The 124,017-nt window shown below is 38.0% G+C and overlaps 3 protein-coding genes across 3 annotated transcripts; all 3 read right to left on the minus strand.

Annotated features, from left to right (window-relative positions):
• Positions 1-18,816: 18,816 nt before the first annotated feature.
• Positions 18,817-35,325, minus strand: tars1 (threonyl-tRNA synthetase 1). The gene is made up of 19 exons (XM_041043099.1): positions 35,174-35,325; positions 34,251-34,328; positions 33,285-33,475; positions 31,896-32,019; positions 30,950-31,074; positions 30,086-30,203; positions 29,903-29,967; positions 29,094-29,172; positions 28,705-28,851; positions 27,665-27,763; positions 26,173-26,339; positions 24,704-24,866; positions 23,330-23,467; positions 21,620-21,697; positions 21,435-21,535; positions 20,994-21,098; positions 20,691-20,763; positions 19,570-19,684; positions 18,817-19,460 (listed from the first exon to the last, which is right to left on the minus strand). The coding sequence occupies exons 1-19, from the start codon at positions 35,231-35,233 to the stop codon at positions 19,312-19,314; spliced, it is 2,175 nt and encodes a 724-aa protein (XP_040899033.1). The 5' UTR covers positions 35,234-35,325; the 3' UTR covers positions 18,817-19,311.
• Positions 35,326-63,228: 27,903 nt separating this feature from the next.
• tmem8b (transmembrane protein 8B) lies at positions 63,229-96,595 on the minus strand. The gene is made up of 13 exons (XM_041041958.1): positions 96,511-96,595; positions 91,885-92,074; positions 91,120-91,327; positions 87,098-87,231; positions 86,509-86,777; positions 83,944-84,326; positions 76,729-76,825; positions 75,980-76,103; positions 72,886-73,028; positions 71,386-71,564; positions 70,490-70,636; positions 67,043-67,159; positions 63,229-63,874 (listed from the first exon to the last, which is right to left on the minus strand). The coding sequence occupies exons 1-13, from the start codon at positions 96,593-96,595 to the stop codon at positions 63,539-63,541; spliced, it is 2,412 nt and encodes an 803-aa protein (XP_040897892.1). The 3' UTR covers positions 63,229-63,538.
• Positions 96,596-100,252: 3,657 nt separating this feature from the next.
• mccc2 (methylcrotonyl-CoA carboxylase subunit 2) lies at positions 100,253-119,842 on the minus strand. Its single transcript, XM_041042767.1, has 17 exons — positions 119,643-119,842; positions 118,275-118,341; positions 117,649-117,733; positions 117,180-117,281; positions 116,587-116,714; positions 110,849-110,961; positions 109,900-110,013; positions 109,677-109,741; positions 109,126-109,225; positions 108,928-109,023; positions 107,965-108,037; positions 107,775-107,851; positions 105,852-105,918; positions 105,248-105,404; positions 104,239-104,353; positions 102,478-102,563; positions 100,253-100,975 (listed from the first exon to the last, which is right to left on the minus strand). The coding sequence occupies exons 1-17, from the start codon at positions 119,772-119,774 to the stop codon at positions 100,858-100,860; spliced, it is 1,695 nt and encodes a 564-aa protein (XP_040898701.1). The 5' UTR covers positions 119,775-119,842; the 3' UTR covers positions 100,253-100,857.
• Between the last annotated feature and the right edge of the window lie 4,175 nt (positions 119,843-124,017).

Genomic DNA, 124,017 nt, shown 5'->3' on the forward strand with positions numbered 1-124,017 from the left:
AAAAAACGTCATAGTATAGTAAGGCGTCAAAATCGGCCAAAAAAAGTCAAAAAATTTTTTGACCTCAAAATGTCATAAAAAACGTCATACTATAGTAAGGCGTCAAAATCAGCCAAAAAAAGTCAAATTTTTTTTTGAACTCAAAATGTCATAAAAAACGTCATACTATAGTAAGGCGTCAAAATCGGCCAAAAAAAGTCAAAAAAATTTTTGACCTCAAAATGTCATAAAAAACGTCATAGTATAGTAAGGCGTCAAAATCGGCCAAAAAAAGTCTAATTTTTTTTTTAACTCAAAATGTCGTAAAAAACGTCATACTATAGTAAGGCGTCAAAATCGGCCAAAAAAAGTCAAAAAAATTTTTGACCTCAAAATGTCATAAAAAACGTCATACTATAGTAAGGCGTCAAAATCTGACAAAAAAAAGTCGAAAAAGTTTTTGGACCTCAAAATGTCATAAAAAACGTCATACTATAGTAAGGCGTCAAAATCGGCCAAAAAAATTCCCAAAAAATTTTCCGCTCAAAATGTCATAAAAAACGTCATACTATAGTAAGGCGTCAAAATCGGCCAAAAAAAGTCAAAAAAATTTTTGACCTCAAAATGTCATAAAAAACGTCATAGTATAGTAAGGCGTCAAAATCGGCCAAAAAAAGTCAAATTTTTTTTGACCTCAAAATGTCAAAAAAAACGTCATACTATAGTAAGGCGTCATAATCGGCCAAAAAAATTAAAAAAAAAATTTCCGCTCAAAATGTCATAAAAAACGTCATACTATAGTAAGGCGTCAAAATCAGCCAAAAAAAGTCAAATTTTTTTTTGAACTCAAAATGTCATAAAAAACGTCATACTATAGTAAGGCGTCAAAATCGGCCAAAAAAAGTCAAAAAAATTTTTGACCTCAAAATGTCATAAAAAACGTCATAGTATAGTAAGGCGTCAAAATCGGCCAAAAAAAGTCTAATTTTTTTTTTAACTCAAAATGTCGTAAAAAACGTCATACTATAGTAAGGCGTCAAAATCGGCCAAAAAAAGTCAAAAAAATTTTTGACCTCAAAATGTCATAAAAAACGTCATACTATAGTAAGGCGTCAAAATCTGACAAAAAAAAGTCGAAAAAGTTTTTTGACCTCAAAATGTCATAAAAAACGTCATACTATAGTAAGGCGTCAAAATCGGCCAAAAAAATTCCCAAAAAATTTTCCGCTCAAAATGTCATAAAAAACGTCATACTATAGTAAGGCGTCAAAATCGGCCAAAAAAAGTCAAAAAAATTTTTGACCTCAAAATGTCATAAAAAACGTCATAGTATAGTAAGGCGTCAAAATCGGCCAAAAAAAGTCAAATTTTTTTTGACCTCAAAATGTCAAAAAAAACGTCATACTATAGTAAGGCGTCATAATCGGCCAAAAAAATTTAAAAAAAAATTTCCGCTCAAAATGTCATAAAAAACGTCATACTATAGTAAGGCGTCAAAATCGGCCAAAAAAAGTCAAAAAAATTTTTTGACCTCAAAATGTCATAAAAAACGTCATACTATAGTAAGGCGTCAAAATCGGCCAAAAAAAGTCAAATTTTTTTTTTAACTCGAAATGTCATAAAAAACGTCATACTATAGTAAGGCGTCAAAATCGGCCAAAAAAAGTCAAATTTTTTTTTTGAACTCAAAATGTCATACAAAACGTCATACTATAGTAAGGCGTCAAAATCGGCCAAAAAAAGTCAAAAAAAAATTTCCGCTCAAAATGTCATAAAAAACGTCATACTATAGTAAGGCGTCAAAATCGGCCAAAAAAAGTCAAAAAATTTTTTGACCTCAAAATGTCATAAAAAACGTCATAGTATAGTAAGGCGTCAAAATCGGCCAAAAAAAGTCAAAAAATTTTTTGACCTCAAAATGTCATAAAAAAACGTCATACTATAGTAAGGCGTCAAAATCAGCCAAAAAAAGTCAAATTTTTTTTTGAACTCAAAATGTCATAAAAAACGTCATACTATAGTAAGGCGTCAAAATCGGCCAAAAAAAGTCAAAAAAATTTTTGACCTCAAAATGTCATAAAAAACGTCATATTATAGTAAGGCGTCAAAATCGGCCAAAAAAAGTCTAATTTTTTTTTTAATTCAAAATGTCATAAAAAACGTCATACTATAGTAAGGCGTCAAAATTGGCCAAAAAAATTCCAAAAAAATTTTCCGCTCAAAATGTCATAAAAAACGTCATACTATAGTAAGGCGTCAAAATCGGCCAAAAAAAGTCAAAAAAAATTTTGACCTCAAAATGTCATAAAAAACGTCATAGTATAGTAAGGCGTCAAAATCGGCCAAAAAAAGTCAAAAAATTTTTTGACCTCAAAATGTCATAAAAAACGTCATAGTATAGTAAGGCGTCAAAATCGGCCAAAAAAAGTCAAAAAAATTTTTGACCTCAAAATGTCATAAAAAACGTCATAGTATAGTAAGGCGTCAAAATCGGCCAAAAAAAGTCAAATTTTTTTTGACCTCAAAATGTAAAAAAAAACGTCATACTATAGTAAGGCGTCATAATCGGCCAAAAAAATTTAAAAAAAAATTTCCGCTCAAAATGTCATGAAAAACGTCATAGTATAGTAAGGCGTCAAAATCGGCCAAAAAAAGTCAAAAATTTTTTTGACCTCAAAATGTCATAAAAAACGTCATACTATAGTAAGGCGTCAAAATCGGCCAAAAAAAGTCAAATTTTTTTTTGAACTCAAAATGTCATAAAAAACGTCATACTATAGTAAGGCGTCAAAATCGGACAAAAAAAGTCAAAAAATTTTTTGACCTCAAAATGTCATAAAAAAACGTCATAGTATAGTAAGGCATCAAAATCGGCCAAAAAAAGTCCAAAAAAAATTTCCGCTCAAAATGTCATAAAAAACGTCATAGTATAGAATAGAATAGAATAGAATAGAATAGAATAGAATAGAATATACTTTATTGATCCCTTTGGGAGGTCCCTTGGGGAAATTTGGGTACCAGCAGCAGTACAACACCAAAAAACACAGTAAAGCAGCAGTACAAAGTAAAAAAGTAAAAAGTAACTAAGTTAAGTTAGTTACTAAAGTAACTAACTAAGGTGCTGGTATAAAAATAGAATGTAAATGAAATAAAATATAAAAGTAAAATAAACTCTTGAATAATCTTAGTACTAAAATAGAACAAGGGTGGATTCAAATAAATAATTAAAATATAAAGTATATACAAACATTGCAAACAAACATTGCACTCTAATAGGTGGAAAGAATAAATTACTGCACATGAGTTATTGCACATGGATAGTATTTTTATTGCCCATGGGTTATTGTACATGAATAGTAGTGTCCGGCAGGCTGTACTCCTTCCCTCTCCCTCTCCCCCTCCTGCCATATTCGGTGTTGTATAGTTTGATGGCTCTGGGGACAAAGGAGTCTCTGAGCCGGTTAGTCCGACTCTTGGGGAGGAGCAGCCTGTTACTGGTCAGGCTTCTCTGTGCACTGATGACAGTGTGTAGAGGGTGACTGGCATCGTCCATAATAGCCAGTAGTTTTTTTAGTGATCTCCTCTCTGCCACTGTCACCAGGGAGTCCAGCTTCATGCCGACCACAGAGCCTGCCCGCCTGATGAGTTTGTGCAGTCTGTTAGCACACCTTTTTGGCATGCTGCCTCCCCAACAGACAACAGCATAAAAAAGTGTACTAGCCACCACAGACTGGTAAAACATCTACAGGAGTTTTCTACAGATGTTAAAGGACCCCAGTCTCCGCAGGAAGCACAGACGGCTCTGGCCCTTCTTGTACAGGTAATCTGTACAGTATGACCAGTCCAGCTTGTTGTCCAGCCACAGCCCGAGGTACTTGTAGTTGCCTACAATCTCCACCTCGTCGTCCTTGATGGTCACTGGCCGTGGTTGTGGGCTGGACTTCCTGAAGTCGATGACCAGCTCCTTAGTCTTGGAAAAAAAAGTCAAAAAAAATTTTCTGCTCAAAATGTCATAAAAAACGTCATAGTATAGTAAGGCGTCAAAATCGGCCAAAAAAAGTCAAATTTTTTTTTGACCTCAAAATGTCATAAAAAACGTCATACTATAGTAAGGCGTCAAAATCGGCCAAAAAAAGTCAAAAATTTTTTTGACCTCAAAATGTCATAAAAAATGTCATACTATAGTAAGGCGTCAAAATCGGCCAAAAAAAGTCAAAAATTTTTTTGACCTCAAAATGTCATAAAAAACGTCATAGTATAGTAAGGCGTCAAAATCGACCAAAAAAAGTCAAAATTTTTTTTGAACTCAAAATGTCATAAAAAACGTCATATATAGTAAGGCGTCAAAATCGGCCAAAAAAAGTCAAAAATTTTTTTGACCTCAAAATGTCATAAAAAAAGTCATAGTATAGTAAGGTGTCAAAATCGGCCAAAAAAAGTCAAAAAATTTTTTGACCTCAAAATGTCATAAAAAACGTCATAGTATAGTAAGACGTCAAAATCGGCCAAAAAAAGTCAATTTTTTTTTTTGAACTCAAAATGTCATAAAAAACGTCATACTATAGTAAGGCATCAAAATCGGCCAAAAAAATTCCAAAAAAATTTTCCGCTCAAAATGTCATAAAAAACGTCATACTATAGTAAGGCGTCAAAATCGGCCAAAAAAAGTCAAAAAAATTTTTGACCTCAAAATGTCATAAAAAACGTCATACTATAGTAAGGCGTCAAAATCAGCCAAAAAAAGTCAAATTTTTTTTTGAACACAAAATGTCATAAAAAACGTCATACTATAGTAAGGCGTCAAAATCGGCCAAAAAAAGTCAAAAACTTTTTTGACCTCAAAATGTCATAAAAAACGTCATAGTATAGTAAGGCGTCAAAATCGGCCAAAAAAAGTCAAAAAAATTTTTGACCTCAAAATGTCATAAAAAACGTCATAGTATAGTAAGGCGTCAAAATCGGCCAAAAAAAGTCTAATTTTTTTTTTAACTCAAAATGTCATAAAAAACGTCATACTATAGTAAGGCGTCAAAATCGGCCAAAAAAAGTCAAATTTTTTTTTTAACTCAAAATGTCATAAAAAACGTCATACTATAGTAAGGCGTCAAAATCGGCCAAAAAAAGTCAAATTTTTTTTTTAACTCAAAATGTCATAAAAAACGTCATACTATAGTAAGGCGTCAAAATCGGCCAAAAAAAGTCAAATTTTTTTTTGAACTCAAAATGTAAAAAACGTCATACTATAGTAAGGCGTCAAAATCGGCCAAAAAAAGTCAAAAAAATTTTTGACCTCAAAATGTCATAAAAAACGTCATACTATAGTAAGGCGTCAAAATCTGACAAAAAAAAGTCGAAAAAATTTTTTGACCTCAAAATGTCATAAAAAACGTCATACTATAGTAAGGCGTCAAAATCGGCCAAAAAAATTCCCAAAAAATTTTCCGCTCAAAATGTCATAAAAAACGTCATACTATAGTAAGGCGTCAAAATCGGCCAAAAAAAGTCAAAAAAATTTTTGACCTCAAAATGTCATAAAAAACGTCATAGTATAGTAAGGCGTCAAAATCGGCCAAAAAAAGTCAAATTTTTTTTTGAACTCAAAATGTCATAAAAAACGTCATACTATAGTAAGGCGTCAAAATCGGCCAAAAAAGTCAAAAAAATTTTTGACCTCAAAATGTCATAAAAAACGTCATAGTATAGTAAGGCGTCAAAATCGGCCAAAAAAAGTCAAATTTTTTTTTGACCTCAAAATGTCATAAAAAACGTCATAGTATAGTAAGGCGTCAAAATCGGCCAAAAAAAGTCAAAAAAATTTTTTGACCTCAAAATGTCATAAAAAACGTCATACTATAGTAAGGCGTCAAAATCGGCCAAAAAAAGTCAATTTTTTTTTTTAAACTCGAAATGTCATAAAAAACGTCATACTATAGTAAGGCGTCAAAATCGGCCAAAAAAAGTCAAATTTTTTTTTGAACTCAAAATGTCATAAAAAACGTCATAGTATAGTAAGGCGTCAAAATCGGCCAAAAAAAGTCAAAATTTTTTTTGAACTCAAAATGTCATAAAAAACGTCATAGTATAGTAAGGCGTCAAAATCGGCCAAAAAAAGTCAAATTTTTTTTTGAACTCAAAATGTCATAAAAAACGTCATACTATAGTAAGGCGTCAAAATCGGCCAAAAAAAGTCAAAAAATTTTTTGAACACAAAATGTCATAAAAAACGTCATACTATAGTAAGGCGTCAAAATCGGCCAAAAAAATTCCAAAAAAATTTTCCGCTCAAAATGTCATAAAAAACGTCATACTATAGTAAGGCGTCAAAATCGGCCAAAAAAAGTCAAAAAAAATTTTGAACTCAAAATGTCATAAAAAACGTCATAGTATAGTAAGGCGTCAAAATTGGCCAAAAAAAGTAAAAAAATTTTTTGACCTCAAAATGTCATAAAAAACGTCATAGTATAGTAAGGCGTCAAAATCGGCCAAAAAAAGTCAAATTTTTTTTTGAACTCAAAATGTCATAAAAAACGTCATACTATAGTAAGGCGTCAAAATCGGCCAAAAAAAGTCAAAAAAATTTTTGAACTCAAAATGTCATAAAAAACGTCATACTATAGTAAGGCGTCAAAATCGGCCAAAAAAAGTCAAAAAAATTTTTGAACTCAAAATGTCATAAAAAACGTCATAGTATAGTAAGGCGTCAAAATCGGCCAAAAAAAGTCAAAAAAAAATTTCCGCTCAAAATGTCATAAAAAACGTCATACTACAGTAAGGCGTCAAAATCGGCCAAAAAAAGTCAAAAAAATTTTTGACCTCAAAATGTCATAAAAAACGTCATAGTATAGTAAGGCGTCAAAATCGGCCAAAAAAAGTCAAAAAAATTTTTGACCTCAAAATGTCATAAAAAACGTCATAGTATAGTAAGGCGTCAAAATCGGCCAAAAAAAGTCAAATTTTTTTTTGAACTCAAAATGTCATAAAAAACGTCATACTATAGTAAGGCGTCAAAATCGGCCAAAAAAAGTCAAAAAAAAATTTCCGCTCAAAATGTCATAAAAAACGTCATACTATAGTAAGGCGTCAAAATCGGCCAAAAAAAGTCAAAAAAAATTTTGACCTCAAAATGTCATAAAAAACGTCATAGTATAGTAAGGCGTCAAAATCGGCCAAAAAAAGTCAAAAAAATTTTTGACCTCAAAATGTCATAAAAAAACGTCATAGTATAGTAAGGCGTCAAAATCGGCCAAAAAAAGTCAAATTTTTTTTTTAACTCAAAATGTCATAAAAAACGTCATACTATAGTAAGGCGTCAAAATCGGCCAAAAAAAGTCAAATTTTTTTTTTAACTCAAAATGTCATAAAAAACGTCATACTATAGTAAGGCGTCAAAATCGGCCAAAAAAAGTCAAATTTTTTTTTGAACTCAAAATGTCATAAAAAACGTCATACTATAGTAAGGCGTCAAAATCGGCCAAAAAAAGTCAAAAAAATTTTTGACCTCAAAATGTCATAAAAAACGTCATAGTATAGTAAGGCGTCAAAATCGGCCAAAAAAAGTCAAATTTTTTTTTGAACACAAAATGTCATAAAAAACGTCATACTATAGTAAGGCGTCAAAATCGGCCAAAAAAAGTCAAATTTTTTTTTTAACTCAAAATGTCATAAAAAACGTCATACTATAGTAAGGCGTCAAAATCGGCCAAAAAAAGGCAAAAAAATTTTTGACCTCAAAATGTCATAAAAAACGTCATAGTATAGTAAGGCGTCAAAATCGGCCAAAAAAAGTCTAATTTTTTTTTGAACTCAAAATGTAAAAAACGTCATACTATAGTAAGGCGTCAAAATCGGCCAAAAAAAGTCAAAAAAATTTTTGACCTCAAAATGTCATAAAAAACGTCATAGTATAGTAAGGCGTCAAAATCGGCCAAAAAAAGTCAAAAAAACTTTTGACCTCAAAATGTCATAAAAAACGTCATACTATAGTAAGGCGTCAAAATCTGACAAAAAAAAGTCGAAAAAATTTTTTGACCTCAAAATGTCATAAAAAACGTCATACTATAGTAAGGCGTCAAAATCGGCCAAAAAAAGTCAAAAAAATTTTTGAACTCAAAATGTCATAAAAAACGTCATACTATAGTAAGGCGTCAAAATCGGCCAAAAAAAGTCTAATTTTTTTTTTAACTCAAAATGTCATAAAAAACGTCATACTATAGTAAGGCGTCAAAATCGGCCCAAAAAAGTCAAATTTTTTTTTGAACACAAAATGTCATAAAAAACGTCATACTATAGTAAGGCGTCAAAATCGGCCAAAAAAAGTCAAATTTTTTTTTTAACTCAAAATGTCATAAAAAACGTCATACTATAGTAAGGCGTCAAAATCGGCCAAAAAAATTCCCAAAAAATTTTCCGCTCAAAATGTCATAAAAAACGTCATACTATAGTAAGGCGTCAAAATCGGCCAAAAAAAGTCAAAAAAATTTTTGACCTCAAAATGTCATAAAAAACGTCATAGTATAGTAAGGCGTCAAAATCGGCCAAAAAAAGTCAAATTTTTTTTTGAACTCAAAATGTCATAAAAAACGTCATACTATAGTAAGGCGTCAAAATCGGCCAAAAAAAGTCAAAAAATTTTTTGACCTCAAAATGTCATAAAAAACGTCATAGTATAGTAAGGCGTCAAAATCGGCCAAAAAAAGTCAAATTTTTTTTTGACCTCAAAATGTCATAAAAAACGTCATAGTATAGTAAGGCGTCAAAATCGGCCAAAAAAAGTCAAATTTTTTTTTGAACTCAAAATGTCATAAAAAACGTCATACTATAGTAAGGCGTCAAAATCGGCCAAAAAAAGTCAAATTTTTTTTTGATCTCAAAATGTCATAAAAAACGTCATACTATAGTAAGGCGTCAAAATCGGCCAAAAAAAGTCAAAAAAATTTTTGACCTCAAAATGTCATAAAAAACGTCATAGTATAGTAAGGCGTCAAAATCGGCCAAAAAAAGTCAAATTTTTTTTTGAACTCAAAATGTCATAAAAAACGTCATACTATAGTAAGGCGTCAAAATCGGCCAAAAAAAGTCAAATTTTTTTTTTTACTCAAAATGTCATAAAAAACGTCATACTATAGTAAGGCGTCAAAATCGGCCAAAAAAAGTCAAAAAAACTTTTGACCTCAAAATGTCATAAAAAACGTCATACTATAGTAAGGCGTCAAAATCTGACAAAAAAAAGTCGAAAAAATTTTTTGACCTCAAAATGTCATAAAAAACGTCATACTATAGTAAGGCGTCAAAATCGGCCAAAAAAAGTCAAATTTTTTTTTGAACTCAAAATGTCATAAAAAACGTCATACTATAGTAAGGCGTCAAAATCAGCCAAAAAAAGTCAAATTTTTTTTTGAACTCAAAATGTCATAAAAAACGTCATACTATAGTAAGGCGTCAAAATCGGCCAAAAAAAGTCAAAAAAATTTTTGACCTCAAAATGTCATAAAAAACGTCATAGTATAGTAAGGCGTCAAAATCGGCCAAAAAAAGTCAAAAAAACTTTTGACCTCAAAATGTCATAAAAAACGTCATACTATAGTAAGGCGTCAAAATCTGACAAAAAAAAGTCGAAAAAATTTTTTGACCTCAAAATGTCATAAAAAACGTCATACTATAGTAAGGCGTCAAAATCGGCCAAAAAAAGTCTAATTTTTTTTTTAACTCAAAATGTCATAAAAAACGTCATACTATAGTAAGGCGTCAAAATCGGCCCAAAAAAGTCAAATTTTTTATTGAACACAAAATGTCATAAAAAACGTCATACTATAGTAAGGCGTCAAAATCGGCCAAAAAAAGTCAAATTTTTTTTTTAACTCAAAATGTCATAAAAAACGTCATACTATAGTAAGGCGTCAAAATCGGCCAAAAAAAGGCAAAAAAATTTTTGACCTCAAAATGTCATAAAAAACGTCATAGTATAGTAAGGCGTCAAAATCGGCCAAAAAAAGTCTAATTTTTTTTTGAACTCAAAATGTCGTAAAAAACGTCATACTATAGTAAGGCGTCAAAATCGGCCAAAAAAAGTCAAAAAAATTTTTGACCTCAAAATGTCATAAAAAACGTCATACTATAGTAAGGCGTCAAAATCTGACAAAAAAAAGTCGAAAAAATTTTTTGACCTCAAAATGTCATAAAAAACGTCATACTATAGTAAGGCGTCAAAATCGGCCAAAAAAATTCCCAAAAAATTTTCCGCTCAAAATGTCATAAAAAACGTCATACTATAGTAAGGCGTCAAAATCGGCCAAAAAAAGTCAAAAAAATTTTTGACCTCAAAATGTCATAAAAAACGTCATAGTATAGTAAGGCGTCAAAATCGGCCAAAAAAAGTCAAATTTTTTTTTGAACTCAAAATGTCATAAAAAACGTCATACTATAGTAAGGCGTCAAAATCGGCCAAAAAAAGTCAAAAAATTTTTTGACCTCAAAATGTCATAAAAAACGTCATAGTATAGTAAGGCGTCAAAATCGGCCAAAAAAAGTCAAATTTTTTTTTGACCTCAAAATGTCATAAAAAACGTCATAGTATAGTAAGGCGTCAAAATCGGCCAAAAAAAGTCAAATTTTTTTTTGAACTCAAAATGTCATAAAAAACGTCATACTATAGTAAGGCGTCAAAATCGGCCAAAAAAAGTCAAATTTTTTTTTGATCTCAAAATGTCATAAAAAACGTCATACTATAGTAAGGCGTCAAAATCGGCCAAAAAAAGTCAAAAAAATTTTTGACCTCAAAATGTCATAAAAAACGTCATAGTATAGTAAGGCGTCAAAATCGGCCAAAAAAAGTCAAATTTTTTTTTGAACTCAAAATGTCATAAAAAACGTCATACTATAGTAAGGCGTCAAAATCGGCCAAAAAAAGTCAAATTTTTTTTTTTACTCAAAATGTCATAAAAAACGTCATACTATAGTAAGGCGTCAAAATCGGCCAAAAAAAGTCAAAAAAACTTTTGACCTCAAAATGTCATAAAAAACGTCATACTATAGTAAGGCGTCAAAATCTGACAAAAAAAAGTCGAAAAAATTTTTTGACCTCAAAATGTCATAAAAAACGTCATACTATAGTAAGGCGTCAAAATCGGCCAAAAAAAGTCAAATTTTTTTTTGAACTCAAAATGTCATAAAAAACGTCATACTATAGTAAGGCGTCAAAATCAGCCAAAAAAAGTCAAATTTTTTTTTGAACTCAAAATGTCATAAAAAACGTCATACTATAGTAAGGCGTCAAAATCGGCCAAAAAAAGTCAAAAAAATTTTTGACCTCAAAATGTCATAAAAAACGTCATAGTATAGTAAGGCGTCAAAATCGGCCAAAAAAAGTCAAAAAAACTTTTGACCTCAAAATGTCATAAAAAACGTCATACTATAGTAAGGCGTCAAAATCTGACAAAAAAAAGTCGAAAAAATTTTTTGACCTCAAAATGTCATAAAAAACGTCATACTATAGTAAGGCGTCAAAATCGGCCAAAAAAAGTCAAAAAAATTTTTGAACTCAAAATGTCATAAAAAACGTCATACTATAGTAAGGCGTCAAAATCGGCCAAAAAAAGTCTAATTTTTTTTTTAACTCAAAATGTCATAAAAAACGTCATACTATAGTAAGGCGTCAACATAGGCCCAAAAAAGTCAAATTTTTTTTTGAACACAAAATGTCATAAAAAACGTCATACTATAGTAAGGCGTCAAAATCGGCCAAAAAAAGTCAAATTTTTTTTTTAACTCAAAATGTCATAAAAAACGTCATACTATAGTAAGGCGTCAAAATCGGCCAAAAAAAGGCAAAAAAATTTTTGACCTCAAAATGTCATAAAAAACGTCATAGTATAGTAAGGCGTCAAAATCGGCCAAAAAAAGTCTAATTTTTTTTTGAACTCAAAATGTCGTAAAAAACGTCATACTATAGTAAGGCGTCAAAATCGGCCAAAAAAAGTCAAAAAAATTTTTGACCTCAAAATGTCATAAAAAACGTCATACTATAGTAAGGCGTCAAAATCTGACAAAAAAAAGTCGAAAAAATTTTTTGACCTCAAAATGTCATAAAAAACGTCATACTATAGTAAGGCGTCAAAATCGGCCAAAAAAATTCCCAAAAAATTTTCCGCTCAAAATGTCATAAAAAACGTCATACTATAGTAAGGCGTCAAAATCGGCCAAAAAAAGTCAAAAAAATTTTTGACCTCAAAATGTCATAAAAAACGTCATAGTATAGTAAGGCGTCAAAATCGGCCAAAAAAAGTCAAATTTTTTTTTGAACTCAAAATGTCATAAAAAACGTCATACTATAGTAAGGCGTCAAAATCGGCCAAAAAAAGTCAAAAAATTTTTTGACCTCAAAATGTCATAAAAAACGTCATAGTATAGTAAGGCGTCAAAATCGGCCAAAAAAAGTCAAATTTTTTTTTGACCTCAAAATGTCATAAAAAACGTCATAGTATAGTAAGGCGTCAAAATCGGCCAAAAAAAGTCAAATTTTTTTTTGAACTCAAAATGTCATAAAAAACGTCATACTATAGTAAGGCGTCAAAATCGGCCAAAAAAAGTCAAATTTTTTTTTGATCTCAAAATGTCATAAAAAACGTCATACTATAGTAAGGCGTCAAAATCGGCCAAAAAAAGTCAAAAAAATTTTTGACCTCAAAATGTCATAAAAAACGTCATAGTATAGTAAGGCGTCAAAATCGGCCAAAAAAAGTCAAATTTTTTTTTGAACTCAAAATGTCATAAAAAACGTCATACTATAGTAAGGCGTCAAAATCGGCCAAAAAAAGTCAAATTTTTTTTTTTACTCAAAATGTCATAAAAAACGTCATACTATAGTAAGGCGTCAAAATCGGCCAAAAAAAGTCAAAAAAACTTTTGACCTCAAAATGTCATAAAAAACGTCATACTATAGTAAGGCGTCAAAATCTGACAAAAAAAAGTCGAAAAAATTTTTTGACCTCAAAATGTCATAAAAAACGTCATACTATAGTAAGGCGTCAAAATCGGCCAAAAAAAGTCAAATTTTTTTTTGAACTCAAAATGTCATAAAAAACGTCATACTATAGTAAGGCGTCAAAATCAGCCAAAAAAAGTCAATTTTTTTTTTGAACTCAAAATGTCATAAAAAACGTCATACTATAGTAAGGCGTCAAAATCGGCCAAAAAAAGTCAAAAAAATTTTTGACCTCAAAATGTCATAAAAAACGTCATAGTATAGTAAGGCGTCAAAATCGGCCAAAAAAAGTCAAAAAAACTTTTGACCTCAAAATGTCATAAAAAACGTCATACTATAGTAAGGCGTCAAAATCTGACAAAAAAAAGTCGAAAAAATTTTTTGACCTCAAAATGTCATAAAAAACGTCATACTATAGTAAGGCGTCAAAATCGGCCAAAAAAAGTCAAAAAAATTTTTGAACTCAAAATGTCATAAAAAACGTCATACTATAGTAAGGCGTCAAAATCGGCCAAAAAAAGTCTAATTTTTTTTTTAACTCAAAATGTCATAAAAAACGTCATACTATAGTAAGGCGTCAAAATCGGCCCAAAAAAGTCAAATTTTTTTTTGAACACAAAATGTCATAAAAAACGTCATACTATAGTAAGGCGTCAAAATCGGCCAAAAAAAGTCAAATTTTTTTTTTAACTCAAAATGTCATAAAAAACGTCATACTATAGTAAGGCGTCAAAATCGGCCAAAAAAAGGCAAAAAAATTTTTGACCTCAAAATGTCATAAAAAACGTCATAGTATAGTAAGGCGTCAAAATCGGCCAAAAAAAGTCTAATTTTTTTTTGAACTCAAAATGTCGTAAAAAACGTCATACTATAGTAAGGCGTCAAAATCGGCCAAAAAAAGTCAAAAAAATTTTTGACCTCAAAATGTCATAAAAAACGTCATACTATAGTAAGGCGTCAAAATCTGACAAAAAAAAGTCGAAAAAATTTTTTGACCTCAAAATGTCATAAAAAACGTCATACTATAGTAAGGCGTCAAAATCGGCCAAAAAAATTCCCAAAAAATTTTCCGCTCAAAATGTCATAAAAAACGTCATACTATAGTAAGGCGTCAAAATCGGCCAAAAAAAGTCAAAAAAATTTTTGACCTCAAAATGTCATAAAAAACGTCATAGTATAGTAAGGCGTCAAAATCGGCCAAAAAAAGTCACATTTTTTTTTGAACTCAAAATGTCATAAAAAACGTCATACTATAGTAAGGCGTCAAAATCGGCCAAAAAAAGTCAAAAAATTTTTTGACCTCAAAATGTCATAAAAAACGTCATAGTATAGTAAGGCGTCAAAATCGGCCAAAAAAAGTCAAATTTTTTTTTGACCTCAAAATGTCATAAAAAACGTCATAGTATAGTAAGGCGTCAAAATCGGCCAAAAAAAGTCAAATTTTTTTTTGAACTCAAAATGTCATAAAAAACGTCATACTATAGTAAGGCGTCAAAATCGGCCAAAAAAAGTCAAATTTTTTTTTGATCTCAAAATGTCATAAAAAACGTCATACTATAGTAAGGCGTCAAAATCGGCCAAAAAAAGTCAAAAAAATTTTTGACCTCAAAATGTCATAAAAAACGTCATACTATAGTAAGGCGTCAAAATCGGCCAAAAAAAGTCAAAAAAATTTTTGAACTCAAAATGTCATAAAAAACGTCATACTATAGTAAGGCGTCAAAATCGGCCAAAAGAAGTCAAAAAATTTTTTGACCTCAAAATGTCATAAAAAACGTCATACTATAGTAAGGCGTCAAAATCAGCCAAAAAAAGTCAAATTTTTTTTTGAACTCAAAATGTCATAAAAAACGTCATAGTATAGTAAGGCGTCAAAATCGGCCAAAAAAAGTCACATTTTTTTTTGACCTCAAAATGTCATAAAAAACGTCATAGTATAGTAAGGCGTCAAAATCGGCCAAAAAAAGTCAAAAAAAAATTTCCGCTCAAAATGTCATAAAAAACGTCATACTATAGTAAGGCGTCAAAATCGGCCAAAAAAAGTCAAAAAAATTTTTGACCTCAAAATGTCATAAAAAACGTCATAGTATAGTAAGGCGTCAAAATCGGCCAAAAAAAGTCAAAAAAAATTTCTGCTCAAAATGTCATAAAAAACGTCATTCTATAGTAAGGCGTCAAAATCGGCCAAAAAAAGTCAAAAAAATTTTTGACCTCAAAATGTCATAAAAAACGTCATAGTATAGTAAGGCGTCAAAATCGGCCAAAAAAAGTCAAAAAATTTTTTTTGACCTCAAAATGTCACAAAAAACGTCATAGTATAGTAAGGCGTCAAAATCGGCCAAAAAAAGTCACATTTTTTTTTTACCTCAAAATGTCATAAAAAACGTCATAGTATAGTAAGGCGTCAAAATCGGCCAAAAAAAGTCAAAATTTTTTTTGACCTCAAAATGTCATAAAAAACGTCATACTATCGTAAGGCGTCAAAATCGGCCAAAAAAAGTCAAAAAAAAATTTCCGCTCAAAATGTCATAAAAAACGTCATTCTATAGTAAGGCGTCAAAATCGGCCAAAAAAAGTCCAAAAATTTTTTGACCTCAAAATGTCATAAAAAACGTCATAGTATAGTAAGGCGTCAAAATCGGCCAAAAAAAGTCAAAATTTTTTTTTACCTCAAAATGTCATAAAAAAGTCATAGTATAGTAAGGCGTCAAAATCGGCCAAAAAAAGTCAAAAAAAAATTTCCGCTCAAAATGTCATAAAAAACGTCATAGTATAGTAAGGCGTCAAAATCGGCCAAAAAAAGTCAAAAAAAAATTTCCGCTCAAAATGTCATAAAAAACGTCATTCTATAGTAAGGCGTCAAAATCGGCCAAAAAAAGTCAAAAAATTTTTTGACCTCAAAATGTCATAAAAAACGTCATAGTATAGTAAGGCGTCAAAATCGGCCAAAAAAAGTCAAAATTTTTTTTTACCTCAAAATGTCACAAAAAACGTCATAGTATAGTAAGGCGTCAAAATCGGCCAAAAAAAGTCACATTTTTTTTTTACCTCAAAATGTCATAAAAAACGTCAAAAAAAAATTTCCGCTCAAAATGTCATAAAAAACATCATAGTATAGTAAGGCGTCAAAATTGGCCAAAAAAAGTCAAAAAATGTTTTGACCTCAAAATGTCATAAAAAACGTCATAGTATACTAAGGCGTCAAAATCGGACAAAAAAAGTCAAAAATATTTTTGACTTCAAAATGTCATAAAAAAACGTCACAGTATAGTAAGGCGTCAAAATCGGACAAGAAAAGTCAAAATTTTTTTTGACTTCAAAATGTCATAAAAAAACATCATAGTATAGCAAGGCGTCGAAATCGGACAAAAAAAGTGAAAAAAATTTTTTACCTCAAAATGTCATAAAAAACGTCACAGTATAGTAAGGCATCCAAATGGCCTAAAAAAAGTCAAAAAATTTTTTAACATCAAAATGTCATAAAAAAACGTCATAGTATAGTAAGGCGTCAAAATCGGCCAAAAAATGTGAAAAAAATTTTTGACCTCAAAATGTCATAAAAACGTCATAGTATAGTAAGGCGTCAAAATCGGCCAAAAAAAGTCAAAAAAAAATTTCCGCTCAAAATGTCATAAAAAACGTCACAGTATAGTAAGGCATCCAAATGGCCTAAAAAAAGTCAAAAAAATTTTTAACATCAAAATGTCATAAAAAACGTCATAGTATAGTAAGGCGTCAAAATCGGCCAAAAAATGTGAAAAAATTTTTTGACCTCAAAATGTCATAAAAACGTCATAGTATAGTAAGGCGTCAAAATCGGCCAAAAAAGTCAAATTTTTTTTTGACCTCAAAATGTCATAAAAAACGTCATGCTATAGTAAGGCGTCAAAATCGGCCAAAAAAAGTGAAAAAATTTTTTGACCTCAAAATGTCATAAAAAACGTCATAGTATAGTAAGGCGTCAAAATCGGCCAAAAAAAGTCAAAAAAATTTTTGACCTCAAAATGTCATAAAAAACGTCATAGTGTAGAAAAGCATCGAAATCGGACAAAAAAAGTCAAAAAATTTTTTTACCTCAAAATGTCATAAAAAACATCATAGTATACTAAGGCGTCAAAATCGGACAAAAAAAGTCAAAAAAAATTTTGACCTCAAAATGCCATAAAAAACGTCATACAGCCATAAGGCGTCAAAAAATGCCAAAAAAGTCAAATTTTTGTAAGACCTAAAAATATCATAAAAAACGTCATAGTATAGTAAGGGGTCAAAAAATGTCAAAAAAGTCAAATTTTTGGAAGACCTCAAAATGTCATAAAACACATCATAGGGGGGCAAGGCAAAACAGAGCCGGGACAGGAATGCGTTTCTATCTTGGAAATTCAAACAGCATTTCACATTTAAGCAGGAGGGAGAACAAAATATAACTTTGCAGTGCAACCTCTGCTTACCAGCAAACAACCTCCTGTCAGCGTCCAGACTCCACCTCCAATCTGAAGAAGCATCTTAAAGTAAATTCGTTTTTTCTTTTTAATTCGTCAGAGGTTGGCGTCTACTGTAGTTTTACTGGCCATCTTGCTATTTAATGATAGTATCACCTGCTAAGTTGATGTGCGACTTTACTGTTGATTTACTAGCCCCAGAGCCGTTGGAGTCTCACCTAGCCCTGTATGACATGTTAGCTAACGTCAGCTAAAATTAGCGTGTTAGCTTACACAGCGGTTAGATTTTTGCAACACCTAAGCACAGTCACTCAGTGTAAAAAAAAAATGTTATATGTAACAGTAAATTCTGTACAGGAACAGGATATTGTTGAATATAATTTTTGTTATTTAATGTTCTATTTTCACTGCTGAGTAAATAAAGAAACAAAGGTAAAATTGGTCAATTTTTCTCTTTTTAAATCAAGCAAAACATCTTTTGTGTTAACATACCCTTAGTCTTTGTTCAGAAGATGATAATATATTGCACTTTCAGGGTGTCTTGGACCTAACACGTTCAGACAGAGCAGAAGAACACACAGAACAGGGCTGTTTAATAAGCAGGATTTGATGGCCGCATTCCTACACTTATAAAATGCAATTCAATGTGGAAGTAATCCAAGTATTCAGAATACATTACTCAGGTTGAGTAATGTAATGGAATACGTTACAAAATAATTTTTTGGGCATGTATTCTGTAACGCAATACTTTTTGAAAGTATCCTTCCCAACTGCGCGCGCGCGCGCGCGCACACACACACACACACACACACACACGGGCTGAATTTCAACCCCAGCACGCCCCCTGATCAATAGAGACCAAAAACCAAAAAAAATGTACCAGGCTGTAAATATGCCCAGCCCGCCCCTGCCTACATTGTTTTTCATGCCGAACGACTATTAGCGGAGTAAAATCCTCGTCAATCCACTGCAGTTAAACTGATGAGGGACACTAGGCTAACGCTGCTCTTCCAAATATCAGTGGTGAAGCTGAGGGCTGAAATGTCTTGCAACAGGCTGTGGATGTGCCACTTGACAAAGTTGTGTAGCTTTGGTAACACTGTCAGTGATGTGGTGTCGGCCAGGGGTCTCATACCTCGGCTCCAGTACGCTGAGAAGTCGTCTAAATCCCACTTTATCAACAACCGACAGTGGCTGGGCATCAAGACAACTTTGCAGAGCATCATTTGCGGTTCGCTTTTCTTCTGTCACCATCATCCACTTTGAAATTCCTCCACACACACCGACATTGCTCCTCCTTGCTCTCAATTACCACTTGACCGCCCAACTGAACGTCGCGCTCCCGCAAAGTGGTATCGGGACACACAATTACACCAACAGGAGGAAAAGGTAAGCATTTTAAAAAGAAACACATGCACATCAAGAATAGAATGTTTAATTATCAAAATTGTAATCCATGTATAATTCCCTGAAGAAATAATGAGTGACTGATACAAACCGGTTAAGACAGTGGTACAAGCCATTTGCCCTCAGTTCATTACTTACGAAAAACAGAAACGTTTATGGTACAGAAACGTTCGGTAAAGCTACTCAGAGACCTAATCCCATTAGAGCCTCACTAGTTGCGTTTCAGTATTAGCAGAAGGAACATTGATAATTATACTTCATTCTATGGAGTACAGCACCCATGAAACTTGATGAGTGAAAACAGTGATGCAGTAAAAAGGCTACAGAAGACACAACAGAAAAAGACATAACTGTCAAATCAGGAAAATGTGATTTTTGAGGGGGGGTGGGGCAAAAGATGAGGCAATGATGTGAAATAAGTTCTATCCCTCATCAAAAACTGGTTTCAACCACATGACCCTTTAAAGTTACCAGATTCAGAGCTGATGGCACAGAGTTTGGGAAAGCTCAAAATTCCTCTTCAGCGTTCCGACTCCTGGAGGTCTTGAGCTGTTTCAGACGCTCGATGCACTCCTCCACACTGCGCTCGCCATGGACTTTGTTATCCCGAGTACGCACATTCACAGTGTTGCTTGTCTTCTCCTTCTCTCCCACCACTTTTCCAAGGAAGCAAACATGCAAACAGGACAAAAGAAATCAATATCTGGATGGACAGCGGAGGAAATGACAGAAGAGTGAAAGGAAGGAAGGGTGTTGGCCACTGACCCAGGATGAAGTTGTACTGCGCCAACTGTGCATTTCTGATCTTTTTGTTCAGGGTGCAGCCGGGGTCGAGATCCACGTCAGTCATGAAGCCGCTGTTGTGGAATTCCTGTTTGACCTGTCACATTAACCAGAGAAACAACCAACACTTAAAAACAGCTAAGTCCTTGGCAGAATGTTTTTAAAGGTAGTGGGAGAGTACAGCTGTTTATTTATAAATTTTACAAATTTACAAATTTTTGTGTAAGTAAGAATGTCTTCAACACAACTAGGGCTGAAACTAATGATTATTTTATTGGTTTCAGATGAAGGTGACATCTTCAAACTTGTTGTTTTGTCTGACCAAAATCCAAAGATTTTCAGTTTACTGTTATGTGTGTCAAAGAAAAGCAGCAAATCTTCATATTTTAGAATCTAGAAAAGGCAAATGTTTGACATTTTTGCTTTAAAAAAATTAAATGACTAAAACAATAATAACAATGTTGTTGTAGTCGCCAAAGTTATGCTGAAAACCCTGAACGATGCAAATTCATTACCTTTTTTTGGAGAGAATAACAGCAACTAACTAAACTAAAATTATTTCCCAAAATGTTTATATAATTGTTTTGTTTATATAATTAATAAAATAATCGCTAATCTGGCAGCTTGATTACAAGCTGTATTACTGTCTGACCACTTGAATCTTTCAGTTGTTGTTGTTTTTAGCAATGACACCACAAGATCTCAGCAGCTACTTTGGAGAGTACAATGTCATCATAACTAATAGCCAATGGCCTGAGCTATGAAAATAAAACCAAAGTTGTAATAAACTGTAGTTTTCCTTTAAGTACTAAAATGTGCAGAAACATGAACCTCAGAGGGAGTGACAGTGTTTCATACAGTTTCATTTGGCCAAATAAAGGACATCTCAACAAAGCTGACTGGAATTTGTCATTTATCAAGCAACAGTACAATAAAACAGAAATATCAGAATACTGACTGCCTCAGTGATAAAACACTGACTGCACAAGTAAGACAACTTCAAAATCCACTTGAAATAAGTGTCTGATAGCTTCAGGGTTCTGTTTGTACTGTCTCTGTCTGAAGCGTGAGTATGTACTTTGGTGGCTTAAGTCAGTGCTCACCTTCTGAGCGTACTCCTCACAGGTTGGTCCCACAGGTACAACCATCACTTGACGAGGAGAGAGCCACAAAGGCCTGAAGCAGAACAAGACATATTTGAATTTAATTTATTAGCAGAACAGCAGGCCAAACAATCTGTGCAAATATTTACAGCCCAACAGAGACGAGCTGCTTTGATTTCTATCCCATAAATCTGAAAATCATCATGAATGCTCAGAAACAACTACAATAAAACAAAAAATATTCATGACTAGAGTCATATCCTCCTTGACATATCAAACTTATAAAATTGATTGTTTACAAACCATTTGCCTCCGTAGTTTTCAGTCAGAATAGCGATCATCCTCTCCACTGAGCCCAGGATGGCTCTGTGGATGATCACTGGTCTCTTCTTGTCGTCACCATCATGGCTACAAAATCATTTGAAGGGGGAAAACCATTAGGAATTCACAGAAAAAAAAATGTAGCCCAAAATGAAAACAACTGTGATCATCTGGAGAAATTAGCATATTTTCATCATTTGGGACACACTGATTAATGACAGGCTGGTTAAAATACAAGCTTGACAGCAAAATTTAAAAAGTCTATAGCCTCTGGGGCAGCTCCAAAAGCCTTTTTTTTAATCTTTTATCTTTGATTATGTTAGTTGTACTACAACACATTTAAATCTACAATACAAACATTTGCATCAATAAAAACAATATTCTATCCTTCTGACATGAATAAAAAAGGAGCACGAGAGTTACCTGACAAAGGTGAGATTAAAGCGGATCGGGAGCTGGAAATCAAGCTGAATTGTGGCACACTGATGGTACCGACCGATGGCATCCTTGATCTGAATGTCGATCTGCAAACAAAGGAAGTGCAATCAGCAACAGCCCTCCTGCTGTTTCACAGTCTAACTACGTCATTAGCGCAGTGCACAGCTCACCTTTGGTCCGTAGAAAGCTCCATCACCCGGGTTGAGAACCCATTTCTCCCCAAAGTCGTTCAAGCTGTTCTCCAGTTGCTGTAAAAACAAACAATTACTGCTTTGTTACAATATCAGTGGCTGACCAACAAGTAAACTGTGGTGTTAAGCAAAGCTGTATGTTTAGAGCTGACATTTTCCTCATCTGGAACTAATCACTGAACTGAGAAATGTTAACGTCTCAGTAATATTTTATGGTTGCTTGTGGGAGTTAATGAGGTGAGGGAAACGTGCAGCAAGTTCTGTTCCAGTGACTATGCCAAGTTTACAAGCCACTTTTTTGTGTATATAATTTTCCACCTTTGAACATGCAAAGATTAATCATAAAAACTCAGTGCTGAATTTAGATGTTTTCCTCAGAGAAAAGTGTTCTGATAGGTCAAGCGAAACAGCTGTACGACTTACAAGCTATTATAATTTTCTTCTTTTTTAACAACTGCTGTCCCTATTCCGAGAACTGTGACTAACTGTTAATTAAAGAAATACAGAGAAGTGTACCATCATTAACACATGCAGTCAGTAAGAAGCAGCACAATCTCTATACTGCAGTTTTAACATTTTCTGGCCTCTTCTGTTCAGCAACAAATTTTAATATTTAATCAGTTACTGTGACCACTTGATTGATTTTTAATGGAATAACAGGTTTAAAAAAATTGCTTCCACAGCCATCAGTAATGTTCTTCTCCCAGTATGCAAGAGATACACTTGAAAATGCCCATAAATTGCAACACAGACGGATCAAACTGTCGTCTATTCAAGTATGAATGCGACAGCAGTTCCTGGTGATTTGTTGGAGCCTAAGACAAAATGAAATAGTGGGCCATGTGTGAGAAAAATGGAACATTTTGGGTTGCCAAAACATTTTGACACCAAGCAGCCTGCAGTATATTAAGATGACAAACCCTACACCGCAGAGAAAAAACAAAACACGATAATCAATATGATAAAAATGTAAGTCAATGAAGAGAGAGAGAAGACTCATGGTTAGGGACGGCAAGGCGTAAAAAACTAAGTTTTCTGTAAGACAAGAGTTTCCAGCGGTGTAGAAGATGGAGTATGGCAATGTGAACTGCAGATATAATACTTCACTGGTGAAATAAAACACACCTCGAACAGCCAGATCAAAAGAAACAAAATCTTAGCCTAATGTAAAATTCCACACATGCTGAGTCTCTGTCAACACACCTTTTCATCCATTCAGTTGCCGGTAAAGGCTTGCCAGACTAATAAACAAATTGTATGTGCTTCACACACCTGTGCAACCTATGCAGTGTACTTGTGGCAAGCAGTTAACTCACTCACTCGTTTTTGCTTTGTTAAATATAATTTTAATATGTTACCTGCTCTTTCCAAGAGCAAATTAGATCTGAATCAAATATGCAAAATGTAGCTGGCCAACACGGTGAACTTGATTTGACAGTAATTGCACTGATGTGGATTCTCTGGAGAGGAGATTTTTCTGCTTCAGAACTGATGGCAGCATAAAACCCATTAAAATATAAATGTTCTCTGGGCCTACAGATCTCTCTCTTCCATTTGCTGTCTGTGGAGTGGCTCTGTAATTTCCATCTTGATAACATCCCATATCAGCATCTTAATTCTCCAGTGACACTTTGTAAGAGTTGTTCACATTTTCAACTATATGAGAGAAACAAGAGGCATTCTGATTACCTTCTCTGCTTGGTCCCACACCTCCACTTCCCCCAGGAACTTCTCTGGTCTTGTGGAGAGGTTGAGTTTGAAAGTGAAGCCAAACACGTCATACACAGTTCGCAGGAAGTCCAGGCAGCCCTTGATCTCCTCTTCAATCTGGGGTCAAAGCACAAAATGAAACAGAATTCATATCATCCATCTTGACATGGCTGCAAGTTTAAATTTTGGGGTAATGTCTTATTTCATCTTTGCATTTGCATGCTTTGTGTTGCAGTCCACACACAAATACACAGAAATGGCTTGCCTTTAGAGAGGTCAGCCCCTTTTCAGAAAGTTTTTATACTCCTTAAACAAGGGCCACCATCTGGAGACACTGATTATAAACTTAATGGGGGCTATAAGATAAGAATATACTCTTTTTGTGAATAGTACAACGAGAGAAGTACTTTCCAGCTGCTGCAATTAAAGTGAAAAATTTAAACTGAAATACTTTCTGTACAAAGTGTAAATCAATTAATTAACCATCCAATCCACAGCTATCACAGATAAAGAGAAAACAAAACCAGTGGTATCCTGGTTGCAAGCTGCTGTGTCACTACTTTTGAACAATCTAATTAAGAAATCTCTTCGGTCTTCCAAAACTCTGTATGTGTGCATCATCACAGTGGCGGTGTTCCTCTCAGGTCGAAGGACTTAACATGCAAGTTCCTACATCAGGCTGCAGCAGCTCATGGAGCTCTCTCCCGTTATCTGAGAATGTGACAGACCGTTCACTGACAACATTACCTGAATTTATTCAATAATCTGTGCCAGCAAGACACTGATGTACACAGAGCTTTCAAAACCAGGCTTCTTCCAAACAGGGATAAATGATTCTCCACAGAAAGCCACTTCTCTGGAAACTGTGTGATAGCTTACCACTATGTTTACCACTGTTTGCTTGTTTTTTGTCTTATCATTGTTTTACTTCCTTTCAAGTGTTTTGTATCTGCTGCATTTTTACTGATCTGAATAAAAAAGCAGAAACATTTATCAGAGGTATTGCCAGAAAATGTGACAGTGGTATGAATAAAATTCTGTCAAATATGGGATGAAAAAGAATTCAGAAGAATCAGAGATAGTCTTTTTTTTTTTATTCCACACACTCTTCTTCCCTGTCACGACCTGGAACCTAAATTACCCACAATGTAACATGACCTCTGACAGTTCAGTAAAAGACTTATGTAGCCTTGAGTCGCTATCCTCAAGCAGAGAAGAAGAGCAGGATACACAAGTTTGGTAAGCTCAAATTTACTGTTCCCATCAGTCTTTTTTTTCCCCCCAATCAGACTTGTATGATTCCAAAATGCATGCGTTGACAGAGTAATGTCAATGCATCAGTGCAGGCCTCACCTGGTCCATGGAGCAGAAGATGTGAGCATCGTCCTGCTGGAAGCGGCGGACACGAGTGAGGCCAGTCAGGGCTCCTGACAGCTCGTTCCTGTGCAAGACGCCGAAGTCAGCCATGCGAAGGGGCAGCTCTCTCCAGGAGCGAGGCCGGTGATCAAACATCAGACTGGTGCCAAACAGACAAATAGGCAGAGTGTAAAAAACACAACTGCTAACTTCAACCTAGAGTTATCACAATAACTGATGATTGCTGTATTACTTCAATACCACTGTGAAAGACTGTATTCAATTCAACTGACATTCAACCCTTGCAAGCTCAATTTCCATTTCAGTGTGATCACCAGAGGGGCTGTCCATGTGGATAGCCCAAAGATTGGAACAGTAAAAAGGAGATAAAAGATTTGAATACAAAGAGCTGCAGTCTGGCTCTTTACACTGCAATGCAGCATTCAGCAGTAAATTGAACTGGGTCAGTCAACAACTGAAAACATGGCAAGAGCATCAGTCCATTACAAGCTGAGCTGCACTGGATGACAAACTACCGTAGCAAAGAAATATGAAGCTATTTCACAAAGATTAGTCTACTACTGATAACAAAACCCTTGAGCAAACTCTCAAGAAACTATTCAGGTGTGGTTAAACATTACTCATTGGTTGTCCCTGTTTACAATGGTACTGTGTTAGACTCATTTTCATTAGATAATATTATAATAATAATAGTCTACAAAGGTTAAAACACTTTGCATTGTGACAACAGAACCCTGAGCTCATTTAATGTTTCCAACAATACAATTGTTTCTCTGAAACCAACTAAAAATATCTATTTCACACTAGAGCAAGACTTGATTCACAGAGTGTAACAGAAGTGGGTGTGTTTTTCTTTTCACTTTACACCAGTCAGCCACAACATTAAAACCGCCTGCCTAAATGTGTAGGTGCCCCTTGTGCCACCAAAACAGTTCTGACCCATTGAGGCATTAGTAAATCCTGTTGTGAGGTGGAGTCTCTGTGGATCAAACTTGTTTTTTCCAGCACATCCCACAGATGCTTGATCAGACTGACATCTTGGGAATTAGGAGGCCAAGTCAACACCTTCAGTATTTTGTTATGTTCCTCAAATCATTCCTGAACAGTTTTTGCAGTGTGGCAGGACACATTATCCTGCTGAAAGAAACCACTGCTGTCAGAGAATACTGCCGTCATGTTTAGGTAGGTGTTATGTGTCAAAGTACAATCCACATGAATGCCAGGATCCAAGGTTTTCCAGCAGAACATTGCCCAGGGCATCACTCTGCCACCGCCAGCAAGAACTGACTGTTTACCTGCTGTCTAATACTTCCCACACCTTGGCAGGTGCCATTGTAATGGGATAATCAATACAATTCGGTGTCACTAGTTTTGATGTTGTGGCTGATAGGAAATTAAAACCATACTTTCAAACCATTCTAAATATAAGGGAAAGGAGGTCTCACCAGTGTCCGGGGCAGTTCATCGGTTTGAGGGCGAAGGTCTCCTTCTCGACCTCAAAGGAAAACATGTTCTCGCTGTAGTGCTGCCAGTGGCCAGAGGTCTGCCACAGTTTGCTGTTGTAGATGTTGGGTGTCACCACCTCTTGAAAACCCCTCTTCCTGTACTCACTCTGCAAAAGAAAGAGCAATGTTTTATCACAAAGAAGACTAAACTTTTCACACTTATAAGTTGCACCAAGAAACTCAGCTTCGTTATTCTTTGTACACACACACACACACACACACACACACACACACACACACACACACACACACACACACACACACACACACAATATAAACAACTGTTTAAAACTGCTTCTGTCAACACCAGGGAACTCACTGATAAACAGTGCATATCCTCTAAAACATACATAATTCTGAAAGCAAAGGCTGACACTTTGAAAAAGCAAGCTACCTCTCTAAGAATGTTTATACTGCTGCATATTCACGTTCCTCTTTACACATTATGATGGGGATCTGGGGAAAACTAAAAGGTGTTTTATTGCATTTTCAGTTGGCCTGTTTTGTTCGGTTCTAAAATTCAGAAGAGATAGCTGATAGCGATGATAAGATAAAATAAAATAAAATAAAATAAAATAAAATAAGGTAACTTATTTAAAAACATGACAGACATTTACGCCACAAATATTTGGATGTTTTAGATGTTTTGTTGCTTGTAGAGGCAGAGCTGTTTTTAAACAGATCTCATTACTCAAAATCTCCTCTGTCAGAACTCTATTTTACCACATTACAGTGAAATTACTTCTAATGTATACTGCACTGTGACTGAAAAACAATGAAAAGTGAATGCTTTAAATCATATTGGTGTGTGCCTCTTTATAACAGAGCAGGGGCAAGCAGAACAGTTTTTCTTCAATGCTGTCAATCACGTCTGTTTTATAGGTTTCAATTTATTCCAAATAAATGGCTATGAATTATAAGTTTGCTCAAAGGTTAACTTCACACTGAGTTAAGTTTTTCTATTACCTGATCAGAAATGAGAAATGTTGTGTTGTGTAAGCACATATTAGATGTGTCATCATCTATTTAAAGCATTATTGCTGTGGGAAGAGAAGGTATGGATATGAATTTGCATTTTATTATATGTGCATGCATAAGTTAATGTTTTATAATTAATTTGTTATAGTTATGGAAACATTTTATGTGCCTAGCCCCTGGTTTCTGAGACTTGATTCATTAGCCCTCATTTTCAGGACCATGACATAAATCTGTATCATTTAAACCTAAGCAATATACCAATAAACCTATACAATATTGTGAATATATAAAACCATTATGATCGCTCTAAGCTCTGACTAAAGGTACAAATCTGTTCTTCCCTTCTCCCCAGGCCTTCCTGCTAATTTTAACTTTCTGCCTCATAACCTCTGTCTTAAAGCTTAGAGTGAGATCACAGCTATTATCCACTGTGGGTTTGATGGCTTTGACTTACTCTGATGAACTCAATCAGGGTGTTGTAGATGAAGGCCCCCTTTGGCAGGAAGAAGCAGCTCCCTGGACTCAGGTCATGGAAGAAGAAAAGGTCTTGCTCCTGATAAAAAAAAAAAAGAAAAAATTTTTTTAGTGTGATAGAAAAGCCACCACTCGGGCCAAACTGTTTTCAATTTGAAACAGCGCAACTACTCATCACATACTTAATGTAACTAGATTTGTCTGACCATGTACTTGGTCTCCTGCTCAGCTTTGCTTTTCCACACTAGTTATTATAGTGAATGAATAGCAACAACAAACAGACCCTTAACTGTCAGTGCTCTGTCAAAAATGAAGTTACAGATTATAAGACAAAAAAATACCCTTACAGCTTAACAAGCCGTTCCTTAGATTAATAGGAATCTAAAATTCTAACTGAATGCTGCTTTATGCCATGGGTCAATTTTGCCATCACTCACAGCTGAAAACAGGTCATGTACATGTTTCTATCATGCCATTCTATCTTTAGTATTTCTTTCTTGATTGACACGTGAATTACCAATATTTGCAAATGAACAACTTTTTAACAATTCACCAGGTAGGTGACATTTTCTGAAATGTTTATCTTTGACATTTAGAAATATTAAAAAAACAAAACAAAACAGCTTTTCTTGCGGTAGAATAATGGTTCTTTACCAGAAAACGCAACTATATGCGGCTGCCAATGCACTTGAAGTACTATTTTCACACTGTTCAGAGATGGCTTTGGATTTCGTGCCTGTTAAGAAGGTGTGACTTGGTAAAATCAAATGCACATCAAATCCAACTCTGGCTGCTTTACTAGTCCTTCAGATGTTTTCTTCCTGTATTTCATAACATATTTGTTTTGAGTTTTCATCACAGCAACTCTGCAGTCAACCACAGCTTCATAAACTAAACAGACAAATACCAACATACCATAAATAACCTAAATAAAGTAATTTTGGAGACCATTTCAAAATTATGGATTACAGACATCAACTCTTTTGCTAACTGACAGCCTCTTTACATTCTTGTACATACCCGGCCCAGTTTGCGGTGATCTCTGTTCTTGGCCTCCTCCTGAAACTTCTCCCACTCTTTGAGCATTTTGGGGTCAGGGAAGGAGATCCCATAGATCCTCTGGAGGGTTTCCATGTCCGCTTTTCCCTCCCAGTAAGTAGACGAATTCTAGCACACCGCAAAAGGAGTATGTTAACTTTCATCGTTCTTTTGGGTGCATCAAATCCCTTGAGAATAAAACATAAAGTAACTCTGCTCTAAAAATGGGGACAAATGTGCTTACTGCCAGACATTTAGGACACAGGCTACAGTACTTGAAATCCTATCTGGTTTAATCAACAATAAATCCACATATACTGTAACAATGACTTTTCTGTACATCATGCACAGCTGAAAAGAAAAGGGCTCACCTTGTGGATCTTAAGTGCCTTGATCTTCCCAGTGTGTCTCACATGGGGCCCTCGACACAAGTCAATTAAGGGACCACACCTGAAATGGGTGTTGAATTTTTTAAAAAATTGCTACATAATAACCAGCTGTGCTTAGGATAAGGATAAGGCTTAGGATAGGCTAGTAATACTCCAGATTTTTGTTTTAGTCAACAAATCCCATAAAAAGGCCAAAACCAAGGATGCATTAGTCCATCATTCAATACTTAACGACTTAACAACTACCCCGTCTCACACCCACCCACCCTGCCCAAAACCCACCGATTCCTTCTGAAGACACAAATCTTTAAAAAACTGGTTGCACATATACCGTTCAATTCTTAATAAAGGAAAGAAAAAACATTTCCTTCACCACCTGGGCTCTCAACAAAAGTTACTCACACAAGAGTAAATTGTTTATTTACTGGGGACTATTTTCAGTTCCATATTTCGTGTGATAATGAGGATTTCTGGCAGCAGGATGGCGTATGTGACTCAAAATAAACTACAGTGCCCCTGTTCATCATAATGAAGGAACATGTCACCCAGTGCAATGGTGTGACTCATTCACGTGTTTTTTAATAGTTTTTGGACAATAATGGAGCTCTGTGGCACAATGCAGTAAGCTGTATCAGGCTTTGAATACGTGCACAAACATAGGCACACACATATAATGCATTTTTTCCAGATCAACTCATTGTTGGTTTTGGTCTTTTCATAGAAGAAAAACAGAAATACCAGCATTACCATTTAAAAATAAAAATATTTATAAGCACAGGGCATGGACTCACCTGTAAACTGTGGTAGTGGGAGTGGTCACTTTCTCATTCAGAATGCGGCACTTAAACTTGTTGTACTGCAAAGGACAAGAGGTGGTTTTAAAGTCCTGGTACTTATGCGATGCGATGATCCTCACAGCTTTTTTTTTTTTCTCCTTTGTGTGTGTGTATTTGTCTGTTAATACTTTAAGATACCTTGAACATTTCCAACAAAGTCTCCTTCTTTATCTCTAGCCTCTCAAACGGCTGCTTTTCCTTGATGATTTTCTTGCATAAGTTCTCCAGACATGGGAAATCATTGCTCGATACGCCCCTGTCCAAAACATCAAGAGATAAACAAAACAGGAACAGTACATTCAACAATGACTTTCTCACTTAGAAGCCTGCATTAATATGCAAACTGTCTGCAATTGCTAAATTTAGTCTGCCACAGTTTCCAGAGGGCATCAGGGATGTGACCAGACCTTTCTTCCACCAATGTAATTCTTTGACTTCCAGCTGATAACCTCTGCCAAGCATGGGCAAATACTTTAAAGTCCTTGGCTTTAGGGCTTGAGCAATGTCAAAATATCCTTGCAAAAAAACGTCTACAAGAATGCCATTAGCATAAAATGACTTCATTAAAGAGGTTGTAGAATTAATTAGACAGCACTCCTCACGCTATCCTGCAGCCTGAAGCAGTGAGACATGCATCTGTTTCAGGGAAAGGTCAAGTGAAAAAGTTGTTTACGAAGAAGAAGTGTTCAAATTTCTCGACACACTTTCAAAGCTTCACAGAAGTAATCTCTAGTTCTGTGTTTTGAAAAGATATGCTTTTAGGTCTCAAATCTCATTGGCAGATGTTGAAAGATGTCATTTCAAATCCACACCCAATAAAATTCCAGCTAGACAGCATTAGTGTCATTGCAATCACTCCTGTTTTGTGTTTGCTACCCGTCTCAGACTGTGAACCAGACTGACAGCTGCCAAGCCTTGAAGTAAACACCAAAATAACACAGAGAGATGACTAACACAACTAATTACACAGACAAATCTGAGCCCAAAGCCTGTGCAACTCACTCATTGTTCTCCAGGAACATGTCGTAGTAGAAGCCATTCTCGATGGGTGGACCGTAGCAGAGGCAGCCTCCATACACCTTCTCCATGGCTTCACCCATGATATGGGCACTGGAGTGCCAGTAAACCTAAACAATATACAAAAAAATATTACCCAAATAACAAGATAGGAGTCCAGTCTATCCCTTTGTGTTTATTAAGAATGAGAATGATAAACATGCTGTGGAAAATAAAGTTTGTTATCCCGATATTGCAATCATTCACTGAGCAGCAGACCTTTGAGATGCAAACCAATTAAGCAATGTATATCACTTCTTCTGAATGCTGACCATACAATGTATGGTTATATATTAAAAAATATGTAAACGGTGCTACAAAACCTACTGACAAAAGGTATCAGGAAAAGCAAATGGACTGAGACTTTGGAATCTCTTACTGTTGTACTGACAAATGGCTCAGTACCTTCTAAAGACAATGACACTGAAATGGGTCTTTTTTTTTTAAGTCGCATTACTCTCTTAGAGAGACCAGTTGCTGTCACTTTTATGACAGTACATCATTGCAACAATTTTTTATATTCTCACATCTCCTCTTAATGTCTTTGTGGCTCAGACACTAAGTGGATCACAGAGCTCTGAAGTTTATTATTGATTGTAAACCTCTCATTCATCACTTTGACCTTACATGCTCAGGTGCCCTGCCCTAACTGCATATCAATACAGCTGAACACACTCTTCAAGATGCTGTAGACCATCGGATTTGTTATGCATGTTACAGTCTGAGACTATAATTTGCAGAATTTGTAAAGAAAACATAAGAAGAAAGTGTTTAAGATGAATTTACTATGCTACATTTCTCTCTACTAATCCATGCATAACAGAAGAAAATCTAAATCTACAGTACATTTACTTATGCACGCTTTGTTAGACCATAGCCGAGGTGTGCTTACAGCTTGAGCTTCCTCATCATCAAACTTGAGCAACTGAAGGCTGCAGTCATCTTCCAGAGGTCTGTCCAGGTCCCACACACTGTTGTTCACTTTGGCTATCACTGTGTTGTCGGCGAGGCCTTGACTAGACAGAAACCATAAAATATTTATGGTGAACAAAAACATCAATTAACACTGTTTCAGAAGGTCTACTGTAAACAGAGTAGGCTGGACATAGATCATTGTTATGTTTCTAATATGTCCCATATAACTAAATTAATACATTTTACATTATACCTTCCAACACTGGTGATCTAAATATTTGCTGTAGTAGTATTAAATATGTGCATGACAATGGCATATGAAACTGTAGCTTTCAGTTTCACTTTACAGAACTTCCATTGGGTGTTAGCTGCTATTCTTTTCCAAAATCAAGTGGCATCTGCGTTTTCTCTGCATATAAATTCACATAAAACAATTCAACAATCATCAGTCAACAACATAAATAAAATTCCACGATATCATTACAATGGCAACAAGTCAGATTGGGATATACTTCCCAGCCCCAAGTACAACAAAGGTTTTCCAAAAGTGTGCCATCTAGAACCGATCATGTGACACTAATGTCAACACAAGTCATACTGTAGATGTAGTTTGGCTGGTCACACAAGGTCTGTGTTGGTTTGAGAAAAAGGGACGCAGCTTACAGTTCAGTGCCAGCCCTTCCCAAGTTCCTCCCATGCTTCTGGAATTGCAATACAGAACTGCCCAACTGCCTTGGTCATGAGAATTTTAAAACCTAAAAACAGACTTACGGGCCACAAAAGAATAAAAACACCAGCCACATACACCAATGTCTACACTGCACCATAAAGAAATTACAGAGAGGCTGGGGTGGTGCTTCTGAGTCATATGGAGCAGCGATAGCTGGTGATGGAGCTCCTGACATTTCCTCAAGCTTTCTACTGTGTTTTTACGGTGCAGTCTGTTCATATACCCTGTGGTTATCAACATTTAATCTATGTTAACACTATGGAATTTAGCACAAACTGGACCATGCTGGTAGGGAGCTCAGTTCCAGTCTCTGCCAAAGCAAAGTTTGCTCTACTTATAACACTAATGAGGTTTTTTGTCAAACTATTTTCGTGTCTTCAGTAGACAGTCTAAGGTTGGCGGGTGTCATTTCCAATTACTGTTTTCATAATGTGGGTGTTGTGAAGTCTTTTGAAACTGTAACGATGATTACAAGCTGTAGAAATAAACTTGACAGCTAATCTTTGGAAATTAAATTCCTGAAGTACCCTTGAGGTTTCTCTTCTTTTTTTGTGCTACATGAAAGTGAAGAACCACATTCAATAAGAAACAATTACATCTAGTCTAGTCAGACATCAATCCCATCATCACACTGACCTGATTCCACAGGCCACCTGGTATGGTGTGGTCTTCCAAGACTCGGCCTCTACCACCTTTCCATCAGGCAGGGTCACCTTGATGGCTCGGCTATCCTTTGCAGCCCTCTCTGCCATCAGGGCATCATGCTCAGCTTTCAGCTTTGTGTACAAAGTAAGACGCTCATCGATGTACTGAGGTGGTGGTGACAGCTGGACGATAACAAAAAAGGGGGAGAAGTGGATAATGCTGTCACTTTTTATAAATTTCACCTGTTGCTATTCTGTACAACTTATGTCCTCCTTAAAGAAAAAGATTTCATTGCTGACAGTCTGAAGTAGTTAGACATCAAACTGAGGGTCAAGCCCATGTTCACAGAAAAAGGTAACATTATTTCTTTGCTTAATTATATAACAAAATCAGTTATATAATTGGCTTTTGAGCTTGAAAGCTCAAGCTCAAAAGCCGGTTAGAGCACAAAGAAGGTGGCATAATGAAAGTCAGAGATTGAAATCAAACCTGATATTTAAAAAATATGATTTAGTGTGCTGAAAAACTTTTTGCTTTGAAAACTAATTTTAGCAGTGCTGAAACTATCATGATTTGACACAACTATTTCTGTTTGCCTTTTTATTTACAGGAAGCACAAAAGGTGAGGTACTAGACAATGTAAGTATTTTAGGAAAACTATCTGCAAACAGTCTGCTCAAGAGGTCTGTGCATAGTAATTGTTAGTTTACACTTAGAAGACTATGCAGTGCTTCCCAGATTCATCTGTGGCTGGACATCACAACAGTACAACAACAAACCCATTAAGTAAGTGTTTCATCATAGAGCTGCCGCATGACTGCTATTAGATGTATACGCATACAATGACAGTTCTACACAGACACTGGACATACAGAATGATTTATGCTCTTGTAATACAAAAAAATAAAACATAAAATACTGTCTAATAATAGCAGGTACATAAATTTAACAACTTACCTCAGCCCTGCCTCCGGAGTCTCCAGCGGCACCCTTAGCCTTCTTCTTTCCTCCATCTTTGCCAGTTTCAGTTCCCCCCTTTCCAAAAATCAAGTCATGAGGTTAGTTTAAGAAAGACAAGTTTTGCATGAAGCTGGTTTAGACAGAAGTACATGGATACAGACTAGACATTATCTCTTCACACACGGTGTATGATATAACAATGGTAGCATACACAGCTATTATTAGGAACACACAGACAAAAACTGTTTATTTCAAAGAGGCATAGGTATATAACCTACAGTACTTAGCACTTAGAATATAATCTAAGACGAATCATAAAAACTATTAGGGTAAATCCATTGAGTGATCCAATATGTAATTATAAATGGCTCACGCCACCTGACAGTGTCCTCCAAGTTATAACGACTCGAGTTATTATTAGAAATTTGTGAGACTACAAACCAGTTTTCAAGAGTGAGCTATATATGAAACAAAATCCGCTTGCTCCATTTGCTGTGTGCCGATTGAACAGAGAACATAAATGATTCATGCAAAGTCCCAAGTACTGCCCTCACATGTGTGCAAACCTACCGATAAGCACTGAGATGTTCAATTGTCAGAACTTTGAATTGAGTTTGGCGACAGGCGACCTCTTAAAAGCCACGTTTGCTAAATCAAACTAACTGGCTGGGACTGCTTAATTGCAATGTGGCACAATTTACCACCTCAATAGATTAAAACCAAAAAAACTAAACTAATGCTTCTGTTACCTTAAGATAAACATTTCTGGTAAAGCCAACATTGAGTTGTTCATAATAGCTAGCTAGCCGTTTCGTTAGCACCGCATTGCTGGTGGCTAAATGACAGGAAGGGCTAGGCTAGCTGCTAGCCAGCTGGCTAATACGATTTAAATGTTGCAGGTTTCAAAAGTGAAGTATCACCTTTTTTCTCTCGTCCACTTGTAGTTCACTCATTTTCTCCACGACAGCCTGTTCAGCCATTACACGTGAAAAGCTACCCCACCTTTAGAGATAACTTTGGCAAAGTCTGAGAAATGTGTACTGTAAGCAGTAAGGGTGCCGGCTAAGGGCTGATGACGTTTCCCGGATATTGCGATTCTGATGCAACATTGCCGTAGTAGGCGGAGCTTTACACAACAGTGGATAATATCAGCTGTTTATCAGATCAGTTAATGCTTTAAGTTATACTGCTTAAACTAAACGTTTTATAAAGTCAGTTTATTAAGTGCTCTTTCTCTTTGAACGCAGGAGAACACTGATGGCAATTCATGAACACCCCCCAAATATGCAAAATAATGCACTGTAACAAGGCCTCTTTGATTTGTTTCCAAATAAGGCTGAAGATTTGGCCACAATGATTAGTGGAGCTTTTTGATATTCCTTTTTTTTGTAATTCTTTTATTTTTGTTCTTTTATTTTTGTTTTCTCCATTTTCAAGTAATGACCAAGGCTGGATTGCCGCAGTGACTGCCCAGGGCCACCAGACCCCCAGGTACCACAAAAGCCGCAGGTTTACTGCATATAATTTGGATATACACATACTGATTAATCATATACTATCACCACTGTAGTAGAATATCAACTATGTCAGATCCTCCATTCTCCAACTTGCAAAGAGAGAGAGAGAGAGAGAGAGAGAGAGAGAGAGAGAGAGAGAGAGAGATATCTCTTGAAATACTGAGGTTAAAAAAAATCAAGAGGTCACATGACCTCTGCTGAGGTCAATAAGTCAACCAGTACACTATTTCTTTGTTAGTATTGGTACACTATTTTAACAGGGTCCACTAAGAAAAAAAGCTAAAAAGATGTCATGAAAAATGGAAACCACATTTTAGAAATATATTGAGCTTAAAAGGTCACTACTTCATCCAAATACTTATATTAGCCTATATAATATCCACCAGACATAGTACTGAGGACAGTGTCCTTTGTGGTAGCTACAGCCTGCTTGTCATCATCATCATCAACACCCCAGTAAAAAGCTCCAGGAGGCTTCTGTTCAGGCATCACATACTTTCTTCAGAAAATGCAGCTTTTCTTAGCTGTCATTTCTTAGCTGCAATCATGATAGTGTTTCTGTGTGGAGGGGACGGGAACCAGCAGGTGATTTTTGCTCATATCTGGATGCTGGTTCTTTTTTTTTATTCTTTTTTCTTTTTTTTTTTTTTTTTTGATAATATTGCACAACATGATTATTGACAGCAGGGTTATACCTTAATTTGGTGGAGTCATGTCCATGCAAGCTGAGCATCTTATTTCACTGTTTAACACACTTTCAACCAGAGAGGTGGTTTAAATCAGCAAAATCACCTGCTGCTGTGAGCAAAACCTGCATACACACAGTGCTCAGTGGCACATTTTAGGAGACTACAGCAGTTCGGATAAAATAATTTCTGAGAGGAATAGAACAGAAACAGTAATTTCTTTTTTTGCTTCTTCAGGTGAAAGTCATCTTATGTTTCTGAGTAAAATCACTGGAGTATCTAAATTAAATTATTGCTGACGTAGTTCCACCTCTCATCTATTTAGTCTGAAGTATGATTTCCTTCTGTTAAGCATCAGGTGATTTTCCACGCATCACTCATCTGCCCTTGAGGCTCACAGCTACAGAGTTGTCAGCAAGTTTTACAGTTAAATTCTGACAGAGCTACTTTTGAATACAAAATCATTTGTGAAGTGGGAATAGAACAAAAGTGGGATGATCTCTGTAGTCTAAAGTCCAAGAGCAAATGGAGGTCTTGATACCCACTGTTCTGCAACCAGCAATTGGTTTCAGTTGAACATTATGTTGCTAGTAGCAACCACTATTGGCACAGCTCCACCGCAGTTACGGTTTAACTGGAGATACAGTATGGTTGTGGCCATGTTCCAGGGCGAGAATTATGATTGCCTAATGTGATTCGCTGTACACACGGTAGATTTGTATTTCTGTGTCCTCTGACAACAGGTACCTAGTTCATTAAAATGTTATGAATCTTCAGTTTTGATAATTGATAATGAGTTGTTATTTGATTTTCACTTTATTCTGCTATGAAAAGGATCAATACTAATGATATAACTGGAAAAAAGCATTGAGTTTTAACCCAAACCCCCAGCCCTTAACCCGCTAACACCTAACCGTAATGTTTGATACGACAAGCCTTGGCCATTATTGCTCACAAATCAGGCCAGTAAACTAACTGTATGACTTGCATGTGTTGCAGTGCTGAGGCATTCATTTCATATTGCGTTAATGGTAATTACAAGCAGCCGAGTGGGAAAAACCATTCCCTTGAGTCTCTGACTTTTGTCATGATCATTTCTGATATCTCATTTTTTGTAATTTCAGAGTCAGAGATATTGGGAAAATCTGACACCCACTGTAACTCTGTTTTTCCTGTTCTTTCCATCCTGCCAAAATAGCATGATTACAGCATGTACATTGTTGTGCAATGTTTTTTTGTTGAAATTATGTTTCTGTATCTGGTTTTGACTACTAACGATGAGAAAAAAACTGGGTTAGGAAATGTGTCATGAAGGCACAATAAAAGAGGCCTTTATACACAAACAACACAGAAATTTGTGGAGACTTCAGTATGTGAATGTAATTGAAGGCTTTCCTTCACCCCCAGTTTTGTCTACATGAGGTTCGCCTGTGTTGCCTTTTTTATTGTTGTTTCCTGATCCTTGTTTCCTTTTGATGCAAGTTTAAAAAATGTTTCAGCTCCTTATGTGGAGCTTAATTGATTGTAATTGATTTTTAAAAATATAGAAACTCAATTAGAAACCCACCCTTATTCTTGGTGTGTTGTTGCTTACATGTCCAACATATTAATTGTAAAGTACTGATATGTTTTTTTAAACTTTTAATCAGATGGACCAAGTAGTCTACACACATCATTTACAATCACAATGCATGCATAATCAAAATAACAAAGAATAGATTAGTCTTGTTGCTGATTATAATCATTTTGCTGATTGCTCCGCTTACCGAAGGAGTAGCTAAGGTTATATTTGTGGTATGTTTGAGGTTATGTTTGTTATTTTCCTTCTGCCTTGGTTGAAGGCGCCAGACTTCAGACAACGTGTGCATTTCAATTACAGCTGAACAGTGGTTTTAAACTTCTGACACTCTCCAAGGGAATAAAGAAGAAGCTGTAGCTCACCGTGCTATCCTGCTGTTCTTGGCTTGTTGTGAAGAGAGGGAAGTCTTGAATAATTAACCTTCAAGCAATTGAAAAGTGAGGCACTACGTTCTATTTCTTGGCTCTATATTGGGCACTAACACTGTTCCTGTTCACACTCATAGTGTTGAGGATGTATATGGTTAAACCAAAATAGATTACAGTGCAAGCAATTGGACTGCAGCTTTATGTTTAAAAATGCATTTTGAGTGTTTGACAATAAGCATACATTTCTTATATAAGATAGAATGTAATCACTAATAATTACATTTGTAAATGTAAATTTTGATTTCATTTCTTTCTTAAAGTACTAACCTAGGTGGCTCAGATTTAAGATAATAAAATAAATTTTGATGGGCTACTGTTTCAATAATTTATTATGTGAACTAGTAATTGGTAAAATACCACTATTCTCTTTTTTCCCCATAAATAAAGCAGTGCATAAAAGCAGACAAAGGTGTGAGATAAAAAGTCAAAAGGGGATGCTTATTATTTATAGTGAGAATGTGAAAAAAGAATGAGGCAGAGGCAAAGACCCTGCAAAACTGGATTTATTGAGGGAGCCCGTGCTGTTGTAAGGATAAGATTTATGTGCCATGTCTATAGTCATTCTCTTATTATTTGGATATATTTTGAATATTTTATATCACTAGCCATTAGGTGTCAGTAGAGAAACCATGCATCCAAACCTTGAATCCAATATCAGCCAGTCTCAAACACACTGTTTTCTGCCTGCAGTTTGCACTCCCCCACAGTTCAGCAGCTGACATTGTCACCTCCCTCACTGAAGTTTTGATATAGTGCAGCATTTGTCTACAGGCATCTCTGGAGAGAGCAGCATAGAGCTCCTGCCTCTTTCACTCTGCTCCACATTCAAAGGAAATTGCAGAGGCGAATAGATGATGGGATTTGTTCCAAATGCTTCATAAATATTTTATTCCTCCATGGTAAATTCTTTTTTTTTCCAATACAGAGTCTATGAGATCATCATTTGCTGCTATTGTCTGTCAGTCATGAGACATTTCTCAATTTGTAGGGGAATACCTCTTGGCTAAAGAATTGGCCCAGGGAAGCCCAATTAAAAGAACCTCAGCATTTCCCACACATGCCCAACATCCACAAAGCAAAGCCTTGAACCTGTGATGCAACACAGAAATAAAATCTGGAGGTGTAAAGAATGAATGGACATCAGTGGTGAGACTGGCTCTGAGAGTAGGAAGGTGTTTTTCAAGCTCAGAACTGATAACGCCTCTTAACAGGTATTATCCTAATACAGGTCTGTAAGGGAAAACATTCTTACAGCCTGGTCCAAATAAGCTCACTGTGTTCCTGCTCCAAGGGCAAGGTACAGAGTGAAAAATCACTGGCCTTCAGCTGCCCTCCATACTGGAAAAGGATGACACCAGGTCAGAGACAAGGGCACCGTTCACCCCGACCAAGCAGACAACCATCTGCTGCAAAATCCTTCACGAGATGCTCCGATCCTCCCTAGGCTCTTCCTGAGGGCTGTCACACTACTTCCACCAGCAGTCCTAACACTCATCCCCAATACACACACACACATAAACATACACACACACACAAAAAACCTGCTACTATTTCTATTTGTTGTCATTCTGTTTATAAGCATTTTCTTATGATGCATGTATTCTCACACTGTAAAATGAAACCTTTCCAATTATGACTTTTGTGGCGTGTCATGTGAAATATTTTTATTTATTCATTCATTTTCTGGTGCAGTCTGCAATAAACACCACCAAGGTAGACTGTTGTGTGCTTCAAGTCGTTGCATTTCTTATAGAAAGTCAAGAAAAATCTGAACATATTTTGCAAGCCGCAAATGATGACTTTTATACAGTTTTCCCAAACATGTTCAGTATGATAATATGATAATATTTTTTGCATTATTAGCTCGACAAAACAGATATTCTGTATGTTACTGCCAAACGTTTTCCAAAGCAACAACAGTTTTGTACAGTATATCAAAAAATGTGCTTTTTCTGTATATTCAGATACCAGTTCTTCCCTGCTTTCAGTTAATTTCAGTGGACCATAGACTTAGAACTTGCCTGTGGTTATTGTTATCCATTGCCAAATGATCCATATAAAAATTACCTTCTCCCTTCATGGTAAAACAGTTGAAAGCCTGTTCTTGTGATCTTAGCTCTGAAAACTGAAATATGAGAGTTGGCTGCAAAATTGCAATCACAGGCTACATACTTTCATACACACTTTCATGCATCAGCATCCAAACAGTGGTGTATCAGTCTCAACAAATGACAAAAATTCAAACCGTGCTGTCTGTGACTGTTCCTCTTTCCTCATGAATACTCCTTTACCAAGAGCTCTTAATATTGTACAAATACAAAAAACATACTTGGAGATGCCTCTTCTGAGCTACATCAGCCCATTGTTACCTACTCCTCTCCTTGCACCAGCACACACACATGCACACAGGCAGATACACGCAACCAGGTCTGTTTGTGGGTCGTTCGCCTTCCTCAGCTGAGCTTCCTGCAGAGTCTCTGGTTCAGACAGAGGTGCTTCCTTTGAGTTGAAATTCAAAAACTCATGCACATGAAACAGCTCTGACAGCAGTCAAATGAAGCACAATAAGCAGGGAAAAAAATCTTTTTCAAAGGAGAAACAAAAAATATATTCTCAAAAGTGTTTTAGCACTGAGCTTGACATGTTTTTACTCAAGGTGAGCCACTAACATAAAATGCTCCCCTACTTAACAGCAAAGTGATGAAGTATACTGCTGTATTAAAGGGAAGCTTACCCATCCCGTTGCATCCATTTAAGTGTAGATACACCAAAAATATGCAAAATTAGGTGTGCCTGTCTGAAAATGACCAAAAACTTAAATAAATCATACACTTTACCGTTAAAATTGTAGTCACATTTCTGTGTGCACAGTCTCTTGAAAGCATACGCATAGGTCACATTCCAGGCAGATGGTGGGGGGTCCAGATTATGCTGCTTAGACTGCCATCTCTGCATTGCCACATAAAGTCAAATGCACCAAGGGAAAGCTTTAGTAAGACTGCCTTTTCCAAACCCTCTGTACTGCCAGGGGAGAAGGTAAAAAGCAGAAGCAGAGTGGGAAAAAAAATCAAGGCACCAAGCTTTTTTCTCCCTGCTTGCATCTTAGTAAGAAATGAGAATTAGTCGATGTGGAAGACAATAAAATGTACATCACATCACATTCAGAGGAACATTTATTGGCTTCCCCGCACAGCCAGGGGTGATAGCAGATCAACTGGTTGTCGTTGGTTAGAGGGAGAGAGACAGAGAAGGAGGGAGATAGAAGGATTAAGCTTGATTCTGGTCCCTTATCATTCAGTTCAGTCTGCTGGCTCAGCAGCAGTAAGCAAATTGAAACTAACAGGATCTGCTGTAGCTACTACCTCTTCACAGTAATATGTGAGCCAAGCCGGGCCTGACTGTCATTAGAGGATTACACTTTATGTCCTCTGCAACTGCCAAAAGAATCCTGATGTACTTAAAGGAGCAAACCACCCCGAAACAAAAATCACATTAAACATTTGTTAATATGAGGATGTCTACCCTGAAACTGGAAGCCAAGGATCTTGATTGTGATATTATTTTGGGAGGTTCTACAAGGACAATGGTTTTGTTTTTTAACTTCAGCAATAATTTATTACAGTGCTGTAGTTTGGAACCTGAAAGCACAATCACTGCCCAGGATATTCTCCCTGGACTCTACTCATTCTGACATTCACTGACTTGCATCATGGCTACACAATCTTGAGTTCAGATTCTCTGATCTGTAAATTTAGACAACCATCATGTGTTAGGTTGTTTTGTATGTATTGCCTGTTACTTCACTCATTCTACTGAATATCCTGTTGCCTTGGCTGTATAATTTAGACTAAAAGAGATCCCCTAACAAAGGGCACTACATTACACAATAGTGAAAGTTAAACTTAAACTCATTTTGAACTCCAAACATACATTACACTAGGTTTATTCACTTCAACAGCAGGATAAGACCCTTGAGATGAAACAGCTCATTAGAGGCATAAAAACAAGAAGAAAACGTAATCGACCTAGGCTTTAGCACAAGTTTCTGTGAGTCATTCCCACATCTTTGGTGAGTACTGTATGAGAAAGCCTTGGTGATCCACACAGGCAAGCTGTAATAATCTCACACGTTCTCATTTCATTTGACAAACTGAAAAGCGTCCAACAAGATCCAGAAAGCTCATACATTCTTATGGGGAGCATGACACAGAATACTTGATTTTCTACCTTCCCAGAGCAGCAAAACAAAGCAAAATGTTCCTACCCTTCTTTTTTGGCCAAATTTGATTTTGAATAACTTTATCAATAGATATCACCTTGAAACAATTCAGATTTCATGTCATTCCTGTAAAAAAAAAAAAGATGTTTATTTATATACTTGACTGATTCAAATTTCCCCTCTTTGATCTTTAATGTTGATGACTTGTGATGAATATTTGATGAATATTTTTATATTTCATGAGTCTGTAATTCATTCTTTATTTTCATTGTAAATTATTATATGTATGTCTGCAACCCTGTTAATTGTGCTGCTGCCTGTCTTGGCCAGGACACTTGAGACTTTTCCTCGCAAAGGAAGGTTAAATAAATACAATAATTAAAGTCACTATAATTAAGATTTTTTGTAATAATAACAAGGAATCAAAGGACAATGCCAAAATGATGCTGTTTGTAGTGAACCTACAGAGAATTATAACCCACATCTGTAGCACACCCTGGCTTTGCATGGCTTCGTAGCGAGTTTCAGATCATTGTTAGGCTGTCTGGCCCACACCTTTACTGAGAGTACACATTTGGTTCACTCTCATTGCTCTCATAGCATTCATTTTTGGCCACAACAGGCAGCTGTTGTCAGTGAAAAGGCTCTGAAAACTCACTATTTACTTCCTGCCTAGCACCACATGGAAGACAGCTGACGCTAGCCAGAAAGTACTTATATGAAGCCAAACTTTTTCCTAAACTTATGACCAAGGAGTTTCTTTGCCTAAGCCTAACCAAACTGTGTTTATTATCGTTATCATGACAACAAAAGTCTAGTACACTTTCCGCTGGTATGCTCCTATGGTTCATATCTGAGGACAGGTACAAGCGAAATGATTTTAGAACAACACATAGCACACAGTCATTTTATACCAGTGACAGCCAGAAATTTTATTTTGCAGCAGATTGCAGTTAAAAGTTCAGCTTTAATCAAAGGAAAATCCTTTTTCAGCAGACATTGCTTTGTGGAGTTCCTCAAGGTTCAGTCATTGGCCCTGTCCAGATTTTCATTTACTTGCCAATTTGCCTTACAACATGAAAGGCCAGGGATAAATTTTCCCTTTGTGAATCTACTGATCTATGTCTCCTTGTTGAGTCTGTGTCACAGAGATATGAAATGAACTTAAAGGTAATTTTTCAGCCTAGCTTATGAGAAGATTTCTGTGTGAAGATGATTCCTGTGAATGTCCGTTTGTACAGCTTCCTGTAGCACAATCTATTCCTTTAAACAGCAGGCAGTCAATCACAAATGTGACAAAATACAGTCTATTGAGAGCCGAAGTGAACCCCACTGATATTCATAACTACTCTAATAACTAAAGTCCAGTTACAGAGCCTTTTTCAACAGCATTTCATGCGGCTCTGATCTAATTAAATGATCTAATATCATTCTTAATTTAATATTTGTGTGTTTTAATGTGTTAGAAACTGTGAATTTTCTAAAACGTGCAGTAGCAAACAAGGCCCCTTTTAAGAACACAGAGAGTTGCATTGCTGCATCCTTCCATTTGAGGCCAATTTCTAAAGTTACTATAATGTATCATTTGGAAAATGTAATTGCTGCTTTCCTAATTTCTTAAAACCTTGGCTACACTACTGTAACTCTCTATTTTGGCATCAAGTCACACATCTCTCACATTTCCACTTCGCTCTGAATACAGCACCTCAGATCTTAATTAGTAAAAGGAGACAAAATCACACCATTTCAATTCAGGCATCTCCTCAAGGATTAACTGTTGATGTAAAATTTTACTAATTACTAAGCACAGTTAAATCTTGCGCTGGGGCACATAGTAAACATTTTAACTCTGTAAGCTGCTATTTGAACCCTCCATTTGTCCTCAGCTTCTGCCCCACATGCTGGTACTAATTCAGAGTTTATGAGTAAAGATGACTTTGTTTTTCCACTGGGGAAAATTAGCAAAGACCTAAGTTTTGAATACTACTGCTACTACTACCACTATTACTAATAATGATAATACACTTAATAATACACTATATATATTGAACCCTTCAAAACAATGTTACATAGTGCTTGACAGGGAAATCAAGATTAAAACATTTCAACACCACTCTTAAATAAAAAAAAACAATTAGTGTTTTGAGGCAAATTTGACACCACATTTACAAGTTTATATTTAAACTTTAGTTAACAGTGACCTAGGAGATCAATAATATAAATGACAATAAACAAGCAAATTATGGCGCATTATTAAAGGTTAGACTTTATTGATCCATAGGGAGGAAATTCATAGCTACCCAATAGCATGTAATTAAAATTAACCTGACATTTACCAGCTGCAACACTGAAGTGATGTACACATCAATTACATCAATAACTGTAATCCAATAATACATTATTCTGAAAAGGGTCATTCTGCACAAGTACTTTTAAATGCTGGTGCAGTTGGTTGCAGTAGTAGTAGCAGTTGTAGTAGTGTTCTGTTGTTTATCAAAAGGATTTTGTGAACTGTTAAAAAAAACACTATACATTAAATGGTTAATTTTATTCTTCTTATCTGAAAAGATAGATTTTGTGAATAGATGGTTGGTGATAATCTTTCCAGGCACAATCATCCACACACAAAAGAGCAGTGAGAGGAAGGTATTGTGGAACATATAATGAGACATGCACAATTCACCAGCACCTGCTGTAGAATTCAAGTAATGGAGAGGGAACACGAAGCAAAAGCCAGTGAACCAGATAGCACATGAATAAAGCAGTAGGGAGATGGATGGAGCAGGGGCGCGAGTCCCCCCTCCCCTCTCATTTCCTTCGGAGCGGGTCGGGAGGCATTCTTGGCTTTAATCAGGCTCACCTAAGCATACCTCAGTGCTGCCATGCCACGATGATGGATGGCCTAGAGAAATACCTGTAATGGCAAGCTCTCCGCTATGCTTTGTGTTTGGCAAAGCAGGTGCTTGCTCTCAGAAAGTATGGCAGTGAACCAAGCAACTGATAAAGACAAGTGAGGCATGTACTTTTACACATTTTTCTGTCATTTTACCCTGTTAATTATTGTATTACCCCACTGTGCCTTATTTGTATCTGGGGGAGATAATCAACTTTAATGCTTAAACCTGGTGCCTTGAAGTACGGACATAGCTGAGAAGTACAGGCTCTAAGGGCATTTCTGACATTTTGTGTGATATACCACACAGCAGTAACGTGTGTGTCATTCCTTTTTGCCTCTGGACTGACATCATGTAGGGCTGATAGAAAGATGTCTTTTCACTCGGTCCTGAACGATACATTTTGTTCTTTGAGAAGTGCCAAAGGCTCAGTTTAATCTATTCACACACTCTTTCTCATGCTGTTGCCTTTGAGGGCTGAGGCTACTGCTGCACACAGAGAAGCTCTTGTAATTGTAATAAATAATGTATGATTAATATGGCTGATTAAACAGTCTGGGAATCCTCTCCCTGTGGGCAACACTACTTCTAGCAGAATAACAAAGATTACCTCAGAGCTTTCCGCTCTTGTCACACCATTGTCTGATAAGGAGTTAGACAGCCGCTCCAGATCAAAGAACACCTTTGTGCAATGTAGCTTTAGCAAGTTCGTTTTTAGTCTGAAAGTCTTGCGGTTTACGGCTGAGTGCATTACAAGGTGTGTAGTTTGATGATTCTTCACTGAAACTTTTCAGGCTGACTATGTGCTATAAAATGGAAAGTAATGGCATTTATTTTGTCCAAAGCAACTTCCATTCTTCCCTCAAAAACCCGCCTGTCTTAAAAATTACATTTCTGTTTCATCATTTGGATTAAGGCATCCACCGCGAAACCCAGTGGAGACCTTAGTTGCATGTTATTGTCCACCTCTCTTTCCTCTTTCCAGTGAAAGATTCTTTCCAAATTGGATACCTTCACATATGGACGGGGAAGCTGGGATCAAACCACCAACCCTACAATTAATGTAAAACCTACTCTTACTCTTGAGCAACAGGCGTCCCAGCAGTGGGGAAGGTTACTATTGAGGTACAACAATATATTACCTGTTTCTTAATTTGTACATTTCATATTATTTGCAAAACAGGGACTGGATTTTGGTTAATACTTCATGTCACATGATTTTGTAACAAAACATGGAGGGTGCTCAGTGTCCAATACCTTTCATCCACTTTGCAAGTAATCACTGCCATTTCTGTTTCAGCAACAGTACTAGAAATCCTTTTTATTCACTCAGTGTTAAAATCACCTGTTGGAAAATTACATTTTGCCACTGCACTCTAAACCCCCCTGCCTCCAATCCACCCTTGAGTCTCACCTTCTCTTCTACCCTCTACTTTGGTCTTCTTCTGGACCCAGTTGCACATCATCATTACTTGCAGATTGGCCTCCGTTTCTCATTTTGAGTTTTTTTTTTTTCTTTGTAGGATTTGTGGAGCGCCATGCTCTAAAGACCCTTCAATATCAGGCACAAAGTATGAAAAATTACATATCCTGTCTGTTTGGACAGGATATGTAATGATGGAGACAACACTAAAACTTTCTAGTGATAAATTCTCTTAAAATGTCAAGATTCCACAGACTTGAGACAAGGTCAGAATCTTTATCCACAAATAGGCCACTGATGTATGAAGAGAAAATGCATTAAAAACCCAATTGATTTTGAGGAACAAGCTCTGTCCCTGCACTTTGGCTAATATACCTGATGGGACCACTACCACAAGCGGTCAAGCGAGAGTAGGAATGGTGTATTTCTAATTTAACTGCCAATGTCTTTGACAGACACCAACCTTTGGCGAACAGAGGTGCCTGGCTCAGGCACTCACAGCCTTCAATAAAGCAGAAGGTTACAGGCTGTCCATTTAATTCTACAACAGAGCACTCGAAGAACACTTGCTAAGTGCTGTGCATTTCCTTGTTGGGACTCCAGAAAACTCAAACTGATCTGACAGCCCAAAATGGGAAAACGCCAGTATGATTTACTGTAAGAGAGCCTTGAAGCCATAATATGCTCAGAAACAAGCCCATTTATTGTACATTTTTTTAAGTAATAAGGTTTATGGTAAACTAAACTAAGTGCTAAGGAAATACCTCACATATTTATAGAGAGTGTGTCTCTAACCAAAACATTATGCTAAACCTAAAAGTTTTTGAGAAACTCCACCCCACACCACCATATTGTAAAGGAGGCCTGCACGTCTGACTACAACTGGCTATCTTAAAGGAATTACAATATTTTTCAGCCTGGGTCTTATTGTTTTGGACAATTTTTATGGGTCATCATAACTGTACTTTGCACAGACAGAAAGTAACACTCTACATCAGCTATTTTTGCTAACTACACAGGGCTACACTTTGGGCAACCAGTTGGCTAAACAAGCTGAATCTCTTGAAAGGCTTTGGTTTCTTTGTAGGGGTTTTGATTTCATTTGCTTAGCATACCGGGCGTTGACTGTTTGGTCCAGCCAGGCTTTGTCTTTTCCTCTACTTTAAATTTTAGGAAGCTGAAACAAAGTACAGCAATGTTTATCCGAACTGCAAATTAATCAGTTGAAGCTACACAGCTGGGATCACTCGCATCCATGAACAAGTTGAGGTTTACAGCAAGGTTTTCTTTCTCAGTCAGCTTTGGAGAGAAGTGACCACAAAAAACACCATCAGTTTTGCAGAGAACATTTTCTTGTGGGCCTTTCCTCTGCTGCCTTTCTGCCTCTGCCATCACTCATTGTCCTTACTTTTTCATATGATTTAGCTCTGGTCTGTGTACTACAGTTTGAATAAATAAGGTTAGCCATCAAAGTTAAATGATTGAATGACGGTTGTCCACTGGGTACCAGGCCATGGCACTTTCTGAAATTCCTTAGGAGACAATATCACAAACAAATCTTTTCTCATTTACTATACTTCTCTAGCATGACTACACACTAAACTGACAGCCACCCACAGTCTCACACATGAAAACAAACCAGACTGAGCATATGAACACGCAGCTGTTTGGTTAGCCGGCAGATTGCCCCAGCAATACCTATGCCCTCTCCTCAATAAATTCTGTGTTGACTTTTGTTTGGAACCAGAAACAAGGATTTTAAACTAGTTAAGTAAAAATTATGATTATTTGGAGAGCTTTAGGAAGCTCACACTGCTTTCACCAATATAAGCTGTTTTGCTGGAACCATGTTTCCCCAACCTCTACAAAAAGGTAGTAAGTCCAAATTCACAGCCAAGTTGAAAAATTCTGTAATTTTCCATTAACACTCTTATCAACACATGTATATAGCCATGTGATTCATATCACGGTATTTATTGTATATTGCTGAGACAATTTAATGTTCTTTGACAGCAAATAGAAGCTGTAATGCAACTGCAATTGTTTTCCAGTGACTACTTAATCAGGAGTTGGCTGGTCTCAAAACAACACACACTGAAGTGGAACATGTGCATGCTGTCTACCCATAAAAGAGGGCGTAGGAGGCGTTATGGGATTCATCAGAATTTTAAGACTGAGGGAATGAGTGAGTAAATAAATGCAAAAATCCTGCAGACATTTTGGCATTTCATGACAATACAAAATGACAAGTGAAGCAGACAGTGAAAACGAATAATGGCTGTGATGATATTTTGCTAATACCGGTGGCATAACTGTGGTAAACCTTTCCATATGGTAAATTAGTCATTGTCTTGTTGGTTTGCTGGGTCCTGAAGTATATTCCTACATACACTGGGTAAGACTCCAGTTAATAACAGGGCTGAAACAGACTGAGTCACTCACACTGTTATTCATGGACAAGATGATGTTTCCAATCCAAATGACCTACATGTGTTTGGACAACATCCAAAAGATATCCACACCAATTTGGTAAAAATATGCAAATGCTCTAACAACTGAGCCACCATGTCACCTATTTCCATATGCAGCCACTCAAAATTTTAAGATGAAAACTGTGATTTTTTTTTTTTTTTTTTTTTTTTAGCACATGCAGCAGTCAAAATTATGTTAAAATCCAAAAAGCTGTCTCCAAAGAAGGACAGCAACAAGGTTAATGGCCTGGCTTGCTTTATGACTTTGGAGGATGATTACTTTTCGTGGTAATTTGCTGTTTATGGGAACAGAAAAGCCTATAAATAGTACAGCCTTGCAGAGTGACAATGTGATTATGGCTTTGTCAAGCCAAGATAAGAAAATCGTGTTGCTCTAAGTAAAAGCTTTCCTGGGATTCACTTTCCTTGACCTAGAAAGCCCCGTCACTCCCACTCACCCACACACTTATTTCCCCTCAAGATGTTTTAAAAAGTCAGTTACGCTCTGAGGCAGCAGGTCCTATACTGTCCACAAGTAACCTGACTCTTTAGAGTGTCATTTAACTATTTTTATCTACTTTTATGCCCTCACAGTACAATACTTTGTATACTTGTATATTACTAGGAGAGCTCATTGAAACTGTGAGGTTTTTAGTGTGTTTTAGGCTGAACCTACAGTGTTAAAGAAGAGAATTTGTGCACGCATTCATGTTTCCCTCAAGATAAGATGCAATAACTCTGGTGATCCTCTGACTACAAATCCTCACAGGTCCACTCAGGAAAACCCAACTGAACTGAAACCCAACCCTGGGACCCAAGTTGGGCCAGCTCCAAATTCTGCCCAGTCTGCCTTGGTTGGGTTGCGTTTTCATTTCATTAGCTCATGACTGACAGGACAAATATTCTCGTTTTTTAATCAATCAAGCTGTTCACACAAGCCTCATAATGACTCATGTTTTACTTGTGCTGTACACCTTTGAATGAGTCCTGGGGCATATTTTTACAATTGAAGTCTATTTTCCTGTGTTTTACATGTGTAGCTACAGTGATTGTGCATTGGACCCTGTGCAACTGCCAAACATGGGTGACCTACAGCTCAGTATTGCCTTAATACATCTTGTGTAGACACACACGGAGCACCAGAGCCACTGCTGCTACTGCTCTGCTAACATGCTGCTCACACTACTTCTGTGTGGACACAGTGTAAGTTTTGATAAATGATATGAATGAATTATAATCTTGCAGTCTAATGAAAATAAAAATATTTGTAGCTAATATTTCACTTCAGACACTACTTGACCTGCCAAATGTTACAGAAAAAGGAGATGAATTTTTATGCTTCAAATGAACAGTGGACTCGTTGGGGTTGGATAATCTGCCATATTTATCTACCATTATGAAAAACTGTATGTTCTTACCCAGTCTGCCTTTTAACTTGTCAAGTTTAAAGCTGTTATGCATGTGAAAAATGCTGGTTCAGTAGTGTGTTTTGGAGCAGAAATTTAAAAGGCCAGTTCCTGTAAAAAAGATGATTGGCTTTAACTAATTTGTTTATGACAGGCTGTGGAGCCGCAATAGCTTGATTTGACTCAATCACCCATTGAGTCAAGCAGTGCACCCAGTGCAGCTTGCATTGTTTCTCTTTTCATAACAGGAATATATGCTTGCCTTTAAAGTGAAAATGCTTTGTGACTCAGAAAGAAATTCAGGTTTGATGAGGTTATCTAACAAATAGATTTTTTTTTTTTTTTTTTTTTAGAAAAAAACTACATAAATTACACACTGAGTGGTCACATCAGTGTAAAGCTTCTTGGCACAAGCACAGGCTTCGACATTATTGATCATGTTTTCTAATTGAAGATATCTAGGGCTGTGAACTGGTTTTCATTTTGGGATTTGGCGATCTGTCTCTGCTCATTCTGTGCTGGGTTGCAGGGGCAATGGAGTCTATCTGAGTATAAGAGCTGACAACATGGAGTATTACATGAAAGAGGCTGACCACGGCTGAGATTTTACAATCACCTTAGGCGAGAAACACATTAAAAATCTGCTCAAACAGCGAAGTAGATCCATTCACTCAGCAAAAGTGATCCCTAATGAGCTGCATGATGACTTTCACTCCTTTTTATGTGGATGTAGTTGAATGTTTTCTTTCCATCGTATTGTCATTTTACAAAATTAATAGAAAAGTCAATTATGAGCAAATTTACATTACATATGATACATATGCTATATGCAGCAACATATAACATCACTGACAACTTATACTTGGCATGTCTTATGCTATATCCTGTATCCTATACATCCTATCCATAGCTCATCTTGTATATTATGGACAATGTATCAGATGATATATCTATTACAGTGACATATGATTACTTACTGACTTGATGTATTTATACATCATATAAATTTGGTAATTTGCATAAAAACAAGACAAATAAAGTCACAACTAATTTTTTTAATCTGTCAATTATTGTTTCGATTAATTGATTAATCTTTTGGTCAGGTCTATAAAAATGTCAAAAAACAAGTGAAACACTCCCAGCACAAGCTCTGAGAGCCCAGGATGATGTCCTCAAATGTCTTGTTTTGTTTATTTCCCTTTCATCACTATAAAGACATAACAACAAGAAAATATGACAAGAGACAAGACACATAAGAGGAAAAAAACACATCAAACAGGACGAAAACACATAACAGGATTAAAAGCGCTTGATGAAGCAAATACAAAAACTACTTGAACTGTCAAAAAAAGTTCAACAGCTTGTTTTAGGTAAGTGAAGTGGTGCAACAAATTCGGAACCTAGACAGAGTGAGAGTAAAAGCTGTTTTTAAATGTGTTGGTACAAAACACTTTGCATTTCTGTCAGAGCAGCACTTACAGTGATAGCTTCTACTTGATGAGAGTGGAGTGATCAGTCTGTCGCCCTGTTGGTTTTGCATCTCTGACTATCTCCCTACCACTGCACCTAAATGACACCCACAGATGGCAGCTGTGTTCCAGAGCTGTTTAATGTGCTGTTTTTATGACTTTGTCTATAAGCCTCCGGTCTTGATCAGTACAGTTTTCTTATGAGACTATGGGAATCTTCACTGTTACACCAGCTGCAGTTGCCGCTGAGCCTGTTTGCCAGTGAAGACACTGGATGTTTGAACTACTTTCTTTACACCAGTACCACTGACAATAATAGGAGAGTGCTCTCTGCTGTTTGCCTTTAAGTCAGGAATGATTTCCTTCATCTTGGTGGCATTTAAATCAACTTTATTTTCACTTCACCACTCCGTGAGTCATACAAACTCCTCTCTGTGAAAAGGACTCATCATTATTCTGAATTCCCTCTATCAGTTTTGCTGCTCGCAAATTTAATGATGCGGTACCTATCATATTTTGCAATGCAGTCATGAGTGAAATGCGAATATAGAAGTGAACTAAGGACACACCTCTGGGGTGCACCTGTGTTCATTACCACTGCAGATGAAGTGAAATTATCTATTCTCACTGCTTGTTCTCTCCTCGTGAAAAAAAGGCTGCAATCCAGGCTAACAAAATAACTGTGTGCTGTGATGTGTACTGGTTGGCTTTTAATGTATACATCGGTTATTTATAGTAGTTAAGTAGAAGAATCTGTGTTGTGTATTATGCCCTTTTACATAGACTCACTTTTTGGCTTGGGGGGTGGAAGACAGTTTTAGGAAAATGCTTACGTGAAGAGTGAAATATTCTCAACCTGTTTTTCTTCATTGAGACAGTATATATTTTTAGTCTAAGCACTTCACACCGGAGAACACATTTTTCTAACACATCCACATTTTAACAGATCTTGTTTTTCAACCCTTGAGTAAAATTTATTTATCAGCATAGCATCTCATTTCATTGCTATGACGATGGCTGAACAAACTGCAGAACTGTCTAAAAAATTGTATCAAACGCGACTTTTATCAGATGGACAGCAAGACAAAGATAAGATTAGTCTACATGTTTAATAACACTGATAGAATTACTTATGCTCTTATTTCATTTCCACCCCATGAAACCAATGCAGTCTTTCTTTACGTGGCAGGCACAGAGCAGAGTACTGCAGCTGCCTCGTCATCAAAAAATACACGTTTTAAGTCTCCCCATTATACATATTAATTCAACACTGTCTCTTTGTCTTCACTCGCTGCAAGAAACATCCACACTGTGATGTTTTTACAACTGAAAATGTTACTAAACACATTCAGTTGTTGGCAATAGATAATCTTCAACAACTGTTAAAATTTCAGTGTAAAGGTCATGGATCTGTGTTTGTGAAAGGCAACAACAATCAATCCCTAACCTTAATCAAGTAGTTATTCTTGCAGACATGATGACAAAAGTTACTTAACCATAATGGAGTTATAATTTTAACCTAAACTATGATCTTTCCCTAACCTTAAACAAGTTGTGTTTGTGCCTAAGCCTAACCAAATTTAACCACAGTGCTGTCACATCAGAAAACAGATTTATTTTTCAATAGTGATTTTTCAGCTGTTTTGAAGACACAGTCAAAATGGTGTCCTGTCAAGAGGGGCGTCAAATCAGAAAATGCTTCTGGTAACATCTTGGAGGGGAGTTATAAAATAGATATTTTGTTGTTTAATTTGGAAGACTTGTTGGAATTCCTGGATAGATTTAATCTTTGAAACTCTAAAATGTATTCAAGTAAACCACTAAAGGGTAGATTACTCTTGGGCTGCTTATAAGGCGCACACACATCCCCCTGTCTCTTTTAGACTCCACTTTGTTTTAAGGGGTCACAAACCAAACAGGTTTGGAACCACTGGCAGGGTGACTAACCAAACCTGTAAAAACTACCACAAAGTTTCTGACAGCTTGTCTACAGCGTCATGTGAGTGTTTGCATCATCATCTCGATGAGCTGTTAATGAACATGTGTTGTCTTCCTTTTTTTTTTTTTGGCTGCTTTCCAACATCATTTCCACCTGCTCAACCACATCCAATCCAAACCAGATGTCACACCCTCAGCAAATGTCTTTGCCACAAAACATCCTGAATATCACAGAGAGCCAATTCCAGGTGAACAAGGAGATCAAGGCCTGCATGGGCTGATAATGTGGAACGCACCCAATTTTTTAAATATTGCTTTTTTAATGCCAGAAAGCTCCATATTGCAGCTTAAGCAAATGTTGCTACTGGCTCAGCATTGGCTTATTTCCATTACTGAAAAACTGATTTTCTCAACTGGAAACTGTCCGAGTATCAGCTCCCTGATTTTCAGGATAGCTGCATATTCTTAAGTGTCAAAAAATACAAAATTTGCTTATATAACACTGTACATTTTGAGTGTACACACCCTTTTTTCCATCAAAGAACCCACAGAAGCACCAACAAGTTGTTCGGACCTGACCAGACCCGAGCCAGTGACCGACCCAACTTTCAGGTTCCCCATCTCTCACCCCCAAAAGCAATATTCTGAGCCCCTAATTGGGGAGACCGTGGGCTTATAGCAAAGAATGAGCCAATCAGGATGTCTCCCTCTCCACGGGAGTGGAACTGCACACTGGCTGTGGAGCTTGTTAAGACATAGGTACTTGCAGCATCATGGGAGCAGCAGAAGCAGCACACACACAAATACACACACACAAACACAAACACACACACACACACCAGACATACAGTACAATTACTCAAATCACCAACTGTCTGGAGAGCACCAAGCAGAAATGTTATGTGGGAGATTTGAGGAAAGTACATAACATAATTGTCAAACAATTTGTAGTTAATCTTATTATCTCCTAAACCTTTCAAATTAATGGCATATGGCCAAGTAAAACCCACATATCAGACTGACTGAGGGGCAATGAGACAAAGAAGAGAAAGTAAATAGCCAATGTCTAACTGCACAATAAATTAAATTGTACCATTGGATGCTGTTGTTGTACCACAATCTTTAGTTCATGCTGGCAATGGTATGCTGGTACAGCTTTAAGTTCCCCCTTAACTACTGTGTATGCACAAACAAACAACCCCTAAGCCTGTGACCATGGGAATGCCATTAGTTTTGCAGGGATTTGGTCATAAATCGAAGTATCAGACAAATTAGAGTTTTGACCTGATGATGATGAAAGATAAAGGTCAGGGAATCAACATTGTGATGTCAATTCATCTTGAGGGGCACGTGAATGTCTGTACCAATTGCATGGTAATAGTTGCATTGCAGTTGCAGACACAAATGTCAGCCGTGGGGTAATGCTAAAGGAAAATCAGGGGATCACCAAATGCATTTAGGGATGTCTCTGTGGGGATGTCTGTACAAGATTTTGTGCCAACCCATCCAGTAGTGTCACTGGAAGAAAGAATACTTTGACCTGCTGGATAAGTCAGACGATTAACAAAGTAGGTAGGATTCATCTTTGGGGAAATATGAATGTCTGTCCAAAGGTTCATGGTAATCCATTGAATAGTTGTTGGGAAGATTCAGGCTGGACAAAAAAAAGTGGTGGACCAACTAAAAATGGCTAAATATTTCATCCAAAATCATAAAAAAAAATCGAAAGCTAAAGTCATTCAAAGAAAAAATTAAATAAAAAATTGTGGAAGTTTGAAGGCTTGTGGCATGAGGGCAGCCTCAGTGGCCGCAAGCTTGAGATATGAGCCTGAAATAAATGACAGAGACCCTGTGAAAAGATCACAGAACAGGTCACATCAAATCATGCTGTCGAAAAGCAGGCAGTGAATGATGACTGCCAGAAAAAACCTGTCTGTCACATCAACTTTAATCTTGAGGGGTGCTTGTTTTTATGACACCCGTAACAGACACTGCATCCGCCAGGAAAAATAATAAAAACAATGGTGGGTACACAATAATTTCACAGGATTTGAATATAGGGTCTGTTATAGAAGAGGTATAGGCAGATGGGAGAAAGAATACTAAAATAATAATAATATATGATTACAGTTTTTCAACAAAGTTAGCACACTTACATATCTGCAAACTATGTAAGATAGAGTGATCACTAATTAACCTTAGCAGGTACAAAGTTTCTTAAAAGTTATGCCGTTTATTTAATCAGATAATTTAAAGTGATTTCCATAATTTCATAACACTCAGCAGCTGGCACAAGCCTACATGTGGTGTGCTGATAGGTTTTAGTATTTAGCATAATGCATGACACCCCTGAATTCAACAGGGAGGCCAGATGTGTCTCATGATATGAAATAACTACCACAGATTAGTGGAATGCTTCCGACTCTTCTGCAGTTATGAAGTGAGAGAACTTTTGGCAAAGCTACAGTCAGGACTAACATGTTGCTGGACCAGACAGGTGAGAGCTGAGTTGTAGAGTTTTTGGCATTGAAGTTCTTTCTTGGAAACATGTGTAACAAAGTAGTTAAAGCTCAGAGGTCCCTTATCTAGTTTTGCCGCTTTCAGCCGCATCTCATGGTTTTTGTACATGTTAACAAATCATGAATAGCTGTATAGTTATCAAAAATAACTGCAGTTTCAGTGACATAAAAAATAGCCTTTTCCAAAACTGAGAGAAAATGTAAATTGTCAGGACATTTCAGATAAATCTGCAAATATTTTGCTCTTGTGTTCTCATTCATTTATCTTACAGCTACAGTTACAAACTATGAAATTTTATCACAAACAAACACATTTCTGCTTGTTTAAGTTATGTTACAAAATTTAGTGAGCCAACAGTACATTGAGCAGTAATGATTAGATCCACCTTGACTAGCTGTTTACATAGATATGCATCAATAATTATAATCCATGAATACCCTATCGTATAACACCCTGACAGGGGTCATTCTGCTACCCTGGGTAATTATGTAACTTAAATTTAGTTGTTAATTCTTCTGTACGTCAGCTTATGTAGAATTATGAATGCAGGATGTCAACGAGTAACGGAGTACTTTCTCCGCCACTGCAAACTCTTCAAGTTTGTGTCAGTTTTACAAGACATGAGTAATGCAAAAATAATTGCTGCTTAAAATCCTCTAAAGTACTGATTTTATGAAGGCCCTTACCGCATTTTTAGTTGTTGACGTGCTTGAAATTGTCACAAACTTTAGAACATGCTGAAAGACTGGGCATCTCAGCACTCACAATAGAGTGTTGACATTGAAGCGTGATAATTAAAGCCCCCGTACGTCTGACCGGCAGCAGTCAGATCTGAGACTAAACTACAAGGACAAGGGCCCTTAATTTTGAAGTTGCAACTTTAGTGCATCTTAAACTGGGAGCATCATTAGTGCTCTTCAAACCCCAAGGCTTTTCACTGTTTCAAAACCAGTCATCATTTGGTCTCATATGACAGATGTCTGTGTAAGGCTACACTCTCTATATACCCATGACAGAGTTTATTAAATCTCCCAGCTCCAACATTCAGCCGATCCCTCTTTACACAGCATCTGAAATGTAGCATGACCTTTCTGGTCCCGTCAGACTGCCAGGCTGTCTGCTTGATGTTTGGGTCCAGTATGTGCTGACAGGAATCCGGAGGAGGAGCACAACACAGCCAAATCAGAGATGTGAAGCTACTTATTTAGATCTGCCCCTGACAGTTTTCTCCCCCTTCTATACCTCTCTATTTAGGACTCACTTTAAAACCCTCTTTTGCTTAAATTTCATATGACATTGAATGATCAGTATGTAAAATAGTGTTCTATAAAGGACTCATGATACCTATTCAAATTTTTTAATCAATGAGTTGCCAGCGATAATTTTGAAAGAACACTTTCATTCTTATCTCAGGTTATCTGGACCAAGTGCTCAGAGGAAGTGAGTGAATGTAATGGATGAACACACTGACTCTGATGTGTGTTCGACTTATCTAATTTCAGTTTTTAGTACATAAAACTGATAGCTTGCAGGCTATTTCCAAATCCTGATTACCAACCTAATCATGGATTATGCAGAGAAAAAAAATCCTCTGAATTAAAGGTCTTAAAACAGCATTTGTGCTCTGTAGTTTTGTGCAAAACATTTAAAACGTCGGAACTATCAACATCAGCTTAAAGAAGAATGGCAATATAGAAAAATATTGTTCCCTCTGTTTCATAAAAACTATCCTTGTATGTTTTGGTGGCCCTTAATCTTTGTTTTTAGATTGAATCAATATTTAAATATTTTTTGTGTCTGTGTAAGCTATGTTTTTAATTCTTTTTTTGCAGAAAGACTAAGACTAAGAGACTACAGCCGCAAAGCTCTGTGAAGTTGTACTTAGGTACAGCAATGCTTTGAGCCAACTGCTAATGTTAACATGCTGACATGCCAGGATTTGTGAATTAGCACTAAACATGAGATAGTTGACCAACAGACTGTTGGAGAAAAGGCATCAAGCAAATAACAAACACGTTACAAAATAGGTCGCTGCAGCAAGTAAATACAATTTTAAAAAGACAGCTACAGGGAGCCCTGAGAGACAACAGGAACAATAGGATTTGTCCTGGGGATCTTTGTATGTAATATCGATTGGCTTCACACTGAGAGTAACTGTGTGATCAGACCTGCTGGTAGTGGCTGTACTTTGTGAACTGTGAATTGTCATTAAAAATAACTAGACAGAACAGTGTTTACTTATGCACTGTTTTGTTGAGCTATAGTGTGTGCATTGACTGTACATTGACATTACACCCCCGTCCACTCAAACCCCCCCAAAACGACAGTTGGTACTAATGTGCATCAGCCCACAGACAAGAAAATTAGATTTGAGGTTTGAAACTCAGTAGACTTCTTCTCCTTCCGCCATTAACTGTTATGTTCACTACTGGTCTTGTTCCCCTGAACAGTATTTAACCTGCAGCCCTGAGTTCAGTAGCTGAGATAAAACTCAAGAGTCTTCGCCTTCCCCTCAGTCTCAGTGGTATTTACTGTTGCCGTTAAAGAAGCTCTTCTCTGCCTCCTCCAACTGATAGAGCTACAGCAGCTGTAACAACTTCATCACTGCTTTTGCTCTCTTTCCTAACTTTTAATCTCCCTCATGGACATTCACTAATCGCTCATTTATATTTAAATCACAACTTTATGCAGAATGTCTGGCTCAGGAGGCAAATGAGGCTTGTTACTGTTTCAAGCTCAATTTAAGTGAGTGATAACATGATGAAGAAGCAGGGAAAGCTAATGTTTTGCCCCCTGTTGAACACCCTTTAACCTCTATTTGAAAAAATCTAGGAAAAATTAGAAATAAGAGAGAGAGAAAAATAAACAGCAGTGTTTGATTATTCCCTGTAAAAACTGGTCCATCCAAGATGTAACTGATTCTCTATTAACTTAATCTAAGCTAACCTTGCATCATTGTGAGACAGCGTTTGCACCCTTGAGTGCATCTGGTCCTATAAAATGGCCTCATGTTTCCTGGTTGCCATGCAATCATGCAGAACAAACACTGGACTCTCACCAGATGGATGCCTAAACCATTACAAATCGACCAACATGTTTAATGGCAGGCAACAGACGTGTAGGTTAAATGCATCCTTTGGCTTTCTTCAGATTTGAACACTCCTGGATGAAAAGAGGCTGAAAGATGACTCATCATTAGTTCTCCATCAATCAGACTTTCAGCATTTCTGGCCTTTAGATCACAAAATGCATCTTTGTGTGATGACCTTCGATACAAATGCTGCTCAAATTGCATTTGTGCCATAACTCCCAGCTTTGGGAAGCTTATGATGTGCAGCATTTGCTGTTGGTGAGGTGGAAATTCAATTTTGAAGTGAGTAAATTTGAAGGCTAAACTGTAGTGTTCTCACTGAGGCAGTTTGTCTGTGTTTGGAATAAGTTGTCATATTGTCAAGAGTGTTCCCACTGCAGCATTCAGTAGTTCTCGTTTTTTCTGACAGTACCTGTGACTTGAGGTGCATCTACTGTTCCTCTTTGTAAGTCTGTTTGCTGTCTTATGTTGATTTTTAAACCCACAGTCTCTGAATTCTTGCATTGCAACATGTACTGCTAATTAGCATTCAAATGAATCTGACTTGTCTGTGTGGCTGCTTTGTAATTGTGCTTTGGTTCATTTAAATTCAGAGTCACACTATCACATGGTATTTGCAGCGTTTTGTCTTCTTGCTGTATTTCAGAACATCACATTATTTACTGTAGTAAAGCTTGTGCGTCTACTTCTGATGTTTTCAAATCACGATGAAACATTATTTTACAAATGAAGTTTGACGTTACACAGTGTGTTTTTTTTTATTGTGCACACATCAACATATGGATAGGACAATGTGAGGTAGCAGGAGCAAAATAAAAAGTAGAAAAAATCGTATTTTGTTATGGTGCATCTCACAATTTTTCAGCCCACAACAGTAGCCTTGTACTGAGACTGCAAGATTTACCCAAAGAAAAACAGCCATGCAAATAAGCTGATCTGAAATTGCTCTAGTGCTGTAGGTTATGGTGTGTCAGAGTAATAATCCTGTTAGATATGTTAGCCAAGCATCCATGAATACAAAGAAGGCACTTGCCTTGATTTCATGTGTGTTTAAAGTACAGGAATATCCACTGTTTGAAATTTCAATATCTAAGACTTTGTCATTTTGGTCTAATTTGTCTCATTAAGTACAGTCACAAGCCTTTTATTCCCACCAAAGGGTACACTCTGCACTTGGAGTACTGAGTCTTTTATTACATGAATTTCCATTACTTGGCTTTTCATTGAAGTGGCAGGGGAGTGACTCAGATATGCGCCCTGAAATACATACAGCTTCACAAAGTTTTGTGTTTATCTAACCAGTGTTTCCGTTTGCATTTCAATGGTACTTTTATTTTTCCTTTCAATATCAACAAGATTCCTTTAGAACAGTGTTTCTCAAATTATCTGCTCGGACTAAAAAAGGGGAAGAAGGCAAATTCATATTTCTTTGTGATGAGATGTACACAGCAACAAAGTCTTTGTGCAATATATAGGTTGTGTGGGATGTTCACTATTCATAATCCTTAATACAATAAAAGGATATAAAGATGTGATTCAACAAAAGAATGAAGCAGCTCCACTGTGTATTAGTCATATCGCTCCTGCTTCTTATTTACATACTATGCACAATTTTCCAGTCTTCTTTTTTTTTTTTTTTGGAGTAGAAAGGTTAATGTAAGAACTTTAAATACCCTCCAGTGACCTCATTCCATCACATTTTCACAACTCAACAGAAACACTCCAAGTAAAACATTGATGCATAATTAACTGCAGCAGTGACATAGCTGCACTGATTAAGCTATGACTCGCATAGCGAATCATAGCTTAATCATTCAGTAAATTTACATGAACATCTTTACTAACATCTATTTATGTTTATTTTAATATTCTTAAACCTACACTAACTGATTGTTTTAACATGTGGGGACAGCAGAAACAAGTAGTGAATGCGACACTGACGTACTAGATGATGACCTTTTAAATTGACACGGTGAATTTGTTTGCAAACCTCTGCTTTTTATACATCCAGCAGTTACAGCTCAACATTATCATATATTTGAAGATGCGTTTTGAAGTCTGATATTTGCTCTCTTTTGGCTCTGTTTTTGGTCTCTACCAACGCATGAGTGAAATGTTAGACTCTTTAGCAGCTAAATACTCCACTGTTATCACCAGTTCGATACAACTCTAGTGTGAAAATGAAGCTACCCTCCCATTTGTAGCATAAAGACTGGCAATAGTGAGAAACAGATCGTCTCACTCTGTCCGGGGGTAACAAAATCTGTAGTCTGTAATCTTTATAAAAACTGTTGTTGTTGCTTTACAAGGGGCAAGCTGTTTCCCCACAAGAAACTGAATAAGCATATTAATAGAAACATATTGAACAAGCACTTTATTTATAAGTGTCAAACTGTTGTTTGACTGTTGATTTTTTTCATTTGCTTGATGTCAAGGCCTCCAATCTTAGCTTGTGGTACAGTGTGTACATTTGCCAAAAGAATGAATTCTTTCATCTTTTCTGAAATAATCAGATAAAAAGACCTGGTCTGCACACAGAATGACAAATATCGAGGAGCTGCTGATGGTTCACACGTAATAAAGAATAAAGCAAAGAGTTATAAAAGTCTCACAGCTTTGGTATTCCTTACATAAGAAGAGAGAGAGGGGCTAGATATCGACAGTATACTCTGACGCTGCCTTCATGCTGCCGCTCTGTAGGAGAATTATTTATCTCTCACTCTATTCCTGGGAGGTTGCTGTTGACAGTGTCTCATCTCACTGTCTGAGTACCACTGGCTTCCATTAGGGCCAGGAATTGCAATATGATGTCTTTGTGGGAGATTCACCAGTTGCGCTACATTTAAAAGCTTCGAAAGCAGAAGTAATACTGAGGCAAAGAAAGAAAACATTTATTGTTTATGAATGTGGTGTCACACAGGTCCTGTCAGAAAAGAACAGGGAGGTGAGGTCTTGGTTTGAGGTCTCTGAAGTAATCCTGCCTCCCCTCTTCTCTTTCAACAGGCAGCTGGACTTTGGAATAGTTCCCATCAAGAACAATCAGCACATTCGTGTAAAAGCGATACATTGCAATTGCAAAAGACAGTCTAACATTCCACATGACAACTAGGTTTTACATTTGTGATGTCCACTGTAGTTCATATTGTTATAAAAATTTACAGAATAACATTTTTGTGTCTCAGTGCAAAAGATATATTCAAAAAAAATTTCAGAAAAGCCGTGCCCTTGATAAATGCCTCCTCCCCCCCCCGCCACATCTCCCCCTGACCTGTGCCCCAACATTAAAATAACAGGCCTGTTTACAAGACCACCAATAAATAACCAACAGAAGCAGTTTTACAGTCACCGTCAGATAGCAGCAGTGTTTCAGCTTTGACTTTAAATACATATTCACAAACAACAGTGTGTCACTGTACACCCACAATTCATCAGAACAACTTTAACTATAGATAATAATAATTACAGTTATATTGATAGTAATTACCATGACAATAACAACAGAAAAAAAGAACTCCAATGTGTCACATCTGCATTAAAGTATTTACATTTGCTTTTTCAAGTTCTGTGGCTTAATTTCCCGTGTGTGAATATCCCAAGTAAAAGAAGGCAATGAAGTGTCTCTAAGGTAAAAGGCTGGGAGTTTATCAGCTGGTACAGATGCTGTTGATGGAGATGATGGCGGGGTCCACCAGGCCCAGCTCCTCATGCTCGTTCACGCACAGCTGATAGCCACAGCCCCGCCTACGCTTCAGCGGGGTCACCTTGGCGTCGGGCTTGGCGCGAGGCGGCAGGAGGAAGCCCACGCTCCCTGCGATCAGCATGTGCCAGATGCTGTGGATGTAGAAGTAGTTCTCCTCCGTCTCCACGAAGGCGTAGAGCGCCACGGCAGACGTGGCGATCATGGTGCCAGGGAAGAGGAAAAACACCCAGCGCTTCCAGGTGGGCGGGTAGCAACGCCGGCGACGGATGGTGCGCACCGTCTGACAGGCCAACAGACACATAACACCACCAAATTTAAAATAGCAAACTGTAAAAACATATTTTATAGTTTATGTTTTCAATATAGTCCTTAAATGGAATGAATATTTATCTGTTCGTTTTAGGGGGTTTCCTGGAAAAGCCTGTGTAATTACAGGGTTCTAGATAAGATAAGGTGTTAAATGGGAACCCTTGATGAGTACCCGTTAATTTATTTGAGCTAGGAAATGATGTTTACATAAAAAACTGAAAAGTGGGTGAAGTTCATGGGAAACTGTTCATTTCCAGATAAATTTCCAGGAATGAACTGCGCAATGAGACCCATTTGCAAACCCAGGTAAATACTTGTTTAATTTAATCCCATAATTGCCAAATTACTTGTAATTTACAACCACACCGAACCAGCACAACATTTATTAAAGCTCATTTGACCTGTTCACTCGAGTAAAAGTGGAATTACGTTTCTCAGGGCTGCACATCCACTAAGAAGCGGTGTCACACTTAGGAAACCACAATGTCAAGAAAACCCAGAAGTCAGGGTAGAGAATTCAGCTTCACTCTGTTAACAGTGTAAACAGAGGTGCTCTGTGTGAAGATCACTTGAGACAGAAATATGCTGAAATGTACAGCTTTGAGAGAAAAAATTGAAAATAAAAAATGTGTCATTTATACCATTTTCATATCATTTCAATTTTTAGTGTAATTACTCTCAAATGTAACCGTCATTTCCAAGAAACTTACTAAGAAATAACAGTTACATGTCACTTTTTTTTTCTAGAAAATTATTAGGAACCCAGGGGACCCATAAAAGAAAGCATTTTATGGTTTATTTTCTTTTATGTAGAAACAGGACATTAGAGTGGGAGATCACAAGGGGAGCAGTCATTCAAAAATGGAGACCAATGGGATTTCAGTGAGGCAGCGACAGGCAGGTCACTTTGACTGGAGGAACAGAGGGAGGGGGCTCTTCATAAATCTCAACTGGTTTTGTATTCACGCCTACTGCTGCGGCATAAAGCCCATCACAATGATCATAATAAGCTGATAGATGTCTTTAGTTGGTCATTAGCGGCTGGCCAGTGGCCGCTTTAGCTATTTTGTTATTTATGCTCATGTTCTCTTTGGCACTAACTGGACGTGATGTCTTTATTCATTTAATCCAGAGAATACGCTCATTCTCTCTGTAAGTGGCCACAATTGCTGAAAGTGAGGCACAGAGAGACTTGGACATATATTTCTTTCTAAACAGTGTTTAGAGAGTGCTATTGTCATCACTTCATAAACACTGATTGCTTGCGTTACATGTTTTCCCAAAACATTACAACAAAGACTCCTTGCATTGTCAAGGGAAATTCAAACCATTCATGAATAAAAAAAATAATTACATCTATTCGAGCAGGAAAATGGCTCTGATTGAATTATTATGCTGCACAGATCTAAGGTGAAAGACTAATAATCTACTAATCTGTGAAGGAAAGAGAAGAAAAAACATGAAATGTGTCTTCACAGTTCCAATCCTTTTGGAACTGTACATTTTTCTACTTAAGACAAACAGTTTCAAACCAGGATGGTCTTTTCATACTCAAGTCAGGGACCTCATTTAGTTTGAAGAATTAGGGATATTTGGCACTGACAAATTTGTGCTTCTCCCTTTCTTCTTACTGCTCATGACACCCCTGCAAAGGAGCAGGCGCTCTACGCCCTCCGCTTGACTGATCTAATTCGGTTGTGTCTGGGAACATTCAGAATGCCAGGCTTTGCAGAAACATGACAAATTGAAATGAAGGGGCTCTTGTAGAAAATGTGCGGCACTCAAACTCATAGGTGCAGCGCTGAGGAGAGAATGCTGAAATGCAGACATACGCTATTGAACAGGTGATAAATTATGAAGTGCCAAGTAATCAAAGCATGAGCCCAGGTTTATCTTAAAAAGAACTGCAACCTTAGCATGTGATTCAAGTGACTTATGGAAATGCTGCCGTGCAGAGTTTACTGTTACGATGTGGTTTATCGCCACGGGAAGATCAGAGATTGTTTCTCAGTTTCAGTAATTCTGACACTGCACAAAATCTGCGTATACTTCCATTCTGTAGATATTAAACTAGACCATGCATTTTGTATTTGTCAAATAACACATCGGCCATCCATAATTGAATTACACATGCCTCAAAGCCTAAAGAAAACCAGCCAAATAGAGGAAGCCAGTGGCTTTATGTAAACCTCTGAATACCTTCATATTGGAATGATACTGTAGTGTTGTGCATGAATTCTGAAGTACTGTTTCAGGAAAAAAGAATCTCATCTATGGTAACATATACTGTCTCCTACCCTTGGTGCTAAAGCTGGAGGGTTTACATGGTGGAATTAAACAGTACTTCATCTTCCACAGTTTCTGTAGGATCCTCCAGCTCACAGAAAGATAAGTCTCAGAGCTACAACTCCCACACTTTACGCAAAGCTTTCTCCAAGGAAGCCACAAACCCTGTTTTCAAACTCATGTCAGAGGTTTGGTGTCGAAGCCTGTTTTTTTTTCCCAAGAACCTTGCCTGAAAGACTATTATTTTTTATCTTCTCAGTTCAGGGAGCACATTATGACTCGAAGAAGAATCAGTGAAAGTACAAGCTGACTTATAATGGAACTACAACCCATGACTAATACCCGCTGGCTGCAAAACTTTTAAAGCCCCTTCGATGCTAATGTAAAATAGCTTCATTGGTCAGAAAGCCACAGTTTTTAGCCGTGCACATGTTCCAGCCCTGTGCTAGCTTATATGACGGATTAAATCCTTTTACACTTGCTGGCATGAGGAACAAAAGAGGGACAGTGGTGACTTGTTTCATCTGCATGTTTGAACAAGCTTGTCCATGAATGTCAAACACACATTACTTATCAAAAATAATGATATTTTATCCGGTGTAAAAAAAAATATCCCTTGTAGTTTTAGATTTTTACAGACTGTGTGTTCATGTAGAAATAGTTTTGAGAGAAAAAAAATCTTTCTTTAGATCTGAAACACAAGATTCATCATGTGAATTTTCCACCTAAAATCAATAAACTCTTATCCACTCTTCTTCAAACGCATCCCAACACAAAACTCATTATGAAATAAACCTGTTTTTTGCTGTAGACTGCTGTTGTACTGCGCAGCAAAGATATGAATTTCCCTTACCCACGCCACGGCCATGATGCCCAGAGCAAACAGGCTGGGTCCCAGCAGGTTCCACAGACCATGACGGTCCAGCTGCAGAGCCATGGACAGAGACATCGCCCCCAGGAGATACAGCACCTTGACAAAAACCACATGGATCAATAACAGCCCGCCACAAACACTGTCAACACTGCTGCTTCCCCAGTGAATAAGAGGATGTGTGTGTGGTAAATTGTAATCTCCCCACACATTAGGAAAGTGGTGACAAAGGCTTTGCAGTAACATCACAACTCTCTAGTAGTGATTACTAAAGCACCGGGAGGTGATTTTTAGTTCCTGTGTGTGTTCTACACTTTCATTTTTTCCCGTGTTTTGCACCTGTGTCCTGTTTTTTGGCTGTGAGAGTTCTACTTTTCCTAACACAGCTAGTTCTATCATGCCATTGGAGATGTACTGGAGAACTGTGTTGCTGCAAAAAAAGGCTGAATATACCACAAACAGGCAGGATGCTGTGGGTCAGTTCAGTACGGTAAAAAAAAAAAGAATAGCACATTAAAGAAGAATTTAAATATCACGTCTTTATTTATTGTGTACTAGTCACTATGGGAAATGCACTATAAAATGTAGCCTGGAAAGAGTTAACAGTTCATTGTTGGCTTTGTTACCTAGCCCTCCTAATTTGGAAAACCATATAAATTAATGGTTAGGGCTGAAGATACTCTATATTTTTAATGCTGTTAAGAAATCCCAGGAAAAGATGAACACCAACCCTGACCATACCCGGGGAAATGTTCAGAACAAAAAATAATTGCATCTGCTGAGTTCAGTTGAACTCAAAATTGGTATTTCAAAGTGCTTTAAGAGTAATACACCGACTGAGCTCCCTGTATGTGAGTGAGAGCCACAATATAACAATGGAAAGAAAATGCTAACAATAGAGACCCATGCTATAAATAACACCAGTTTAATTATTTCATTTATATAGTTATTTATTTATTTGCCAAGCTCAAAATTTGACATAAAGCCACAGGATATAAAAGAGATAAAGTGAGAGGGGAAAAAAAAAAAATCAATAAGCATGCTTTGGGAGAACTTAAGCCTGGCCAGGATGCCTGGGGTCTGAATTCTTCTGTCTGGTAGGGAACGTGAAGAGAAATTGGGGATTTTCAAGCAGGGAAGCGATGACCTGCCTGCAGAAGAACAGGACTAATTGGCACGCACCAAGGAGGAGACAAGCAGCGTGGTGCAGCCCAAGGACTCTGTGCAGCAAGAGTCATCAGTCATACGGCACCGCTGAATCATACAGTAGCACCCAAGCATGCATGTATACATGTATTGTATACAGGCATGAATGCTTGGATGCTCACAGGCAGGGGTTTTACTGTAATGCATCATCGCCTGTCATTGTGACAGACGAGCTTGTACAAGGTCTATTTTTATCTGCTACATACATTTTCATGCTGAGCAATATATAGTGATAAATACGTATACTAGTTTTTTAAGCATGTGTGGATTATAACATACCCAATGCCAGTGCCTAGAAAAGCTGGCTTACGAGGACCATGCTGAATAAACATATTAAAAGTCACTGAAAATTTTAAATTGAGCACTGACTCTTGACCTTTGGACCTTCAGAAGAGAGAGTGGTGAAGAGCATCCAAGCACAAATAAAATGTTTGCTCTGATTATATATATCTCTACACTCTGCTGCCCTACTCCTGTAATTGGCTGCCTCTAAGGTCGCTCCAAACCATGGTTGTTTACTCTGCTTCATGCAACATCAAGGTGGCTGTTCAAATTTTCTACCTGCACTGTTGATTGTGTGCAGATTCTTTTTCCCCACGTACCATTATACATTTTGGAAAGGTTCATTAACACTGTATAAAATTTTGAAATCAGTAAATTAACACTCTTTATACAAGAGACACAAATAATCTAAATTATATTCCATGAATACTTCTGGATTTTTATTGCAACTTAGGTTATCGTCACCAAGCAGTTAAGTTCAGCAGGGTAAATTTTCTGATCATCTAAACACTTAAGTTTCATATTTTGTTGTACCCAGATCTCAACAGTTTCTTTGGTGAAAACAATGTCACCATAACCATACGGTAAAAGAGGGCCACAACCACGAAGAGGAGATCCAAGTTGCAATAAAAATGTAATAATCCTTTAAACTGATTCATATGATTCTGGTGCAATAACCCTCGGCAAGTAGAGACAAACAAATTTCCTGAAGCTCTGTCTTTGTGTGAACCAGCAAATATGCCCTTGCAAGATATTCTGCTGGCATGTTTGTGAAGACCTTTAGACCTTTGAAGGTCCAAAAGTCACATAAATACACACCATAGTATCAGGCGCTCCTGGGTCATTCACCCTGCACTGCTGCTCTGGTCACAGACATAAACAAACAAACACACATACACACAAACAAACAAACAAACACACACTGTCTCTCTTAAGTACACACACACACACACACACACAGAGTTCCACTTGCCAGTCCTGACATGTGCGATTTGATTAGTGACTGCGTACTGCAGCGCTCAGCAAAAATGAAAACTCTAGAGGACAGCAGATGTTCGTGTACTCTCCCTCCCTCCCACTACTCCACCCCCTCTTCCCCTCCCCCCCTCTCTCTGTCTCATTTATGGACCTGGACACACACAAATATGTACACACACCCACACACACTTTCCCTGAGACTGCTCCATCTTGGTGTGAAGCCAGGGAGTGACCCAGGGAGAAGGTGCACCTGTTAGTGTTTTCTGTTATCCACCGCAATATGTCAACAACCAGAGAATTTAGCACCAAGCTTCGCTGATTCTAACACATTGATCTTTTAATTTATTACTAAAAATTGAGGCATATGCAGCACTCATTTATGGCTCTCTTACTTAGCTCAGCCCTCTAATCCCTACTTGCCTCAGGGCTTATGTCAAGTTGTCCACCGCTAACATCGAGCTCTTAGCTTCAGTGCTGCCAGACTGCAACACATGACAAGTGGACAAGAGTTATGGTCAGAACATGTCTGGCTCCAATCACTGGCTACATCTCACATTTTGTCAAGAAAATCAAAGAGGTCTAGAGCTGCTCTTGTGAATGACTGCTTCTCCGTTTAGAGACACAACCTGGACAGTCAGAGCCTACTGACATATTGACAACCTTGTGAAGAAAAAATTCTGATCTGATAGCTCACAACATCTACACTTTATTGTGACTTCAACCACTTGAATTAAAGTGGAAACAAAAACAAAATGATCATTCACCTTGAATGTCAGATCAAACTTTGCCTACATGCACTGCTCTTTGACAAGCTACAGTTACATAATAATAATAATAATAATAATAATAATAATAATAATAATGATAATGATAATGATAATGATAATAATAATTTTTCATTCAAAATATTTTGTTTGCTTCTTGTTTAAAGGTACCTACTGTAGGTAGAATTACAGGACCTACCTGTTTTATGATGGACTTCAGCCTTGCCATAGCAATGACAGTGACCCACACCGACATGAGCGACCCGAGGAAGTCACAGAACTGCAGGACGTCATACTCCATGATGCAAAACACCACGATACCCGGCTGGTCGCATGCATGGTAGAACTGTCAGGAGAAAGAACAACGTTAGGCAAACAAACAGATGGCACTGAAAAAAAAACATAATGCAGGGTTACTGTTTAAAACAATATGTGTAGTAAAATTAAAATGCATTTTTTTTCATTGAAGTACTCTCTGCAATTAGATGAATGGTTATTTTTTTACCTGACAACTGTTAATATCCACACTATTGTTTGACTAGCTGAATGTGGTGTGTCCACAAACAAAAGCAAGGTTTACATTACATTAATGTTTCTCAGCAAAGCGCATTATGTGTATCCTCGAGGTCTAAGCATGGATTCAGATGAAAAACAGCCCTGTGTTAAAACAGCACTGTGCTAAAACAGCACTGTGGGCTGTTTGAAGGGGTGTGTTGTTTAAGGAACCAATGAGACATGAAATACAATCAAGGAAGTCCAGTTGGAGTAACAGATTAATGCATTTAAAGGCTTATCAGACACAAAAACACTGCACAGCGGTTTATAATACTCACAGATGGGATTTAACAACTCTACAAAAGCACGGTACCTTCAAATTGGTAACTTGCTGAGATGATCATGATTGGCATATTTCTTTCTATGACAGTAATTGACTTTGTTTCTCTCATGTGTTGTGAAAAAACAGCAGGTGCAGAAGAATCAGTAAAGCAGCTGTCCAATTGTTTGTGCTGTTTTCATACCTCAAAATATTTCATAGGTCAGTTTTTTTGCAGAGAGTAGAACATGTACCACTTTGACAATGTGGCAGTCACTCACAGTGGAGAAGAACATGGTGAAGATGTAGACTGAAGCCTCCAGCAGATAGTGGCTTCGGATGGCGATGGCCACAGGCGGGACGAACATCAGGTTACTGAGACAGAGCAGCAGGGTGGAGAGGAGCTGGAAACTGTAGGAGTAAGCCTCTGAGTTGTCTGTGCACCCCCAGCCATTCCAACCTAACATACACACACACACACACAGTCAGTACTGTATGCTGATCTAAGAAAGTAAAGATCTAACAGAATAGATAGCTTTTGTGTTTGCAGGCTTTATAGGTTGAAAAAAAAAACTGCCATTAAAGTAGTTTCCATCTTCCTTAAACTCTATATAAACTTTAGGAAAGTCTTCTTAAATCTTTTGGCTGGAGAGATGAGAAGAAACTCTACTGTAGATGAATCAGTTTGTTTCAAAAGCTGAGCTCTTTAGAATTTACAGTATCTCTCAAAATGGATAAAATGTTTATCTCCACAAGTTGAATGCTTCATTGGCCCTTTGTTATAACAGACATTTCTCTATGAAAACTAATCAAAACAGATACGTGTGAAGTTGTTTATCCTGCACAATAGAGCCTCCTGGTGTGAACTCCCTCCTATGTTAAAACATCCCTGCTTTGCTTCTTGAATTGGATCCTTATCAAGTGGTGGATTGGATAAGACCGTACGAATTAAATATTCGTGAGCACTGTTGAACGGAGGCTTTGCAGTTTGAGACAGGCCAAGGGCAAGTGCTGAATGCAAAGTGCCTGCCAGGAAGCAGTCACACATATGAAGTATGACAATGAATTTAACTGCAGAGAAACCAGCTCTGATAAAAGAAGATCAAAGGCAGGATTTAAAAAGGCCTCAGAGGACATGCTTTGTTTAGTTTCATAAGCTCATCTTTTATTAAAAAGCTGTTCGTAATTAAGAGCGTGTTTTATTGTCTTATCAAAACGGCTTATTTTAGATGATTAATACCAGGCCACTGTATGATTCATTGGACAGCAGTACCTACAATTTAATTGCTGTATTGTCAGTTCAGTTCTGGGAAATGACCTGTGCCACCCTACCTTGCTCTTCCCCATTTCCTTGTCACTCTGCATGATGTATTTTCCAACAAGTTAGACATTCTTTACAGCAGCGATGACCCAATTTCCTCACATATAAATGTTATCTTATCTTGTATGCAAGAAAAAGCTCTTGACTGCTGAAAATCACTTCCAATTATTAATTCATTTTGCTAATTATTAATTACTAATTAATAATTACAGGCACTGCTGAGTATACAGCTTATTTCTCCACTCCTATCAAACAACTCGCGTTGCAGCCTAGTGAATGTGAATGCAATTAAACTGGACATTAAAATAGAATCAAAAGAAAACATAAATAGATCACTTAATCTGAATTTAGTTCACCAGCACATTATGCACAAATTCAAATCAGCAAACCAACTGGAAAAAGGCTCTCCATGTCAGGCTGAAAAATGTAGTGACAATAGATTTTTAAAGTAAATAATTACCTGCTTTGCATTCGCATGCAGCATAAAGATAGTTGTTGGTGCGCAAAAGCTTGCACTGTCCATACGTCCCACAGTCATTGATGCATGGAGTCAGGTATGAGCGCATATACACCTCGGCTGTGACATTGGTGCACGCTTCAAATCTGAAAAAGTCACAGACAGGCACAACATTGGATGAGGAACACAACGGCAGTACCACTGGTGAATTTACATACTTTTGTACCAGTGTGAAATCTGCACTCCGGTGAAAACGTTTTTAATTGTGGGTAGAAGTTTTTAGCCATGTGAGAGGCATGACTCTAGAGATGATAATGTTGGTCTGTTATTTGGTTCACCACTTTGATCCAAACTGAAATATCTCAACAACTACTCAGTGGATTGCCACAAAATTCACGTTCACCTCGGGTTATTTATAATAACCCTTAACTTTTCATCTGGCACCATAATCATGCCAAAGTTTCAATTTGTCCAGTATTTTGCTTTATGGCCAACTACAGGCAATAGCTAACGACATTCCCATCAGCCTCACAGAGCTGCTAGCAAGCCTGTAGACTTCACCTTAGCACTTTGGAGATCAAATGGTTGTTTTAGGGTTGTCAGATGTCAGACAAATGTACTGTTTTGGGCTTGTGCCATCTCATAGAACAAATTCAAATTCATAGAACAATTAACAAAATGTAATTTACCATACCAACAAGGAACCTAGAGTTCAATTGTGACTGTCTAACCTCCATGAGGTGTTTCAATTAGGTCCCGTTTCTGGAATTTTTCACAATACTCTTCCTATAGTTTGAAAGAATACACTCCATTTTTGACTTCTCATGTTGACATCTCCTATTTTTGTATTTCTAGAGAACTATTTGAACCAAAGGGTTTCTTTTTTTTTCTTTTTTTAGAATTCATGACCTGATAGAGGTTGTTGTTATGCAGCTTACTATAGCCCACAAAGTAACAATTGCACATGGATCTCTGACAGTACGTGGGATGAAAGAAAAACCTTGTATGTCTGTGCTTACATTCTAGCTTTTCTAATTGCTATATTCTACAATCAGTCACAGCGAATGAAAACTCCAGGAGGTAACAAATGTTTCTTTCCTTTTACCCAGAAGCCATTTTTTAATTGACACAGCTGCTTGCTTCTTTATTTTTAACTTATATCAATCAACTTAATTGTAGCCTTAAAGAGCACCTGTCACACTATCTCTTTTTCTCTCTAACAAGATCTGACTTTAGCATGTGTAAATGCGTAGAAATCTAACATGCGATAGCTATGTCAATGTTCTCCACATTTTCATACCTCAGCAATGCTCTCATGTGAGGATGAGTCCATGTCTCACACCATCTGTTATTATCTGTTATTCAAATTCAATTGGAACTCCCAAGTGGCCTGGAAAAAAATCTGCTTAATTTCATTCTGTTCACATTTTCGTGCCATTAAGGGTTCGAAAAAACAGCTCAATCTGCTGAATAGCTAATATTTAAGAACTCCTGGAAAACACTGTGTTGGACAAGTTAATGGAAACATTTTCCACACCTTCCCTTACCAACATTTTTCACACTGACTTTACATAAACCTCAGAGAACGAGTGCGTACTTATTGCCTTCATTTGTGAATTAAGCTGTACATGGAAGGGGGAGAGACCAATGGAGATTACAACATATTTTCTTGTTAAGAAAAGATAAGAGCTGTGACATTTACAAAAAAACAAAACAAAACACGTTTGGTTGGTACAATGCATTATGGTCTGCTTCATATACTAAAGATGGAAAAACTAGTGTCTTTGCCTCTTTTACAATAAATATCTTGCTGTAAGAATGTTGAACATGATGATAAAGAAAATGAGCAAAAAGATGAAGAAAGAAGCAGTTGCAAAATCAGACTTTCACTATTCACGATTTAGCAAAATGCAAAAAAATCTGCAATCAAATTCATTCACCAAATAAAATAGAAGTAGGAACTGAAGACACCCTGTTCAACAAATTAACTATATTTTAAGGTGAATTTCCAGTTTACAGGTCTGTAAGAAAAGACATACTTGAATCATTTTGTTTAAATATGCAATATGCAAATATGTGGTGTAATAATATGTGCAAATATGTGGTGTAATAATATGTGCAAATATGTGGTGTAATATGAAAAATCTGCTTTTAAACCTCAAAATGTAACCCTCTTCCATGTCATATGTTATGTGTGAACCAGAAGCACATTTACGAGGCCAATCCCAAATTAATTTGCAGCGTGACAGATGGGACAGGATGCGGCTGAATGAGGGAGGCTGCACCGTTTAAACAGCGAGCATGGTGTCTTCATTAGAGCACTGAATTATTAATTTTGGTAAACAAACTAGAGATTGTTATATGAAGATGAGTTTTTAAGAAATACTGAATGTCCTCTTTTGGAATTGTCTCCCTGTAATCGACAGCAAATATTGAGGTTGCTGTGGGGCACTGGAACCAAGCCAAAGAACTGATAATGAGACTGTTAAGAATTTATGAGCAACAGTCATTCAACTGGTTCCAGTGAATTTCTGCTTGTAAATGATGTTTCAGACACGTTCTGGGTTGACCACTCCAGAGCATGCAACTGACACAGTTGTTTCCCTCGTAAGGGAATATATATGTAAAGAAACGTGTTGATCAGTGAGCTTTAGAGGCACTGTTATGCAGATTCTTATGTTTGGACAGAGCCAGGCAAGCTGTTTCCCCCTCTTTCCAGTCTCTGTGCTATGCTAAGTTAGCCAGCTGCTGGCAGTAGCTTCATAGTGGCTGGTATATAGCCATGACAGTAGTATCGATAATCTAAAAGAGCAAATGAGCGTATTTTTCAAATTGTGAAAATTTTGCTAAGAAAATAAAAAAACTTGACAGCAGTTTCTTTTCATGAATAATTCAAAATGTAGTTGAGTGAAGTTCTCCAGTGAAGCAGAGTATAAACATTTCAAGGATGAAGGAATTTTATTGTCATACCAGGACATTTACATGTTATGGTACGAAATTAGTACTCAGGTCCCAGTTTAAGCCATTCAGAGCAAGATGTGAACAAGAGTGAATTTAGGAACATGTCAAAATACAGATGTAGTATTGCCTGCCTTACCCATGTTCAGTGGCACATAGAGAGCGCAGACTGAGGTACCAGGTGCCTGTTTGTGGATAAGGAATCCTCAGTTTGGTGATATTAGCAGAGGCATTCACAGAAAGGAGAAACCCGGCCACCGATTCTACAACAAAAGAAAATAGAGAAAGAGTGATGAAAAAAAGGGTGTAAAAGTGGAAGAGCTTAACACTTACACAGAAAAAAAAAACATTAACAGGAAGAAGTAACATTTGTGGAGAAAATTCACATTTACTCACCACAGAAATTTTGCAATTTTGAAATTGCTGAAATACTGAAACAGTTGAAATTACAGTCGAAATACAAAATACTAAAAGAAGTTGCAAGTGTCAGTTTAAGTGTAAAAGCACTGATGTGAAGCTGAAGTATCAGTTGAAATGAACATGCTGAAAGAAGTTGACAACCCAGTTCAAGTTCAATCACTGAAAGTATTTCAAACATCAGCTGCGTGTAGGTGAGAATTTCAGCTTTTGAGAGTGAGTTGAAGTGGAAGTGCTGAAAGAAATTAGCACCAGTTCAAATGCTTGAACTGAAAGATGATGGTTGAAGTCTGAGATAAACAGTTGTAAATTGTGCATGAACAGTCAAAGATGTGGGATTTAGAAGTTAGAGTTAGGTGGAGAAGTGTTTTTTGTTGTTCAGAAGTGGAGACTTGAAAGAGCCTTACATTTCTACAGAAAATGCATTAATTTCTTAACATGTGGCTATTTTGTTTGTTAAATTTGACATACCTGATTCACATTTCAGCGATGAGTTTTCCCGTAAGAAAAGAGGCATCCCGTGATTCAGGCAGCCAAACACTGTGACATTAGCTCCTTTCAGCATAGACTGCAGGAGGAAACACAAGCAAACGTCATTCATCCATCCAACCATCAACCATCTGCTACTGCCACGCTTGTGAGCTAACACTGTTCATGATTACCTCAGGTCTCATTTCCCCTCAGCTGTGAGATAGTAAACTTTAAAACCAACAAATCAAGTGTAACTGCTCTCCCTCTGTCAGCCTGAGGCACCTAAATGAAGATGTTGGCGGGTTATCTCCTCAGAGCATCAATTATACATTAACACACTCATGCATTAAAATAAAAATCCTGGAGGAGAATTATTAATGTTGGGAACTGCATATGCTTATACAAACTGCCACATTCTCCACAGAGGTTAACAGAGGCCACTTCAGTCCAGTTTGGTAACAGTAAAAGAACAACAGCAGTACAAATAGCAGCAAGAAATACCGGCCGTGTTCATAAACCATCAGTGTGCACTCATCCGCTAAATTTAACACTTCATAAGTTTCAATATTCCTCCTAATTTTTTCACAGTGTCTCTTGTCTTTGGAAATGAAGAGTAGGTGCACCAGAGTTACTAAACCTGAAACTGCAGCTTCTATCTCAGACAAACTCTTTACAGAACAAGATTCAGCACATTACACGCATTTGCTTTGTGTCCATAGGGAAACAGACCTGGTAGTTTGGATAAATTAAGGTAATTATTTCTTGAATAAATAACATTTCTATTGCCCCCTTAGCACACAATGCGCATAATGTATATGCAATGAGTTGGCAAAGTTTTTGATTAATGCAATAACTCAACAAACTCTTTGCCAGGTGCTGAGATTTCAAGCTTCCTAAACTCACCATCTGGCCTGTACTCTCTTGGTAGTAAGACTCAATCATGCCCATTGGCATTTCAAGATAGCCCCCTCCCCCCTTTTGTCCCAACCTCTCCCCGACAGTTTGAAGATGATGGATTAAGCAAGAAACACTCATGGGCAGAATACCGAACAGACCTCCCAGACACAGGCACAGGGGACACAAACGGGTCAGGAGGCCCCCAAAGCCAGACTCTCTATATGAAGTGACTGTTCATCTGAACATTTGCGGTTGGTGAGTCGATGAGCTCAGTCAAACGCAGAGATGTTTTTAGCCATGCTAGCAGCACGGCAATGCTGGTCTGTCTGTCCACCACTTTGGTCCAGACTGAAATATCTCGAAAATTACTTGATGGATTGCTATTAGATTTACAAAACAGATATTCAGGGTCCATAGAGGATGAATTCTGACTTCAGAGATCCTCTGATTTTTCCACTAATGCCACAACGAGGTTGATATTTTACTTCTATACTGAAATATCTCAACAACTTATGGTTGGACTGCTGTGAAATTTGACACACACACATGCTTGGTCATTTTGTCTATTATTTTTGCTAAATGCCAAAATGTTTACATGCTAACATGCTAAACACATTAACATGGTAACCATTATACCTGCTAAATTGTCTCACAGAGCTGCTATCATGCCTATATACTCATATCCTTGTTTTGCTCTGGATGCAAATAAGAGTCTCTTAATACACATCTGCTCATAATGTCTCTGAATATTTATTTCTTATGATAATTTTTTCAGTAATATAGCAACACAATGCATATCCCACGCAATAAGCTGAAGTTCAGGAGCAGTTTTTAATCAATAACAGAACTTACTGTATGGTTACAGCAGAGTTATGGTTAACCTGCAAAATGTTACTCAAGAGACACACAAATGTCTGCTATATATAAAGAGGGGTTTGTACATGTCTGTGCCAAGGGGCCCATTGTTCCATAATCTGTCCATAGAAACAATAAAGCCCAGATAGTCACAACAGCATTGTTATAGCTGTTTATTATTAAGCTTGTACTGTATGTCTGAGAAGATGCAGTGATGTGATGAGACAGGAAATATGTTTGCTCCAAACAGTTGCCCCTCCTCCTGGCCCAGATAAAGCTCCACAGATCAGGTCTTATATGACTCAGCGACCCTTTTAGGACTTCATTGTGTGTTTTGGGTATTTTCTTGTGTTGTGGTTGAAAATCTCATTACCCATTCTTCCTGGCACAAAAGAAAAATACAGTCGAAAATACCATCAGGTTTTTGGGCATTTGTTTTCCTGGATTTATTCATTTCCTCTAGGAATAAAGGAAATTCTCACTTTAACTGATATGCTTGGGTTGTCAATCAAATTCCTGTAGACTCTTTTGTACATATTAACATACGACGGATCATCATTTTTTAAAAATCAATAGGATCAATATATCCTGGAAACATTTCTATTTTTATATCCACAGTATAGTCACCCAAAACTGAGATTAACAAGCACCCCTATTTTGTGCACAAGCCAGAAAATGACATTCCAAAACTTAAATTCCTCTGTCTTTAACCCTTTTGATTACAGTAATCTCAGTCTCCTCTGAAAGGTAAACTCTCTGAAGTTTATTTAGACAAGAAAAGAAAAAAAAATCCTGCAATCCTGTTCCAAAATGAACAACTGTTGCTGTGGTAATATCGGGGTCTGGCAATGGTTTACACTCATAGACTTGTACTGTCCCATATGAAATGACAAATCCCCATATGCTGTCCTCACCCCCACCCCAGCCTGTAATTAAGGCTGTTGTGGAGCTTGTTAAGGGTTTAACAGTTCCATTTATGATTGGATTAAATGAAGCCACGTTACTGTGAATCTTGCTGTTTGGGTGTACTGCCTTTACACCTTACTGAACAAATCAACAAAGATAAACTATTTAGCGAATAAAATGTTAAAGTAAATTTTTCTCATACCTAAGCTGCATTTAATGATACAGCTCAGGTTATTGCAAGTCCATCAGAGTTAATATTGCATAGCTCACCTGTAGTACTTTACAGGTGGTGACCTCTTTGATGAAGGCAATACAGTCTTCATGTGTAAAAACCAATAAAGCATGGTTAGAGTTCTCGCTAACCACAATTCTAATGGACTTATACTGAAGCTCACATTGGCCTGCACCTCTCAGTGTGTTGATTTTCAAAGTTAGAAATTGAAAAGTAAAAGCAACCTTCAGAAACAGTCCATTTTCAATCAGTCAAATGTACTTTTACACACCAATATCCAATGGCAAGACGCTCTGAAGATGCAGATGACATACGATATTTCGTGATGATGTTTGAGCCTTGTCAAATTATTCACCTGAACCATTCATGTCTGCATGGAGCTGAAATTAAGATTTTCCTGATGACTTTCTGGGCTCAATCTGTCTTCTAGCTCCATCTCATATAATTTCCCCTCAAGCTGGAAGCTGACTGTTCCTCAGCATCTTGGATCTTTGCTGTCCAGTAACCAGTGCTTCAAAAACGATTTCAGTCACTTCTAAAAATACCTTTCTGTTCTCAGGGTATTGTTGTTAATTTATGTTCAGCTCTTGTTGTGCTTGCCTGTTTTATTTTTTATTATTTTTTGTGTGTGTGTCCCATTTAAAATTCATGTCTGGAATTTTAATGTTAATTTTGTTTGGGCTTTTATTTATTGCTGTTACTTGTAAAGCACTTTGTAACATTGTTGTGAACATTGCTACATTAATCACGTTTAATATTGTGATTTATATGCCTTTTCCATTATGCAGCTGTTAGTTATGATTGTGGAATGTGAGTGGCAGAGGCATAATTCAATCAGGAGCGCTATCTCCCGACAATGCAGTGCTCAAGGTGACTGAAGAAAAATATCCTGAGTAAACATCTCTTCAAAAGCATTACTACGGATACTTCAACTCTGATCATGAAAATGCTGCAGACAGAAACAACTTTAGATGAATGCCAGTTTATCTCTGTTGTGTGCTCATGTGGCTTCTGATTTGCTGAATTTCCCAGGAGTTACGCTGATGACATTTGCCAAGCAGGACACAAAGCCAACTGATGCAAGAGAACATGGATGAAGCTGGCATGCGTACTATATGCTGCACATCCGAGCGCCCAAACTAATTAAAATAAACTATGTGATGAGTTTTCATTTTGCTCAGTAAAATATTAAACTGTGTCATGTTTTGACTCATATTGGACATTATGATTTAAAAAAAAAAAAAAAAAAAAAAAAAAAAGCTTTTTCAAGCATCTCACCTTCTGAACATCATTAACATACCAATGCTGCTTAGCAACAGCAAACATGAACATTTCTTAGTTTATTTCTTTTGGCTTCAGTTCCAAATTTTCTAATCAAATTAAACATCAAACACCCTTTAACACACAATTTCCCAAATTTGGGAGCCCAGAAGTGACACTGGAGGTACATAAACAAATGAATTAATGAGAGAAATAAATAAATCATAATTTTCCACAAAAAAGAATAGGTAAGTAGATTAATGGGATATAAATAAATAAAGAAAGAATATTTTTCTGTATTTATTTATTTATTTATATATTTATTCATTTATTTAAATTTTTTATTTATATATTTAGTTCAACAATATAGTATTGCCACATTTATTGCCACAGGCAGTGTCACACACCTATATCATGGTCTCTCCTGGAAAACAAATGAATAAATAAATAAATAATGATTTCCCAGGTCACTTTTGGGCCCCCATACCCACAGGATAGTGTAGGTTTTTACTGTGATAAAACAAGTGTAACGTATAAAAGCTAACATGGCGTACACTGATAGTGTTTCAAGGACTAACGCTCATTACAGCGCTTACAATTTCTTTCTCTGCATAAGCCCTACCTAAAGAAAACTTTGAAAAATGGATCAAAGCGATTAAACTGATCCACTGCCAGTTGAGCTATCAGTGGAAATAAAAGCCATATGCATTCCATTCACACTCTTTCACAGAGAGTGATGCAAGGCAGACAAGCAGCTCCAGCTATTGTCTCCTTAAGCCCTGCAAATCTGCCAGAGTCCCCCACCGGCAGTGGCTGACTGGATTCTGCGCCTCTGACAAGCAAGTGACAGATCATCGCCGAGGGGGGAGAAATCTGTCCATAGAATAATATAGCATGACAATCTCTCTGAAGAATACATCTTGTGGCTCATACAGAAATCACAGCAAGCAGGTTTTCACTACAGCATACTGTCTCTGTGACATCTGCAGAATCCATCAACTTAAAATCAACTAACTGCACACACTTGTGATGATACTCGGGGGTGGAATGGAAGGTGAGAGGGGTCAGGGTGTATCCCAGAAATGAATAAGGCAGGAGAGCACCCAGGAAAAGCTACTCTTGCAGGGCTAAAACAGAGACGTACAAACAGATGTTCTATTGACTGGATTGCAGGATGAAGCACAGGTAAAAGTGAGGAATACAAGAAAAATTAGACAGAAAAAGAGCCAGGGTTGCCCTTAAAACCCAAGACAATCCAAGACGGAGGTGAACCCACTGTGTTGCCTCATAAACCAAGCAATCAATAAACAAACAAACCATGAAATTAATTATGTAGTCAATAATTGTCATTTCCTTAAAAGTCAATTATTTGTGTTTTTCTCTGACATAGAAATATGGCTGTTTGCATTTTCAGCGGAGGGGTGGGGGTTAGATGAGAAGATGGATTATCACTTTCATCTCGGTGTGTTCAGCAGAGATGAAAAATGTGTTTAGCCCAGCTTATCACAAAATCTGGAAGCAGGGGGAATCATCATGGAAGCGGAATTTCAACTACTTAAAACCTGTCATATTGACATGAAGGACTGTTCATTGCAGTCCTTCATGTCATGTTGACATGAAAGACTGCAATGAACAATTTATTTATTTAGATTATAAACTGAAGCCCTATCTTTAGGGACCAATATTTGCTCATATACAGTGGCTGCTCATATCTTTCTAACCCAGATGATTCTTGGATTTATTTGTGACTAGTTTGCTGCCAAACAAGACACAACCTGTGAACAGATCATTTTGAAATTCAGAAACAGCAGTTCACAAAACAATCTCCCCTCAAGGTCCTTTCAGCAGCTGTTTTGGAGCTTTCACTCATATCACAGGACTTTTTCTAACGTCAAGAATGAACTTTGAAACTGAACTTTTAAGCAAAAATGGACAAGACATGTGTACCGTGGCGTGAGTAATGGGAATTTCAATATCTGTAATTCTGTGACCGTTGGGCAACTACATCTGCTGACAGAAAGCTCTAAAAAAACCACTGAAAGGACCTTGTGATGAGATTGTTTTGTTAATTTTAATACTGTTGGAAGGATGTATTTTTCCTTGTTTTTGAAGGTCAGCTGTTTCCTCCTATCTTCATCTTTTGCACCTAGATACAGGAACTGGGGGCAAAACACGCCCTTGACCAATATCTTTTCTGAATGCAGAGAGATTAAGCAGATATCAATCTAACTCCCTGGAAGACAGAGAAAAAAAAAACATATTTCTCAAAATGTCAGGATATTCCTTTGAACGGAATAATCAAAAATATCTGTGAGGGTTTTATGCTTCATCCTCTGGTTATTTCAACATTGGCTGGCTTGCTTTCTATTAGGGCTAAAATGTTTAAAAGTCCATCTGCTAGCCTGCAGCTCCCTGTAGACCTCCAGAGCCACTGCAGGTGCATTCCTTATGCCATCACTATCAGAAGCACCGCTTAACAAAGACGTATCAAATCCTGCTTGGCTGATTTTTGCATTTTGTTTGCTCTCATTCAGAGACATATGTCACAAGCCCCAACACTGGCGTTTGTTTCACTGTGAACTCTTTTAGCTCCCACAGCAAAGTCTCCAACCACACAAGCATCCATATTTAGCAGCCAGACACTCTGTGAGCCCAATTATTCACCCTCGCTAGCTGGGGATTTTCCCTCCACTTCCTGCTGCATATTTACTCTTGTGATCGCAATCTGATCCTTTGCAATTGTAAAGGATACAGCAGGTGAAGGGTGAGGGTGGCAACAGAGCCCTGTCCAGTATATTGAACCAAATGTCTCCAAGAATCCTGCAGCTTGCATTTTCACATTGTGTTTGATGAATAGTAATTTAACATTATTACAATGGCTCTAAATGTTTGAGACATTCAATGAGCTTTTTTGCTCAGTTCTTATTTTCTGAACTACAAAATGAAGCTAATTTTACATACTTATGCGTAAATGAAGAATTGTCTTACTTTGTCAATGGACAAAAAGCATATTGTGCATGTGTCAGCTGCTCATCATTGAGCATATTGTAATCTGAAGAACTCACCATGTTGAGCTTGAGCTCCATATTGAGGACTCCTCCACTGTCTAAAACTGGCATCAGGTTGATGGCAAACACAGCAGCTCTGTCCGGTGGAATCGATATGTTTGGACCAAAGAAGACATAGAAGTGCACAGAGAAGGTGTCCAGCTCATTGCGCAGAGTTGGACGGATAGGCCAGCACTTGTTAGTGTCGGCAGTGGGGGCGAGGTAAATGATGCTATCCTCTGAGGTGTGCAGGTGACTGGCGTTCAACAACAGGCTGGGGAGAGCCGCTACTGAAAGCGTCTCAGACAGGGAGAAACCCATCGCTGTTCCAAAAGACTGAGGCATGTTCATGGAGGAGCTGGGCTGTGCTTGGTCCTTCGACAAATTGGGCTTGGAGCAATCTGTTCAGACAAAAAAGATATCAAATTGCCAAAGGAAATCAAACATACTGATGCCTGTATGAGCTGAACATTCTGGTGAATTTTCACTGGGTTGTTGCTGAATTTTTTAAAAATACACCTTGCGACATCTTGTATAATGTTATAATCGATATCATTAAATCAAACAGCCAATTCTCAGCAAATCTCAAACAAACAGCCAATAGTCAAGTCAGTTATTTCACTTGCGTTATTATGCATGCTAGGCAACCAAGTCTTTTGCAAATGTTTGAAATGATCCCCTTCGGCTGGCTTCCATACTGTAAACAGAAAGGTTCAGCACTGTACACTGCTTTTTAATGAGATAAAGATTCACAGTAATTGCAAACAGTATGCTTTCACTCAAGACAAAGCAACTCACTGCAAAATGGTCATTGATGGCAACTGGCAAAGTACCATCAAATACCGCCAATCCCCAAAGGGGAAAGGATTTCAAAGGCTTTTCTGGCTCAGCCTCGTTTGCACAATGTTGTCTCTGGAAGGGTTTGAAGTATTTTGATGTCCGTTCAGGCCGCTGGAGCACTCATAAAAATACCAAAATACCAAATATTGCTGGCTTGAGGCAAATGTAACTTTGGTAGAAACAAGTAAGATCTGTGTAAAATCAGTAAAGATACAAATATATGGTACATGTTTATGTATGTATATGTGTGGGTGGCTAGGAGATGAGGGTGTTGTGTAAATATTCTGTTTCATAACATCCATAATGCAAAGAATTGGATTCTTTATGCTTTCATATACAGCATAACACATTAAAGCTCTTCAGTGCCCAATCATATATTGAGGGTAAGACGTCTGCAGTGGAAATACTGTATAAACAACAATAATAAATAATAAAGAGCAACCTAGTTTTACCACTTACTGTCTAGCCAGCGACTGTGATACCTGTAAATTGGACTGAATTCGAACAAGGGCACATGTTTCTTAGACTGTTCCTAACAACAATAACCAAATAATAGCAATAAAGCATGTGAAGGTGAGGACTCTGGATGGTCTTTTCCCTGAACCTAAGGTGCTCTTCAATTTAAATCCCCAAAAGGTCAAGTAAGATCTGCCTGGCAGGCAAGGGGAGAGACAGATTGTGAATAATTAGTGTCTGTGTTGCCATGGTGACAAAGTGCACTGTACAGTGTCGAACAGAGGGAGGGGATCGCTACATGGGAGTGGACTTCCCACAGACTTGTGAGCCATCCCTGTGGAGTGAGCATAAAGAATATCTCGGCACTCCACAACCCAAAAACAGCATGTAGCACTTAAGCGTGGTATCACTGGCCTCTTAGTGATCCCATATGAATCGGCTCAGTTTGGTCTCTGGTCTTTTCGTGAACAAGCCTCTTAATGGTCCGTTTGTGTCTGGCTTCCTTTTTCCCATCAAAACACATGTCCCAAATTCAATTTCTACCCCATGTATCTGTAAAAAGCATGAGCATCTTAAACACACTTTGATAGCCATCTAGAGATTTTTCCTTTGATACAAGGACATAATTAAACTTGAAAGCCACAATCCTTTATACTTTGACTTTGTAATTTTGGATATTGGACATGATATGCTGCAGAAATTGACTTTGAGCTTTTGTTGGGTTTTATTTATGAGTTTTCAGGTTTATTGAAATCACTCCAATATTGCTTTAAATTACACTTCAGAAGCAGCAGAAAGAAAGAAAAAAAATGAATAACACAGCTAAAAGATTGTGGTGATGAACGTTATCACTATTTATTTGAAAATGAGGAGAGAAAAGAGAAAATCCAACACATTACCTCTAATAAATAATTATCTAACTTTCTTTAGCTGGGAAAATTTGTGAAATATTCTCATCTACTCAACAACCTATACTTTCCAGTGTGAAAACCCCCGATGAAACCTGTGAGCAAAAAGTTGCAAGTAATTTTCCCATTAAGACAAGAACAGAGAAAATATTGTTCTTTAAATAAATAAATAAATAAATAAATAAATAACATAATATGAACAACATAATATGCTGAAAATATAATAAATAAAATGATATATTGATAAAAATGATATAGCTTTTTAAATTTACCTCTTCAATCTGACTGAATTGAACAATGAATGCGGCCTGCATGGTCAGACTGATATGTCTAAGCAGCGTAAATTTTAGCAAAGTTAAAAGTTAATTAACAAACTCACCTGTGACCTGCACCCCGATGCGGAAGTAGACGTCAGAGTTACTTAGATATCTCTCCACCAGGATGTAGTACCATTGTTCCCAGGCAGGAACAAGGGTGTCTAATTCACAAGGGTTCCACTCCCTGCAGTCGAGGGCACTTGAGTTATGCACCGGTGGCGCCCGGGCTCTTATCTTCAGCACCACGGGACAACTGTCGCTACTCTTGTTCCTGGTGCTGCAGTTTACCAGCTGAACCTTCACCTTTGATATATAATTGGGAATGAACACTCTGCACAAGCACACATACATGCACACACACACAAACACACACACAGATAAACAGACAAATGTTTCAGACAGGAATAATACCAATGTATTGCAGCCTTTATGCTATTCAGTATGCTACAGAACAGTACTGTAGATAAATGTACTGAAGTTAATATTTATTGTTATTATTATTATGTATTAATCTTAGAAAAGTACACTGTGCTGTGGTTTGAATTATACTTTTATTGGAGCAGGTACTCATACCTCATACCTTTGCAGCAACATCTGTTTCATCTGAATGAACAGTGTTATACATTTTGGAAGCTCAGTCAGAGGGCTTACTTGTAAAGTGCAGATCTGTTATGGATGGGGATCATCTGATCGATGAAGTATCCAGGATATAGCACAGAAATCCCAATTAGCCTCTGGACAATGAGCTGAGGTTGGAACAGATACTGGCATTCTTCAGACAGACCCTACAAAGATAACACAGCAGCAGTTTAGATGGTATTTTAGTGGTTAACTCGCCAATATTTCTTAAAAGCTGGTAAGGAGGAGGATTGGATTTTATTCAGACTGGCTGAAAATTCCTAATGGACTGTGTGCACAAAGCCTGTCAGCCTCCTGGATTAATATCACTCTGTCCTCCCTCTGCCTGCCACACAGTGTAACATGCACCCACTATTTCACTTGTGTTGTTCTGAACCATTAATGCTTGATGTGCATTACTCTGTGAGATGAGCCGAGCAGACAGGATGACTTAGAGCTAGCAGTCTGCGCATCGTTTCTCCACATGATCTGCTGTAAAATTTGTTTTAAAAAGGAACAGGGGCCTTTTGCACCTGATTCAAAAGGACAGGTGTGAATGCCAAATGAGGTCCTTCATTCCTGTCAGCTGATCACTAACCCCTCCTGCTCGAGCCGCAATTACTCTGGCATGTCATTAGTCCAGGAGCTGCTGAGGTGACCCCTTGATTTGTTACAGCCTGTCAATTGGACTTGCACATGTGTCTTGTAGAGCTAGTTGTGTTTTAATTAAGGTTCAACCAATATGAGTTTTTGAAGGCCAATGTTTTTACACTCTAAGTGCAGACTGCTTCAGTACTTTCAAATCTGACCACTTTCAACCCCAAAAAGATAGAAGTATTAATCTATTTTCCCCACAATTTCAGTCTTGGCAGGATGCTAAAGACTCTAAAACTTCATTTAGGTCACTGAGCACTAAACCCCCGGCCCCCACTGAAACCCTGACTAATTGCATTATTTCACCTCCTTCAGTCAGAGTGACCCATTGAGGCTATGCAATTTGAGGAAAAACTCTGAGTTTCCAGTTTATTAGGTCCACCTGAACAATGTAGTGCAATAAATTGCAATAGTGTTGCAATAAATGCAAACTCTGAGAGCTTATATTCAGCATTAAACTCTACAGCAATTTTTGAGTCTGTAGGTAGTGGTGGTGTTCTGGATCAAACTGCATTATACTGAGAGAACTTTTCATTGGTCCCATTTACAAAAAATTCATGAAACAGAAACAAACACCTCTCAATATAATTTTAAGGCTCACATGGGATGGATTTATAGCAGTATTAATATGTTAGATGGCATTAGATTGTAAAAGTATACATAATAAGCTGAGGTAACTTATGCTGATTTACAAAAAGAAATATAAGAACAACTTAATTTGAATACAATGTCTGAAAAAAACATTTAATAGCAGCTTTTACAGACTGTTGTTATATATCTGAAGTCTCCATTGTACTGACAGTAGACAATGCTGACTGGCCAATATCCAGCATTTAATAAGAGGCTAATATATGCTGGCAAGCCATTATGTCAAGCCCTGATTTTAATGATCATCATAAAACAGTAACATCTTTTTAAATAATGGATAAATGAGAGAAAAGTGAATGAAGAACATTTTTCCCTTGTAAATTAAATTAGTTGTAAATTAAATTAGTTACTGCTCCAGCATTGACTGATTATATTAAAATTTAGTCTTTTTTCAGAGAAATTCCCACAATGCCTGCTTTTATTACTATGTTCCTGCAGTCTAAAACTAACTAGCATAACTGTTACTCAGATTCAAGATGAATGGTTGCCCTACACTTTGATGAAGTCGTACCAGCAAACATCCAGAAGCACAGAGACGGTCGGATGAATAGGTAAACATTTAATATCCTTTACTACTCCTATCATTTATCAGGGTCCTCATTTATACACAGCTTTGTATGATGTGTAATGACTTCAAATCAGGATATGATGCACCAGGTCCTCGTCTGGCAAGCGATGGAAGGAGTGCCTGGATAGTATGCAATGTTGCTTTCTGTCTTCTCAAAGACATAATGAGGTACATATAACAATTAGATACTCTGAGGAGGTATACAACAAATAATTCAAAGAAAGTTATGCCTGAATGAAATATATATGCTTGCATACAGAGAATAAAGAGACTCTCCAGTCTTGTGGTGGAAGGACAAAACACATAGCATATCCTAATTGCAATAGAGTATATGAGGAGAAAATGTGAATGACAGAAAATAAAGTTTAGCCCTTTTTTTCGGCTAAATCCGTATATACTGTGTGCTAAATTCAGTATTTAACTGAGATTGTTATAAATGCAGTGTGCATTCCCCTGTTCTGCTTGCGTTGCTTCCACCCATGTTTCCTTTCGGAACAGAAAACATCTTGGTTGCTAGAAAATTGCTTCAGAAAGCAGAATTTGGAAAAGGTATGTTATTTCCATCTATACAGTGTGTCATTGGAAGCTGATCACATTTTAGCCACAGCGGCTTCTATTCCCAGTGCCCCCAGAGCAAACCAATTCTTTTGTACATGCAATGTTGATAGCAACTTTTGATGATATTTTTGATTGTTGTGTATTCCAGGTGCACTTTTGTCAGCCAGTGGAAATCACAAAGGAAGCACAACTGAACACCATGCCAGCGACAAATAAATTGCCTGAAATGGAAATCAGCAGGTGTTTATGCAGCCAAATAGGAGAACATGATGAGATGAAGAAAAACTCTCTGACACTGTTCTGCCTCTTTAAGTTCTGCAGCACAAACTGGAATACTAATCCCAGCGAATACTGAATATCATTTTTATTTGATTTTTTTTCTTGTCATGATGAGGAGTTAAGTAACCATGAGGAGAATATTTTAGATGTAGATCTCACTGAAATTGTATTACATAACACATTAGCATAAATAAGCTTCTGTTTTACCAGTCTCCATTAGTCTGTGATGTATAACACAACAGTGATTTAAGCTTCTCATTTACTGCTCTAACCAGTAGATGCTAAATGAGATGCATTCTCCATAGCTCTAAGGATGGCAATGTTGTTGTGTTGGTCAGTCGATCCACAACTTTGGTCCTAACTGAAATATCTCAACATTTGGATTGTCATGAAATTTTGTTCATGGTCCTCAGGGGGATGTCCTAATTACTTTGGTGATCAACTGACTCTTCCACTAGTGCCACTGGGGGACTGTCACTTGTCATTCTGAGTGAAATGTCTTGACAATGTGAGGGAAATTCTTATATTTATTGTGTGCCTTACATTCATTCAAGAAGGAATTATTGTGGTATGCTTAAACAATAATCTTGCACACTGTGCGGCTTTTATGTATCTAAGTTTGCTGACACTGCAAGAGGGAAATTCCTCCCTGCACAGAAACTCCTTTTGTTATCAGAGCTGGCCAAGACCAGACTTTGATGGACCATAGGAAGACACTGTGCTTGTGCAATCTTCCGAAAACAGGTTCAAACTAGTATGTTACAGATGTGTGGGTCTGAACTGTAAATGACTTTGTTTTTGGAGACAAATGTTAGCATACTAACACTAAAAACTTAAAATGTATATGTTAGCACTTTGTTCAAAGCACCACTGTACCTAAGCATACAGCCTCACAGAGCCGCTAGCATGGCTATAGACTCATAGCCTTGTTAAAGGATGAATCTGGTGGTTATCTTAAGCAGTAAAAGTGACTATGGCTGAAAGAATGCAACATACATAAAGACCTCTGAGAAGAGAGCTTTTTCACCACACATCATAGCAGGTGTAAATGATCACACTAAAAGCAACTGCATTCCCTTTAGGTGAGCTAGTTCCACTGCCCTTGTGTTGTGCATGCTGGCTCACTGGTGCACTTGATGGAACTGAGTCATCGATACCAAAATTCGTTTCACCTGTGCTTTTCCTGCTATGAAAGGTCAAAATGTCTGCTGTGAAAAAGGTAGAGATTAGTCCATAAATGACTCAGTGATCAATGTTAGCACCAACCACATTGCCAAAATAACAACACACAGATCGAAATTTTAACATGAAACTATGAAGTCTATTTGTGATAAATGGTCAGGCTCACCTTGACTGAGATCTTGCCTTCATCCTTGGGTAAATGTGCTGCTAGGAACCAGTCCCCAGGGAGCGGGCTGGTCACATTGAATGCTCCTGTTGTACGGTTTGGAAGAGTCCAGGTCAGAGTCACAGCAAAGGATCCTGGGACGACTGTGTCCCGAGGGAAGCGGGTGTACAGGGGGTTGATTACTGGCGGAGCCCCAGACCTGAAGTACCTATTAATCATCAAGCCAAAATTCAATCCCTGTTTGGGCCTAATATTTTCATAAACAACAGATGCATCTGCCAAATATGAAATTCATCCATAGGAACAGCTGACAGCATGAGCACAGATGGTACCTCCTATTTAAAATTTGAAAAAAAAAAATCTAATTCAAACCATTAATAATCATATTCAGGCCTACACATCTGAATGTGATAACCACGTCAATCACAACATCACAGGGACAGCTATCATGACAAACGCTGATTATCAATATGATAAAAATTATACAGGCAAAATTTAAAGATAAATGCAGCCAATGCTTCAGCAGCAGTTCCTTCATATGTCAAGGCTGCCAGCAATAGCTGACACTGCTCAGGGATAACCAGCTTCTATAACCTCTTTCCCAAAGGTGAAGTATATAAGATGCTTATTATTATCTATTTATAACCTACAGAAGGAGCAGACTTCTGCTTCTAAGTGTAACATCAGCAAAAGAAAAACAAGATGAAGGCTTTAAAAGCAACTTCGGAAAAAGAGAAAGTAGCTGTGACAAACTCATTGTCTTACACAGTCACATTGCGGTTTGGGCAACTGTCTCCAAACGTGCCCCCTTGTTCCTTGAAGGTGATGAGGTTCCATACGGCCATCATGGTATCATCAGGCACATTGAAGTGGAACAGTTCCACACTGGCGAAGGAGTTGAAAGCATTCAGTTTACGAGGCGTGCGGGTGAAGTATTCAGTCACAAAAAGGCAATCTGTAGGGAGCAGAACCAGAGGAGAGTGTCCCTGAATATTTGTGAGGATGAACTAAAGGAACACATGAGATATCCTCATTTAGAAAAACATTTGCTCAACAAACCAAAGAGTCTACAGCCATGCTGGCAGCTGTCAGGCAGTATCATGGCATAGCTCTGCTTTGAGCTAACTGCTAATGTCAGCACACTGACATGCTTGTTTACCATGTTTAACATCTTAGTTTAACGTGTTAACGTGCTAAAATGTTCATAATGACAATGCTAACATGCTATTGTTAAGCAGGTATAGGCTAATGTACCCTGATTACCATCTTTGTTTAGTGTGTTAGTATGCTCACATTTGTTAATATGCACCACAGACAAAGTACAGCTGAGGTTGAATTTAGACCTGACGATGGCACTGGATGAAAAGTCAGGGGATAATCAACAGAATAGGGACTATGAGTGTCTGTTCCAGATTTTGTGCCAATCCATTTAGCAGATGTTGAGATATTTCACAATATAAGTGAAAACTCTGATCTACTGGTGGCGCTACATTAAAAAAAAAAAAGTCATGGGATCTTAGAATTAATCCTCTGTACCATAATATCTGTGCAAATTTTCATGACAACCCATCCAGTGGCTGTTGAGAGATTTCAGTCTGAACCAAAGTGCAGCTGTGGGAGATGTATATATGCAGGCTCGCTCACTCACGTCCTGCATAATGTCAAATCCTTGGATTACATCCACCGAAGGCTCTGCATATAAAAGCAGCAGAACAAGTGACAGGTGTAATCTGCCATATTACCTACATGAGGTGGGCTGGCAGCAAGCACACTCAGCGGGTAGGCAAAATCCGGGGGAAATTGTGTGTGAGTCAGTTAATTGCCATACTAGAACATATTGCATCTCTTCGATATGTGTTATTATAAACAAACATAAGTAGATAACAAAGACGGCAGATGTATTTCGTGGGAACAATGTGCAAGAACTTTTATGTTTCACCGGAAGAGAATGTTTTCCATTTGTGCATCACTCCCTTTATGATTGTGTATGTCAACCAACTCTCCCACCTGTACTCAGAATACCTATGACAGCGTCTTTCACTGTTTCCTTTCTTTTGGGGTATAATTTATCTCCCCTGCAATTTGTACAAAAGTAGCACAAAATTTCACAGTTCTGTTTTGAGTATGCAATGAAAAGCCTGCGCCTCTAAAACAGCATGAGCCCAATTCATTTAAGAGTTGTAGCGAGGCAGTAAGCAAGCTCACTGTACTGATGCTGTCATTTGCAGCTGCATGTTTTGCTATTGCCTCTGCTTTTCGCCTTGATGATGATACGGAGTAAAGAAAACCAAGTGACCCTCTACATTGACAAGGTGCTGAAGCGTGGATGCGTGAAGGAAAAGGTTTTCTTGAATGTGCAGTGTGTTCTAATGTGTGTTAGTAAAAGGAGAAAAATGGCTGTGCTCTGCTCTGCTCCCCTCCCCACACACGCTATTACCAGTTCTCAAAGCTTGCGCCGGCTCTCACCTATAACGGCAATCTTGAATACTAAAGGTGCAGAATAAGGAGGCAGGAACTCTGAAGAATGAAGCCGTCTTCCTGTCAAGAGCTAAGGCCTAAACCTATACAAAGCTCCCAGCCTTCCTTTGGACTGCTTTCTGAATTATATGTGAGCCTTCTTTACAGTAATGTCCTCTTTTGCCCTTTTATGACATAGATAACTATGTCTGAGACTGAGAAGAAACTGGTCACATGTCACAAACTGAAGTGCTATAACTTATATAAGTTCTTATAAGAAGATGAAATGTGGCTCAGACACTGCTGGAGTCTGCAGTAAGACTACCGAATGGGTTTCTTCCAGCTACAGATCACAACTAAGACCACTAAAACTTAATGACATACTGTAAATAGTTGATCACTTCCTGGTCGGACAGATGTTTGAAAGTAATTTTGCACATCTGGTTATAAAACTGGTTAACTAACGAGATCAGGATCCCCAAAGGGGGCTATGAAATGATAACAGGAGGTAGGAACTAAGACAATCAAATTCCGGTGGCATAAAATTATGTTGTTTTTTTTGAGCTTTACCTTTTCAGCAAACAACATAATTAATGTGCTCACAACTCAAAGATCTCATTGCTTTGTATTAAGGGGTCACACACAAACAGAAAAAGTTGGTAACAAATTCTCTAAACAGGTACATTTTGGCACATTGAAATGCCATTTAATAAATTTGCCATAAGTGTTGACAGTGTGCAGGACATTGTTTTTGTTATTTTCAGTCATTTCTCTCCTGTCTCTGTACAGTTGCACAAAAGCTGCTTTTCTTTTACTTGTTATACCAGTCAGTGGACTGTAAGTAGGATATGTCCTGAAACAAGGTACATTTTATCAGTAATTGTCACAACCTTAAATCTGACGCATTTCACGTCACCATTGTGATTTTTAACATCTTGTAATGTATGAGACACATACAGATGGACAACAAAGACAGGCTACATCTCAAACATCTCGGCACCTGTGACTGCTGTGACAAATTAATTATGTGACTGAAATCCATGTGCCAAGTTATTATTTGAAAATCAGAACATTAAAGTTGAGTATCTATTTTCAAAACCCCCATATGTGAAAATAAGATTCTGCACAGGAAGTGTATCCAAAAAAACAACACAAGTCTCAGTGAAAATCCAGCAGCCACACACTATAGCTCTTAATGCGAAGGTGTAAACATGCAAAAAATAAAATATATATATATATAAATATGCTTGTTTGTTTGCCAGCTGAATAAAGACATTTCATTTGAAGATAAAGGCAGCAGCGTGCTTACAGGCTTTCTTGCAGCACAGCTCTGAATTCCGTAATCTCTTCAATGAGCGCCTCCCAACCACTGTTTTACTCTGTTAGAGGCTTAATATAGACATAATCCTGCTTTTTGTCATCTCAACTACAGATTTATCCTTGAAAGCTTAGCTGGATCATCTTTAAACTTTATTTTTTGGAACAGCAGAGGTAAAGGCTGCTCTTTGAAATTCTTTATCATCTTGTAGGATTTTAAAATAAAAAATAAAACAGTTGTTAAAGAGGAGCCATCTGTAACAACTATCAGGAAAAAAAAAAACAGGATTTTACATTAAAAGGCAATCAATTCCCATTCCTGGTCAAACACACTATAGCCTCTGCTTTATCCTGCTTCCACACAAACCAACAGCAACTAAATGCCTCAAAAACCACACACAGCCATAAAGATCACTGGGACCTTCCACGTTCCACCAACCTCACAGACGTCGACACCAGAGCTGTGAAACATTCACTGTTCATACTAACCTGAACGTTCAGACTCTATTGATCTATCTGGATAAAATGACTTCCAGTGGAACATCAAAGCAACGAGTCAGTCACATAAACATCTATGAGAAAAACATTCAGATGTAAATTTTCTAAGACCCACGTTTAATATCTCCTCCTCACTAAAATATATCCCAAGACAGCAAACAGGGTAAAGTGAACTGAGCCTTCTCTTCAACCAAGTCAGAAATGTACCCAAACTGATGGAGCAAAACAGCAACAAGCCTGTCAAGGGACTGCAACATCCTCAGACAGACCTCTAAGGTCTTTGGTGACCACAGTCAGTACAGTGTGTGCTGTAGGTATGGATTCATTGTTGTCACACAAATGAGCGCTGAGGTTTTTGTTTCACAGCTCTGTCTTGAAGGTGCTTGGTAAAAAAAAAAAAAAAACGGCAGAAAAACACTCCTCATGCCTGTCCACATAAGGTGTTTTTAAAAAGGAAATAAATATACAGAGAGAAAAATATACGGTTGTACTTTTTTTGGGTCACATTTTATGATAAAAGGAGCCTGAATTAAAGGGATTTAAAAGGTTCAACTTCAACACTGCCATATTATCCAATCAAATTTGTACATTCTCAATTCATTATTCAATTAGTATACATTAAACAAAGGAAATAAAATCGCCTTATTGTCCGATGAATCTGGTCATATTTTGCACTATGCCAACGAGTCTCAACTTGTCTTTGCCTTCTGTAACAAAGCAAAACAACGGCAAACAAATATAGAAACAACCAAAAGGCAACAACTATTGAAAGCGTCCAGTCTGGTGTGTAATCTTATGGCCACATTCAGCCCTCGGGATCATAGCCTACAACCTATTGGAGCATCTGTCAATGTGTTGCGTGCCATAATTAGCGGCAACCTTCCCCATGCGTCACGTTAACTGAAGCCAGTCTGTGCTCACGAAGCCCGTTTTGTTGGTGGCCGAGGCTAAAAGCGGCAGCTGTGGATGTTCGGGAGACTGAATTCAAGACAGAAACGGGATGCGACGAGTGGTGCTGCCGCTGCTGCCGCCGCTCTGCGAGGATTTCAGCACCCCGACAAAAGGAACAGCTCCCCGTGAATCAAAGCAACACACACACAGTGAATGGAAACCACTCACCTCCAAGAGCGCAGAGATAGGTGTAAACAAGCAAGAGGAGCCTCGGAGGGCTACATCCTGAGCCCAGACGCTCCAGTTGCCACATCGTTAAAAGCAAAATATTTAGTGAGGGGCTACAGCCCGGGTGCTGTTCTCAGTCGCTGTGCTGGTCTACATTTTTTCAGATTTTTGCCAACGACCAGCTGTTTGTGCATGACGTAATTCAGACGACGACGGGACAGCGCCTCCTCTTTGGCTTTGATTTGACAACCTCAATATGTCGACTCATTTCATTGGACCTTCGGCCCTGTCAGTCCGGGGACGGTGCAGACGTCGAATGCACCACAAAGCTCGTCACTTCGGCGTCCGGACCACAGCACACCACACACACACGGGGCCGAGTGAGAAGTACAGAGGCTGCGGCTGCCCCCGGAGGCTGCAACCTCCTCTCCCAGGACCCGGGACAGAAAGTTGGGGGGGCGCGAGCATCTGACCTGATCTGATCCTGTACACTCTCATACATCTGTTTCCTGAGAAACAGGACAGTTTAATATGCAGCTTCTTCTGCACTGCAGTGTATTTCAGTTGAAACAAAACAGATACAAGAATGAATAAGTTGCAGTCATTACGCTTTTCCTTTGTGTTTTCCTTATGTTAAACCCCTGTGCCCTCTTTAACAGCTCACACCATACTTAACATTGTTACAGAGAATTCATTTTCCTAATTTTATGTGAATTGCTTTTGAAATATGGTTTTGGGCTGATGGCATGTTTCTGACATCTGGTACAGGCATTACCTTGAATTCTGGGAGACCCCAGTTGGAAAACATGGTGAAATACAAGGGATTTTTATAAACGCTATACCTGTGATTGGTTTCAACAATGCATCACACTCGGTGTACTCCTCAAGAATCACATAACTGACCCCAAACAACAAACAACAACAAGTCACTATATGTACTGTAAGATCACTTCTTTGGCTGTGAGTGATGCTTTGCCAGAACAAGGGGATTATACATTTGTTCATAAACAGACCAAATAACACACAGATCATGAAACATTTCCTTATTTGCTTTCTGGTCCTTACCTCATTTTGTCACCTTCTTCAAGTATTCAAGTCCTGTTTGTGTGAAAGGGAAAGAAAAAAGAGACTGCATTGAAATGAAAATAAAAGGGTATAAAAATTGCTGCTTTTTTTCTTATCTTAAATTAATAAACAAGGCATGTCTTTCATACCTCCAACATTAAAAAGTCACATCCTGATGACTTTGAAACATGAAGCATCTCTCTCATGTTTATCAGGGAATGGCGTACTTACTGGGGAGGAAAAATTTAATTTTTCACTAAAGTCTGCATCAGACAATAATCCGTTTCCCTTCAGGAACTGGACACTAGGACTGAGTCAAATTCTCGGTCATGATTATTTTTAGGCTGTGGGGTGACTTCAACATGAGTCATAACTGTCCAAGCACATCTGTCAGAGAGTGAACCAGCTCCTGAATCAGGTTGGGAATAATTTATTAGACATAAACGAATCATTAAACTGGATTGTTCTCACTGAACTAAGAACAAATGTCTAGGAGGTTAAAAGGATAAATAAGCTGATTTACACATTGTAACAATATGTTGCTGACCTTAAACAAACCCAGCAACCAGCACACTTTTGTTTTTGGAGTAAATGAGTTCACAGTTAAGTCACCTAATCTGCCTGGAGTTTGTTTCATTTTGGCTGCAGCTCTGACGACTACAGAACAGTTAGCTGTGAATGAACCTAATCTCAGTATTCCAGTGAATTTGTGAGAGGTAAACAGTCATAATGAGCCTCACAAAAGCCACAAAACTAAGTTTTTTAAGTTTTTCTTTGTTCTTTGCAGAGCGACTGGAATATTTTGAGGCTTCTTTGATCTATAAAGGGGGGAATCTTCTTCCACTTACCCTCCTCTACAGGAAGTTCAGAGGGCAGTCAGTTACAGAACACAACTCAAAAACAAAAGAATACTTTTTTTTGTCGTTATTGTAGTTTGTCTAAACTGGAGGAGTAAACATTCCTCCTAAAAGTCCACAAAAAAAAAAAAAAAAAAAAAAAATACATTAAGTACGTCTGGATGAGCAAGTAAGTAAGTAAAAATTAGGTGGCTTATGAGAAACGATTCTGACTAAGATACATGGGGTACAACATTCCTGTTACTTTGATGAGGACATGAAACAACACAGCAAGAAAACCTGAGAAAACACTATTCTTTGTTGTGACTATGTAACATGGTGATAACTGGCATACTGTTGGCAGCAGTCAAAGTTTACTCTAAAATCTTTTTTAAAGTTGTAAATATTGCCTGATCCCCTGGAAACCAGGACCCACGCATAGCAACCCATCGTGTCTGGCTGGACTCATCATTAAATATTGCAACGATCGGCTCAGCTAGAATGTAGCCTCACTGTGTCTGACTGAAACAGCCTGTGGTATCCTTCTTTAGCTATAGAGACAATTTATCTCCATAATGCAGAAGCTCTTGAAAGGTGCACAGCACTGACATGACATGGACACAGAATGGATTTTGAACAGGAAGTCTCATGGTCTCTTACAGGTTTGTGCCAGATTTGACACTTAATCCTTTTAATGTGTAATTTATGGTTTTGGGGTTTTGTGAGCCTCTTCAAGTTTTGACACACTGCCTGCACATAGCTGTTAATGAGAGTCTCTATGTGTCTGGCAACCTGTCCCAATAGCCTTTTAATACAGCGTACACTGGGAAAAACTGTCATCCTCGAGGTTGTGAAGTGTTGTACAGTCTTATAGCCAAAATAGTCAACAACAGATGGAAAGCTTGCCAGATACTCTGTCCAGACAAAAGGACAACCTCACCCTTCTGTAAAAGCAGACCTGGAATCCACCCAATGAGCAATTATTACTGTAATTAAGAGCAGTCATTGTCAGCGAGAAAAGTGAGATCCATTTTGACAGCAGAAAAACAGAGTATGACCATACAACTGATCAACATTATACATTTCCCTTCTTTGAAAAATAATCCATGAGGATTTTTATGAATCATTAGGTCCCAGTTTCCCAGTCCAAGTTTTGCTTGTTTCAGTAAACTCCAAACTTTTAAAAACTGGTTCATGCTGTTTGGTAATACCTCCCACAGTGACATTTGGTGGAAGAAGATGAAGGCATAACCAGCGAACCAGTTTTAAAAACTGGTGGTAGGAGGTGGTGGAGGATGTGTATGTGGGTGGCACACTCACATACACATCATGGCCTGAGTTATTTCTGCTCTCCCTAAGGTGAGCGCACTCCACTGCTTCAGTGTACTAGCCACACAGTCACACACACACAAGCATGAAGGACTTCCAGTTAAGCATTTTAACCAGCTGGCTTCATAGGAAGACATTCAAATCCACTGCTGCACCTAATCCTTGGCCACAGAAAAGTGCTGGAAAAAAAAACCTTGTTGCCAGAGTGAACTCAGATGTCTTATATCAAACATGTGAGTATAAGAAACTGTGTGCAATATGCTCAGTTAAAGAGATAATTTGACAATTTACCTGCCAGCTGGTAAAGTTAAACACTCTCCCTCCATAGCTCAGCTTTGGTACACAGCCCCCTGTAAGACCACATCCTGTTTCCGCTTGCTATAACACAAAATTTTCGCACAATAATAAGAACAAAAAGAAGGCAGAATTCTGGCACAGAAGGTGTAACAAACCCACTAGTTTCTCTTGACAAGAGGTAAGTGTGAATTACAGATAACTGCACTGAGCCTGGACATCATCAAAAACCTTTATTTTGCTCAAAAATGTTCCTTAAAAGAGCTCCTTTGTCAATATCACAACACCACTAGGTGCTATCTAAAAAGCACTTAGCTTCAAAAATGTGAAGTGTTGATATACCATCCCTCTGGACTTCAGCAAGAGAGATATTTATGGCTACACAGTGCCCCCTTACGATAATTTTCTTCCTTTTCTCTGATATTCTTCTCAGGCACTGTTAACACTCAGAAGCAGTAATAGTCCTAAACAAAAAGACAAAATATTTAAGTTCACATTTTCACATTTTTTTAATCCACCATTTACAGTATTTAATAAAAAAATCCAATCCACAGAAGGAAAGAGTTTTATAACTACATTTACACTGGGATAGTAACAGTTAAGGCACAACATAATGGTGGAAACGTCCCACAACAACAGTTCATCAACCAATCACCTCGGAGAGTATTTAAGATGGTGTGATTCCACTCCTGATTTTTCTTTTGTGTAGTGTTTCTGTTTGTTACTCTTAATTTGGTGACACATCAGAAATAAAACTATAAATACTAGTATAGGTACAGTACAACTCTGGTAAGCCTGTAGTCTGTACAGGCTATAATGAGATCTACATCCTGAACACTCCAAAACGTGTCTTCTTCATTGGTGCATTCAGTGCTGCACTGAGGCTCAGTCCCAAAACCAGACGAGTATCAGCAGGATCAATAATCCCGTCATCCCACAGTCTGTAAAAAAAGCAATAAAAGTGCATCGCTTTATTAGATGGCTCAATGCACCTCACACATCTGAAGCTTCTTGTAGAACCTGCGCAGGTCTATTATCAGTTACTTTAACAGAGTGACAAGATTTAGTGTTCCTCTCCCTGAATAATTTGCTTGTTCATCTTTCAGTTTTAATACACTTGTAGAGGTCTTTTTTTTTTTTTTTTTTAATATCAGCTTATTTTCTGAGCCGGATCCTATTTTCCACCATCACTCAAGATCAAAGCAACGTCTTCTATTATGAGTTACCATGATTCTGATCCTTGTATACCATATTAATGGAATTAATGATGATCACAGCTTTGCACTCAATTATTTATTTTTTAAATTTTTGTAAAATTTAATGTAATAAATAGCATCTTATTCTACAATGCCCAAAGTAGTGTACTATAAACCGAAAAGTCACACGAAAGTTTGGGATTTTGTTTTTACCTAACCTCACAACTTCACTATGTCCATACAAGCCTATAGATGGCCAACAGGGCTGCAACAAACGATAATTTTCAATATCAATTAATCTGATTACTTTCTCTATTGATAGATAAAACATTCAATCTATAAAATATCAAAAGTTGGCAAATGAGCTCTTTGTAATTTCTGAGAGCCCAAAATGCTGGTTTTGACCAACCAACACTTAAAAACCCAAATATATTTACTTGGTTCCCGTAACAGACAAAGAAACTTGGAAAAATTCTGCGTTACACAAACTATTTAAATGCTAACTGGGTACCTTGTCATTATTATGATGAGTCAGTGTCTTTAATGGGGCCATGATTACTGGTCAATAGAGTCAACAATTATTTTTATCCTTCCCTTTTGCACAACACATCAGTCTCTCCATTTCCTGTTGTTATTATTCCTACAAGAGATGTGATAATAGCCACTATTTATAGAGTCATCCCCGGGATCATGACTGGAGCAGGCAAGATTTTTCTTGTTAGACATCAGGCATCATTTTGTCTATTTGAAATCCTTTTGATCGTATGTGCTTTGTGAATCCTGGTTATTCTTTTTATATTGTATCTAACTCACTGAAAGTCTGTGTGATATGTTTTGAAACCTCTATGCTTTAATCTGCCTAATTTTAGTGCTTGAATTGTCATTGGGGATTGCAACATATAAGCACAATTTTCCACCATATGATTGCTTGTGAGAGCAGCATGAAAATAGCCCACTGGACGTAATGAAAAGCAAAGACATCTCAAATTAGAAAAACCACAGGACATCTAATGGAGAAGAAATGCACTTGAAACACATCACAGCATCACTCCTCATGTCTTTCCCGTGGTTTCTTGACTCACATGACGTATCGAGAAGATTTAAAAATAAAGTAGAAACAAATGCTGGTGGCCTGTTTGTACTCCATGCTCGTCCAATATTATCATTCCACAGAGGGTAGAACATTTTCAGTGCCTCATTTTACCACACAATGCCTGAGACATGAAGTATGATGTACCATAACTTACCTGGCACTGGAGTAGTATGGGCTGCCTTCCTCTTCAAACCGCCGCACTATTGGTTCCTTCATGGCAGCCTCTTGCTCTGCTGTGAACTATGAGTAAATCCATAAAACAACTGAATTGATGGGTTTGGTACAGGTAAAACAAAAAAAAAAAAAAAAAAAAAGTTTAAAATCATATCCATTTAAACACAGCGCAACAGGGACTTGGGCCAATAGGATTGTTAAAGGTTGTCTAAAGTGTACAAGGCGAATTCATTTGTAACTCATTTGTCAAATGAAAATGCTGAGTCAGTGCTGTATATTTTCAGTAGGCTACTTCTAGTCTACCCTTATTGATTTAAATGGGGCGTACAAAACATTTGAAGCATCTCTCAAGATAAAGCAATAGAATCAAACAGCAGCACAAACTACATCTTCCAAAATAACCCTCAAGCTGAATCCATTCCTCTGAAATCTACACCTCTCTAAAACCGTTTCAACGAAGACTTCAAGAATTCACGGCTGCAACTAACTTTCATTATCGAGCGATCTGCTGATTAATCAATCAATCATTCTGTCTAAAAAAATGACAGTGAAAAACTGCCATTCACATTTCCCAAAGGTTCTCTATCTGATAGTGTGTTTTATTCAAATAGTCCAAACCCCCAAAACTTTGAGTTTGCCGTCACACACGACAGAGAAAAGTATCAAATCCTGACAACTGGGAAGCTGGAACCAGCAAACATGCAGTATTTTTTGCTGATTACCAAAAACCTGTTAATTTTGACAATTGACTGATTGATTAACCAAATAATCCCTGCAGCTCTTAACTGATTATTATAACCTTGATGAAGATATGATTTACTGCACAGCATCTGTATCAGTCTGCATTAGTTTGGTCCCTGGAAGGACCAAGTAAACTGGCAACCGAGTGTACGTTGTATACTGGTTAAAAACACAGTGAAATAAAAAACATTTTCCAAGTTCTAATCCAGTGTCTGTGAGAATTATTCTTTTGACAAATATATATACAAAAAAAAAACACTTTTGAGTATTTTTAAATCAAAGTCCGTCTAACTTTTCTTCCTGTTAAAAGTTACAGTTGTTCTTGATGACTAACTTTCGACTTGGGGGCTTTTACTTTGAATTTATCCAATCAAATGTGATTTGGGAGCAACAAACTGACCAAGAGTGACAACATGGATCAGAGGTGTGTTCTGTGTGTTTGGCAAAAACTTTGTTTACATTGAGGGTGACATCTATTTTATTCTTTTTCTCCATCATTTTATTATGGCTTTGAGTCCAGCTGATGGACTGGTGGAAGGAAATGAGTGATGGGACTGGTCTTATGTACTCAACAACAACAACAAAAAGGTGCATTTAAAATGTATAAAAATTAATCCATAATTAGTTTTCTTTTACCTTTTCAGTCATTTTAATGCTTTATATTGTTGAACCGTCTCAAACATCACTGATTGAAACACATGCCATCAGGGCACTGATATGAGGTGTCATTTGGAAGTTATTAATTCACTCTTAATACACCCATAACAGCATACCTGACACAGTTTAATTACATCCATTTGATGACTGCACTATGCAGTGTAAGTCGTCACTGGAACACTTCACACTGATATAATTTTATCCTTGTATTAAGTGCCATGTCAAATCATTAATGAAAGAGAAGTGTCTTTCATAATGTTTATGCTTCTGGCAGCAAATTCACCAAAGCTAGTTTAAGCATTTCCAATGCAGCGCAGATGGGATAATTAATGTGAATCATTACCTCCTTTCCTTCGCGTGCCCTCTGATCCTTAGTGATGGTGGCCAGGACAGTGGCTGCCTGTTCACCGCCCATAACTGAGATTCGGGAATTTGGCCACATGTACAGGAATCGTGGGCTGTGGGAGGAGTAACGTAAGGTGTCAATTTCCTTGTGGTTTTTCTAAATCAGATTAGCCAGCCACAGTAGAGATGAACAACTAATAAAACCACAAAAAATGAATCTGCAATACTGAAGATCTAATACGAAATGATGATAACTTTAGCAAAACATGACTAATGAGCACTTAGACTGGGAAAGGAACTACTTAGATAATCCTAAATAATTCACAAAGTCCATCCTAAGGTGAGCACCAGCATAAATTTTCCAAAATGTTAACTTATCTGTGCTTATTTAAAGATTTTACCACAGAACGCTTGCTGTTTGTTTTTGATGGAGGAAAAAAAAGGAGCAAGAGCCGAGTGAGACTGATGGTAAAAGTTCAATGTGATTCAGTCCTTCAATCTCACAATAGCTTGTGTCCAAACAATCCATTCAATCCATCCAACTTTTACTACCAGATATTTTGCAATGAAAGGTATGAGTGTGCACACAGCACTGACAAAAATTTTTTTAAAAGGATGGGTCTTGGAGAGTACTACTGCATTTGTGAAAAAAGCTAAATCTGATTAACTGATGCATGTGATAATTTCAGGCAGTGTCTACAAGAGTGAAAAAAAGTGTGTGTGTGTGTTGGCAAATTCTGAGTGAAATGTTTTTAATTATAAAATGGGTTTTGCATTGAAATGATCAAATCTGAAAGCCTCTTTTACTGCTGTTAGAAAAGGTCACTTCCACCTAGATGTAAAAATTCAAGGGGACCTGATGCATATTATTACAAACACTCACTTTTTTTATGCACAAACAATTTGGACACAGCTAATGACATTCATTCGCGGGTAACTGGTCGTGGGCCAGGCTTTCATTTTGTTCTTTCGTGATGTTATCGGACCACTCGTTAACCTTTTCATACCTGTACGCCCTGCCACACATGCCATAGTTTCCTGCACCGTAGGATCCTCCAATGATAACAGTAATCTTGGGTACATTGGCACAGGCAACTGCAGTTACCATCTTGGCTCCATCCTTGGCAATTCCCCCTGCTTCATATTCTCTGCCCACCATGAAGCCTGAGATGGAGATAGAAAAGAGATTGCAGATAAAAATTGAGTTAACTTTGGGAGAGTGTGTGTTGTTATCTCAAATGAGAAAGTCTTAGTGGGTTAAAATTAAATCATTAATGAGTAAGCAAAAATGAGATTGTTGAGAAAGATTTGTAAATCATGTTATCTGATCTGATGATGATGTAAACTGTAAATTATGCAATTGCATGCTTGTATTAAATAGAGGGGATCATTAAGTGCCTCAAATCCCATTAAAAGCCACAGTACTGACACGATCTTCCTCACTGTGCATTAATAGCCTTGTTATTGTTTATCATTCTGGACTAAGGTGATGGATTGACAAAAAAAAAGTAACATAGAAAAACAAACAAGAGGGAATACATATACCACAACAGAACAAAATCTAATATGTCAATAATCCCCAAACCTCAGACATTAAGAATTCCCACTGACCTGTTATGTTTTGTAGAAAAATTAGTGGAATGTTTCTCTGGCAACATAGCTCGATGAAATGAGTCCCCTGAAAAGAAATTTATACGTTTATTTCATTTTCATGACAGTTGGTCTAATAAATTTGTTAAGCACTGTATATATATTCAGAGCACACAAGCATACATATTAAACTGCTTGAGGTACTGGTGTTGTATGTACAACTGTACACTGAAACTAGACTGTCTCGATTCCTTGTTGAGATTGTGATTTTACATATCGCTGGGAACTTGCAAAGTGTTGCCCAAAGTGATAAATTCCCCAAGTGATCATTTTTATCTGGTGACTTTTTTTCTTGATTTTTATTTGGTGACCAAAACAAATTTGGATTAAAAACTGACAACTTGTTCATAAACCATTCTTCAAGTGTGTGACTTGCGATTATTTGGCCTCACCTTAATCATCATCTTCATCTCAGATGAGACCAGTCAGGACATAAACATATCCGCTTGAGGTCATCTGGCTTCATACTGGCTTTGTATTTTCTAGACTTTACTTTGAAATGAAGGAGCTGAATGGCCTTCAGTCTTGCCAGGAAAATTCACAGCACAACACAGAGCTGCCAGGAGTTACTGCACAGGCAAACAAGCACAAAGGACTGTGCAGTGGGTGGAGACACCTCATTTCCATATACTTTGTACTGCTGAATTACTCAGGTGTTTTCTTTATTTTGGCAGTTACCTCTCTTTCAGTGAAGAAGCCAGCCTCGCATTGCAAAGCGTAAACAGAAGTTGGAGACAATGTGAAAGACGGCTGCCTATTAAAAACTGTCACTTGGTGAAAAATGATCCATCAGGTTGCTCCCCGATGTGTGCACAACAACAGAAATCTCATCTCTTCTCTGTTACCGCTCCCTTTCACAAACACAAATACCTGGGGAAGAGCTTTTAACAATTTAACAGTTAGCATAACAGATGCCAGGGCATGTCTCAAGTGATGACAGCGTGTCTCAAAAATGCATCTCAAAATGCAGCCGCTGTATTGATTTTTCTTGGATATGCTCCCTGAGCATGTCTGTTCCACATCTGTGTCAGTCTGAAGAACTGTGCCAGTCTCTTTCGACAGTAATTACACTGATGAGATAACCAGCGTTCATACTGTCATATTGAGACCTCAAAGAAAAAATGAATCACAGAAACCTTTTTTTTTTTTTTTCAGGTCAAGCTTGTAATCTAATTCATAATGTGTTTGAAAAACTTATTAGTCTATAATCACAAATTCAGCTCCTCATCTTTCCTGAGGCTGTGTAAAGTTCAGCTCTGTTCTCTGCAGATTGGCTTGCAAATTAAGTGAATTAAATTAAATGAAAATTATGGTTGTCCCTTGTCCATGGTCTCTAAATGCTATGTTATTACAATGCCATTCATCAGCGTACTCATGAAATGGCCCAGACAAGTGCAATTTGAGAGCTTATTGTATGAGAGAAACTCGGCGCCTTGACTGTGAAGGGTCAGCACAAACCATCTATGAACACTAAAGCTCCCTCAAGAGAGAAATATTAGTATTCAGTACTGGAAGCGGTGAATCTCTGTGGAGAATACTATCAGAACTGCTTCAGTATTGACATTTTGAGAGGCACATAACCAGAACAATGCTTACTCGTTTGAAAACTCAACATGATCATGAGGCATTTCACACTTTACAGGTGTTGCAAGAATGCAGAAATCATTTGTGTTCACTAAAAAAAATAAAAAAATAAAAAAAAATCACACAATCCCTGCTGTCCAACCTGAACTTTTTGTTCTTTTTGTTAATTGTGAGATATAGATTTTAGGTCTTACTAACACTGTAGAGATACAGTGAACGGACCTTGGAAATCTATATTTATTCTTTAGAGAGCACTCAGTTTTATGATTTCTGTCGTCCTTGGGTAGAAAGAATATTTACCTTTTTTGCAGATTCTGAAAACAAGACTCCGTTGTTGCCAATGATTCCCACCGGGTAACCAAATATTCTTGAAAATCCTGCAGACACACATATTGGAAGTGGTGAGGTTGGTGGATTCCACAGACCAAACCAAACTATATTTCTCTCTGCTGAAGAAATAAAAAGGTATGTGAAATGGTATTTCACATGCCTGTGACAAGTGTGTCTCCGTAGAAGGCCTTGAACTCATCAAATTTGCTGCCATCTACAATTCTGGCGATGACCTGCAGTTAAATAAATATGAGACAGTTAGAAAAGCCCAAAATGCCACGTCACACAAGAGGCAGGCCTTGGAAACACATATAAGGAACTGTTACAAATAAAAAATGTTGGACTGTTTCTTTAAACAATTTTTACTTCAGTGATTTAGCTTCAGTGATCTTAGGCCAACCTGTGCTGAAAAGGCTATAACAGTAGAAAAACACCTACAAAGAGAGAGCAGTCAGTTGATCTTGCATCCTAAATGGATTGTCAATACTGCTCTACACTACAAACACTTTGACCTCTCTAGAGTTAGCAGTAATTCTTGCTCCTGTCTACATCAAGAATCAAAGGCACAGGCTTTAAACCAAATGAGAACATCTGGCAAGCACTGCCAGACAGAGCAAAAACAAAGTGATTGATGCCAGTTGTCCATTATCAACTCAGCTCCAGATAGAGGGACCTGACAGCTAAATATTGTTTAAAGTGAATTCTGAACCTGCAAATCTTGTTTTCTGATGGTAATACTAGAACAAATCTATTTAATTAATCAAATCAAAATACACATTAAACAAAGGGCATTATGGCACAGTAACATCTAAGTAATGGTATGAGTGGAACCCAGGAATGATTTTAAATTGACTATTACAAACTCCCATGTAGTAGCTCATCAAGTATTTCACAATTTAAAAAGTGGATCTACCCACAAAAAAAAAAAAAAAAAAATCAAAACACAAAAATACCTACACAATTAAGAAAAAACCCTCACATCATTAAGTTGAAAAGATTTGGGTTAGAGTGTTGCCATGTTCAAACCAATTGTGGAAATGTTAGGGGGATGCTGTATTTTGCTTGAAGTGTAGCCTACAACCTTTCCTCTTCAAAAGAAATGCCCAGGAAACTGGATACATACCTCTCTGACATCAAAGTTGCGTTTCAAGTTATCTCCAACTATGCCGTAGAGTTCATCTGCAGGGTAGAGCGGGGCTTCTGTTGGTTCTATGGTGACCTGAAAAATATAAAACAGGCTCAATGCCAACAGAAAGTACAGACATGGTAACTTGATGAATGGCAAAATGCGACTGTTAATAACTGTAATTATTGGACTGACCTCAATATTTTTCCTGTAGTTGAGGCTTCGCACTGTCTTTCTTGCCAAATGAAGCGCATGATTATCATCTAAAGCATAGTGGTCTGTCACACCAGATTTTCTGTAAAATAAGCAACAAATCAATCACTGTGAAATTATAATAGCACATTCATCATTACTTAAAATAATAACACTGACAGAAGCATGTGTCTCATCGTTTCAGAAGAAATTAAAGGGTGATGCACAAATTCCAATATCTAAAGTACTCTTAACAGAGAAATATGAATTCATTTTTTCTTTTTTACACTGTTTAAATCTGTAAAGATGTATCAGAGACCAATTCCAGAGATCTATGTTAAGTGAAAAACAAATCCTGACTAGTGTCTCTGACTTCATACAATGCAACCTATGCTCATGGCACCACTGGAAGATATTTGTAAAATCTGTCAAAAAAAAAAAAAAAAAAAGCAAAGCACAACAGTCTTATCAGGTTTAACACTTTCTTAAAAAGAGAACCTTGGCATCACAATCCCACACATGTAATGTCAAGAAAAACTCTGTTAATTTCATACTTGCAGTGAAGGTCAGCACCACCAAGGTCCTCTGCAGAAACTTCTTCTCCAGTGGCAGCTTTGACCTGTCAAGACAGAGGCACAGAGATTTTCAACAAAACTGAAACAACAAACAAAATATTCCTGCAGTATTTTTCATCACATGGCATCTGAAATTACAACACCACAAGTTACATGCCATTGGAAAATTAAATTTATGATGTTAATGGAAAAATTAGCATACCAGTGGAGGTCCTCCAAGGAAAATGGTTCCTTGCTTCCGCACAATGACGCTTTCATCTGCCATCGCTGGCACATACGCTCCTCCAGCAGTGCAGGAGCCCATCACAACAGCTATCTGAAAGAGCGAAGGATAAGTTACAAAACATGTACGACATTAAGAATGGACACACCACACTGTCAAGTTATGAAAGCTTTGATACTAAGTCAATATAATAACAGTGTAATAACAATTATAAAGCTATAAACACCAACGACAACTTAGCTTCAAGAATCTTATGGTCACTAGCAACGGGAATTTCTAAATTCTAATACAGTAATCTAGTGGTAAATCTAGCAATTATACTAAATGTGGCCAGCATATGGAATATGCAATGTTAATAACCTGGTGAGACAGTATCGGCATGAATTAAAGGACATCATGTTTGTTGAGTGTCACAGTTGCATGAGCATATTCTGTTGTCTTTATCACTCCTGGGTCTACTGGACATATGTGGGCGCAAGACCTGTACAAGACCGGACTTCTCACCAGCACCCTTTGTGTTCATCAGCTCTCACGCAGAGAGCCCTGTTTTAGCTTTGTTTTTAAATAAAAGGATGTCTCTTCTTCAATAGTTAATAGCAAGATGTACTTTAGTTCCCCGAAGACAACAAAAGATGAATAACCTACAACAGTGCAGTCCATTTAAACTGACCATCTCTGCTCTCTGATATAACTTTTCAGACAACCCTTTCAGCCTTAAAGAACTGGTCTATGAATAAAAGCATTTCTGGCAAGAATCAAGGCAAAAGTTTTAAAATACACAACCCAAGATAACAACAACAGGCAACACTAAAAGATAGTGACCATGAGGAGATGAGTGAAAATTGAAGTCAAAGAGTTAAAAGTCCCATGATGCTGCTGTAAGTGTGTTATGTGATCAACAAAGGAAATACAAAGACACCAGCATCACCTGTGCTATTCCGTCTGAGGACAGTCTGGCTTGGTTGTAGAAGATGCGTCCAAAATGATCTCTATCTGGAAAGACATCAGCCTGTCTGGGCAGATTGGCTCCTCCAGAATCCACTGAAGAGGACAAGAAAATCAGGACATTTAGAAAGCTCACTGATTATTATAAACATTAGGACCCCATCAGGCTATATTACAGATAATTCATCTTCTCTGAAATGAACTGCAGCCTGCAACTCATAACCAGGGCCTTCTGGGATGTTGTGCGTCTACACACCGACCAAAAAAAAAAAAAAAAAAAAAAAAAAAAACACTATCCGGATTTCCCCCATAGAGTCCTTTGACTTTGGAACAACTGCAGAGGCAAATTGGCCGTATACTGTTCTTTCTATGTGTTTGCTCTTGCGTGGACACAGATAAACAGTCAGTTAAACTCCTTATTCAAGAGCCAGGAACAATGAGCGCCTTGCTCGTTTAATATCTTCTTGCACATAGGTCAACATTCTGACTGCATTGAATTTGGTGTAAAACTAGAAAAGAAAGACAACCATTGCTTTCTGAGAGATTAACTGCATAGATGCGGCCGTGAGACGATGTAAACACGTTTTTTCTCGTTTTTCGTTTCTATTTCCTACTTCCGGTTTCGCGAGATTTTCAAAATAAAGGCGCCGCAAATACATATAAGAACAGGAAAACTGTAAATAAACATTTCAATGTAATTTTGAGTGTCTTTTAAACATATTAAACACATTCAGGGCAGAACACTCCACGTCAGGCATTTACTCATGCCACTTAAGCTTTAATTGTCCTGATTTGAACTCTGGCATTCCTTTGCCAGGAGTAAGACCACCTCAGTGATAGGCCTGAAGAATGTCTTTACTTTGTCATGTGATGTCCTGATCTCGACTTTGCGGACTTTCCCATCACTGCTTGTACTGGTAGATATGACCAGGCCCACTGCCCACTCGTTGCGGGGAGAATCACTCTGTTTAAGTAGCACGATGTCTCCGACTTGCAGGTTGTGACATGCTGTGTGCCACTTACGCCTTGACTGAAGGGTGTGGAGGTATTCAGTTCTCCATCGGCTCCAAAACTCATTAGCAAGTGCCTGCACCTGTTTCCATTGACACTTGTAAAGATCCTTTTCCTCGAAACTGCCGGGTGGAGGAGGCACACCTGGTTTTTGGGTCAAGAGCATAGCAGGGGTCAGCAGCAGAGGAGAGGAGGGATCGGAGGAAACCGAGACTAAAGGTCTGGCGTTGATTATAACACACAGTTCTGCCATTAAAGTACAGAACACATCATGAGTCAGGTGAGTGTGCTTGGTTCGCAGTAACATGGAATCGAGTATCCTCCGGGTCACGCCTATCATGCGCTCCCACACCCCTCCCATTGGGGATGCGTGCGGGGAGTTGAATTCCCATGTGCAACCATTCTCATGTAAGTACTTCAAAGTACTGGTTTGCTTTGGATTGTCTGGTCTCATGCCCAGTTCAGAACTGGCTCCGATGAAGTTTGTGCCCCGATCCGATCTCAGCTGCTTCGCTGGTCCTCTTACAGCAAAAAACCTTTGGCGGGCATTAATGCAGCTGGCTGCATCCATCGACTCTATGACCTCTACATGCACGGCTCTGTAACTCATACATGTAAAGAGTATGGCCCAGCGCTTGCTCTGAGCTGCGCCACCTCTGGTGCGTCGGGTGAGAACCTCCCAGGGGCCAAAAACATCTAATCCTACGTAGGTGAATGGCGCTGATGAACTCAGACGCTCAGGAGGGAGGTCAGTCATCTTTTGAACCTCGAGTCTTCCCCTCAGCTTGCGGCAGGTGACACAACGATGAAGGACTGAACTTATCAACCTCTTGTCAGCAACAATCCACAGGCCTGTAGCCCTGATAGCCCCCTCAGTGAATTGTCGCCCTTGATGTTCAACTTTCATGTGGTAATGATTCACCAGTAGTGTTGTGACATGACTTTGTTTTGGGAGAATGATTGGATTTCTTACCTCTGGACTGATCCGTATGAGTCCGTCGTTCATAGACGAGTCAAGGTTCAGGATTGTGCTTGTTTTTGAAATCGCTCTGTCTTCTTGTAGTGCAGTGTACTCCTCTGGACAGGCATCCCTTTGAACAGCCTTAAGTATGACTTGCTTAGCTGCTGTCAGCTCTTCTGGAGTACGAAGTCTGCTGCATCGATGCCATCCTCTGCATGTAGCTGGTGAGTCAGACCTGAACAAGTGGGTTTGGTGGATCAAGAAGGAAACTGCCCTCAGCAAAGACTTCCACGTGGAGAAGCGCTGGAAACGTCCTGAGGTAAGTCCACCTTCACTAATGCAGGTAGCAGAGGTGGTCAGTTGAGGCCTCACATCTGCATCTGTTTCAGGCTCCACCAGCTTAAAGGTCTCCGGAGTCTCAGCCAGAAACGGTTTGTGAAGGAACTCTGGCCCCGTAAACCACATGCTGCTGGCAAGTTGTGACGCTGGAACAGATCTGGTGGCCAGATCAGCTGGGTTTTGTTCCGTAGGCACATAATGCCACTGTTGAGGGGAAGTTGTCTTGCGTATCCGGTGAACACGGTTGTGTACATACACAAAGAATCGTTTTGTTTCATTGTATATGTAACCAAGAACAACTTTACTGTCACAATAGAACTTCACTGCATCTAGTTTGTGGTCAAGCTCGCCGAGGATCAGTTCAGCCATCTCGACGGCCAGCACAGCTCCACACAGTTCAAGGCGAGGGATGGTGGGTTTGGGTTGAGGAGCCAGCTTAGCTTTTCCGAGCACAAAGCTAACTCTACACTGTCCATCTGTCATGACAACTCTGAGGTAAGCTACAGCCCCAATTGCCCAGTTCGAAGCATCAGAAAAAAGACACAACTCTGTGTATGTGGCACTGGAAAGGGACTGTTGTATGTAGGAGCGGGGAAGATGGAGAGCACTCAGATCCTTTAATGATTCTTTCCATGTTTCCCATTTGTTTAACTTGTCTGCAGGAAGTTCGGTGTCCCAGTCGTGAATGTCAGCAGAAAGTTCTCTGAGCAAGGCTCGCCCTTTGTCACTGGAGCAACCAGGCCCAGCGGGTCGCAGAGGCTATTGGATAGTGGATAGTACCCCACGGCGGGTGAATGGTTTGTCGCTGACTGCCACTTTAAATGTGAAAGTGTCAGAGTCTATGTTCCAGCACAAACCGAGACTTCTTTGCACTGGAAGTTCCTCTTTGTCGAGGCCCAGGTCTCTCAAGCCTGCAGCCAGGTCCTCAGGTGAGAAAGCTTGCATCACTGTGACACTATTAGAGGCGATTTTATGCAGTTTCAGGTTTGATTCTGCCAGCGAAGCTTGAGTGCGTTTGAGCAGATCAATGGCTTCGGTCTCAGATGGGAGGGAGATGAGCCCGTCGTCCACATTAAAGTGTCGCTCAACAAAGTGGCAAGAATCAGAGCTGTACCTTTGTTCACCTTCTTGGGCAGCTCTCCGGAGGCCATATATGGCGACTGCCGGCGAAGGGCTGTTCCCGAACACATGCACTCGCATCCTGAGCTCCACCACCTCTTTAGTCAGGTTGTTATCCTTGTGCCAGAGGAATCTTAAGTAGTCTCTGTGGTCCTCTCGCACCAAGAATCCGTAGGCAGTCAGCACAACAAGCTCCTTCCTGAATCTGAGCAGCACTCCCAGGAGCGAGTTATTTGAGTCAGGGCCTGAGAGCAGGACATTGTTAAGAGAGATGCCACCTTCTTGTGTGCTCGAATCAAACACAATTCGTTTCTGACCCGGCTTTTGGGGATGGTACACTCCAAAAAAGGGTAAGTGCCTGCACTCTCTGGCAGAGGAGGAGTTTCTTCAGCATGTCCATTTAAAAGGAGCTTCTCCATAAAGGCAACAAAATGTTCTTTCATTTCAGGATTTTTGGTAAGTGTGCATCGCAAGGAGTGGAGGCGAGAGAGGGCTTGAGCACGGTTATTTGAAAGGTGTGGCCTGGGGGACTTGAAGGGTAGTGGAGCAGTCCAGCTGTTCTTTTCATCTCTGTGGAACTCCTTTTCCATTACCTCCAGAAATGTTTCATCCTCGAAAGACAAGGCAGGTTTGTCATCATTCTCTGTCCTCACGAACTCACTGCTTCAAAGTTTGTCTTAAGCTGCCACAGTTTCTGACATGGCGTCAGAAGGGATGGACGTCCATTCTGCAGGACGTTGGTCTTGAAGACAGCTACAGTGGGTTTGTGAGCACTATCAATACAAACTTTCCCCACTATCACCCACCCCAAATCCAAACGCTGGGCAAAGGGTGCGTCGTGGGGCCCACTGATTTGCTGTCTCACCTTGTGGACACGTATGAGGTCTCTCCCCAGTAGGATCAGGATCTGCGCCTCGGGATCAGGCTCTGGGATGTAAGGCGCCACAGGTCTCAGGTGAGCGTGGGAAAGAGCGACCTCTGGTGAGGGGATTTCTGATCGATTGCTCATGATCTCATTACATTCAATCAGTGGCGGTAAGTCTAAACACAGTTCACCATTTATCGCTTGTACCTGGAAACCAACTGCTTTCCTTCCAGTCATTTCCACAGTGCAGGCGCAGGTTCTCATCAGGTAGGGCGAAGGGGTGCCTTGGATGCCAAAGACCTGGAAAAACTCAGCTCTAGCCAGCGAGCGGTTGCTTTGATCATCAAGGATAGCATACATCTTGACTGAGCGTTCTCTTTGTTCTTGTGGGAAAACTCAAACCAAGCATATCTTTCCACAGGATCGTGCTGGGAGGCCTTCCCCGCATACCTCAGTGCACATCGATGTTACCTCTGAAGACGGGTTGTGTTGCTGCTCTGTGTCTGGCTCAGCCACAGATGACACTGCTGCTGAGAGCTCTGTGTCTGGATGCTTGGCTGTGCAGTGTCGATCGCTCTTACACTCGTTACATTTCAGCTCCACAGGACAGTCTTTGGCCATGTGAGTAGCAGAGCAGCATTTAAAACATCGCCTGTGATCTCTTAGCAGTCTTTTGTGTTCTGACAACGGCTTCATTTTAAAGGCTCTGCACTTTTCCAGAGGATGAGATTTGTTGTGAAGTGGGCAGTATTTTGCTGGATCGCCACTGTTTTTCTTCTCTGTCTCTGCTCTATACGTTGAGTTGGAACCTGCTGGTGCTGACAGGTCTGTCTTATGGACGGATACTGTTGTTCTCACACCATCATGCTTTGTTATGAGTCTCTCATTACGGAAATGACTACGGCTGTTGTTCGTCAGGACAAAACTGGGGTCATTTCTATCTTTGGCCTCAGTGTTGACAAAGTCAGCAAAGAATGAGAATGGGGGATAACTTACAGCATATTGTTTTTTATATCTTGACCCAGTAGACAGCCATTTTTCTTGTAGGTTTATTGGCAGCTTTTCGACGATGGGGTTAATGCCCCGAGGTGTGTCAAGGTTACTGAGTCCAGGTAAGTACCCATCATCTTTGGCTGAGAGTAGCTCCATGAGCAGGTCACTAAGTTCTCTTAGTTTAGTGTTCTCCCTTGAAGTGAGGTGAGGAAAACTGTCCAGCCGCTTGAATAGAGCACTCTCTATTAATTCAGGGGTATCGTAGCTGACAGGCTACAGGCTGACAGTTCCAGAATTTAATAGAGCAACTGATACACAATATTTCTCTTTATCTCTGGCATGACTGCCTTCATCTCTGGCAAGTTATATGTTTATCTGTGGTGTAAAAGTGAAAAAACTGTTTCAGTTTTTTTACAAATATGGAAAAACTTACCTAAGTAAATGCATGGCAAGTGGTTCTGCTGGGCTATTTCTTGTGCACGAAGGTGCTTCTTCACTGTAATTGGGTAGTATGTTCCCCCTTTGACTGTGGCATCATTTGCAACAATAACACATTCCACCCTATTAAAAATAGAAAACACTGAAATTTGTCTGGTGCACCCGGAGTACTCAGGTGAAGATTCAGAGGAAATTAAACAAAAAGCTAATTACAAGTTCCCAAGATTAAATGAACACCCCATGTAATTATCACAAACTCGTTAATTTGAGTATTTGCAGGCAGTTATGGATATTTTTCTGCATTTAGAGGCAGAGATAATTACTTAAAATCCAGTTTTATTTAGTAATATTTCTGTTTTAGTAGTTATATCTACTGTAATCTAAATACAGGTTTTCATGTATTTAAGATCTCACACTGTGAAAGGTGTCAAAGAAAAAGTAACACCTATTTAAAAAGACAGCGTTTTGGGGGTGCAGTGGGATAAGCTCACCTTGTTATGCTTGCACCATGTATTAAGACTGAGTCTTTACTGCAGCAGCCCAGCCCTACCTTTCCGGTCTCTCTCCACTATCATAATAATCACTTACCCTGAAACCCGCCCGATGCCCGTAATTATACCGCCTGCTGGGACTTCTTCTTTTCCATACAACTCATGTGCTGCAAACTGAGAGAATTCCAAGAAAGGAGTCCTGCAAGAAAACCAAATGAAAAAAAAATCATGTAATACAGTTCATTGTAAGGTGTAGAGGAGAAATGCACAGGCTTGCAATTAAAAGTAACACCACCTATATAAGAGATCCTCAACGTTTTTTGCATAAAAGCATGATGTCTGTAGTGATGATCAATTAATTTAGGGGTTCTACAGTAAACACTTCATGCCAGCAATGCTATCCTCCTTTCTCTGTACTTAGCCCACAGGAAAGTGTGTACAGCATCAAACACTTGACATACCTGCACCACATATCAAACCAGATCACTACAAATTTTCCATATCTGGCTGCTCAGTATGACTCAACCATGAATTTTCAAAACTCAAGATATAAGCAGATGTACTACCCTGGATCCAGAAGTCTGTCTATTCGCTCTCTAGGCAGGAGTTTCCCACGAGAGGTATGAAGTTTTCTGGCTTTTTCTCCCCCACCTGAATGAATACAAACAAACAGTATGTTAACAAACAATTCCGCAACTCTTTGAACAGTCCATCCTTGACTTTCAACTGATTAGCATGAGTCCAAGTGTCGATCCTAACCCAAACAACAAACCTATACTCTCTCCAATTAAATTAAGATAAACACTTAGTATGTATGTTATACTTTAAACTCTTCTGTATAAACTATGACAGAATTCACTACATTTATTTACTGTGATCTACTCAAGTCAGATGTGTTAACAGCACAATATCTATTGTAAACAAAAAAGTCAATGGCAATGTGTGCACAGCATAAGCTTAAGGTTTTTACAATTCAGTTTGCATATTCACATGTGAGAAGCAGTCCTTAAAACCACACTATCAACTGGTGGACCATGAGCAGTTATACCAAAGCAGATAAGGTAAGTAAAGGTGTGCTGTGAACAATTTCAGCACCCATACTCAGACACCAATTAGCATTGTTTAAATTAAAACACAAAGTGATGAATTTAACTTTGGTGTGGTGAATAATCTTTCGTGTGCTCATACGTACCCAATTTAATCTTTTCTGTCCGGCTTTTCAGTTCATCAACAAGAACTTTCATTCGCTCATAATTCTCCTGAAAAACAAGAAGAGTATATAGGTTTATTTATTTTGTTTATCATTTTATATGATTTCGACTGGTAACAATTTCTGGCAGACAAAACAGTCAACAGAATAGTGCATATCATGTAAAGCAGACGGAGATTTTCCGGACACTTTTGTTTCAACTGTTAACTGCTAATGACAAAAACATTACAATTTTAATCAAAACACCACTCAACAGTAACAGTAACCTACCACATTATCAGTTCCTCCAAACATAAACTAAGTACGGAAACCACCTACTCAACAACCGTAACTATACAGAAAATTATGTATAAGACCAGTGTGTTTCAGTGAAAACACACTATTCGCTTGCAATAACACCCAATCAACGTTTTTATTTTTTCCTCACTGGAAAAAAGGAAAAATTATGATTATTGAACAAATCAAATTGTCATGGTCAGCTAACACACTATTTGTCATCTAAGTGCATTTGTCAAGAGGAAATGAAAAAGGTTAATAAAGCAGTTGCACACTGATTTAATGTGAGACACAATCACTTCAACAGACATGTATATGCAGGTATATTTTTAAACAAGTATTTCTCTGAGGTGCAGACATACATAAAATGTGTCTGTGGTGCCATCCAGTGGCATTCTTTGGTGTTGCATCGGTGAGGATGAATTGGTTGTTGGCCAACAGTAACACTGACTATAAACAAAATGATTAAATTATAACTAACTAAACTTAACCATTAAAACTGCAAACATTATTAAAAACTAAACCTAAGTTGCATTTTCTCTGACCTTAGCCCTAAACTTATAATATATATTAATTGTGTTTTAGTAGTATACAATACAGATAAAACAGCATTTTGTTTGCTTGCTTGCTTGTTTGTTTTTAAAGTGAAAAAGCAAATACAACTCCTGCAGCAAACATACATTACAAAACGAACCTGTCTTCAAATGTTGATGCACACCGTATTCTTTCATGACTATGACGTGAAAACCTGAAACCTGAAAGGGATGGTGAACAGTAGAAACACAGCTGTACGGACAGCGAAATGATGTTAAGACCTTAGCCGAGCACGATGAAAGCTCAAGGATTTGACCTCTTGTAGCCAGTTAACTGGCTAGAATTAACTTCTGCGTGGCTAAGGGACAAAATAAACAAAAGTTTTAACGTTTTTCAACATCTGTGAACCTTAAAGCGACTTCACACTCACCTGTCAGGTGTGAGCCACCTAACCTAGCTCAATAGTTAAAGCTGACATTAGCACACAGTAAGTGTACCTTCAGAGTCTGGCTAGCTAATGCTAGCAGTAAGTTAACCTACCTGATATTCAGAGGACTGTTTATCCGGCTGAGAGCCGAGCCGAGCGACCTTATCAGCGTAGTAAGGTCTTGTGCAAGCCAAAGGTAAACTCCGGCAACGAATCAACCACGGCCTGACCGTCTGTAGAAGCATTTTGATGCTCACGTTTGAGTAACCGTGCGATTTACAACAGTTAGCTTGCTAGCTAACCTGGCAGTGGTCTTCTTTTATGGTTAGTGTTAGAAAGCGTAGAGCTCCATATCGCCACCTGCTGTTTAAAAAAAAGGCCTACATACATGGAAACATGGAAATGTTTAGAAATGGCGTTAATATCCTGCCAGTGGAGTGTTACAGGCTAGGTGATCCTCAAGATTTCAGAAAGAGACAACATTTCAATGAATATTTGTTTTTGAGATTTGACAGAAATAAGAGATTAGTTCAAACATGATCACACTGAATGAATTCGGGACTGACCAGATGTCTCCCTGGTGGTTTGGTATAATGGCTTAGAATCTAAACACCTGAAGTGCTAAAACGTTTGCACAGTACTGAATCTTAACTCAAGGTCCAAGAGCTGTTTTTTTTTTTTTCCCAGAGCTTTCAACTGCATTCCATGAATGAATACCATAATGCATTGTTCAGAGCTCTGGAAAGGTCACTAAATTGTCCTTGAGTGGAAATTATTTTATCAATCGACTATTTCCATGGCAAAAAATGAACTCTCACACTTTAAGTACATCTTTTTCCATGCCCTGCTCAAATAAATGTAAATATCACTGTACATCAGCATTCATATACTGTATACGCAAGTCAGTTATGATCAGTTGACTGACTTATACAATTAATTATAAATTAACTGATCAAGTAAAACTATAGCTATGTTTTTAAAACCTTAACACTGTAAACTGCTGGGCGGAATTTATGGTGAAAGCAAGGACGCCAAGCAACGTATGAGTATGTGCATCCAAGCTGCCACCATGTGGATTTTAAAAGCGCTACATCTTTGAAATCTGTGTGTGTGTGTGTCTGAGTGACACTTGAGCATTTCTTTGATATTGCACTCCCATGAAGTTGATGCACTTGCAAAAGACAGCTAAAAACTGAATGGTCAAAATCGATGCATCAGGAGGGGAAGTATCCAGACTTTTAGTCTGTATCATGGGTCAAGCTCCTAGAAAATCTGGATCCTTTCTATTTCTCATAAGTTACAGTCTGTAACTTGTTCTTTTTCTTAAAAATTAGTAGTCTTCAAGCCTAAGCTGAGATAACCTGCATGATATCATCAGGCTTATTTTTCATTAGTAAATAGTTAAGTAAATTGAACTTTGGCTGTAGAAATTATGGAATGCCCCTTTAATTTTAATTCAGTTAACAGATTTCCTTCGGTGAATAATTATTAAAAATACAATCTGGCATAATACCATTACAGTCAGTGATCTGTTTGTAAAAATCCTTGATATTCTGTTGTTCTGATTGTTCTGTATTCTGAGACTTTGCTAAATCCTTTGCCTGACCCCAAGGTTTTCCATAGATTTCACGACTAAAGGAGATCGTGTTCTTTCTTTCTTTTTCATCCAGTCCATGTGTGCTATTCAACTACTTTCCTGCACTCAACTCCCAGTCATCAAAATATTTTATTTATTAATTTTTTTATTTTTTTTTTTTAACTTTTAAGAGGCTTTTCATGCCTCTACATCTATTCTGTCACTTCACCGCTGCGGCAGTGAGAATGGTTCAAGGGTCACGGCAAAGTAGAGAGAGCTGGATGAGTGAGAGGGTTTAAGTTCACACAGAGAGTGGAGGATTGTATATTTCCTAAGAAAACAGGAGCAGCCATTTGAGTGGAGGTCATGGACATTTCTATGCATGCTGACAGAATAGGTGGAAGCGTTGGAGGAGAAAGGCCTCTTAAAACTAAATGAACTAAAAGCTCTTGGTTTGAATGCTCTTCAGCCTATACTCTGCAAAATGTACTCTACCTCGAATAAAGCACTCGGGTCAGAAGTGATGTTTTTTGAAGCTTTTAGGCTAACTCTGATTCCCACTTAAAACCAACTTTAGTTCCCATTTCTAAGGGAGACAAGGCCTTTTCTCTGCATCAGTTTCAGTGTTAGTCTATCAAGTTTCTGTCGACACATTGTGAGATGATGTGATTAAATGTGCACCAATCAGCCATTACATTTAAAAATAGGCTACCAGTTTTCACTTTGTGGCTAAATGGCGTACTTGTATAAATACATACATGTAATGTCTAGGGATTACTTTGCCATCAACTAGAAACTCCCACGCCAAAAAAAAATATTGAAAATGGCAGTATTCATGAAGTAAACATGTAAAATGCATGCAAGAATAGAGATATTCAAGATTTTACCTATTATGAGTCAAATGTAAAATATAACTGAGAATAATTTCCCTGCCTTTAAACAAATGTTATGTGCAGTCAGATGCAATATTCTGTTTTACTTGTCAGTTACATTCTGACTTTTTGGTGCATTCAGCAAAAAGGGCTCAGTACAGTACTAATACATTTAATAAGGATTGCTCAAAACCTTTGACTAGTGAGAATGAACCGAGGATGAACTGCATGAAGAATCACACACACACACACACATGCACGTACGCATACACACACTCACGCACACACACAAACACACACACAAGCTGACTGATTCCTCCCCTGTCTTTATACAAGCTGAGCCGAAATCTCTCATCCTTCCCTTTTCGGAAAGAGATAATGATGCTCGTTTCACAGCTCCAAGAAGTCATTAATGTGTGACACAGCCTTGAATGTAGGATATCAAAACGCTGCAGAGTGCAACCTCCTCCACCCACCCTCCCCCTCCCCTCCCACGCCCACTAACGGGCACAACCTCGTTAAGACGGCGGAGACATGAATTAATCATCAGTCCTCCCTGTAACAGGGCAGGAAATTGTTAGCAGCATCAGTTGTTGCGAGAAAGGTCCCTGTGAATCGTTCAAATGTGTAAAGCTCCTTACAAATCTTTCATCTCATTACAGGATCACCATCAAATTTACTTCACCAGATAAGCTGATGGACATGCTTCCTACTATGTACCCTCATTCAGCCTCTTTCACAGATGTGATGGGACTGGCAAGGTGAAAAATGGGAGGAGATGAAAATTAGTCCGTCAGATATGACAAGGACAGATTTGAGTGAGTTCAAATGCAGTACAAGGCCATAAAAGAGAATACAATGAGCCTTAAAACTGTAATATAATTCCATTAAAAATATGCTAAAGTACACCCTCAATACATAGCATAACCTGTCCTTCCAAATACCAAAAGAACAAATCTCTGTCTCTATTCACATGACTTTTCTTTCATCAGTCTCACCCTTCTGGTGTAGTAAGACACATTTTTGCTGCGCTGGGGGAATCATTTTTACTTCTTTTATGTTTTTTGGTACAGGCACTGCCAGAAATGAGCTTTCATCCTTGAGTCCCATTAAAGCGAATGGGCGAACAGAAATGCTAGCACTCTGATAATGCCATGCGGTGTAAAATGCCACAATGTGCTATTGTTTTGCTCATTAGTTGTTTGTTTATTTGCTGTTAGTCTGGAAAAGGTTTGGAAAAGCCTGTTCTCTCATATTAGTTTTAGGCTACTTTTACTTTATTACCACCTGAGAGAGAGTTTCTCTTGTCCTGGCTTATATAAAGAAATGTCTTGAGCCTGACAGGAGTTAAGTTTCTTTGCTCACAGCAAATAGTTAAGAGTACTAAAAGAGTATAAAAGAGTATAAAAGCCTTACATTACTTACATAAATCTAATAAATCTAATAATAATATAATTGTCCCTTTTGTGCAGAATGTCTTCTAAGGGCAAAAAAAAAAGACCAGAGATACACAGCAGCATATCTGCAGCTGTCTCCTGGGATTTTGAGTATCCCATCAAAAGAATGACCAATGATTTTAAGTTCAGCTGAGGTTTTATGATCAAAGCACAATACAGCCACTGGAAAGGAATTATGTTGTTCACTTACCTCCCATTCCTCTCATCAGGTGTTGAGGTTTTGTTAAAAAAAAAAATCTCCTAGCAACCACGACTGTGGCTGTGCCAGAAGAAAGGGCACTTTTATAGAGCGGTGTAATCGGTCCTTAGAGGGCAAGAAAGATCTTCTGATGTTGTGATTGGAACAAAAATCAGTTTGACTGACCATTAATTGGTGATGAAATACAATCTATTGTGGTTTACGTTGGACGCTAGTATAATTTATGGTTTATTTTAGTGATCAGCTCTATCTAAAGTCAGCTGGTGCTGCATTTGGATGTCAATATGCAGACTCATTGGCTTTAGTGACATTATTCTGTCGTGTTTTGCCAGATTTATAAACAAAGCTTTGCAGTGAGTTGTGAAGGAGAACTCCCATCAGCCT

This window comes from Toxotes jaculatrix, chromosome 7 (genome assembly GCF_017976425.1).
Source record: "Toxotes jaculatrix isolate fToxJac2 chromosome 7, fToxJac2.pri, whole genome shotgun sequence".
NCBI lineage: Eukaryota > Metazoa > Chordata > Actinopteri > Toxotidae > Toxotes > Toxotes jaculatrix.

Coding starts and splice junctions, on each gene's coding strand:
- tmem8b (XM_041041958.1), bottom strand. CDS start 96,595: ATGTGGCAACTGGAGCGTCTGGGCTCAGGATGTAGCCCTCCGAGGCTC. Junction 92,075..96,510: donor CTATCTCTGCGCTCTTGGAG/GTGAGTGGTTTC, acceptor TGCTCCCTACAG/ATTGCCTTTTTGTGACTGAA. Junction 63,875..67,042: donor GCATCATGGCCGTGGCGTGG/GTAAGGGAAATT, acceptor TTGGCCTGTCAG/ACGGTGCGCACCATCCGTCG.
- tars1 (XM_041043099.1), bottom strand. CDS start 35,233: ATGGCTGAACAGGCTGTCGTGGAGAAAATGAGTGAACTACAAGTGGAC. Junction 28,852..29,093: donor AGGCACTTAAGATCCACAAG/GTGAGCCCTTTT, acceptor GCGGTGTGCTAG/AATTCGTCTACTTACTGGGA. Junction 19,461..19,569: donor GCAGTACAACTTCATCCTGG/GTCAGTGGCCAA, acceptor TCCTTGGAAAAG/TGGTGGGAGAGAAGGAGAAG.
- mccc2 (XM_041042767.1), bottom strand. CDS start 119,774: ATGCTTCTACAGACGGTCAGGCCGTGGTTGATTCGTTGCCGGAGTTTA. Junction 109,024..109,125: donor ACTACAGGAAAAATATTGAG/GTCAGTCCAATA, acceptor TATATTTTTCAG/GTCACCATAGAACCAACAGA. Junction 100,976..102,477: donor CCATACTACTCCAGTGCCAG/GTAAGTTATGGT, acceptor CTTTTTTTACAG/ACTGTGGGATGACGGGATTA.